This window comes from Bactrocera tryoni, chromosome 2 (assembly GCF_016617805.1).
Source record: "Bactrocera tryoni isolate S06 chromosome 2, CSIRO_BtryS06_freeze2, whole genome shotgun sequence".
NCBI classification, from domain to species: domain Eukaryota; kingdom Metazoa; phylum Arthropoda; class Insecta; order Diptera; family Tephritidae; genus Bactrocera; species Bactrocera tryoni.
This window is the reverse complement of record NC_052500.1, coordinates 27,220,108-27,364,286: the sequence shown is the minus strand read 5'-3', so window position 1 is coordinate 27,364,286 and position 144,179 is coordinate 27,220,108. Positions and strand designations below refer to the sequence as shown.

The following is a 144,179-nucleotide window of genomic DNA, read 5'->3' as shown; positions in this document are numbered from 1 at the left end:
ACATCGACCACTAGATCACCTCTGGGGGTCCTACAAGAGTAAGCTCAGGTTTTGAAATCTTCCAATAGTCGCCGCATCTTTTCGTGGATTACCATTGTCCGACAAATTCTCAAGCTCTCATAATTACGCATTTTGGCCTCCTACTTGTTTTGTCTGCATATGCGTCCCGCTTCCTTCTTCAACTCTCAGTATTTAACCCACCCCGTATGTGTTGAGGCCGACCGCAACATTGCGATTTTTGTTTAATAGACTTCAATAGACTGTTATTCGTATATTCTAGTTCTTCTCCTAAATAACTTCTTTACTTTCACTTATACGTTTGTAGTTACATTTGGAAGGTTGGAGTGAAAAAGTTCATTGAACGCCATTCGCTTAGGAGTGGCCAGAAATAATTCTTTTACATATGGCTCAAGCAGCTCACGACTTCCGGTCTGAGGCCAAGAATTCTCTGGGTTTCTGGGTAGCCGAACTAAAGTGAGAAGGCGATTCATAGCTCCCCAAGGTTGTGCGCTGGTTTTGGGATCTGCCAGGTAAAAAAACCCACCCAATGAAAAGACCAAAACAGCCTCGATTGATTCACTATGAAATGACTTCTAAATAAACGAACTGTACAAAAGAGCATATTGTATATCTGGAATGGTTGCATATTACTGGAGCTGACTGTAAAACATTCCATTTTAATAAAAAAAACTAACTCTTTTATAGATACAAAAAAACATATTTATATGCAATATCTGATGAGTGATGAAAGTGAACTTTAATTTAATGCTGTCAGTCATGAAATTTTATAGCAACTGCACCAAATGAGGTGTGGCAAGTGATAAAATTTCCCTTCAAAAACATTTATTTTTCAATTTTAATACAATAGAAATATGAATAATAAGAATACTGTGCACGCAATCAGGTTAACCCTTTTGAAAACACATTTAAAAACACGCGACTCAAAAAAAAAAGAAAATTTTTAAAAAATTTATGGAGTGTTTAAGCTTTATGGTATAGAGAAGAGTTTGCCGAGAGGTAGCCGAAATGGGATTTGGAATAGAAAGGCTTGTTTAATATCAAATAGGTTTTCAAGGCCTATGAAAAATTCTAAATTCTTCATAAAGTGCATTCGGCAATTTTTACGATGAGTGAAATTATTCAACAAAGAAATTCCATTGAATTTTGTGAGCGGAATAAAATTTCTGGTGCCGAAACGTTCAGAATGTTGGAAAAGTCCTTCCGTGACAATTGTTTGTTGCGAGCAAGTGATTTTGATTGATACAAATTATTCAAAGAGGGTCGAGAACGCGTTGACGACGAACCACGTCCACGACGGCCATCAACATCAACTGATGAAAAACACGTCATAAAAGGAAGGAGTCTTGGATCATTACTTACGACCCAAAAACAGACGATCAGTTTTTTCGATATTTTGAATGAAAAAATTGTGAAGAGGTAGTCTGATCATTTTGCAGAAATTGAACCTCATTTACCGAACCAAAACAAGAATGCAGGGAGTAACAGTGAGTAAATTAGCAAGACCAGTAATATATTATGTTGTCAAAAAAGTCTTGCGGTATTTTCGCTAGTTGGCGCTGAAAGCGCGTAGTTCTAGTTTTATTCGTCGCATTGGGTCATGCTATACCTTTCTGGAAAGCTCATTTCACGGGCTAACACGTGTTTGATTGATTGTCGTTTCTTTTTAGTCGTTCGTGAGTTATAGCGTCGCAAACGTGGAGCAAAATAAAGAGAAAATACGGCATATTTTACAGTACTACTACGATAAAGGCAAAAATGCATCTCAAGCCGCCAATAAAATTTGTGCAGTTTATGGACCCGATACAGTTTCCATTTCCACCGCACGACGATGGTTTCAACGTTTTCGTTCTGGTGTAGAGGTGGTCGAAGATGCGCCACGCTCCGGAAGGCCTTTGGTCGAAAATTGCGATAAAATCGCTGAATTGGTCGAAAGAGACCGGCATAGTAGCAGCCGTAGCATCGGTCAAGAGCTGGGCAAGAGTCATCAAAAATTCATTTCAATTTCAATAAAAAACAAGTAAGGAAGGGCTAAGTTCGGGTGTCACCGAACATTTTATACTCTCGCATTATAAAGTGATAATCGAGATTTCATTATACGTCATTTACATATTTTTCAAATACCGTATTTTTGTAAAGTTTTATTCCGCTATCATCATTGGTTCCTAATGTATATACTCGTATTATACAGAGAAGGCATCAGATGGAATTCAAAATATTGTTATATTGGAAGAAGGCGTGGTTGCGAACCGATTTCACCCATATTTCGTACATGTCATCAGGGTGTTAAGAAAATATTATATACCGAATTTCATTGAAATCGGTCGAATAGTTCCTGAGATATGGTTTTTGGTCCATAAGTGGGCGGCGCCACGCCCATTTTCAATTTTTAAAAAAAGCCTGGGTGCAGCTTCCTTCTGCCACTTCTTCCGTAAAATTTAGTGTTTCTGACGTTTTTTGTTAGTCGGTTAACGCACTTTTAGTGATTTTCAACATAACCTTTGTATGGGAGGTGGGCGTGGTTATTATCCGATTTCTTCCATTTTTGAAATGTATATGGAAATACCTGAAGAAAACGACTCTGTAGACTTTGGTTGACATAGCTATAGTAGTTTCCGAGATATATACAAAAAAATTAGTAGGGGGCGGGGCCACGCCCACTTTTCCAAAACAATTGCGTCCAAATATGCCTCTCCCTAATGCGATCTCTTGTGCCAAATTTCACTTTAATATCTTTATTTATGGCTTAGTTATGACAGTTTATAGGTTTTCGGTTTCCGCCATTTTGTGGGCGTGGCAGTGGGCCGATTTTGCCCATCTTCGAACTTAACCTTCTTATGGAGCCAAGGAAATACGTGTACCAAGTTTCATCATGATATCTCAATTTTTACTCAAGTTACAGCTTGCACGGACGGACGGACGGACAGACGGACGGACGGACAGACAGACATCCGGATTTCGACTCTACTCGTCGCCCTGATCACTTTGGTATATATGGAACCCTATATCTGACTCTTTTAGTTTTAGGACTTACAAACAACCGTTATGTGAACAAAACTATAATACTCTCCTTAGCAACATTGTTGCGAGAGTATAAAAAAATCAATAAAAATACCGCAAGACTTTTTTGACAACCATTATATTAAACACACTTTTTTTTAGCAAAATTCGATTTAATTTCAAACCAGACGATTTGCCAAATATAACATAGCGTTATCTCTAATTTTCAGATAAAGTTTTGTATAAGATTGGTATGTTTTTTGAAAATAGTTTACCTTCGTATCTACATTTCGCTCGAGCAAATACTCTCTTGTGATCTACGAACCGGACAACGTCGCTAGAAGCAAGATCTAAACTAAAGCACAACTCATGGAATTTTCTGATTTTTAAAAATTCGTAACAAACCGAATAGGTCGGATGCGGTCTCGCATGGCAGTCAGTTCACAATGAGCTTTCGTATATCCATAATGATTTTGCAGTACTAGAAGCTTTTTTCATAAACACTTTTTGGCCTTCAGCTTCTTTAGCGAATTTTGTTTTATCCCTTCCATCGACTTAAAACGGGTCCCACGGGGCAGCTATTTCACTTTGGGACACAAGAAAAATCACACGGAGCCAAATCTGCTGAATACGGTAGTTGATCGATGGTATTAATTGCGTTTTTGGTTTTAAATTCGGTCGCAATCGTCGATCGACGCGATGGCAATAACACGTCGTGTAAAATCCATGAACTTTCATTCCGGCCATTGTCGACAGATTTTCTCATGCAAATCCTGCTTGACCGTCTGTCCTTCCGGAACAAATTCATGATGCACCAAACCACGAATATCGAAAAAAACAATGAGCATCACCTTGATTTTTGAACGGCTTTCGCGTGTTTTTTTTTTCTGTTCTGATGATTGTTGACTTTCTTGCATATCAAACTCACAAACCCATGTCTCATTGGCAGTTATAATGCTCTCTATGAATGTGGGATCGGAATTTCCACGATCAAGTATATCCAAAGAAACCTTTTTACGTCACTTTTTTAGAAAAAAATTCAACTTTATCGGCACGCGTCGAGCAATATGTTGTTTCATACTAAAAATATCCATCAAAACCATTCGAATGAACGTTTTTCTGATGATTTTAAGCTCTATATTGTTCACTTTTTTAATATTTTCATTAGTTAAAGATGTCGAAGGTCGTTCAGAACGAGGCATGTCATCAACGATCTCTCGACCGCCTTTGAAGGCTTGGTACCATTCGTAGACTTGCGTTTTAGATAAAACTGAATCATCGTAAAGCCGTTTCCAACATTTGCAATGATTCTGCACACGAAATCTGGTTAGAAATACAAATTGCTTTCTCGATATATTTATGCATTGTAAAAATCACAACGCACTACTAAGGTGTACCGCTGCAGCTGCTATAAACAAACTGGTTCGTGCTCATATTTGGCTTAATATTTAAGGATAGTCCTACTTACGAATTATATTTTTTTGAAATATGATTTACCCGGGCAATTTAATTACAATTTCCGTGTGCTTTTTTGTCACAATGTATATTTAAAAATAATTTTTCATTTGGAAGAACTATTTTTCTTCCTTTTCTTTTTTCAAAACTTTCTTTTTGAGAGTCTAAAACTGTCATTGCCCTTGCAATAATAAAACAAGCTTACATTCGCTACGGATGAAAAATGGATGCCAAGGCCGAAGGCTTTCCACGTATTAGTCGTTCAAGTTGTAAAATAACGACGACATAATTTGTAGAAAATGTTGTGTAACACGGATAATAATGATTAGTGTGCGGTGGCCTTAATTTAAAAGTACAAAGCTTATAGTTAGGTAATTTTCGGCAGATTAACGACTTAGTGGCTACCTTTAAGGGATCAGCATGTCATAAACAGAGATTATATGGGCTAAGCAAAATAGGCTGTGGTCGGTGAAGTTTTGTAAAAAAAAAGATAACACAACAAAGAAGACACTACAAATGAGGAATGTGATAATTTTACACTAAAGCCCTTAGATATAAAGAATTTGTTGTTGTTTTCACTTTCGGTTTTTTCGTTCTAATTTCATATCGCCATAATTTTATTTACTCGCACTTAGACCGTTCCTTCATTGTGCACTTTTTAGCAGCGCGCTGGCACGCAACATGAAATTACCATTTACGGAAATATACTTTTAGGCGCAATCACATGCAAACGCGCTCGCATTACAGAAGTGAGTTAGCAAAACACATTTTTTTATATTCATTTACTTATAGACATACATACATAAATACATGCGTACATACATATGTATATACACATTGTAGGTTAGAAATACTCAGTTTGTTGTTGTTGTTGTCATTTCCCCCTTGACAAAGGCAGCGGCGCACTTTCGCTTTTACTCACTCGGAAAGTTGCCGTTGCTTAATGGCTGTTTCGCATTGTTTGTTGCCTTCATTGTCGCCATTGTTGCCAACATATTTGCGTTGCGCCCACGCACCTCTCCCCACACCCGGTTGAAATGACAGCGCTTTTGTTGTCATCTTCACCTTAATTAGATGTGAGCTGAATTTAATTAAATTGATGCCACTTCCGTGCATTTCCAGCAAATCATATCCATATGGCTTGTATTCGACTGGCGTCTATTGTGCTAGCTGTTAGCTGCTAGCTATTGAAGAAGCTGGCAGCTTGTTGCGCTTAAAAGTGTTTTTCTCGGTTTGTTATTATATTTTCGGTTATGATTAGCACCATCAGTGCGATGATCATCATGGAAAGCTGGCGGTGAAAGCTGCGAAAATACTTGGGATTTGTTTATTGAAGAAAATTGCTTGGTGAAAAATGCAATAGAAGCATGCCTGTAAGCGTCCTTAGATGAATAGAAAGAGAATATGAATTACTCGTTGGCGTCTACAAGTGCATATATGTATATGTATTTGTATGTGTGTATATATGTCGATATTAACGTAAGTGTGTGTATTTTCAATTATATTCCCAACACTTCAGCGTTGATCTTTGCATGTAATAATCATTTTAACGCTACAGGGTTTTCCAATGAGAGTGATATGATTTTCAACAAAAACAAAAAACACTAATTGTTAAGGAAATTCAAATGTTTTTTATCTAAAGTGGAGTACATTTCTACTCGGCTTGCTTTCTTGCTCTCTGAGAACAATCATCAGCAAGTCAGTTTAAGGAAACTGTGGGACTGCATTCCAAGCTCCATACGTACCGCTGCAAGCGAAGCCATTGGTATCCTTAAGCTGTTGGTACGATGACGACTGTCGTGTCGCAATAGACAGCACACCTCGCAATGTTGAGGTTGACCACAATACGAGCGGGTTGGGATAGATACCGATACTTGAAGAGGGAAGCGAGACGCATATGCAGACAAAAAAGCGACAGGTCGAAATGCGTGAGTACGAAGAGCTTGAGGCTTGAAGCCGGCCGATACGGGTAATGCTCGAAAACTATATGAAAAGATACGGCGACTAAAATAAGACTTCAAGACCGAAGCATATTCTTGTATGACCCAAAGTGGTAATCTAGTAGAACTTCTCCAGCCAGCTAAATGGTAGTAAAGGCATAACATCAGGAGATGGGGAACTCGATTCACCAATCGATGACGATGGAGCAGACGTTCCATTGTCCGACCATGAAGAAGTCCGCATAGTAATTGAAAGCAGCTGTACACTCTTTTAGAATATGGTACTTCCTCTGTTTAGTTCTGAAGCTTGAATTATTTCCTTCAGCAGTAGATTGAAGTAGTCGCCTTGTCTGAAACATTGCTTGGTAACGTAAGGAACATAATTCAGATATCGCGGCGTAAAGCCAGCTCCTTTTCGTGCTGTCAAAAGTAGCTTTGAAATCGACGTAAAGGTGGTGTATATCGATTTTCTTTTCACTGGTCTTTTCCAAGATTTGGCGCATGGTGAGTATCTGTTGATTTTCAGGTCTAAAGTTACACTGATAAGGTTCAATATGTTTTTTGACGGTGAGCTTTAATCTTTCACACAATACGCTCGATAGAACCTTATATGCGATGTTGAGAAGGCGTATCCCACGTTAGTTGGCGTAGATGGTGGGATCTTCCTTTTTGTGGATTCGGCAAAATACCAAACGTTGGGCATACTTTCGTCCGACAAATATTCTACAAAGAAGCTAATACATGCTTCTTATCAGTTCGGCAACCCAAGAACTAAAATGAATAAAATCGGGTGAAAACTCGCCCAGGACCTCATATAACTAGCAAATTTTATATGCCAGAGCTCCTTGCAAGTTGCAATAGAATGAAACGTTTGGTTATACCCGAACTTAGCTCTTCCATACTTATTTATATGCACTTCTGGAGCTCAGTTATGAGCTTTATGTCCGATTTCGAAAACATGCTACGTGTTTCTAATTCCAGAATGGAGAAAAGAGAAATCTTTGACTACAATACCAAAAAACTTCAAAGGCAACTAATTAAGTATGTGTCAAATTCCCTTGAGCTTTCGCCTAAACTTCATTTCAAGCTTAAATTACTGCGAAGAGGCGATTGACAGTTCTAATGGTCGAATCATTATCTCTTTCATTACTTCTCGTGCCTAGCGTTTGACTCGTTTAACGCGAAAAAGTTAGAATTATGCTGAAGCTTCGCTGCTGGTTACTGTAGTTAACGCAAGCAAACTAAGCTCCCTTGCGAATAAGCGCGAATTTGATGATTTCAAAAGCTCCACAACACATACAAACATACTTTAAGTGGAATTCCATTAAGGACTGACAAATGAGCTTCGTGTTTTATTAGAAACATCTAATGAGATTTATTATTTTAGTTTTAATGCTTGTAAATACCATAAAATCAAAACAGTAAAGTATTTTGAAGTAGTGTAGGGGCAACTGCTAAGCTTTTCTTATACGCTAAATTGAGAAATAGTAAGTTGTAGAGGCTACTTAAGTTATTTTGACTTAAAAATTAGTGAAATTATAATAAATTTTGTGTGACACTCAATGGAAAGTGCCACCGTTTTTGATTATATTTCATTTTAATTGCAGTAAGTTAAACGAAAGCTCACATTAAGCTCCACACTGGCGCACAATGCTGCCACTGATGCACTTCAATTAATTGACAGCACTCTATTAGACGCTTCAATTGGCTTTGCCGCAATCAATTTATTTTAATTTTCCAATGGAACTTCAAAGGGTGCTTGCTCGTGCACAAAAAATTGCCAAATAAAATTAAAAAAAAAAAATACCGAAAAGTTCATAAGAATCTTAAGCTAATCCTAATCTATTAAAATGCTTTATGCTTCCTCGGAGGCAACGAGTGGCCAATTTGTGTCGTGCTATGCACCGCTTTTCGGGCTTGCCATTTCCCCTCATTGCACACTGAGGCATTTCCGCACCAGAGCTTAAATGCAATGGACTCAGTGCGGCTGTGTCATGTTCTAGCATGTTTGCTATGCAGAGCGTCGTCCTTGCGATTGTATTTGTTATAGCTGCTGCTGTTGCAAGCCCTAAACTAAAGCGCGTGCATGCCAAAGTCCAAGTCCGTAATCCGAAAAAACCGCAGAATCAATTTATTGATGGCATTGACAGTCAACGAGGCACATGCTCGCCCCCTACGACCACTCCTAGCGCAGCACGTTCATGCAATTTATTTATAATACTTCCGCTCCTGCTGTACAGCCCTCACCGTAGACCGGGGCAGCCAGTGTCATTCTTCTGCGTGTTGTCGTCCGAAGTTTATTTTGAAATGTGGTTTTGTTGCAGTGAAGCGCACGCATTCCCACTCAGTCGGTCGGTCGGTTGCTTGGTGACCCAAAGTACTAAGCGCTGGTTGTGAGGCGCGGTGCACAGCAAATTTGGGGAAGCACTGCTGGCTGCTTGTGATTTGCTGTTATGTAAGAAATTCATCAATGACATTGTATTCATGTTTGTGACTTGCTTTTGTTTTAAGAAAATCACAACAATTTCGCTCAATTATTGGAGAGTGGAAATGGAAACAGCAGTAAAGCAATCAGCGCCGCTGAAAACACCAACAACACAAATGCGAAACTACTATGTATGCAAGTAGACGCTAGTATTGCCGATCGAAACTATTGCAACATTTGCAAAACTTTTAAATATGTTGCAATAACAACGGCAAAACTAAATGTTTGTGGCAAAAGTGGAATTACACAAAAGTTGCGAAGCGCTTCCAAAATGGATTTCCATAATAAACAACAAAAATGTGCTAAAACCATACAGAAGGAAACTGATAAATAAATAGGAAGTGCCAACGGAAACAAGAAAAAAGTGTACCGCTAGACAATAAGAAATCTTGCTTTGAGCTTATACCCAGAAAACCATTTTTTTCTGAATGTTTCATAAGTTGATCAACTCTGTTATAAAGTAGGTTTCTGGTTGACAATAGAAACAAGAAGGCCCGTTAATTCCAGCACTCGCAACTTGTCTCCCCCATCACTCTTGACATACTTGTAAGTTCAAAGTCGTAGATAATTTCGTCTATACGAGTATTGGAACCAGCATTAACACCAACAACAACGTCTGGCTCGAAAGCCAATGAAGAATAACTCTTGCCAACAGGTTCAATTTCGGACTGTGTAGACAATTGAGAAGTGAAGTACTCTCTCGCCAAACAAAGACCAAACTCTGGAAGTCACTCATCATGCCTGTTTTGCCATGTGGTGCAGACGCATGGACGATGACAACATCTTTCGAGGGAAAGGTTCTGCAGAAGTTGCCTTTTCGCATTGGCAACGGCGAATACCGCATTCGATAGAACGATAAGCTGTACGAGATATACGGCGACATTGGCATATATAGTTCAGCGAATGGATGAAAACATTCCAGTTCTGAGAGTATTCGACGCAGTACTCATCGGAGGAAGAAGAGAAAGAGAATGACCTCCAATCTGTTGGAAAGACTAGATGGAGAAGGACCTGGCATTTGTAAACTCCGCTCCGTTTTCGATCGCTCAGTTTGTATGGCAACTATACAATGTACAAAGTAAACGGGACTTTTTGAATCTAGCGCCCCCTGATGACGCCATCTATATGCCGACTGGTGCGTTAGAATCTGCTATCTTTATCGATTGTCCAGTGAGAATTTCATGACATTTCATTCATTGGAAGTGATGTTATTGCGTTTTAAGGTCAGTATGTTTGTGTTATCGGTGCGAAAAAGAACAAAGAGCCAACATTAAATTTTGTTTTAAAATTGGTAAAACTATTACCGAAACGTTTCAATTGATAAAACAAGTTTGTGGCGATGATTGCCTATCCCGTCGCAGAGTGCAAGAGTGGTTTCAATGTTTTCAAAGTGGTCGTGAGGACACAAATGACGATCAACATGTGGGCCAATCAAAATCCGTGATGACCGGAAATTCCATCGAAACTGTGCGTGAATTCATCAAAAATCAGTCGAAATCATCATTAAAATTCAAGGAAATAGAATTGAAAATCTCCAAAACATCGATTTATCGCACTTTGACCGAACATTTGGGCTTACGAAAGGTGTGTGCACGGTTTATTCCGCACAAATTGCCTGACGACCAAAAATTGCTCAGAATCCAACATACGAAGGACATCATTAAACGGATTATTTGACAAAAATCACATTTTAACCACTAACCACTCCCCGTATTCACCTGATATGGCACCGTGCGACTTCTTCCTTTTCGGAAAAATGCATTTGCCCTTGAAAGGAAAGCGTTATGCAGACGTAGAGGCCATTCAAAAGGCTTGCTTCGGCATACTGGCGACCATACCGGCCAATGAGCTAAAACACTCGTTCGACATGCTTTTGGACCGTGCAAAAGCTGTTTTGAAGCAGAAGGAGACTATTTTGAATAAAATAAATTGATTTTGCCGAAAACCTTATTTGTTCTGTTTTTTTTAAAGTCTTGTTTACTTTGGAACGCACCTTGTATGTTATGAGATTGATTCTAACAAGGATTTCAAAACTCCTACAACAATTGAAAAGCTCTCCGTTTACCATAATAAAACACAGTTTTGGAAAAAATTCGTCTTTTCTATTCAACATAGTTCCCTTTAAGAGTGATACACTGACTATAGCGATCGTCCAACTTTTCGATATCCCTTTTGTAGTACGATTTGCTTCAGAATAGGCTTGTACATATTTTGGCGATCACGTCTTCATTGTTGCTAAATTTGATTCCAGCGATCATTCTTTGGAGAGCTGGGTGCAATAATTCAGAGCCAAATTAATGAATTTCTGCCATCGTTTTCATTGACTTGTGACTCGGTGCGTTGGCATGGTGAAACTGACCCTTCTTTTTCTTCAAGTCAGCTCGTTTTTCGGCGATTTCGGCCTCTTCTCTACCGACTATTCCCTCGTCGGTATGTGAACGGAGAAAAAACTATCGTGAGCAGCCTCTACGACGCAGTGAAGCAAGTATTCAGGAATGCAGTTGAAGGAGGAGAGAATTTCGGTGTATCCTTGTTCCGACGCCTTCGTATGCCTAGCTTCCCTTAGTTCTAGAGCTCACAGCTCAACAATGCACCTGTCGGCAATGGATGCTATGTATACGAGCATTAAGTTCCATTGCTCGTAGCAAACTTAATATACTCTGTTCTTAAAACTAACTTTCTGAATTCGGGATCCTTTGAGAAGCTAAAAATGCCTGAAAGGGCATTACACTCCCTACTTTTAAATAAAGTTTATTTTCTCACAAACTACTGGACTGATATCAGCCACATTCGGTTGATAACATCAACTATTCTTAAGATAATTTAAAGATGGCTGAAATCGAAGTTTAATTTGCCGAACGCAACGATTTCAATGTTATCAGCTGATTAGTCTTAAAAAATAATAACTTCAGCAAACAAAAAATATAAGGAAATAAAACTTATAGTCCGACAAATGGAAACTCTGATTTGAAAATTGGTTGTTATCGGCTATTCCTTTCTCAGCTCTTCGATTTAACTTCATCAATTATTGTCGTAAAGTTCATTAAGCATATTACTTCGCTGCTCTCAAGTGTATGCTTCTTTTTCATCGTTGGATATATGTATGTATGTGTAAAAAGTTACAAACAAGAATAATAAACCCCGAGTCTTATCGTCACTGGGTATCCACCGATGGCGACTTGTTGGTATGTATTGCCAATTGCACGCACCAGCGAAAGTTTTGTGAATGTTTAGTTGGCCACAGCTGCAAAGTTGCTGTCATCCATCTGTTTGTTTTAAGTTTGCATAGCTTTAGGCGCACGCACGAGCGCTTTAGCACAGCGTTGAATGGACAAATGAATTGCGATAGTTTCCTACTCGATTATGGTCGCTTCCGCTTGTAGTCGTATCGATGATGTTCATGGATTTTTTGGCGCACTTTGCGAAGAAACTTTTTAGGCTGTCCAAACGGCGGTTTCGCAGAGGGGGAAGTCATGTTCATGGTACTCGAGAAAGTGGGCAAGCATGATAGTGAATGTTGATGATAGTGTGGTTTTCAGCGCACCGAAAGCAATATTTGCCTTGGTCAAAATAGCCCTTTTCAATTCGAATCAATATCGTAGGAGTACAGTTCCACATTTTTTCAAATGAACGCTTCAAGTTTTTCTTTCTCTGAGTTGTGTTTCTATCTCAGTCTCGATGGGGTCTCAGGAAAGTATTGACCGCATTCAACCCCTTTTAGATACACAGATATACTATTATCAGGAAACAATTTTCTTTGTACTGCATAAGTATACCCCATACATTATAGATCAAATCGGTCGAAATTCACCTAAGGGCGGTACCTCGCCAATTGTCCCATTTTTACGCTGTCATATGGAGAACAAGCGGATTTGAACTCGTCTCGTCTTTAGTTTTTTTGGACGACTAACACAATTCATTATACGTAAAGACTTTCTGGTCTTCCGAGTATCCTATCTCGCACAAACAACGGACACTTTTCATTCGAGGTGGGACTAACCGAAGGCGGCTCCAGCAGACATCGACATCTGAAGATTTGTAACTCAAATAAGAGCATCGTTGGTGCTGTGGCGATAGAAAACTTCAATGTACTGTTTCAAGCTTCATCACTACAAAGAGCCTGAAACTGTCCTTTGCTAAATCAACAGCGACCTTATTCACCAACAGGACGAAGGAAGTTTAGACTTCAACGTTTTTGGCGATAGCGATAAAATTACAAAATTTTCGGAGTTACCAAAGTACAGAGCCGCAAAAAGATTCTCAAATCGCAAGCCGGCTGCACCAGGGAAAAGGACAAAGAAATGTTGTTGGATACTTTCAGTGCCATCGGACGGCCGTCAATTAATTTCGCAACTCCAATATGGTTGACTGGATGCAGCAGAATGCTGAAGAAGACAAGCCAGAACTTGGCATTCCTGACTATCACAAAATATCTCTTGATGTCTCCCGGCGAACATCTTCATATTGAGACCTACATGCTTCCGGTTGAAGAACGTAACATACTCCTCTCCAAAGAGTTAGGACACGTCGCTTCCAAGGACATCAAGAGTATATTCCTACTAGACTACCTCCAATAATATACCAACGCGCTTTCGCACCCAATTAACTTCAGACATGTACTGAATGTCATTCACAGAGGAGCCACGGTGTCACATCATTACTTATCGTCGACCGGGAACTCGAGTTGCCGTATGAATTTAGAGTGATCCTACAGCAACTTCGTTCTAGATACTGTAGCAGGTTAAGTACCTAATTATCCAGAATATACCCAAACATATAAAATTGATGTCCAGTGTGCAGAAAGTCCTCGCATGATAGGTAGATAGATAGTTAGGAAAGTTTGCGCAAGAGACTATGCCCACGTTGGACAAGTGCTTCCTGAGCCTGCAGAAGGCCTACCGAAGACTGCTTTGCCTTAGATGCCTAAGCAACCGCTCCATAAGTGACAATAGGCCTTACGATCATATATATACAGTCAGCTTATGATACCTGGCTTGCAGCCCCAGGATCTGTCGGCTAGGCGTCTGCATATCATGAGTGCCTTAGTGGCTTTGTACAGTGTTAAATCCACATGACTACTCCACCGTAAGGTTGAATCTTATGTGAGGCAAGGCACTAGTCCTCGCATGATACTAAGTGCTTTGCATGCCCTGCCAAATCCACTCACTTAACACCCTTTTCCCATTGGCCGATCAGGTCGAAATAGCCCGTTTCGGTACTGGACCTACCGTTAAGTGATATTGATGACATTCGAGTTTTCACTTTCCCCAAACAGTGCTTAAGTACTCGCTAAAAATAACAACGTTTTCCAAATAATTTTGAAAATTACTCGTATTGCTGAGTTGACAGATTTTAGCCGATTAGAAATCTGAGCCCTTAACGGAAAGCTGCACCGACATGGGAAGGGTATTTATTAAAGTATCCTAAATTTTATTCTTCCTTCTATTTGTTGGAGCTGGAGATGGACGAGCTGCCTAATGGGTTGCTTTCCTCTGGATTTATTATGATCTATAAGTAATCTTATTTCGGGTTCCTACCTTGTTCTTAAGTGGGTCATAGAAAGCGAAACAGCTAAAAGAGAACAAAGCTCTCGAATTTTTAATGCAATGAAGAAATCTGAAAATACATTTGGTTGAATTTTTTTTATGAAAAAAAAGAGCTCTGACGTAACTATGTTCACATAGGGCCTCTCCATTCTACCAAAATGTATGCATATGTTAATTGTGCAAATGTGCAGTGGCCGTTAAAAATAAATTTCCAGTTTTTGTTGTATTTGTTTGTGGCTTAAATAATATATGACAACGAGTACTCGACAGTTGCGACGACTATAGAGAGGCCAGCTCCTTTGGGGTTCTGCTTTGTTCACCGACGCGGTCACGGCTGCACTGCCGATTGCGGGTTGTCACTGCGGCAGGGATTGCTGCAGAATGCTGACGAAAACGGCGACCTTGTAGTGTCATTTGTGAATGCTGGTAATGTATTGTGTAGCAGCTGGAAGAGATGAATTTTGCTTAAGACTAAAAATAACCAACTGCAAAATCTTATAACTTATGCATAAGTATATACGTTTGTTTGTGAGAGCAGGCTTCTTGGTAATATCTACTTACTATGTATATAAGAAGAAGTTAAGTTATCTACTGGGAAATACGGTACAATTTCGTTTTAGTTTTGTTTATTCTCTGCTCCCCTAAATGTAACATTTTAATTAATTTTAGTAATTTCATTTGTAAAATATTTTCCGGTGAGTGGGTTTCGTGTTAACTGCATCATGAGGTTGGTATCCAGTTGGTTTATTTTCTGATTAATAATCATATAATTGTTTGTTTATTAAATGTTCTCAATAAATTTTCGTTTTGCGTTTTAAGATATGTTTCTTCGACCCCTTCATCTGGCATTACCAAGAGAAAGCTTCCTGATAACCGAGGGGTAGACGTTTAGTCCGAAATTTCTGATTGAAATTCTTTCTTATAAAGGATTATCTGAGGCTACCTACTTTTTTGAAGAAAAAATACAGAAACTTAAAATTTATAAATGGCCTTTTCTGGCAAGGAAACAAATAAAAGTCCGCTGCGGAAGCGTTGCAATGCCGGCGTTGGTTAGGTAGGCCTCTGCTCTAACGAACGCTGCATTTTCGACTTGCACCACTCACAGAATCACATGGGCCTTATCGCTGAACAAAATTTGGCTTGAAAACGTCGAATCTTCTTGGAACTTTTCAAGAGTCCATAGAGCGAAGTGATGCCACTTGGGAAGGGCAAAAGGTTCTTGCAAAAAGTGTTTTTTGTACGTTTTCAACTTATAATCTCTAAAATGTGCTAAGTCGTTCCATATGTCAGTTTAAGTTGCTGCGAATGGCACCGAATCGACACTTCACGGTCTTCGTCTGAGATGAGAAATAATTTAGTCATAGTAGCAAAGCATCTTGTGGTCAATACAACTATGCTCAAGTGTTTAATTCCTGATCCTATCAACTAAGTGCGATATTTGTAAGAATGAGTTCCCAAGTGAGAAAGCTTTGATCTCGCAAAGGAAGAGATGTTGCCAACTCGTTTTCTTCCATAAAGTGTCTGCAGATACTCAACTTTACAGAATGAATGTCGATACTACAATGGCTTGTTAAACCCCCAAACATGTTAGGGATTGAAGAAGTCACACAGCCTTACTGACGCTATAGAGTTCATTGGATCTCTTACAACTGATCTTGGGTCAAAATTATTTTGCGACAACACTTGAACCGATGATAATCCAGCGCTGGTCAAGCTCCTGCCCACCTATCCAGTGGTAATGAGAGCTTTTGGTATTGATCAATGTCAGCTTACACAGCCGTATTAGTTTCGCGGGGATACCAAATTCAGACATAGCGGCTTTAAGGCATATCCTCTTCGTGCTGGCAAAAGCAGCTTTGAAATCGACGAAGAGGTGGTTCGTGTCGATCCTTTTTTCACGGGTCTTTTACAAGATTTGGCGAATGGTGAGTATCTGGTCAGTTGTTGATTTTCGGTCCTAAAGCGTCCTAACGTCCAATCAGTTTGTTGGCGGTGGGCTTTAATCCTTCACACAGTACGCTCGATAGATCCTTGTATGCGATGTTGAGAATACTTATTCCGCGATAGTTGGAGCAGATTGTGGGGTCTCCCTTTTTGTGGATTGACCATATTTTAGAAAGAAGCTGATGTATGCTCCTTAACAGATCTTCGCAGCCGTATTTGAATAGCTCGGCCAGTAATCCAACGGCCCCGCCGCTTTGTTGTTCTTCAGACGGGCTTTGCTATTCGAACTTCTTCATGGTTGGGCAATGGAAAGTCTGTTTCATCGTCATCGCTTGGGGAATCGAGTTTATCACCTCCAAATGTTATGCTACCACTGCCTGCACAAATATTGGAGACATTTTTTCAATAATTATATGTAGCCTTCCATATATAAAATATAATTATTTTCGTTTTTCCCTTCAAAGCCATTTCCTAAAAAATGTCCTTTTATAATCTAATGAGCGGTTCCAAACAAACTGCGTAGCACCTTACAGAAAACGCATTAAATATGATTAAATTACGCATTAAAGTTGACCATCTCTCTGTGTCTACTTTGACTGGCGAAGTGTGAATATCATAATCATAACTACTTTTAACTTTTCGAACCTTCAGAGTTTTACTTTTACTTCGGGCTTGATACCTTACTCTACGGTTGCTGCTGTTTGTGCAACCGCATCAACATAAATATATCCTTACTAAAATCCCGAGAGTTTTTTTTTTTATTTTTAGAGAGAGTTTTGTTTTTAAAAATTTCATAGCTGATATGCTTTCAAGCCGTCTTGGTAATGGCACAGAAAACTTGTGAGCGCAGCAAAAGCAGCTGTAAAGACGATCAGTAATGGATTCAGGGAAATTGCAATTTTTTAAGAGAGCAAAGTATATTTATGTTTTCATAAAGTGATCACACAACTAATAACAGCACTTGGAAGTTGGTTTGAGGCATTAAAAAGTACAGGCAATACAAAACACTCTGACATAAAAGTATGTGACACTTTTCACTGCTTCAGTGGGCGTCTTGAGAGAAGTGTGTTAAGTTTTCTGTGCAGATTCTGTGTGATAAAATGTTTATTCCCACAAGAAAGTTAAAGATTATATCATAAATATACATAAACATACATGCACAACTTGGAAAAGAAAGTGGCACAAGGTGAGAAAAGTGGCAGCGCGCTTGTTCGCGCTAAGAAAATTATAAATAAACAAAGAAAGTTTTCGCTGTAAAACAAAAATTTAAATTTCAGATGAGAAATGGCGTAACATAGAAAATGCTGAGCAATAGAAGCTGCATACATATAAACAAATGTACATATCTATTACATAGCCGCACATAAATGTCAACGGCAAACGGGGGAAAAGAAAGTGGTAAAAACTGTAAAAAGCGCTGTTTGGGGGGAAAAAATTTGGCAAGCGGAGAATTGAATTGTTGATGACCGGCGATAAATATGCAAAAGCCTGCAGGATACATATTTGGAGTGCGGAAGATTTAGTGCATGTTATTTACATATGCATTTTAAATAAAGAATATACAATTCTTGTTATGCTACACGTATGAAATAATAATTATGAATTATGTATTATTATCCATATAATATTAAATCCGGTAAGTCTTTAAAATTTTATATCGTATACATAATGTTTCGCACGATTTCCAAAATGAAAATAGCTTTTTACATATTTTTCAGTGTTGCCACCTTTTTGAAAAATAAATTAAATTTGAATATGTTAGTGTACAATATACCATCATAAATGGTAATTGTCTCAAATATACATTCAATAAAACTTAGAAAAAAAATTTAAAGCGCGTTGCCACATGTCTGAAAAATAAATTAAGCTTCATTATGTTAGTGGACAATATATTTGAATTGATAAATGTCTGAAATATATCTTCAATAATATTTAGACAAAATTTATCTAAACGGTGTTGCCACATGTTGAAAAATAAATTTAGTTTCATTAACTTGAGGGACAATATATTTCAATTAGTAAATGTCTAAAATATACTTTCAATAACATTTAGACAGAATTTATTTAAACGGTGTTGCCATACATACATATATGTGAAAACTAAATTATATTTAATTAAGTCTGGGGACTATACATTTGAATTGGTAAATGAAATGAAATGCATATATGTATGTACATATGTATATACATAATATGTATATTCAGACCTAGACAAAATATGTACATATGTATGTATGTATGTACATATGTACATATGTCTAAAAAATTTTGCCACATTTTTAAAAAGTAAATTAAATTCGAATACGTTAGTGGACAATATTTTATAAAGGGCAATTGTCTCAAATATACATTCAATAAAACTAAGACAAAAAATATTCAAACAGCGTTGCCACATGTTTGAAACAAATTCATTAAGTTTGTGGAGAGCATATTTGAATTTGTAAATGTGTGAAATATACATACCTCCAATAATATTCAGACAAAATTTCTCAAATAGCGTTGCCACATGTCTGAAAAATAATCTAAAATTCATTAAGTGGTAGAACAAAATATTTTAATTGGAAATATATGGAAATATACGTTCAGTAATACATACGTAAAATATATCTAAAAAATGTTGCCACCTTTTTGAAAAGTTAATTAAGTTTGTATAAGTTAGTGAACAGAATGTATATTATAAATGCTAATTTTCTCAAATATACAATCAATTAAATTTAAACAAAAAATATTTAAACAGCGTTACCACCTGTTTGAAAAAAAATGAAACTTCATTAACTTGGGTGAGAAAAAAAATGAAATTTCATTAACTTGGGTGAGATTAGATTTGAATTTGTCTGAAATATACTTTCAGTAACATTTAGAGATAATTTATCTAAACAGTGTTGCCACATGTTTCAAAAATTAATTACATTTCATTCAGTTTTTTGACTACATACATATTTTAATTGGTAAATGTCTGAAATATACGTTCAATAATGCATAGACAAAAAATAAAAAAGTAGTGTTGCCATATATTTGTCCAATATTCAAATTTGATTACAAAACAGCCACTATGTTATTTGGGAGAACTTTGAGCTGTAAAAATTGTGAAACGGAATTTCCGACAATTTCAAAACAAAAAAGAAAAAAAATACAGTAAACTTTGGTTTTATGGTAAACTTTCAGAGCGGTTCGAAAAATATAATACCTAGTCTAGAAAAGAGAAACGAAATTCGATTCCAATTTCTGTTCGGCGCGTGATTTTTTAGAAACTTTGGAAACAATAAAATTTGCACAGGTTCAATTCTAGATAATACGAAAGACGAGGGCAACTGTTCGTAACCTAATTCCATCAATTTTGCCGTCGGAGCAGGCCTAAGTCGATACCTTGTTGTGGTGGAATCGCATTTCTTCCTCAAATTGTACTGTCTTTTCTGAAATTTAGCGTCGTTCCAATAATTTGACATAGTAGAGTTCTAAGATCGGTTTGCCTTTCTTCGTTACACCTTGCGAATCCTAGTATAATCTATCAGATGGAGAGGATTCCTTTCATCTCTTTGGAGTAGGTTCACAGTATTAAGTCCACTATTTCACCTAATTCTTGGCCTGTAGTGTGTATCAATCCATGGATCTAGTCCACGAAACGACGAAGAAAGTGTCATACTCTACTATGAAGTAAAACTATTGCGTTACTAGTTTCTTCGAACGGTAAGACTTACGTTTTATAGAACCAATTTAAAAAACTTCGGTTATCTTAGAATGCATAATATTCAAAAACATTTTATTGAAAAATACTTCGAAAATACTGAAGTAAAATTAAAAACCTTAAGGTGCAAAACGTCAACCAATTCAAGCAATTTTTGACAAAAGGATTATATCTAGTACCACAAGGGAATTCGAGTAATTCGTAGACCAATTTTACATATTTTTATCACAAAATTTATTACTTTTCTAATTTCACACAATTTACCAAACTAAGAGCAATTCATTGTCTGCCGATAGTCAATTTCCGTACTTGCTAAGTAGTAATCTGCAGAACTGCCATAGGATGCTTCCGCCACTTACATACATACTACTCGTATTATTAGCAACTAATGTAAATGGTTCATAAGTAATTTTACTTGTAATTTTATGTGAAACTTTTAAAAGCCATTTCTTGCCTTCGCAATTTTGAACAACTTAAAATTGCATCCAATGCACTAAGAACGCTTCAAGCGCAATGAAATGGACGAACAGGATGCGCAAAGTTTTGATGACACGCGAACTCCATTACTTGAGAGTGTTAATTAGAAGCTATCGAAAACAGCGCTATTTTTGAAAGTTGCGACAAAGCGAAGGAAACGCTTTTCACAATTTGATACTGTTATACCCTTACATATATGTACGTACATAGTACATACTATCCGACGTAATACTGTTCCACATAGTAATTCTGATGGATTTTTTATTGCCAATGTGATGGAACGTGCTGAGTTCATTTAAACTTAAATAAGTTTTGTTTTTTTAGCGGAATTTATTGTAAATCGAGGAAGCATAATTTCGACAGTAAAACTTAGAAATATTTAGGGTGATTAAAACTGAAACAAATAGTCTTAATACCAGATCTAATCGTAATAAACACAATGATTTCAGTCTGTCTGCAGTCGCTGCTAGGATTGTTGGTTGCCAGATATATTGAAAACTTAATGACTTAATGAAGATCGGTGGCCAAATTCCCCAATATTTTGAGTGGAGTAAAGTAGAATAAAAAACTGAAAAATGGGTTGAAGTAAAATAAGAGTATAATAGAGTAATGCAGAGTGAAGTAGAGAACAGTAAAGAAAAGTAGAGAGGAGTAAATTAAAGCGGAATAAAGTAGAATATATTACTCTTCCTCTATGAAGCAAGAAATGGATTCGATTGGAAACATATTCAGGCGAATACAGTGATTGCGGCACGATATTGGTTGAAAATTGTGCGAAAACCTCACAAAGAATAAAAGCGGTATGCGACGGTGCGCTATCGTGGTGCAAAACCCAAGAGTTGTTGGCTCATAATTCCGCCCTCATTTTACGAATAGCTTCACGCTAGGGACGCATAACACTCAAATGGTATTCCCTGTTCACAGTTTGGCTGATTGAAAAGAATTCGGACTGCACCACACCTTGATAATTGAAGAAAACTGTCAACATAACTTGACTTTTGACCTGCTTTGACGTGGTTTTGTCGGTTTCGGCGCACCTTTGCCACGATATTCGACCGATTGATCATCTGCTTCCGGATCGGAAGCATAGATCCAAGACTCATCGCCAGTAATAATACGTTTTATAACATCCTGCTAGTCGAAAAGTATTGTTCTACAGAAGTTAACAAGAATCTGTTTTTCGAAAAATTGACTTTTTGTAATCAATCGTGCTTTCACTTATCTTAGGCCCAAATGCTCCTTCAAAATGGTTTGCACTGATCCTTTCGATATTTCAACGACGCCAGTAAGATCTCTGAATGTTATTCGTCGGTTTTTAAGCAACAATTCCTTTATTTTATTGGCGTGCTGAACATCGGTTGGATGTTGATGGCCGTCTTGGACGTGGTTCGTCGTCAACGCGATCTCGATCTTCTTTTAATAATTTGTACCAATCAAAAGGATTTGCTCGCGACAAACAATTATCACTGAAGGCTATTCTAAACGTTTCGGCACCAGAAAGAAAGGGTATCACTCACCATATGGGAGTGCGAGATTACTTCATAGCCGCAGCTAAAGTATTTAGGAGTAATATTGGGTTTCAAGCTAAAATTTAAAGAACACTTATATAACTTCTGGCAAAGCAAACAGAATTTATAATGCTTTATCGAGAATGATGGCCAATAGAGGCTGCGCGCGTTCCAGCCGGCGGTTTTTAATAACAAAAGCAATTAGTGCCGTGATATTGTACGCAGCACCAATATGGATACAGGCGCGGGTCATAAAATCATATGCCAAACCAATAAAAGCAGTGCATAGGATTTCTGTCATCCGAGCAATTAGTGGTTTCCGAATGATATCAAGCGATGCGAATTCGCGCGACTATACCTGCTGTCAGAGCCGTCTGCAAGGCGGAAAAAAGCAGACAGAACAAAGAGTCTTACAATGTGGCAGCAGCGGTGGTAAACCTCATCCAAAGGATTATGAATCTACAGTCTGATCCCAGACATTCATTCATGGCTAGACAGACGACAAGTGGGCTTGAATTTCAACCTAACCGAACTACTGAGTGGCTATGGATGTTTTAGGAAGTATCTGTTCCAAATTAATTATGACATTGGTCCGTATTGTCCGACGTGTACAGAATGCAAAGAAGACTCTGTACACGTATTTTTTCAGTGCCTCCGTTCTTTAAACATAAGAGATGAGCTAAAATCTATACACGGCGGTAGTGTAACGGTGGAAAATTTAACCACACATACATATGTGTCCTCTGATAAATGGAAAGCTGTCAGCGACGCGTCAGCTCTAATTATGACAAAACTAAGAAATACATATATTAGGAGTCAGTCAGTCTGTAAAATAGAAGATACCTACATTTTTTTACTCTCCCATGCAGTAATACCTAATCCGGTGGTTCCGTGAGAGAGACATGAGTTGGGAGTAGGTTAGGTTTAGCGGATTAAAGTTCCGCACTCCGGCTTTTAATGCTTCCCTCTACTACATATAAAAATAACTTGCTACAAGGTGCGTTCCAAAGTAAACAGGACTTAAAAAAAAGAACAGAACAAATGGGGTTTTCGGTAAAATCAATTTATTTTATTCGAAATAGTCTCCTTCCGCTTCAATACAGCTTTTTGCACGGTCCAAAAGCATGTCGAACGAGTGTTTTAGTTTGTTGGCCGGTATGGCCGCCAGTATGCCGGCGCAAGGCTTTTGAATGGCCTCTACGTCTGCATAACGCTTTCCTTTCATGGGAAAATGCATTTTTTGAAAAGAAAGAAGTAAGTACATCAGGTGAATACGGCGAGTGGTTAATGGTTGAAATGTGATTTTTGGTCAAATAATCATCCTTCGAATGTTGGATTCTGAGCAATTTTTGGTCGTCGGTCAATTTTTACGGCATAAACCGTGCACACCGTAAGCCCAAATGTTCGGTCAAAATGCAATAAATCGATGTTTTGGAGATGTTCAATTCCATTTTCATGAATTTCAATGATGATTTCGGCTGATTTTTGATGAATTCACGCACAGTTTCGATGGAATTGGATTGGTCCACATGTTGATCGTCATTTACATATGTCCTCACAACCACTTTGAAAACATTGAAACCACTCGTGCACTCTGCTACGTGATAGGCTATCTAATATAAAAATTTCAGTCTTCTGGTTGGCTTTGTACCGTAAATGTCGGCCATTATTCAATATGTTGTTGGAAACGTAAATGAACGTATAACATTGGTTGAGCATCGCTTCTTTTGAAACCTTGGTGATCTGCCAATAGTACAGAAATTGTATAAAATTACGCAGCGGACTCTTTAAAAATATGAAAAAACACTTCCTCGCTATTGTGCTTCAAACCAAAGAAATATAAAAAGCTCGCACTTTTTGCTGTTGCAAGCATTATTCGCCACGAAAAAGTTAAATCGACAAACTTCTAGAACGAGCATCAACTATAACAATAAACTATTGTATACAAATTTAATATTTGGCCACCAAAGCAGCTGAGCGGGCATTTTAATCCTATTTATTAAATATCAGTCATTGCTATTTTGCGCACGAATTTCCCACATTTTGTGCGCCTCGGGATGTGTCTTTTAGTTTTTGGGAAGAAAAACGGGCTGAAGTGAGTAAAAACACTTCCGGTCCAGGTGATACTCCGGTATTTCAATATTTTATTCTGTACACAGTTTGCTTACATTTGTTTGGTTGAAATGAAAACAAGCAAACAACACTAAACCGGCCCGACCCGCTTGGTGTAGACAAGAACCAAGAAGCGAAAGAAGGCGATTGTTTATTATTCATTTATGCATTTCTGGACGTTGCATGTTTTTGGCTCAGCTAGTGTCAGAAAGCAAAACTAGCAACTGCAGGTTGTGGTCGAAGCGAGAGCGTGTTTAGAAGTCAACACACCTGTACATACATAAATATGCGAATGGTAACCCGAGTGAGAGTGTAAGGTATCTAGTTCGGTACTAGTAAACTTTTGGGGAAGTAAAATTTTAAACTTTCATGGAACCACAGGACTTAGATAGTTGGACTTGGTAGTTGTAGTTGGCTCTTATTTCTGCTGTTGAGAACATTTTTGAAATTCAAAGAAAAATGTGTACTAAAAGAGGTTTCTATTAGGTAGTTCAAAGTCTAGACTCAATTTTTCTACATCTTAATCAGCGAATATAGTTTCTGAATTAGAGCTTCCAGAAATAAATATATATTGATATGAAAAATCTAAATAATGTCCCTGTTTTTTTGTATTCCCTTAAGTTAGTCAAAACCCGACATCGCAATGATTCCATGACGATAGGCGGCAAGTTAGATCAACGAAGTACAGTCCTTGGCCGGATAATATCCGGGTCAATTCCGGGAACCTAGAACCGGTTGATGTGGGAATTGTTAGACGGCAAGTCGAAATATTCGCTCACATCAAAAAAATTTAGTATTCCTTAGTATTCCACGAAATGCGTTCTAATACCTGGTTCACGTCCTGACATAAGGACTCACCCAAAGAGTGAAACACGTTCGGCAAAATATTGATGGACTTCAGTGGCGCCAAGTATTGAAGTTTAAAGCCGATTCGTAACAGCTAATGGATTTGGTTAGAAGTCTTTCTAATGAAAAAGCCCGCTGCGGAGAGACCGCTATTAGAAACAAGTAAAACTTTCCCACGCATTTCTTATAGCATAGTTGGGTATAAAGATGCTTAGCTTGTTTTTTATCGTTCAGTTTGTATGACAGCTATATACCATGCTGATCCGTTTTGAACTATTTCGTCGGATATTATAATGTTGCCTTGGACTAAAATCTATTCCAAGTTTTTGGAAGATATTTTCTCAAGTTTTCCATACAAGAACCTGATTTGAATTGTTTGATTTGAATGGAAGCTCTATCCTATAGTTTTATAGATACCTTCTATCTCAATCTTTATCTTTATCTTTATCTTTATCTTTATCTTTATTTGTATCTATATCTTTATTTTTATCCTTATCTTTGTCGTTATCTTTATCTTTAAAAAATGGAATCATCTTTATCTTCATCTTCATCTTTACCTTTATCTTTATCTTTATCTTTATCTTTATCTTTATCTTTATCTTTATCTTTATCTTTATCTTTATCTTTATCTTTATCTTTATCTTTATCTTTATCTTTATCTTTATCTTTATCTTTATCTTTATCTTTATCTTTATCTTTATCTTTATCTTTATCTTTATCTTTATCTTTATCTTTATCTTTATCTTTATCTTTATCTTTATCTTTATCTTTATCTTTATCTTTATCTTTATCTTTATCTTTATCTTGATCTTTATCTTTATCTTTATCTTTATCTTTATCTTTATCTTTATCTTTATCTTTATCTTTATCTTTATCTTTATCTTTATCTTTATCTTTATCTTTATCTTTATCTTTATCTTTATCTTTATCTTTATCTTACATTTATTTTTCTCTTTCTAGCTATTTCTATTTCTCTTCCAGTAGCATTAAGCCATTGAAGAAAGTATTTATAAAACCGGTGGAGCGTATCCACTTCATTGGTAGGAAAAATTAAGTCTTATTCTCCTTGGTAACTCAACTAGTTCCGATCTAGTGCATCTCTATGTTTAACCCTACCTTAAACCTGCCTTTCAGAATTCTTCGTCCAGCATTCTTTCTGTTACAAGTGCAACCAATGCTGATTCTCTAGATATTTACATATTTCATACGTTTCGCATGCCGGGTTGCTAATGTGTTTGTGTATTTAGTATTTTGTGCGCTTGCAATGTGAGTTTTCCAACTTCAGTGTTTGCTATAGTAATTTGTGGTTGTGGTTAGCGGAGCACCATCTATCTTCAGCCAACTCCGCTGCCGGGGCACCTATTTATTGCTTGTCGCCTTGGGCATTCGGGCAAATTCGCCAACGGTGTGAAATCTGCGCCAAAGGAAGCTTAAACGAAGCATGCCTTCAAGTATGTAAACATTGCCGAAAATTACACAAAAGGCAATACTCCCGCTCGTTATGCTAACCAGTTGGGCAATTGCCTTGCACACGTAAATATGTATATACATACATTTAGCCTCGTGTTCGTCGGCTTTTGCGGGTGTAGATTCGACGTTGTTTCATTTCTTGCATTTATTTGTTGAATTTAAAGCGCCGAGTGTCCACTTATGTCGGTCGCGAGTGCGAATTAGTTGGAGAGCCACACGCCATGTTGAGTTTTATGCGCGTAATATCGAAAATTGTCTAGACGCCTGAAAATATGCTAATAAGCTGTGTATAACTGACAAGTGACAATTGTAGCTGGCGTCGCGTATGCAAATGCCAATCACCATTGACCTTGCCTATAAATGTTTTTATCGAGCATACTTACATTGTTTATGACAAGGAGATAAGCTTATGCACAAAAACGATATGGGTTAATACAAGTACAAATCCAATCTTGGGGAGTACCAACACAAAATTGAAATGCCTTGAGGTATGTAAATTTTCTAACTCGCTTGAGTGTTTGAACCGTGCGGAGAGAACTATAAGTGTCATTTCTGATAAGCTGATTAGAAAGGATTGTGGAGTTTTGCCTCTTTTGGTGTCCTATATGAAAATTTATGATGTTGTTGTTTTCAGTTCTTTAATAGAGTAAGCTTTTGATTCATCGTAAAGCTTTGTCAATTTATGGGCCGATTTTACTAATATTTTGGTTTGTCTTACTTATTGGTGAGTGGGCCCAAACAAGCCGCCGATCCCAATTTTCCTAAGAGAATTTTGTTTAGTGATGAAGAACACTTTTAGTTGTATGGGAACTTTATACAAAATTGTCGCACTAATCACTGTTGAGACGCTCTTCATCCATGATTTATGACTTCTTCGAATCTGAATCGGAGGATGTGGACGAACTTTGTTTCCAACAAGACCACGCTACACGCCATACAGCTAATGAAACAATCAACCTATTGAAGGAAACTTTGGATGCGTCGCGTTATGTGATATACGATCGCAATTGCTGGAAAAAGTGGTCGAAAACTGAGCCTCTTCTATGAAATTTATTCGAGCCAACCGCTACGGTTAGATAAGATTATGTTAGATTAATCTGTTAGGTCAATAAGCCCCGCATAGACCAGTTTTGTCCTTTGCGATACCACATAGAGTTCAGTTACTAAGTCCAACAGTAGTCATCCTTTAGGATGGCTGCGCTTGACGATAACTTTAACAGACTCTGCGGCCTCACTAGTCGATAGTGATTAATGAGTAATCTCCTGTATTTTACCGTGGGGCCACAGATGCTAACAGCGTAGGCTTGCCAATGCGCGACAAGTGCACAAGAGATGCTCCATTGTTTCTCTGGTGTCCTGCTCTAGACATTTCCTGCAGCTTTCTAGTTGTGTCAGCACCATCCTGCGGTTATGAAGTGAAGTTGCTTGCTTCTGGCAACACTTTCTATCGCTGCCCTGCTTCCCAAGCCACATCTGCCGATATGGGATACGATGTTACTGCCTTGATTGTTGCTTGGCTGTTTACGTAGATGTTGACTCTGAAATTGCCTGCAGGTGCATTAGACGCTAGCTCTACGGCTTTCGCACTAGCAATGACCTCAGCTTGAAATATACTGCAACTAAAAAGGTTTCTTTATGCCTAACTCTGGAAGTATACTGTCACGCACCAACTTCATCGTCCATTTTCGAGTCATTCGTATAGATGTTTAGAGTGTTGCGCGTAGCTAACATATCATCATAGCTATGCTCGAAGGTTCTATATGTAAATTCTCCTGCAGCCTGTAGTCGTCCCGCCGATTTTGCCACGCAGTTTTAAGCGAAGAGGTTTTAGTACCAGGGTTTAGTACCAGTTCAAGAGCCCCCGTCCAAGATTTTATCTAGTGTTTTCAGCAGGAAGGAAGCCAAGTTTATAGGTCTAAACGCCTTTGAGTAGGTTAGGTTGTTCTTACCTGTCATCGGTATGAAAACTACCCTTCTCACCATGAGTGTGTGAACTTCTAGCATCCCCTTAAACCGCCTTTAGGCATGGCACAATTGTACAGAGTGCATTCTGTAGAATTGCTGGAATGATTCTGTCCGGACCGGAAGATTTGTTTAGGTCGAATGAGCGGATTGGACATTCCATTTTATTCTCCGTAAAGATGTGTTCGAAAACGTTTACTGCAATACTCCCTTCGTAGTTAGGACTGACCGCGTCCGTACCGCGCCTGGAAAGTGCTCATTGACTAGGTCTTCCAATGAATCCTGGCAGTTGCCTGTCTTCTCTCCGCTACTTTTGCTAATTAGGCCAGACAAGGCGGGTCTTTTGGATAATAGCTTCCTATGTCCTGAGTCTTTTCAAATCCACTATAAAGATTTTTCCAGGATTCTCGCTTTGTCCTGCGCACCGACTTCTTGTAGTCTTTCAGAAGATCTTTATATTCGTTCCAACAGTCCTCGCTTTCTGCTAGCTTGGGTCAGTTGAAGCATTCCCGCACTTTGCGTCTGCAAGAGCCAAGCTCCTTGTTTCACCAAGGGGGCCTTCGTTTTGTGCTGCGTAGTAAAGAGCTGTATTTAGAGCAAGACTCTTCAGTATATACAGTTAAGCCCTTTCAAGCTTTTCATTAGAGTTGATCATGCAAGGCAGCGGTTACTTTTCCGAAATTATTGTTATGCTAAAATGGCAAATGGAAGCAATTTCATCAAAAATCGTCACCAAACAACATTACACTAATGAGCAAGCAAGGAAGGTATACATTTGTGCGTTCCAACATTATATGTACTATTATATAGTGAGTATATAAATTCTTCCAAGAATGCCGAATCCACACTGCCGTGATATCAGTTTCGAATGAAATAGTTCGTGATTATCTCTATAATGGGAAATTAGGGAAATTTATTGTAGGAAATTCCGTCATACAACTACGCATAAATTTTCCAGTATTAATACTAAGAAAATTATTCAGAAATGCCGTTATAGCTAGATAAATATTTTAGTACGCAAGGCATACATTCAAGAGAATGAAGGCTTCTGATGAACTACTTGTTAGATATATTCCGCATATATTTTTATTAGGTTCTTACTTCCTTCTGATAATAAAGTGTTATTCATAAGTGCTTTCTAAATTCTAGTAAAACGATAAATTACCTGAAAAGGAAATATTTGCACTCACAATCTCAATTTCTTCGTACAATTAATTACCTTCGGTCCAAATTAGAGCGTTCATTCCGCTCAGCCAAGTGAATCGATTTTGCTGGAAATGCTTCATAAGATTTTTCATCGACTCAACATTCTAGTGAAACGTAGTCTCCAAGAAACATCCTGTGGGAATACATTAAGACGAGAATATTCCAGTCTATATTTTTAATAACAAAACTTACTCGTGTAACATATATGTATGTACATAGGACATAAGGTCAATACGAGGTGCAGAATACATTATTTTATCTACTTATGATATATGAGATTTAGATTTAGATCGATTTCATATATAAGAGTATTTTGCGTTAACAATTTTATTATTAACAAAACGTCGACTTATGTATATGAATGGTAAAAAATCACTCGGAAGAACGAAAATTATTACTATTAGCTAGGGAGGCTTGTGAAGAGTACAGACCGATTGCGACCTTTTTTGAATCTATCAAATGTCAAGTGTCTTCTTGATGTGACTGAAGGTATTCGAAGTGGACGTGGTTGTAGTACGATATTACCTATTTTAAAACTATGCGAACAAGATATAATTGTTATTGATCTCGCCGAAGGAACTATAGAGTCAAAACTGTCAATTAAGCAGCCGGATGGCACATACATTAATAACCAGCCTGAAGGACACGGAGAAAGCTTTGTTAAAAGCGCACTGGAGCGGTCTCTGAGGAATAAATACAGGTGCTGATGGAGTATTTTGGAAGGGACGCACATAATAAAACTGATGAGGGACAGGCTTGCGGAGGCTTATATTTAAAAAAGTGGAGAACTCTACTAGTTATCTTTAGGGAAGCAACTACTCTGTTTCACACACTGCTCTGTATAATCTGTTTACTAACAATTATAATGATTTTATAAACGGATAAGTGGTACTATACGACTTTCTTGACTTAGAAAGAACATTAAAGAACACCTCCTATTGCAGTTTACCAGGGCTCTGAAAAGTAGGCAAGTTAATCCAGCCATTATGAGATGGATGGATACGATTCTCAAAACGAGGATCGCTGAAGCCAATATAGGCTAATGTAGTACCCAACTACGTACATACAACAAAGAGATGGCCACAAGAAGGAGTGCTGTTACTTGCGTTGAGGTGCCTAATTGTAAATGAGCTTCTGAGTTCTCTAATTTCCAGTGGCTGTCAAAGTTATGCGATTGGCATTGTTACTATAGCAAGAAGAAACTTGAGAACACTTTCTGTAACAATATTTATATATACTTTAGCAAATATATGGTGCATAGACGTTGGACTTAACGTAAACTCATCAAAAAAGACCATCGCTCCTTTTACAAAAAGGAAAACTCTGAGAGCCCTATCGCTCAATAGGGTGGAAGTCACCAAAGCGATAAACCTAGCTGGTAGATCCTGGGTCTGTAACCAGACACCACTCTTTGGGTGTACATCATGATAGTTAGATAATGCTCGCATATGGAACAGCATCATGGGCGTGAAGAGTCTTACTGACAACTGCTGAGAAACAGCTGCTGAAAGTGCAGAGCAGCCTCTCAGCATGTGTATGTATCACTTATACCATGTGCACGTGCCCAACCACAGCACTAATAGTGATTTTCGACCTCACTCCACTTCGCTAGTCTTGATTTCATCAAAACATGGTAGGAACAGGATATTAAGCGCTCAGAAACAGAGCGTCATTGGAGAGAGGCATTGGCACTCTTTTCAAAAAAATTTACTTTGAAAAGTTATTCTCACTGGCCGCAAAAGTGAATGGAAGAACTCCATTCGTGAGGAGTACCTTCGTGGGAGCATAATGCATTGATATACAGACGACTCGAAAGTGGCCGATAATATTGGGACTGGTATGATGGGAACAGGTATCAAATTGTTACTGCTATGAGGCAGGATTCCAGGCATTTTTCAAGCTGAGGTCTGTGCCATTAGCAGATGTGTGGAGATTATTCTGTAGAAAAACTATCAAGAGGCGTTCTCATTGATAGTCAAGCGTCACTCATTTGAAATCAATCTTCTCCGTTGAAATCAAAAGAACCATGACACTGGCGTGCATTAGAATGCTTAACAGGGTTGATACTGAAATTAAAATAGAGGCATCAATGGCAGCGAGTTAGCCCATCTTGTGAAAAGGAAAGTAAAGTAAAGGAAAGAGGGATATGAAAAAAGGATAGGAAAGGAAAGGGAAAGATAGGATATGAAAAGATAGGAAAAGGTAAGGAAAGGAAAAGCAAATGAAAGGAATAGTAAGGTAAGGAAAGGAAAAAAAAGGAGGGGATAGGCAAGGAAAGGAAAGGAGACGAAAGTAAAAGAAAGGAAAGGAAAGGAAAGGAAAGGAATGGAAAGGAAAGGAAATGAAAGGAAAGTAAAGGAAAGAAAAGAAAAGCAAAGAAAAGCAAATGAAAGGAAAGGAAAGGTAAGGAAAGGAAAGGAAAGGAAAGGAAAGGAAAGGAAAGGAAAGGAAAGGAAAGGAAAGGAAAGGAAAGGAAAGGAAAGGAAAGGAAAGGAAAGGAAAGGAAAGGAAAGGAAAGGAAAGGAAAGAAAAGGAAAGGAAAGGAAAGGAAAGGAAAGGAAAGGAAAGGAAAGGAAAGGAAAGGAAAGGAAAGGAAAGGAAAGGAAAGGAAAGGAAAGGAAAGGAAAGGAAAGGAAAGGAAAGGAAAGAGAAAGGAAAGGAAAGGAAAGAAAAGAAAAGGAAAGGAAAGGAAAGGAAAGGAAAGGAAAGGAAAGAAAAGAAAGGAAAGGAAAAGGAAAGAAAAGAGAAAGAAAAGAAAAGAAAGGAAAGGAAAGGAAAGGAAAGGAAAGGAAAGGAAAGGAAAGGAAAGGAAAGGAAAGGAAAGGAAAGGAGTCGGTTATCACGGCGTTATAGCGGCCATTGACGGTTATGTTCACTTCGGCACCATTTTTAAAGAAATATGTACCGATGATACTACCAATGCTGAATAAAATTTGACTCGAACACGTTGAATCTTCCTGGAATTTTCAAGAGCCCACAAAGCTAAGCGATGTAGTTGGTAAAGGTCGAGCGGTTTCAGTTCTGGCATAAGTTGTAATTTGTACGCTTTTAATTTAAGATCTCTACTTAAAATGCGCCAAGTCGTTCCATACGTCAGTCCAAGTTGCAGCGAACGTCGCCGAATCGACTCTGCACTGTCTTCTGTACACTTTAATCTACGGATGCTATATTTTCTTCACTGCGTGCTGAACGTGGTCTATTTGGTCGAATATTAATCCAATATCGTTATGCCGATTAATTTGAGCGAAGCTCGCGGTACACTTTCTTTTCAGGATTTGTAAACGTTGTTGAGGCGTAAGTCTTTCCATTATGAAATAGATTCAGTTGAAGAAATATTTGAGAAGATAAAAGTTTGCCGCTGTGACTCTTTAATGGATATACAAGTAAGTACGAATGAAAGCAACCAAAATGTTCAATGTGGCGCTCAAAGAATGTGCCCTATATAATCATAAATACGAAATTGAAAATAACTAAAATTTATTTTAGGTACTTATGCTGCTAATGGGCCCTAGGCTTTGTAATCTAAAATGGCGAACAAGTCACCTACTTTCAATATTAAACTCCTAAACGGAAACGTCTGAATATACGATATAGCGCACCACTTTTTAAAGATTTTCGGAAAGAAAATAAATTTGTCGACTTCGTTGAATTACCATTTACTTGCAAGAATCAAAGCCAGGGAAATAATTTAAGGTGTAAAACCAATCATACAGAGCAAAGTCAGCCGGATGTTCGTAAATCGTGATACTGGTTATACTCGTATAGGGGCTAGGCAAAGCTTTCGCTAAAATTTATCTATTTTAGGCACAAAGAGACACTGTTATGAATAAAATACGCTCTCTTATTTTCATTGGGATAACTCACATATTGGCCGATATATACGGTACAAAGTCACCCCGAAGTTCGAAAATCTTTATATTAAGTATATGGGGGCTTGGTCCGATTTAGCCTATTTTTGACATACCATTATAAGAGAAGGATTATCCCTTAATTTCAGTTATATGCTACATATACAAGTATATCACACATTGACCGACATTTTGGAACAAAAGTCAACTATAGGTACCGGAGTTTAAATATTCGGTAACTAGGGACTTGAACAGTTTTTACTGGATTTAAAAATTTTTGACCATAAGGTAGCACACACTAAAGACATTATTCGTACAAAGTCTTATCTCATCACAATAATTTCTTCTTGATTTGTGTACAGGAAACTAAACGAATTAAGTGAACTTTAAAATGCCGTTCTATGGGAAGTAGGCGGGGTTGTTCGATTTTTTAATGTGACAAAAGAATGTAAGGAGAATGACATGTACTACAGTTTATCAAAATCCTTTGGTCGGGTCTCGAGATATGGGATTTTACCAAAAAGTGGGCGGTACCACGCATACGCGCAGTGAAGAACGGGATAGTTTGCAGTGCACAAGATAACTTAAAAAACATTTTTATCACAGAAAAGATAATCGAGATCGAAGATAAAAGTAAGAGAAATCACGGAGAAAAAGGAAATACTAAATACAATAGAAAACGACAGTTTGTAAAATAGCAAAACACGACAGAAATTCGGTTAAATAATATTATCAAATAACATGAATCCCAAAGTATTTTAATGGCGTAGTTCACATATATATTTGGTTTCCATACAAAAACGTTCAGTATCTCACAACAATAGATAAATTTTCGCAGTATGCATCATTTCACAAACTTAACAATAGGAGTTCTCTTCCTTATTGGCGTAAACACCGCTTACGCGATTATAGCCGAGTTAACAACAGGGCGCTTCTTCTTTTCGCTATGTGGCGCCAACTGGATATTCCAAGCGAAGCCAGGTCCTTCTTACTCTTCCTCTGCTTCCACCCGCGGGTACTCCATTCGCCCATTGGGACAACATGGCCTAGCCAGAGTAGCCGCTGTCATTTAATTCGCTGAACTACATACATATGTCAATGTCGTCGTATATCTCATACAGCTCATCGTCCCATCGAATGCGATATTCGCCGTGGTCAACGCGCAAAGGACCATAAATCTTTCACAGAACTTTTCTCTCGAAAACTTGCAACGTCGACTCATCAGTTGTTGTCATCGTCCAAGCCTCTGCACCATATAACAGGACGGGAATTATGACTGACTTATAGAGTTTGGTTTTTGTTCGTCGAGAGAGGACTTTACTTCTCAATTGCCTACTCAGTTCGAAGTAGCACCTGTTGACAAGAGTTATCCTGCGTTGGATTTCCAGGCTGACATTGTTGATGGTGTTTATGCTGGTTCCCAAATATACGACACTATCTACAACTTCAAAGTTATGACTGTCAACAGTGATGTGAGAGCTAAGTCGCGAGTGCGACGACTGATTGTTTCATGAGAGGAGATATTTCGTTTTGCCCTCGTTCACTGCCAGACCCATTTGCTTTGCTTCCTTGTTCAGCCTTGAGAGCAGAACTAACAGGTCGGGTGTTGATGCCGATGATATCAATATCATTAGATTAGATATCAATATCATCGGCATACGCCAGCAGTTGTACACTCTTTTAAAAGATTGTACCTAATCGTTTAAGTTCAGGAGCTCGAATTATTTTCTCCTGCAGCAGATTGCAGAAGTATGGTATCGAAAGGCTCGGAGAGGTCTTTCCCGATCCTGACGGAGCTTTTGGAGTTGCTCAACGTCAGTTTGCACAGCCGTATTATTTTTGCGGGGATACCAAATTCAGACATCGCGGCATAAAGGCAGCTTCTTATCGTGCTGTCAGAAGCAGCTTTGAAATCGACCAAGAGGTGGTGTGTGTCGATTCTTCTTTCACCGGTCTTTTAAAAGATTTGGCGCATGGTGAATATCTGGTCGGTTGTTGATTTGCCAGGTCTAAAGCCACACTGATAATGTCCAATCAGTTTGTTGACAGTGGGTTTTAATCTTTCACAAAATATGATCGCTAGAACCTTGTACGCGATGTTGAGGAGACTTATCCAACTGTAGTTGGCGTAGATTGTGGGATCTCAATTCTTGTAGATTACGCAGAGCACATTTAAATTTCAATCGTTGGGCATGCTTTCGTCCGACCATATTATACAAAAGAAGCTGAAGCATGCTGCTTATCAGTTCTTCGCCACCGTGTTTGAATAGCTCGGCCGGCAATCAATCGGCCCCCGCAATGGAACGTCTGCTCCAACTTCATAGATTAGGGAATAGGGTTTGCCTTCTCCTGGCATTATACTTTCACTGCCATTCAGCAGGCTGAAGAAGTGTTCCCTCCATAATTTTAGCATGCTCTGGGCATTGATCACTGGATCACCTTTGACCGCCGCAGTTTTTCGTAGAAGTTTCGAGCATTACCCTGTCGGCTAGCTTACCAAGCTCTTTGCTTTTCTGCAAATGCGTCTCGTTTCCCTCCTCTACTCACGGTGTCTATCCCATCCCGCACATGTTGTGTTCAATCGTAACGTTGCGAGGTAGGCGGTCTGTTTTCTCTTCGCTGCAACACGGCACTTCTCGTCATATCAGCTGTTCTTTTGCATTTTCCGAAAACCAATGGTTTCGGTTGCAGCTGTACGCAAGGAGCTTGAAAATGTATTTACAGTTAGTTTTATTGTTTTTTTTATTTATTTTAAGAAATAGCTTTGATACAGACAGTGGTATATTTCAAATTTTTATTTGTTTATTTATCGACCAGTGTGCTGGGCTGCAAACCGCTGCAAAAATCGACGCAGTTCGGTTTAATGATTCGAGCCACTGAGAAAAAAAAATGTGCCTGTTCAAGAACCGGTTTGTGAGTAATCCTTAACCGCGGTTCGGTTCGGTTGAAATGGTTCAATTCTTTTATACTAATTGATACTGATTGATTGATTGATTGAATATGAGGAGTGCACCGCGACCTTTGGTCTATTGTGCCCTCTCGTAACTCACATAGACTCACCTAACCCCAGCGCATTGATGAAGTTCAATAGACTTCCGTTCGCTAATGAGGCTATGCGATCCCTATCCGGAAACATTGATCCAAGGGCCTTAAGCATGCGTCTACTGACTGCTGTGCAGTCGATCGGCAGGTGTTCCGGGGTTTCAGGCTCCAAGTCGCAGAACCGGCAGTTTTCGCAAGATGATAGGCCCATGTTGTACAAATGCCTATTCAACTTGCAGTGGCCGGTATACCATACGACCAGTAGCCTGAGTTTGTTCCTAGGGAGGTTTATTACAACCTTGAACCTTCTCAAGTTGTATCCTCCAATTAGCAAGTTGGCATGTCTCAAACCACGTGTTTGCTGCCAATGCTCTTCCCTGCCCACTCCTTCTTCCTTGCGGAGTAGCTTCTTTATGGTATGAGGACCTACCCCAATAAAGGGTTCGGGCCCCATCATTCTGGTGGAGGCTGCGGAGCGGGCTAGCTCGTCCGCCGGTTCATTACTGGCTATACCTCTATGACCAGGCACCCAAATTAGGTGTACTTGGTTACGTTCTGCAAGGCTGTTCAGCCTTCCCCTGCACTTCTGTACTAATTGCGATTTGATTTCGTAAAAGGAGATCGCTTTTGGCGCCGCTTGACTATCGCTGAGAATGGCTATTTGCTCATTGCAATAGTTGCGATGGAGGTTTATTTCTATACACCGACTTATGGCGAAAACTTCTGCCTGGAAAATGCTTGGGAACTCTCCCATGGGTATGGAGAGCTTAGTGCGTGGGCCCGCGATCCCTGCACCGATTCCCTCCGACATTTTCGAGCCATTGGTGTACCACCTCAGCATGCTATTCCTCAACATCAGCTCGAGATTGGAGTCATTTCACTCCCCTTTGCTGCCGAGGGTGACCTTAAACTTTTTCTTGAAGTTAACAGCACTATCAAGCTGTCCCTCGGGATGAGGGCTGTTGGTATATCGCCACTTATCTTTTTCATCCTCTGGGACGAGATTACCCTGCCATTGCCCCAACCCCCTCTGCCATTATTTGCAGAATTGTGTGCTTGGCTACCTGACCAATAATCAAATGAAGCGGGGTAAGTTCCAGCAGAATCTCCAGTGCTGCCGTTGGATAAGTGCGCATTGCGCCCGTCATGCAGACACAGGCTAGCTGCTGCAGCTTCGATAGTTTGGTCTTTACCGAAGTCTGCGGTGCTATTGAGGCCTAGGCCACCGCCACGTATGTGATTATTTGTCGAACTATCATGGTATACAACCACCTAACGAGCCTTAGCTTACAGCCCCAGGACTTTCCTACCAGCCGATTGCACACCATTAAAGCTTTTGTTGCTTTGACCAAGGTCAGGTTTACATGCTGCAAGCCCCTGGCGGAGATAGAGGGGAGGTTGAGGGCTTTCCTGAAAGCCCTATCCTTCTGCCCCCAAGTGTGAAATTAATGAGACCGGGTAGGGACCTGCGTCTCGTAAACGGGACTAAGGTCGTCTTGGAGGTCTCGGCAATTCTGGTGCGCAGTGCGGCTTCAGTCCATCTACGCACCAGTGCTGCCACATTCCCTTTCCCCAGTGCCTTAGCTGCACTCTTATGGGACGTGTTATCAAAGGCACCTTCGATGTCCAAGAACGCACAAATCATCACCTCTTCATGCTCCAGTGAACTCTCTATCTCAGAGGTTATCTGGTACAGAGCAGTACTGGTGGATCTGCCCGGGGATGTACGCCATTGCGAGGCTTTCCCTCAGCAGCCGAACCAAGTGAGGCAGTAAATACTGCTCCCTCTGTTGTAACAGCGCTGGAAAGATGCCATCCACTCCTGGAGACTTGAATCTCTCAAACGAGGCCAGTGCCCACCGGATAGAGTCCGCCGTAAATAGCTGTTTGGCGATACTACAATCCTCGCGGGAGGGATGGCCTGTGTTCGATCACAGATGGTAAACATTGGTCTTCCCGAACCGTCTCCAGGAATTGCGCCCGCAGAAGCTCCATCGCTCTATCCTCTGCGCTGGCCGTAAATGTCCCATCTCCTCTTTTGATTGCTACTGCTGCGTCATTTGTACCTTTAGCCTGAGCTTTATGCAGCCGGGCCGCCTCTGGTGTTGAGGTGACATTTTCGCAGAATCTCCTGAAGCTAGCCTGCTTTGCAGACCTAATCTCCTTATTGTATAAAGTGAGATAGGCTCCCATACTCTTCCCAGACCCCCGTACGTTTCGCTTTGTTGAGTAGGCTGCTCACTTTTTCCGGAGGTCTGTTAGTTTCCTTGACCAACAGGGACAGCTTCGTCTGTCAGTGGTCACTAGTAGGGGCAACTGCAATGATAAGCGTTAATAACAGACTCGATTAGCTTAGATAGCCTAATCTCCAAGCCTGGGCCAGAAACGCTATTATCAGTCTGCCCCCTGCTCAATTCCTCACTCAGTATATCCCTGAAGGCATCCCAGTTCGCCTTCCGAGGGTTGCGTCTGGGGGGGAGTTTCCTGACCACTACATTTAGCATGAACCTTAAAATCCTGTGGTCTGACAAGGAGGGCTCCGTCGAGACTCTCCAATGCGAGATCAATCCGTTTGCAAGCTCATTGCTCAGAGTGATGTCCAGCACCTCCCTCCTGTTTATAGTTATGAATGTGGGTTCACACCCCACATTCTCTATCACTAAGTTACTTCCTACTATGTATTCTAAAAGAGACTCATCTCTTAAGTTGCAGTTGGTACTGCCCCATTCCATATGGTGGGCGTTTGCGTCGCACCCAATAATAAGCGGAAGCATATGCCTTTTGAAATGTGCTCCACCAGCCTTTCCACCACCTCCGGGGGTGCCGTGGATACCTTCCCTGGGAAGTTGACTAAGCCAGGACGAAGTCCTTGCCTTCGAAGTCCCCGGCTTGCACCGCCACCAGATCCAACTCTGAAATGTAGAAGAATTCAATGTCATTCTTGACAACTATGCAAGTTCTGGGTCTCTCGCTAGAGAGATCCCAGATTACCTTATTTGGCTCTGTTTTGAGGCCTTTAACTTCTCCTCTATGGACCCAAGGCTCTTGGTTTAGCAGTATGCCCAGTTTCTCCGCTGTGAACCTGTTCGCTATGACAGCCGAAGCTGCCGCCGCGTGATGCAGTTCACCTGGGCAATTTCCGTATTGACGGCCATTATAATAATGGTTCGAGAGAGGGTAGATCCTCTTTCAACGCCGTCAATCACGCTGCCGTCCAGTGGGTCTCCTAGCCCCTCGAGGAGTTCCTGCATGGAGGTAGCTCTGCTCCCTGATCTGCAAGGAACTAACATCCGGGACGTCGATGGTCGCCGCTGGCATTGCCTATCCAGTCCAGCTTTCGCTGGGCTGATTCGCCACCTCGTCCACCTGCATTGCTACTGCCTCTAGGGCTGCCACAGTCTCTCCCTGTTTTTCGACACCCCCGCTTTGTTCTGTCGCTTCCTGCTCCCTTGCTTCCAGTGGCTGCAGGCTTGTGGGGCCGCATGACCACCGTGCTGAACCTGTAGAACAGGCGGAAGCTCGGATGCCTTTAACATCATCCGCATATCTGCGCCGCCCCTCCTCCACCCTGTGGGGTGCCAGTTCGGAAGTTGGCTTCCGGCTGCCCTTGTGTTGCTACCCCTCTACCGTTTGGAGCTGGGGGGCTCTTGCGGCGTGATTTGGCCGCTCTTCCGGTTCGCAGCTTGAGCATACGTGTCCGAGGGCGCTGCCCTCCCATCGCCACGCTTTGCGGACAATGTAGCACTGACCGGGCCACGGTTGATGGTTCCGCCGCTTTTCGCTTGAGCTGACACGGTCTTGCCACGCACCTTATCTGGGGATACGTTGCTCCCTTTGCTCCTGCTTCTGGCCATAGCCTGCACTACCTCGGGAGTCTTTCCTTCTCGGAAGTAACGCAGGTACCACTTCATACTGACACCACTCATGCTTTTCCTGTGCGGGTCATTATATCCGCCGGGTTTACCAGCTTCTGGGAAGGGCGTTACCCACCTCTTCTGCGCCTCCTCCTTCGTCCACTACGAGCGCCGTCGGGCTCTGCCCGATGTGACTCCACCGAGTCCGACCCGCTAAGCCTTCTGCCGCGGGGGTCTTGGCGGCGCTTGTTGCTGCTTCCGCGGCATCAGGTTCTTTCGCCACGCGAGCGCCGCTGCATGAGGGCATGTCGTCATCATCCTGCCTGGCATGCTCCTCAAACAGCGCCCGCTCCTCTGGCGAGAGAGCGTCAAGGAAACTAAACTTCCGCCTAGCTCATCTGACTCCCCTGGCCTGTCGCTACGCTGCTTATCGGTTGTCCTTTTCCATTGTCCGTAGTCCACGTTTTTCGTGGTTGTTGCCTTGTTTCCGGGTTGTTTTGCTTTAAATTTTGTGTGCTCCTTACGCTGGCAAGGTCAGCTGTTGGGTCTATTATTTTAATGGGGAACTAGAGGGTCCGCCCCGCCAGAGTCTCTTGACGCAGTAAGGCCACAGTTACTCCCCAATTTGGTCCGGTGTTGGGGAGGCTCCGTTATAAGACAGCCGAATTTTCCTGGACGCAAATCATCCTAGGCACGGGAGTGGCTGGTGCGTCAGGACATAAATGACGATCCACATGTGGGCCAATCAAAATCCGTGATCACCGGTAATCCCATCGAAACTGTGCGTGAATTCATAAAAAATCAGCCGAAATCATCATTGAAATTCATGGAAATGGAAATGAACATCTCCAAAACATCAATTCATCGCATTTTGACCGAACAGTTGGGCTTACGAAAGGTGTGTGCACGGTTTGCTCCGCACAAATTGACTGACGATTGAAAAAAAGTTGATATGCAAAACCGTGGGCAAACTAATGATAATTTAAGTATGATATTCCAATGGTTATTCAAACTTAACAAAATTATATTTTTCAAACATTTTCATAAAGCTACTCAAAGAAAGGTGCATTTTTCGTGGTCATTAGAATGGACGCACTTAAGCTTTAAAAAATTTTCTAAGAAATACTCTTTGATTTATTACAAATAAAAAAAATAATTTCAGTAATGAGTACTTATTAAGTTTATTGATTTGAAAATGTTCCACGCAAGAACTTGAATTTGATTAGTCAGGTTGTATGCCGAACTGAACAATTTGTTCGGAGACTATATCGTTAATCGGCCAGTTTGTATAACAACTTTATCCTACAGAGGTCTAGTCTGAAAAATTTGTACGGAGATTGTAGCTTTGCCTTGGATAATAATCCATACCGAATTCGGAGAAATTATCTTGCCAAAATAAAAAATTTGTCCATACAAGAATTTAATTTCGATCGTAAAGTTTGTATGACAGTCATATGCTGTGGTGATCCGATCTGAACAAGTGCTTCTAGGATTACATCGTTGCCTAAGGCAATAACTCATGCCAAATTTCGTGATGATTTCTCTTTAAAAGAAACGGTTTTTCTTACAAGTACTTGAATCCAACATCCAACAACAGTGATCCGATTTCGGCGATTAGTGGGAAGAAAAGGACATTTGGAAAACTTCAGACTGATATTCCAAAAACTGAGGGACCCAGTTAACGTACATACAGACAGACGGATAGACAGGCAGATATGGCTACATCGGCTCAGCTCGTCAAGCTGCTCTTCAAAGTTTTATTCTGGATACTACAAAGTCGGGGGCAAAATTAGAGTATTATTATAAAATAAAAACTAAAAAATTAAAAATAGTTTGTTTTAGCGAATTGAAATTTTAAATTAAACAAAATATTTTCTTTTTAATTGAAAAAAGATGTAAAAAAATTAAATATTAAAAAACTAAATTAAAAACAATTGAATTGGAAAAACTAATTTAAAAAAAAACTAATAATAAATATTGTATTAAAAAAATTTTAATAAAAAGTTAAATAAAGCAAAAATCATTTTGAAAAATAAAATAATTAAATTAAAAAAAGATTTATCATAAAAAAATCAGTTTAAAAAGAAGAGATAATGAATATAATTAAAAAACATTAAACCCCAAAGAAAAAAATAATTACAAAGAAATAAAAAAATGCTTAATAAAATTCAATCAAAAGTAAATATGATAGAAAACACTTAATAAAAACCAAGAATTTTTTAAAAAAATTAAATAACAAAAATATTCAATGAAAACTGTTTTTTTAATAAATTGAGTAAAAAAATATATTTTATGGTAAAGTAAATAAAAACAATTATTAAAAAACTTTAAAACAAAAAAAAAGTTTATAAAAAAATTCTATTTAAAAAAACAAAAAAATTTTAGATAAAAATGTAATAAAAACACGTAATTGAAAATTACTTATTAAACGAAGTAAAATAAAATTAAAAATTTAATTAAAAAAATTAGATTTAAAATTTAATTAAAACAGTTAAATTAGAAAATCTTAATTAAAAAAATTATTTGAAAAAGTAAAACTTTAAGGAACAAAAATTTATTAAAATAAATTTAAGGAAATTTATTTAAAAAAAATTATAAATATATAAATTATAAAAAAAAGAATTAAAAAAATTAAATTGAAAAAATTTAAATTAGAAAAAATTCAATTTAAAAAAATTACCCAAAGTGCATGCTCGTCTTCAAAACAAAAATATTATTAATTGATTAAAATATATTATTAATTGATTAAAATACAAAATTTAAAAAATTTAAATTAAAATTAGATTTAAAAGGTTTGCTCAAAACAATTAAATTTAAAAAAATTAATTATAAAATTATTTTAAAAAGAAAATAAAAAAATTTAAGGAACAAAATTTTAATAAATTAAATTAAAGAAATTTTAAAAAATTATAAAAATATTTGTTTAAAAAATTAAATAAAAATATATATTATAAAAAAACATAATTAAAAAAATTAAATTAAAAAAAGTTTAAATTAGAAAAAATTCAATTTAAAAACGTTACCCAAAGAGCGTGCTCGTGCTCTTCAAAAAATTACATTAAATGCCAAGATAGTTTTATTTTTTCAAAATACAATTTTATTAAACAAAAGTAAATAATTTTCAAGCCTAAAAGTAATACTTAAAACAAATATTTCAGAACAAGAAAAAGTAATAATTTCTAAGAATTTATGTGTACTTAATTACTTATTAAACTTAGTGTTTATATAAGCTCAGTGAGGTTAATATTACAATAATTAATCAATTTCTTAATTTCCTCGAAAAACAGAACAAAAATATTTTTCTTTATATTTTATACTTATATTTAAGAAATTTTTTTTGAAACCATTCCATTTTAAAGAAAAATTAACTAAGATATGATTCTTTTAAAAGTTTTACAAAAACTTCTTTTGTGGTTTGAAAAATCATGTCATAGCAAATTATTGTAGTGAATCATTTTCAATTTTAATTCGAAAAGTTGAATTTTAAATAAGTGTGCAACTCAGTTCTGTGTTATAATTATTTCTTAATTTTGACAAACATTTTTTTGTTGTTTTTTTTTTGGCTTTTTTTAATAAACTTATAATTACACGATGTAAATTATATGTAATTACTATAATGAGGTGTTTTATAAGTCGAAATCATTATTTTGTACAGTGCTTAGTTTTTTCTTCTAGCTTTAGCCTTAATACACAATCAATCTTAAATTTCTCATACAGCTTTTTTAAGAAAAATTAATTTATTTAAATGAATAAAACTTAGCACATACGTAAACATACATATGTATGTATATGTAGCACTTAACTAAATAAGTCCAAAAAGCTGTGTATTTATTATGTAATATTTTTTTTAAATATTTCTTTTCTTAATGAAATTAAATATATACTATTTATATTATTTTAATACGTTTATAATATTTAAAAAAATTGATTTTGTGTGTGTGTGTTTTTAACATATAAGTTTAACTTAAAATATTTTAAATACTCACATTTTGCACTAAACGGGTAATCAAAAAACTTATAAATAAATTTTAATATATTTTCAATTTTATTTTGTTTAAAAGTTAACTTATTCGCTAAAAAATATAATAATGACGGTTTTTTTTTAATTTGAAGCATATTTTGTAGTTTTTTAAATATTATTTTTATGAATGTAATTATTTTCTTTGAAATATTAATCATTTTAATTAATTAAATTAATCGAATAGTAAAATTCTATTGTCAAATTTATTTAATATTAAATGTTTAATCAAAATTTTAGTTCTATTTTCTTAATCTTTCATTTTCAAAAAAAATTTAAAATAATTTAATATCAAAAAAAATTAATTTAATTTGAATATTTAATTTAAATTTGAATTTTATTTCATTAATTTTTAGTTTTCAAAAAAATTTTGAATGGAACAAAAAAAATAATTTCTTATTAATTATTTAATTTTAATTTGAAATTTAATTTCGCTAATTTTCAAACAAATACAAATTTTGAATGACAAAAGAAAATAATAAAAATTTAAGAATAGATATTTTAAATTTATTTCATTATTATAACTTTTAATGTTAGGACAAATAAAAATTGTTAATTTAATTAAATTTAAATTTGAATATTACTTTATTAAATTTTAATTTTCTGGCAAATAAAAATTGCTAATTGCAAAAACGCTTTATAAGAGTTTCAAAAATTAAATTAATTTTTTTCATTTGCAAAAAAGTTAAATTTAGTCCGCTCAAAATAAAAACTAAGTTTATAACAATTTACAATATGATTAGTGATTTTATTATCTGCAAAATTGTAACTAAAAAAATTGTTTATTTTTAACTTCAAATTAAATGCCAACAATTTAATTCAATTCTTTATATAAATAATTTTAAGAAAACTAAAAAAACAAAATTATATAAAATTATTAATAATTCCAAGAATATTGAAAAAATTAGTAAAAAATTATTAAATATGTTCAAGAAAATTTAAATAATTAGTAAAAAATTATTAAATAATTCCAAGAAAACTAAAAAAATATCTAAAATTACAAAACTAAAAAAAGATTATATAAAATTCTTAATAATTCCAAGAAAATTTAAATAATTAGTAAAAAATTATTAAATAATTCCAAGAAAATTGAAAAAAAAATATCTAAAATTACAAAAAATTTCAAGAAAACTAAAATACTAATAGAGTAATGGTAAAAAATTATTAAATAATTTCCGAAAATTTAAATAAATTTATATAAAATTACAAAAAAATTCAAGAAAATAAAATTATCAGTAAAAAATTATTTGCAGCAAATAACTAAAAATTAATATAAATTATTAAAATTTAATTTAGTGTTAATTAATTTTCGACAAAAATATATATTTTTAATAAATTATTAAAATTTATTTTATAATTATTTTTAATTAATTTTTTCCACAAAAATTTTATTAATGCTCAAATTATTAACTAATTATTTGTAATTTCAATGACAATTTGTTATCAAAAATAAAATCTTTTTTAACTTAAAAAAAATTTTAATTTTAATTAACAAATTTGTAGCATTAAATTTATATGCTAACAAATTGTAACAAAACAAATTTTTCTGATTTTTTAAAACAAAAACTAGTAATAATTTTTTATTAACTATTAACGGCAAAAATATTAGAATTACTAAAATAAGTATTTCTTTTATTTCCAGAAATCTAAAACTTTCCATATTTTAATTTTGGCATAAGACATTTCAAGAACCACATTTCTCATACATTTGGCTGATTTAGTAAATTTTTTTAGTTTCTCATACAAATAAAATTTAATTTATATTGTTTGATAGATACATATGTATATGTATATTTTATAAAATTTGCTGATATTAAATTTTTATTTTTATTTTGAAACAATTTTCGATTTTTTGTTCTAATTTTTATACTTTTTAGACAATATTAAAATAATATTTTTTATTTTGATTTATTTATTTATTTATTTTTAATTTTTAGCTTTGAGCGTCGCCATAAATTTAATATAAAAATTGAAAACAATTTCAAAATAAATACTATTTTTAAGATATTTTTATTGTTAAATTGTATTTTTTTCGCCGATCTGGTAAACATTACATTTCTTACTTGCTGAGGCTATTATTTAGCATTTCCTATATTAAGTTCTCAACGTCTCACTACCATTTACGAACTATGCTCACATTTTATTCACTACGCTCAATAAAATGTTAAACTTTTAGTTATCAATCAGTACATTTTCCATATAGAAATTATAAATACGAATTTATTACGCGCTACATACATATACAGTAACCAGTTAAAATACTATAGTTGTTCAGTGCTACAAAAGCCTGTTTGCATGAAAAGCAACAATAACAAAAAAACGCAATTGATTTGGAACAAAGCTAGAAGCCGAGCTAGACGCTACGTTACTAAGCTTACGAATATTTGGCATATTTTTAGGAGCAGCAAAGGTTTCTCGTACAAAAAGCATTAATATTAAGGTGAAAATGCATTAAAATATACATACATATGTTTATATAATGTTGTAAGCAGAAAATGTGCTCTTTGTGTGAGCAGTGTTTGTTTTCAAAATTCACTAATATTTTTTAAGTTTTTTAAATATTTAAAAACTTTGAAAATTTTATTATTCAAAGTTTAATTTCAATGCGTAACGGGAGTAATGTGGCCAACTAATGTGTTATAGCGCTTTGAATGATTGTTAGAGAAATTTTTAATTTTTTTTTTTTGTGAGTTTTTTCAGTTTTTCATTTTTGCTTTAAAGGCGGAGAAAAACTTTCGTCTGAGATCACTACAATGCTAACAGTTTTGCTAAATATGTTTGTATGCTGAGTGTGCTGCCAACAATATTTGGTCGCCTGCAGCTCTACCGCAGCCTTTCGCGCATCCCTCCCTCTTCTTGTATGCTATGTATGTATGTATGTTGTGACTAGTTACATACCTTAATGCTAGAAAATGAGTAGTTTTACTGTGTTTAAATGTTTGTTGTAATATTTTTTTTGCTGTTGTTGTTGTTGGTTTTTCTTTAACTTTGCTTTGTTAATATTTCATCACCTATACTTATGTATGTATGTGTGTATACTATACACATAGCTGTAGCATATTTATAACTATTTTATATACATTAATTACTTTTTATATTATATATTAACATATTATGTATGTCTATGTGTGTATATGATTTGATTTCTTTATATAGAATTTATAAAATGCGGCTGCGCTGTGGTGTGCTTGCATTGTTTCTGCTGATTTATCACATTTTGAAATAGAATTGAGGTACGCCTGCAAGTATGCAATGCAAGCAGCTTGATTGGCTGCCAACAAAAGAAAAACCAAAAACAAAAACACGCCGCGCAAAAGCAAAGCACTCAAATGATGTACTTGTATATATGCGTATGTGTGTGTGCATACCTATGCATAAGTATATGTGTAAATGTTGGTTGAATTGTGCTTCGCAACATTTTAGTATGTGTGCAACATGTGGCCAAGCGTCAGCAACATGCTGCTCGCTACAATAAAACTACGCTTAGGCTATCTCCAGTCCAAGCTACATTTTAGTGTGTGTGCAACATGTGGCCAAGAGTCAGCAACATGCTGCTCGCTACAATAAAACTACGCTTAGGCTACCTCCAGTGCAGACAACATTTTAGGCCTCCGCCGCGTTTTGACTCTGCTGCATTGTTGTTGTTGTTGTTGGCGATTGTAACGGTGTTAGCGGTGATTCGGTTGACGGCGAAGGCATTGAAGGTGATGACGGTGTTGACGATATTGTTGTTGCCGGCGAGTTCATATTACCGCGAATATGTCGATTCTCCGGATTTGCCATTACCGATTGTATGAACTCCGATGTCTCGACCTGCAGCTGCGCCAGACGTCGTTGCAACAATTGATTTCGTTTCACCAATTTGATCGTCTTCAACGCTATCGATAGCAGACCTTCGGTTTTCTTGATCTCACACATGCTGGAATATGTGTCGGAGTCGGTGTCCTCTTCATCGCTGCCGTAAAGACGCTTGTGACTGTTGTTGTTGCAGTTGTTGGCGCTCAAATTCGTTGTGTGTGTTGCCAGCAATTGTTTGTCTCTCAGCGCTGGTGCTGGGAATACTGTTTTAACGGTGCAATGCAACATTTGTCGTGCTTGGCTGTCATGATTGTTGTTATTGCTGTTGCTGGTGGTGGCGGCAATGTCATTGTGATAGCGCGCCCCACTTGTTATGGAATGTACTTCGCAGTCTTCTTCATCGAGTGTGTCATTGTCCAGCTCCATATGTTCGTCGATTATTGCGCGCACCAATTCCGGTCCCATCGTGGATGAAGAGACGAAGTTCTCGGATAATTCGTGTTCATCCTCTTCGTCCTCCATATGCAACCGTTCACCGCGTAACGGTTCTGTGTAGGATTTGTCGGCTGCACTGTCGTCGCTTGGGCCACGTATGCGCAGTGTGGATGAGGTGCGTCCGCCTGCCACTGGAAGTACAAGATAGTAAGGGAGCTTATTAGTTGAAGAAGATGTAATGAGTTCTGAAAGCAGTTAATTGTTATAAAATTTTTATGATAATATTATCCACGAAAACATCAAAAAAGTCCACAAAATAATTTCGGATGACAACATAGAAAAGTTGTTCGAGATAGCAGGCACTCTAAAGATAACAACTGAACGTGTACATCATATCAATCACGACATTTGGGTATGAGAAAGCTCTGTGCAAACTGTTTGCCGCACGAGCTCACTTTTGACCAAAAACAACGAGGAGTTGAAGATTCAGAGCAGTGTTTGTAGATGATCAAGCGAAATACACCCGAGTTTTTACGTCGATATGTAACAACGAATGGAACATGGCTCCATCATTTCGCGCCGAAGTCCAATCGACAGTCATCTGAGGGAACCGCTCCAAAGCGTGGAACAACGCAACAGTCTGCTGGCAAAGTTATCGCGTCTGTATTTTGGAATGCGCATGGAATAATATGTATTGACCTTGTAAAAGGAAGGACCATCAACAGCGACTATCACATAGCGTTATTAGACCGTTTGAAGTACGAAAACGGCCACATTTGGAAAAATAATGAAAGTGCCCAAACAATGCATCGTGTCATAAGTCATAGAAAATCATGGCAAAAATCCATGAATTGGACTTTGAAATTCTTTCGCATCCAACGTATTCTCCAGGTCTGGCCCTCACCGACTATTTCCTGTTCTCAGATCACAAAAAAAAGCTCGCCTTATTTTCAAGCAAATGACAAATCCTGCTACAGAAAGGATACCGAAAAGTTAGAGGATCGCTATAATAAGAACTATGTTGAATAAAAAACGAAAAAGAAAATGTGTTTTGCTATGGCAGGCCGGGTACTGTTCAAACGATCTGTTCCGTAGAACCTGTTTTCCGAGTCAGGCGCTATAACGAGACTGAATCTCTTTAAACCTAGTAATACAACGACGGATTCGACCGAACAGCAGACAAATAATACTGGTAGACACATAATTTGTGACATGAAAATTCTTAGTACTGTAATTTACCATCAGTGAACAACTTCCTATTCCAAAAGCACCAGAATCTTGAAGTCTCGATGAAGAATTAGAATCGACTAGCCCTTCCACGGATTTTACAGAAACCGCAAGGGAAGTGACAACCGACCCTTCATTAGATTTACCAGGATGTTCAACGGTGTCGTTTTAATTTCACACACAAATCGCAGTCCGAACTTTTATCATCCAGACTAAAAGGTAGGAACCTTCTCCAAAATGCTGTAAATATTACTTTTTGCAGAAAAATGCAGAAAGACCTCACAAATTGCTTTCGTCCAGAAGGGGATCTAGTATACTGTTCAGAAGTTAACCTTTTCTTTAACTCAATTGGACAGAAACATGATCCACGTGATTGGCGTCTATTCATTGATTCCTCTAAACTTAGTTTAAAGGTGATATTGGTTCATAACGGTAATAAATAACCATCTGTGCCCTTAGCTCGTGCGGTCCATATGAAGGAAACATATAAGAATTCAGCAGACTTCTTTTAGAGTATGGTTGGGCAATATGTGGAGACCTAAAAGTAGTAGCCTTCTTCTTGGAAGCAGTGGCCAGTACGTCAGGCATTCACTCCTCAACAAAAACGTCATCAGCGAACCTCTAGATGATCCCAAAAAGATATTACCTATTACCTTTGCATATTAAATTGGGTTTAATGAAGAATTTTGTTAAGGCAATCGACAGAAATGCAAGAGGGTTCTTGTAAATATTTGAAAAAAAAAAAAATATTCCAAGAGTCAGTGAAGCAAAAATTAAGGAGGGCATATTTGTGAGTCCGCAAAGAAGAGAACTAACGAAAGATAAAACATTTGAGGAAATGCTCAATGAAACTGTAATACGAACCTGGAGTGCCTTTAAAAGCATTGTTAAACATTTTCTTGGAAATGAGAAAGCTGACCATTACAAAGATCTTGTGACTGAACTACCTACTTCCTTTAAAAAAAAATGGATTGCAAAATGTGCCTTAAAATTCGCTTTTTGGACTCCCATCTGGATTTTTTCCCCGAAAATTTAGGGGTTTACCAAGTCATTTCTGCTATGGAGAAACGATACCAAGGCAAGTGGAGTGCCAGTTTGCTTGCCGATTACTGCTGGACATTGTTAAGGGATACTCCAAAACAAATTATCGCTGAAAACATCGACAGCAACATTTTAAGGTACTCTTTGGTTAATAAAATAATATAACAATAATATATCTCGCTATTTTTTTTTTTTTAACAAAAATCCTGATAGCAAAAAAAATATAGGTAATAGAAGAAATCTGTAGCTATTTTTTGCATTTGTAGCAATCTATGTACATATATAAATAAAAATGAATCGCCAAAATGTATGTACGCTCATAACCTCAATAACGCCTGGACCAATTTTAGCCAATTCTTTTTCTTAAATGTTCGATTGAAGTTCAAAGATGGTTTTAACGGGGAGAAAAAAAAATTCCAATAATTTCCGGAAAACCCCTAAAAACAGCCTTTTTCTTTTTTTTTCTCATACAAACGTTACATACATACATACACAATGAATGTTTGTTTGTTAGTAACACTAAGAGAACGGTTGATGAAATTTTTAAAGGTTGTTTGTTGTGGATCGGGAAACGTTTAGAAACAAATACCTTATACTTTTCATGAGGAGAAGTCGGAAAATTGGACAATTCCGAAAACTAACATTTTTCATACACATTTTTTTCAATATTTGTTTGTTTTGTTTTTCAATAAATGTAAATAATGTAAAATATTTGGAATCGTTCAACTGCGGTCGCTTGCTTTTTTATTCCGGCTATCCAAAGGAAAAATTATTGAAAATTATTCAGTGAAAACTTTATGTGTGTTTCAGACGAAGTGATCAATTACTGATTGAAATTTGTCGCGCTAATATTTGTCGGCGTTCTTTTTGCCATCAACGTATGGCAGCCCAAAGAAAGGCAAGAAGTACTCCCAAAATGCGATGACATACGTGCGGAATTAGGGATCGCGGTCAATCAGCTAGCGATCGTAACGGTATCACAGCACGACTTTTTAAACAATAGCTGCGATGTTTGGCGGTCTTTATCTTGAAGCAACCTATGGTATATATGGTGCTGTTAGATGCTGAATGTATTCTGTTGCTTGTTGCCGCACGCACACATTCTTCTTTGGATGCAGATGGTGATTACACCAGATCAAATTGATGAAATCATTTCAGCGGAAATTCCTGATTCAGAGATATATCCAGAATTATACGAAGTGGTGAAAACCAATATGGTTCATGGACTTTGGGAACCTTACAATCCCACTTTGGTTTGTATGTCTGACAATAAATGCACGAAACACTACTCATGTGCTTTTCTTTCGGAAACGGAAATGGAAAATGATGGATATTCACTATATCGGCGTCGCTCACCAGACGACGATATCGACGTTAACAACACATCGAAGTTGAAAACATATCGACGTTAACAACACATCGAAGTTGAAAACATATGGATCGTACCATATTCGCCACTTTTGACTAATTCACATTCAAAACTCATGTCAATGTTGAATATTGTAGATTGGTGAAATCGATCAAATACGTTTGCAATTACGTCACCAAAGAAAGCCACATAGCGGTTATTGGCCTAGAACAATATGAGATCAGCAGTATCAAATGGGTTGATATGGTTTGCAATTCATGAAAGTTTTCCGACTGTTGTGCGTCTCGCGGTTCAACTTCATTTAAGTCATTGCGTATTGTGAATGGTACAGTGTGTGCAACTTTTGAGAAGCATGCCAGCAGTTGCGTTTGCTGGAACATGCTAATCACTGGAAACAGACGAAGGACAATGCAATAGTTACTTCGCATGCCACTGAACGTTCGCATAGTTTTCGCGAAGATCATTTCGACATGTCAGCCTTCAAATTAAAGCGTTAATTATGGGATACGAAAAAATGACATTGCCGATGACATTTTACATTGTATTCGCTAAGAATTGGAAATGTGCAAATTTCGGTTGATACTTCCAGTGGTTTGATATCAATTTCACATCCCTTTTGTCAATTCACTTCAACGGAAGATGAACTCATCACGAATGTTTATCCGCACATTGGCAAAATTATCGTAACTGCAATTGCTTGAGTGCACGCGCAATTTTAGTTGCCAAAAATACCGACGCTAATGACTTAAACTGGAAGATTCAAAGTCAAATTTCGGGAGGTTTGCGCTCATATAAATCGATCGATCGTCTTGACAAGAAAGACGAACTCGTAAATTATCCAGTGGAATTTCCAAATTCTTTGGAGAGCCTTGGTATGCCCCAGCATCATTTGCGTCTCAAAGTTGGATCTGTCATTATTATGTTTCAAAATCTTCATGCGCCGACTGATTCTGACGCAGTTATCGAATACAAGGGACAACCATTTCATTTCACACGTATTCAATTTCCAGCGAAAATTGGCCAGATATATGTCGCGTGTTGACGAGTTGGAAACCCATCTTCTTTGTATATTTACGCACCAGAACAGAAATCAAAAAAATTATGTTTATTAAACTGCACTGCGGCTGCGGGGTCAGCTAGTTTTTATATAATCAACACTTTGTTCTGTTCATGTCACAAAAAACAAGTGGATTTTTGTTTATTAGTAGTGATGAGTTCAGTTTTGCCATAGTAGGTAAGTATGTATATTCGACTGCTTATCACAAAGAAATTTGTTAGATAAATTGAATCATATCAAAATAAATACAAAAATCACAATATGTACATAAGTATTAGAAAAATTAAAGTAATTAGAAAAATTACCATAAAATCACTAAACAAATAACTTCAATAATAAATTGAATTACGCAAATTTTAATCAAAACGCTCATAAAATTAATGGAAATTTTATTGTTAAAAAAAACCGAATTGTAATAAAAGCAATGGTAATTGGCATTGCCTACCCAGTGGATCACGTGTTGTCAACCAACGCCCAGCATTTCACGCAGCCACAATTAAAACACACAAACGCCTGTTGTATATACACATACATATGTATATGTTTATCTATATATAGTATACGTACATGCGCCACGGCACACGAGTTAATTCCGGAAAATGGGTCACAGCACAGCGTTAAATCTTACAGTTACGTGCGATGCTACGCAGCGTTGCATTTAATTAGCAATATTGCTGTTGATAATCGGAAGCAGACGGTGGCGCACTTCGGTATGCGCAACAACTACAACGACAACAACAGCTCAGAATATACACACACCCGTTCGCAAATAAGAAAAGCAACGTCAGTGTGAGTAAATAAGCAATAAAAATGTGTCAGTCTCATGCGCTTACCGGCTGAAGGCAGTAGTATACGCGTCGAAAACGTGACCACACCAGAAGCCACGGCAATGAATGCAGTACGGTCAGTTGAGCAGCGTTGAATGCAATGAGGAAGCGCGCAGTGTGGCTTATGGGTTGGCCAGCCAGCAGTTGTATAAATAAATATGTAGCATGTGCTTATATGTATATAGCGCGTGAGTAGCGGTAAAAAGCGGTTGACCCACTCAAATGATTCATTGTTCTCGTTGCTGTCAAGTTTATACTCGTAGCACAAATATAGATCTGGGTGCAGAGTTTATGTGCAGTCGCTGTGTTTGCATGTCAGTTAACGAGTTCGCCTTTGTGACTGGTGAATGAGGTCACTTAAACATGCGTCCGTTGAATTATAAACACGTTGACCGGACTGAAGTGGCCAGCACTTTGTGTTAAGTGAACGTCACTGGGTGAGCGACTAACCATCTTATGATCGTTTGAGACAAAACTTGATAGCTCTGAGTGAATTTTCCAAAAAGCTTTTCGAAGTTATACAGAAACAGTACTGGATTTAAATGAATCTCATACCCACATAAATACTTGTATGTATGATAGATAGTCGCAAAAACTGCGACCGATTAAGAATAAAACTCGAGTACAAAGAACTTTCAGGACCTACAGTCCAGCTGAAGAACAGAAATAATTAACTGTGTTCCGCATGTCCACAGCCACATCTAAACCCATTGGAAATTTGAATTTCTTGAATGATCTCTCGTCCTAAAATTAGCACCAGATTTTTTAAAGTTCGTCATTTTGAATCCTAAAACAACTGAGTAACTGACTGGAAAGAAATGGAAAGGAAAAGAAAGGCACGGGTGGGAAAGAAAAGAAAAGAAAAGAAAAGAAAAGAAAAGAAAAGAAAAGAAAAGAAAAGAAAAGAAAAGAAAAGAAAAGAAAAGAAAAGAAAAGAAAAGAAAAGAAAAGAAAAGAAAAGAAAAGAAAAGAAAAGAAAAGAAAAGAAAAGAAAGGAAAGGAAAGGAAAGGAAAGGAAAGGAAAGGAAAGGAAAGGAAAGGAAAGGAAAGGAAAGGAAAGGAAAAAGGAAATGAAAGGAAAGTAAAGGAAAGGAAAGGAAAGGAAAGGAAAAGACGAAAGAAAGGAAAGGAAAGGAAAGGAAAGGAAAGGAAAGGAAAGGAAAGGAAAGGAAAAAAGGAAAGGAAAGAAAAGCAAAGGAAAGAAATGAAAGGAAAGGAAAGGAAAGGAAAGGAAAGGAAAGGAAAGGAAAGGAAAGGAAAGGAAAGGAAAGGAAAGGAAAGGAAAGGAAAGGAAAGGAAAGGAAAGGAAAGGAAAGGAAAGGAAAGGCAAAAGGAAAGGAAAGGAAAGGAAAGAAAAGGAAAGGAAAGGAAAGGAAAGGAAAGGAAAGGAAAGGAAAGGAAAGGAAAGGAAAGGAAAGGAAAGGAAAGGAAAGGAAAGGAAAGGAAAGGAAAGGAAAGGAAAGGAAAAGAAAGGAAAGGAAAGGAAAGGAAAGGAAAGGAAAGGAGAGGAAAGAAAAGGAGGGGAAAGGAATGAGCGAGTTGAAGATGCCACTTGCAACAAGTGTTTAGGAGTCTTCGCTACAAAATGGTTCAAGAAATTGATCGCTTTTCACAGAAACAAATTAATGCAACTTGTGAGATTTACACAGGGCACAGTAGGATACGTCTACGTTGATTAAGGTAATCCTCCTTCATTTTTGACCAAAGAGCTGAAATACTAGAAATTGTCCCTCAATCGTTCGAAAAGGGAGTCAGACTATCGGCTAAATAAACCCGAAGAAATAATACATATTTTTAACATTATATATATAATCAGACCGTTGTGAAACAAAAAGTACCGCAAGCCCACTCAGTATTGTATTTTCACTAAAATCCATGCTATTTACAAAGAACGCCTGAATAGTCTCGAGAGTACTAATTGATTATACTTGAATAGCCAGCGCAGTCACGTGCTCTGCTTTACATTTCACATGTTCAGATGTGCGAATATTAGGTGAGCTTGTATTGTTTGGGTATTCCTCCAGAGATACGCTTGAACACTTTGTGTCACAACTCTATATAATTACATGGAATAACAGTAAGATTTGCATATATGCAGAGGCAATTAATATAATATTATTAAATGTGATTCTGTTATGAGATAGCTTGATTGTAATCGGCGCTGTTATCAAGTCATACCTAGGAATACACGCGAAAACATACATACATACATACTTATGTCGATGCGTTTGCTGACTGAGCTAACACTTACACAGAATTAGACAATAGCTGATTGGGGAAATCCAGTAGCCTCAAACACAACAATTACGCATTCACGGAAATGTGCGATTTGACTTATTTATATACACCACGACGCCAGCAGCAGTAATCGCATGAGCTACTTAGCTATTACGAACTCGTAAAAGCGTTTTCTTATCATTTCATCTGTTTACATTTGACGTGTGAATGCATTGCCGCCCACTCAGTAGACGCCACCTCCTCACAGACATATTAACAGACTTACACACCTGCATATGCACAAGTTTATATTTACAAGCACACATACTTATACATATATATTTAAATACCTACATACTTACAAACAAACCCCGTTCAGTGAATGCTGTTGTTATGGCACAAGTGTAAACATTTGTTATTGCAATTTTAGTGAAACTATTCACTAAACAAATAGGCAAATAAGCCAATGAACTTAGCAAGCGTTATGCTGCCAGGCGTTTTTCCTACAGGGTTTAATTAAGTGATGCGTTTATATATACACAGTCATGCATATAAATCACTTTCGATATTCTCGGTTTAATTAGTCGAAGACGAGCTGCGGTTTAGCCTACAACAAAGAGCAAATGATAAACATAACAGTACAAAGCGCATATAAATAATATCAGATTGTGCGAATTCAATTTGGAACGGCTTAAATTAGTTTAAAGTCATACATACCGTTATTTTGCATAATATCTCACGCATAATGTTGTGTCGGAGGAAAGTCATGTTGCTGTTGCTGCATTCTTTGGTGCTAATCAATATGATTTTGATCATGAAGATACGCTGTCCGCCCGGGAAAGGCCTGTTTTTGGGCACTTGCAGGCCGTATGTGTAGCCAGTAGTGGTGAAGGTGCAAGAAAAAACAAGAAAACAAATCATCATACATACATTCTACCACCCTGAGGCAATGGGGCTGGTCTCATCCACTCTAAGGCTGTTTCACGTGTCACTTTTGTTTCTATATATAAATGTCTACATAAGTGCCAAAGAAAGTATTATTTTTTAGAAAGACTGAACTATTGTTATAATTATGTTGTCATTTTATTTATTAATAATATAACAAATAATAAACAAAAAAATAATAAAAATACATTATAATATTGTTATCAATTGTGAAATGTTTCATAATTTTATACTATATGTATAATCCAAGTAGAGGTACTTTTTCCAAAGGCCAGATCACGTGTGAGTTGTGTCAAGCTATCATGTTATTTTTGTTCAATATTGTTTGACATTTCATCACGGAAAGAACAGCGTAAACATTCCGTTCAACTTTATGACGAAAATTCACGTTCTGTAAAGAATACTTGTATGTTTCGGCGCTTCGCTCAACTTATGGTCAACCCAATCGGCCTATTGAGCGTACTATTCACAACACCATCAGCCATCTTGTACCCAGCATTCATCATTGAATAACATTCGACCGATTAGACTACGTCCAGCACAGCGCAGTGAAGAAAATATAGCAACCGTAACTGCGAGTGTATGCAAGGACCGTGGAGAGTCTATTCGCCGCTGTTCGCTGTAACTCGGACGTACGCATGGAACCACTTCATGTATTTAACATCGAGATCTTATATTGAACGCGTTCAGAATACTGCTGGTGGAAGAATTGAAGCCGATCGACCGCCCCAAGTGTCGCTTCGCTCTATGGACTCGTGAAAAGTTCCAAAACGATCCGTCGTTTTCTTGCCAAATTTTGTTCAGCAATGAGGCTCATTTCTGGCTCAATAGGTATGTAAGCAAGCGAATTTGTCGCATTTGGCACGAAGAGCAACCTCATGATATGCAAGAGCTGCCATTTCATCCCGAAAAAACAACAGTTTGGTGTGGTTTCATATTTGTGATGCCGGTGAGAACGTAACCGTAAGTGGCGACCATTATCTTGCCATGATAACCGACTATTTGATACCTGAAATTGAAACTCGTGATCTCGGTGATATTTGGTTTCAACAAAACGAGGCCACTTCGCACACATCACATTAATCAATCAATTTATTGAGAAAATACTTCGGTGAACAGAAAATTTTCGGTTTTGGGACGGACGACCTCAGACCTTGTAAGCGTTGAAAACGTCAACAGTACAGAGAAAGAAGCTATGCTACGCTCTCCGGAGGAAGCCAAAGGTGCTAAATCGGCGATATAAATAAGGCCGAGCACCAATCCCAGTAAGGAGGGGTTGAGAGCAAAGTCAATTTTCAAAGCGAAAGTACATGAAAGACTTAGCTGTAAAGCCCGAAAACACGAAGGAGAAGGAGGAAAAGTTGGCTTTAGCTGTAAACATGGAGGAAGGCCGAGTAATTTATATCCACGGATACGAATCGTAAAGCGATAGAGCTGAAACTGCTTCTGCAGAACTACTTCACAATTCAGAGAAGATCGGCTACGATGCGGTTTTAGTTCAGGAACCATGAATAACCTCGAGAAACCTGGTATTTGGATTAAAATCACCAACATACTTTACAAACTTTCTGAGTGCAACATTCAAGGGGAGATAAGCCATACTGGCAAAGAAAAGTATGCATTCATAACTGGTCTAAATTAATCGATACATGCAGAAAGTACAGAGTAGTAGGCTTTAGAAAGGCACTGACACACCACCTAGGCCTCTGTCCAGCATTATATAGAACTCAACATTATCTAGGAACTTTGGTACTCAAAGGACTAGACGAGGCAACAAACTACATCTGTCATTACTAAAGACTAGTAGGTCTATGTATGGCGTAACAGCTGACTGCTATAACCTAACCTAACCTAGTCCATCTGTTAAAAATATATTTTATGTGGTGTAAGAGATCCTATGGAACGTATTTTGTTTTTGTTGCTCGAAATGTTACTTTAATGTCTCTGCTACTCTCATTAGCAAACACTTTTCTATAAGAATCACGAATTTATGCTAGATTTCCAACTTCAACTTAGATTAGTGGCAACTTTGAATGCATTCCAAGGCGAGTTTCCAGAAGAACAGTCAAAATTATCGACCGAATGTCCAAATAACTTATTGTGAACATAACTTAACCTCAACCAACCTCACTTAACTGAACTGTTATTAAAGTAGTAGACAAAAAAGTTCAATCGAATCAAACCAATTTGCTTCGTTTAAGCAATTATTGCTATGACTAACTACATGCCATTGTTGCTTTTGCTCTGCAGCTCACATTAATAACTGTTTTTTTTTCTTTCTCTAAATTCAATTTGCGCATGAAATTGGCTAACATTTGCAATTTCCTGAAGCAAAATATTCGTCAGCTTTCAACTAACTATGAAACGAATGTGATTATGGAACGATTAAAATGTTGCTGCCACACACATACTCACTCCTATATACTTCTTTGTATTTTTGTGTGTGTTTGTATGTAAAATATGTAAAATAGTGCTGTTCACCCATAACTCTAGTTTTCTATGTGGGATTGACAAGAAAGAGATTATAGAAATATCGACTAACTACTAAACAGAAGGAAATACATTATATAAGAGAAAGTGATGTATTAGAGTGAAATTGCTAGATACCTGGAAGAGGTAATATGAATATTAACTGACCCCGGAAGCCTTTCCTTGCTATGCTTGGCTACAGCATTATTACTAGATAACATGAATAGAGAGACTTGTTCCAACCAGTTCGGCGAATTTTATCTTTTTTGTAATAAAAAATCTTTTCAGAAAACTAGTAGGTGCTGTTATGAACTATCATTGATTATCCTTCGAAAGGCTTCGTAGAAATCAATGTGTTTGGAATTTACTTTGTTTTACATTTCTGAGAGATAGTAATTTCATTTTAAAGTACGTTCAAGTTAAAGCCTCACAAATTACTTGGAAATATTCTTCCTTAATACAGGGTTATCCATTTCGGGGTTCTCTACTTTTTCAAAGAATAAACACAGAAACTTCAAATTTACGGGGGAATGTTTATTATCATTCGAAAGAACATTCTTTGGCATTAATTTTTTGAAAAATATCTCTTTCAAATGTTGGCCGTGGCTACGTCTCAAATGATTCATCCGTTGAGCCCAATTTTCGATGACTCGCTCGAGCATTTCGACTAGTAACTGGCGAATGACACGCGTGATATTTTGTTCCAATGCCTGAATCGAAGAGGGACTGTCCGCATAGACTGTAGACTCCACAGGAAAAATTCTAACATCTTGGTTGAAAATCGACCGAACCACAACCTGAAATTATCTGCTCATCGAAGTGTTCTCTCAGTAAAGCTATTGATTGATGTGATGTGTGGAAAGTGGCGCCGTCTTGTTGAAACCAAATGTCGTGATCTCGAGCTTAAATTTTATGAGTTAAATGGTCGGTTATCATTGCGTGATAACAATCGCTATTGACGGTTACGTTCCTCACCGGCATCATTTTGGAAGAAATATGGACCGATGATTCCATCGACCCACAAACCACACCAAACCGTTGTTTTTCTGGATAAAATGGCAGCTCTTGAATCTCTTCAGATTGCCCTTCGTCCGAAATGCGGCAATTTTGCTTGTTACATATCCATAAAGCCAGAAGTGGGACTCATTGCTGATTAAAATTTGGCTGAAAAACGTCGGATCTTCTTGCAACTTTTCAGGAGCCGATAGAGCGAAGCGATGCCTCTTGAACAGTTCGAGCGGCTTCAGTTCTTGCACAAATTGTAGTTTGTATGCTTTTAATATAAGATCTCGACGTAAAATGCGCCAAGCCGTTCCGTACGTCAGTCTGTTTAGCTGTGCACGGTGAATTTTCGTAATAAAGTTGAATGACTTGTAAACGTGGTTCAGGCTTAAATCTTTCCATGATGAAATGCCAAACAACACTGAACAAAAATAACATGACAGGTTGACACGACACACGCATGATCTGTCAAAAATAGGCCATTGATAAAAGTACCTCTACTTGGATCACTCGTTATTTGGCTCTTTGGCAACTCTATTCTAGAACCTGACTTAATTAAAAATTCCACTATGTGAACGTGTGAACTAAAGCATTCGTGATTACGTTTCCAAAGGAACCAATTAAGCTCATATTTCAAACGCAGGTTGAGGTTTTGGTATAAGTGAGGTTAGGTTGAATCTCACTTAGATAGATATCTGTAAACAACTAAAGGTTGCTCCCCGGATCCTCATACAACGACGTAGCGTTTTGAGCTTATCATAGATTTTTTAAGACTTTCGATATCAATCCCAATCACTTCGCTATGTTTACCAAAGGTGTGTTTACCAAGATATTTCAATTTCAGTTGATTTACTCTAGATCAGAAAGAGCTCACAGGTACTTGAGAAGACACCTACTCGTTTGGGGAATGTGTGTCCTCCCTAGTAAACTCACCAGCTTTGTAATTTTAGGCGAATCTACTGAGACCGGGCACGCACACAAGTCTAATATGGAAAAACCTTGAAGCATTGCTTCATCCACTCCTTGACCACAGTGAGCGAGCTCAAAGCCAGTATAGCAGCTCAGCTGTCGGACCTCTTAAATAATTCGGTTTATTAACAATTCAACCAAAAGTGAGCTTCTTCATGAACTAAATTTTCTTGTGAAAATCTGGATCCGGGGCTATCTCGTTTTGAGCCGATTCATTGAAACTACGACGCGCTTGTAGTTCGTTCAGTTTCAATTCTTGTACGTGTTGGATTTTGTAAGTCCACAAACCAAGATTCTTCTACAAAACAGCACAGCTCTCATTGTTGCGGGCGATGTCGACTGGACTTATTCGGGTTTTCTTCGATACTCCACTCCACAACAGCAATAGTGTCTTCTTTGCGCATTAGACGGCGGCTCCGAAGATGCGCATTATCCACTTGAGTTCACCATTGTTGCTCTAATTAACTATTTTTCCTGGGCGATTATGGCGACCAAATATTAGACGTTGCGTATGATTTTCAAATCTTGTTCCGAAGTAAGTAGCAATGTTCATTATGACATGCAAACCAAAGTGAGCATAAATCAAGTGACGGCTGTCCAAAAGACTTATAACATATGGTCAGGAAACCCCTAAGAAACACCCGGTTTCCGTTAGAATCTTTAGTCAAAGGCATATATATATTACATATATGACTGATTTCCCTGATAGGTAAGTAAAAAATAATTCCAATGTCACGGTTGTAGCCAGTTCTGAAGAGGCTGTAGTTTTCGTCTTGATGATCGTAGAGCAAACCGTATATCAAACCGGTTAGTTCATCAGCATCTTAGTGCCCAGAAATGGAAATGCAAAGAGCAGCATGTGCGGTTGTTACGGGTGCAATCAGGTCATGTCCGACTGATGCGCTCAATGTGATCCTGCATCAACTACCAATAGACATTTTTATTCGCAAAACAGCAGCTATTGCGGCGATAAGAATGAAAGAATTGGGAGGTTGGAATCAGCAGAACTACGGACATAGTGTAATCCTAAACAAAATCACCATTAATAAATCAAACAACATTCTCCTAAAGCTGGATTTCAATAGACACTTGAAGGTGAGGATACCATCTAGACGAGAATGGAGAAGAGGCTCAATAGTAGAGGAAGATACCACCACAGTCTATACCGACGGGTCCAAAATGGACTGCGGAGTAGGCACGGGGGTATTCTCTGCTGATCTAGGCATATATCTCTCTAAACGTCTACCGAACTCGGCTAGCATCTTCCAAGCAGAAGTACTAAGCATAGAAAAAGCCTGCGAAGTTCTATTAGAAAACCACGTGAATATACATACATAAAGCAACTATATTTACGGATAGCCAAGCGGCCCTCCTGGCTTTGTCTTCACCCATGACCAATTCCAGTATAGTTCACAACTGCAAGAGAGCACTAAGCTCAATAAAAGACAAGCTCCAACTAAACTTGATCTGGGTTCTCGGCCACAGGAACATTTTCGGTAACGAAAAAGCAGACGAGTTGGCAAAGGCACTAGCATTCCTCAATGAATCCGAGGCGGAGCTAATACCAAGCCCCCTAGGATCGATCAAAGGAGAGATCGATAGACAATTTCAACAAATTACAAACAACAGGTGGAAAAACATTACAAAATGCGTCATAACTAAACAATTATGGCCAACACATGACAGGAAAAGAACCAACGACTTATTAAATAGGTCAAGAAAAAGTATTTACAGAATAACAGCTACCACAACAGGGCACTGGCCATTTGGGGAACATGCGTCCAAAATGGGTATGCCCTACAACGACATCTGCCGTGGCTGCGGAGTAGCAGGGAACAAGGAAACAATCTTCCACTTTCTCTGCGAATGCCCAGCTCTAGCACAGATCCGACACAAAATACTCGGAATCCACCAAGCACCAAGCCTTGAATGGATTTCCACCAAAAGCATATCGGACATAAGTAGTTTCATCGAAACCTCAAAATGGTTTGAGAGAGAAGAATAAACGTAATAGCAGATACAGGAGGTTCTACAAATAGTGTATCAAAATGGCACATCAAGTGCTAATTGAGCCCGATAGGACTGCACTCCTACCTCCCTACATACCTACCCAGAAGAAGAAAGCTCTAGTTATAAGATCTCAAAATGTTCTTTAAAGAATTAGACAATTTCGAGATAATTGTGGAACCGTTCATTAAGAAGTGTTTAAGAAAATAATGCTTTAGTCCATACAGGCCTCGCTGGCGTGAAAAATCAAATCAATGAAAAATGTCAAATTGACTAAAAGAATGCATTAGCCAATAAGACAATCACACTAAAAATATTTTAAAATATTCACGAATATGCAAAGCGTCGAATCATCAGCCGAACTATTCGACCAACTAATTTAGATGTACGAGAGTATATCCATCAACTCACTTTGGCAACTGACGACGGTGAAGGCGCTCGCTGTCAACGTGTGCCGTGCCAAAAAAGTTACACGAAAGAAAAGAAAAAAAGCACGTTGGAAGCGAAACAAAGTAAAAAGTGCAAAGACATGCAAATCTAGTGCAACATTTTTGACTATTTTAATTAAGATAGAACGAGCACACGGATATGTGGGTTAAGGCTGTGGCACTGCTGCGCCCTAGTGCCACTGCGGGCGCTGAGCGGGTGTCCGCAACGTGGCGCGGGCAGTTGGACGTTGTAAATTGTGTGCAGCAGTAATAACTGCATCGGTCCTTGCAACAACTTATGACAAATGACGATTATAATTTGCAAATTGCTTTTCAGTGTCCTTCTGCCACGTCTAATGCTCCATCGCTCTATCCGAACCCGACCCTTTGTTGCGCCTGCTGTGCCGTTGGTAACGCTGCTGTTACCGCTAATGGAGAGGGCGGCACGTTGTAATACTTTTTTGTTTGTTTGGATGTGTTGGAATATTTAGTTGTCTTTTATGCTTTCTTTTACATTTGGGTTCGAAGTGAGAGGCGCCACAATTAAGCGTATACAATGGATTTCTACTGGCGCGCCATGTTTAGAAGGTTTCTGTGGACTTAACAGCCGATGGATGAACTACAAAGAGTCGCAGAGCCGCCTCGTTGATCGAATGCCGTGCGTCGCGCGCTCAGCGGCGGCAAATGCAAATTTGGAAGTCACTGCCTTACATTTTCCAGCTTTTTTCACTGTGGTAGTTGCATGCAACTTTCATCGGCAAAGCAAATGAGCTGAAAGTGTCAGTCTAATTTAATTAAAATGCAATGAAAATTTGTTGAGTCTTACCAAAATGAATATTCAGTCGGCATTACTGCAACGCACAGGCAGCGTGCAATGTGTGGCATGTCACCCGCTCCATCACTTATGTATCACTTTATCCACTGGTTGTGGAAACTTCACGTTGCCCTTGCAAATGGCTCCAAGCGTCCTATACGAAGTAGCGAGGTTGCCAGTGTGGTGTTGCGGTCGGCGGAAAATGTGCAATCGCTTGGAATCCGAAGGTATTTATGTGTGAGTGTGTGTGCTCTGGTAAATCTTTTCATATGCCACCTAGTCGGCATTCTAACTGTTGCAGCTGGATAACCACAGTCGCTTGGCTGGCTCTGCTGACCGACCCGCCTTCACTCTTCTCAATTGAATATTAATTAATATATAGTATATTTATGAGTGCATATTTGCATACCAATCGCCTCTGCCATGTTGCAAGTGTATGTAATATAAGGAAAAAGTTCCGTTACAGTGTGTTGTTGTGCGAAATTTTCGAGTAAATTGACAATATTTCTGTAATTTCGGACTGATTTTTTTATTAAATTGACCAGACTATCAAAATCAGTATATTCGTCATTTGAAGGTAAGGAAAGTGTTTAGACCACGTCAACCGTATTTGGTCCATCATCATTTTACCATCTGTGATATGATATTAAGCCTAGGGCTTAGGACACAGCAATCCATCAAATTCATTGGCCGCGGTCCAATTAATATTCTATTAATAATCTCTTCTAAGTTTTATCATGATATCCCACATTTTTGAACGATATCTTCCTCTTCTTTATTGGCGTAGACACCGCTTACGCGGTTATAGCCGAATTTACAACAGCGCGCCAGTCTTTCTTCCTTTTCGCTGTTTGACACAATTGTAGATTCCAAGTGTAGCCAGGTCTTTCTCTGCCTGGTCTTTCCAATGGAGTGGAGGTTTTCCTCTTCTCTGTTTCCACCGGCGGGTACTGCGTCGAATGCGCTCAGAACTGAAGTGTCTTCATACATTCAGACGACATGACTCAGCCAGTGTAGTCGATGTCTCTTAATTCGCTGAACTATGTGAATATCGTCGTATAACTCATGGAGCTCATCGTTCCATCAACTGCGTTATTCTTCCTTGCCAATGCGCAAAAGACTAGAAATCTTCAACAGAACCTATCTCTCGAAAGTTCCTAAGGCCGGCTCATCTGATGTTGTCATGCCTCTGCACCAGACAGGTAGACCGGGATGATGAGTGATTTGTAGAATTTGATCTTTGAACGGTATATAGTATGTCAGGTAAACTCAAACGGAGGGGCGGATATCGATTTTATGGTGGTTAATTAACGGGTGAATACAGCTTTGGTCCCGGAAGGGTAAGTATAATATAGTTCGAAAGACGGGTTATATGTGGATAAAGGTCATTACTTGCAGACTGGAGACCTACTAGATATAGGAAGTAGGCGTGGTTGTGATCGGGTTTTTGGTTACTTTCGAATTGTTCCAATAATGCTCACTGGAATCCTAAGTTGACTTGAAATCCATTTTTTAGGTTAGGTTAGGTTCGATGGCTGATCCATAAAAAAAATTGTGGCTAATAGAAGTTTGCTTAGGCATTTAATTAATATTCCCAACAGCACGATGGGTTATATGAAAGTGTGAGCTACGAAGCGGACAAGCCGTTATCTCGAAATTGTGGGAAAATCAATAAGGAAGTGATGGCTTTTTCTACTTTGGCTTCTTTCATATACATAGCTTCGGCAACTGTCATCCGGTAATATTCTCAATCGTACAGCGTGAACGCTGATATGTCAATAGCCTCTTGGGACCACCAAAACTAGGAAGATATTAGCCTCAGTGAGATCTTGCTACAGCGCATAAACTGATGTTAGCTTAGCGCTGACCAAGCTTCCGTGAAGCCCAATTGTCCAGTAATAGAAAACACGAGCGGAATGGAGCAGGGACCTGTTGTCATTCTACTGATAGCGGGGCGACGCTGCCTTTTCTTGTTATTTGCGATTTCGTTATGGCCTGGCAGCCATACCAGCTTTATCACAAAATGACTCGATGTCATTTATAACGAAGTTAGGCATTTCATAAGCAGCCTTAAATACGTGTTAGAGAGCTCAAGGCTAGTATTGCCGTCTTGCTAAGTTCTCTGAAGGAAATTGTAAGAGCCAATGAGTCTGAAGTATATGTTGATAGCATTCGTAAAGAAGTTCACTGCCCAATCCGCTAACGGTTTGTATACACCCACAATACGCTCGCAGGTATGTGGACAGGGAAATAGCTGTCAGAGTTCAGTTTGGCGATTCCATGATCCGAAAAGTCTGGTATAAAGTGAAATCGTGTGAGGAACTACGGAATCATCGGTTAACTATTACTTCGTAGGAGGGCAGGACATTTAAGTCTCCTCTATTACAGTGGATATAGTTAAACGTTCTCGAGCTTCCTTGCTGGTGTTGTCTATTATAAGGACTTCTGGGCTTGACCATTGCTTCGTAGAGTTTTTAATAAGATACCCTAACTTGTGCAAGCCAGTTATTTTATTTTATTAAGCCACTTTCATAACACTGTGACATGCTCTGCTTTAACCACTATCCTTGAATATAAAATGTCATCAATATATACACCACACATATATACATACACACAACCATGGCAAATATGCTCAGCATCTGCGATAAAGGGAATTTCATTAATACACATTACAGACGCCTGTGTATGTATGGATGTGTGTCAACGGTGCTTTCTTGCTGGCTTGCTTCTCCTCACCCATTCCGACAAGTGCTGCACTAACGGGTTAAACATCAAAATTCAAAATAATTCCTCGCGCTCCAGCGAACCAGCAGTTGGGTAAAGTAGAGTGACTGATTGAGGGGATTTTTTCTTTTTAAGTTGAGTGGATTAGTATGTGAGGGAATCGATATACATATAATATGTACGAGAATCTGTGTGTACGATGTGCTTGTAATGAATGCCATTAAAATTACAGCACAAAAATATTTAAAAAGTACTTTTAAAATGAAAGACATTCGATAATAATTCGACAAATTATCTGGAATTATGATGTGCCATTTGATCCAATAAATACATATTTACAAATATACGAATTTGTAGACATGCGCATATGTTTACATACATGCATATAATATATTTGCTGAAAAGAAATTCTTTTGACGGAAAATTAATTAATTCATACACAAATACATGTCATGCATACGAGGGTGATTCAACAAGTACTTATGCCATAAAAGTTAGGTTAGGTTCGGATAGGTTAATCTGGTAGGCCAATAAGCCATGAATAGACCAGTTTTGGTCCTTTGCGACACCAGATGGAATTCAGTTCTTAGGTCTAAGAGGAGTAGTCATCTTTTAGAATGGCTGCGCTTGACGCGAATTTTAACAGAATCTGCGGCCTCGTTATCGATACCTTCTTCAGTGTATCATACCGTGGGGACCCAAGATGCTTACAGCGTAATCATGCCATTGCGGAACAAGTGCATAAGAGATGCTCCATTATTTCCCTGGTGTCCTGCACTCGAAATTTCCTGCAGTCTTCTTGATCTGTCAGCCCCAACCTGGAGGTCTGCAAAGTAGCTCCTTCGTGACGGTGCTAACCTCCTCATTCTAATCAAATTTTTCTTTCACGAGAGAAAACTAAGCCAGAAGACTGGTGGATGGGTCAACAGTTTGCAGACTAATTGGATCAATTTGGCTCCAGCCCACCGACGACGTCATAATGGAGAGATTGTCGAATCGGCACAAGAGTTTGGCATAATAGTGTTCTAAACGCATTTGTTAGTCGACAATAGTCGGAATAGAACACATTTTGTGAATCTCAGAAAACGAAAGCCGTCATTTTTCTGGGCGTTAAAACTGTCTTTGGGTGAAGTTGACTGTGTCCACTGTGCCTTGGTATTCGTTGTGTACTAGTGTATCAACGTTTCGTTGACGGTTAAGGGATTATTCAGAATCTCCTTTGGATTGCACTTGGACAGCGTTAAACACTAGTGTAAAGTGTTTTAGTTGTGTTGGTTATCCGGAGTAGGCAAATAAGTTCTTAAGCTTTAACTTTAAGTGATCGGTGGCCAACTCGTTTAGCTTCATTGCTTGTACGAGTTGGAGTTTGTAAGAATTCGAACCAAGATAATTCTGTAAAATCTTTCATAAAGTGGAAGGGTACAGCTCCGATTATTACACGCAATGGCTGATGGACTCTTCCGGGTCTTCTTTGATACTCTGCTGCACAGTAGCAATAGCGTCTTCGGTACTTGAGGAAGCGCAGTATCTACTGAAGTAATGCGAACCGATCTATGGTTGCTCAAATTACCGACCCTGTTGGACGGTTACGTTGACCGAATACTTGACACAGCGCGCGTTGCGTCATATGGATAGAGGCATTATTTTCCATTTAGTATGGGCATCCAGCTCTGAAAGTATTCGACGCAATGGCCGCCGGGGGAAGCAGAGGAAGAGGAAGACCTCCACTCCGTTGGAAGGACCAAGTGGAGAAGGACCTGGCTTCGCTTGGAATATCCAATTGGCGCCACGTAGCGAAAAGAAGAAACGACTGGCGCGCTGTTGTTAACTCGGCTATAATCGCGTAAGCGGTGTCTACGCCAATTAAGAAGAAGAAGAAGATGGGAAACCAAACATTTCTGAAAAAACAATCATTATTAGACAATCTCTTGCAATAGTGCGCTATCTGTAGTGAGGCTAAGTACTTATCAGACCACTCTAGTTATTAAAATATACACATAATTCGTATTTATTGAAAGATGAAAATTATATTAATTAGTGAGTTTGGATTAACCTTGCGCGCAAATGAACATTAATTACATGTGAAGTACTTTGGATTGTCTGAAGAATTTTGTAATGAAAATATATTAAAATGTTTAGGGGAAAAGTTTTGAATACACTCATTCCATTTTAAGGGTAACATAGCCTTGAACTCAATTACAGTGCGTTCAGGGTTGGTCGAAGAGTGCCCAACCTCGCTATCAATAGCATCGAAAGTCTTTGTGATAAGACTAGTAAGGGTGCTAGGCCAAAGTGGAATCGCAGGAAATTGTAAAGCTGATGAGCTGGGAACAAAATGGAACCCTACAACGGCTATCGGTAGGATGGGAGCGGGTCGGTGCTCCCGTAACCTCATATGTTCTACTACTAGGTAGCTGTGATTCGCGGAAGTTTGGCAAAGCTGTGCCCCCATTGGTGCTATCAGAAAAGCCTTTTGACCCAAGATTGATCGCAAGAGATCTGGTGATCTTTTTGCTCTCAGTAAGGCCAGCCTCTACCTCGTTGTGGGGCTTTTAACAGGCCATTGCTCTATTGGAGTCCATAATGTAAGGTTGGAAATTCTACCAGACGCCATCTGCATAAACTGTACGGAAGAAAATGAGGTGGAAACAACTCAACACTTCTTCCTTGACTGTCCCGCGATTTGGAGGTCAAGACTTAAATACTTTAGATATCCCACCGAACTGGCGGGATTGGAAATTAAACCCCTGTGCAAAATTGTATTGGCTACTATGCGTTTTGCTAATTTATAAGTTCGAACACAGGAGTTCTTCTTTTCTATGGCTTCACAAAGATCTACGTATAGGAGTCCATGTGTGATCTTTGATCAGCCATCCAACCTATCCTAACCTAACATATGCTGGATAACGTTGGTCCGTGATTAAGAAAGTAAGACATTCGGACAGGGTCTTCTTAAGGATATGGTACCAAAATGTCTTCGAATCGGTAGGAAGGAGAGCTTCAAATTGGCTATATTGGGTCGAATGGAGTCATAGTATCTCCAATGCACGGAATTTGTACTTCAAAAGTTTAAGAATACTCTAAGAACCAAATTCATTATTCTTGAAGCATGTTACCATACATGGATTCCGCATTATGATGCTCATACCTTCTTATTGTCTGCAGCTGAGAATGAAAGAAATATCACTTTTGCATTATGCCATAATAAGCCATTTAAAGCTGTCATTTGCAGTAGCGTGAAAGAAGGTAACGCAAATAAAAGAGATGAAAGAGTCTGACGTATTGGCCGTTGTATCAGATCGTAAGTTATAAAACAGCAAACAAAATGACACCCAAAGAGATTAGATTGCGTACTGACAATAATACCAAAGTCTTCCGACAGCAGTGGTTCGTTTGTGAAGTTATTTAACAAGCTGTACAGAAGGAAATCTGCTCCCACAATTTTCATTTACGTATATACATAAGTATGTTGCTGTGTGAAATAAGTCTTTAATCTGATTATGTGAATTAAGTATTTTAACTTTGAAAGCCTTCACTTACCACGAGTGCATCGTATATACAGGAGAGGTATTGTGCTACACTACAGATCAAGGAAAACTATTATTACTGGCGTTGCTTCCATTTCATAGTTTGCAATACAGTGTTCAGTAGTTCCGAATTCTTATTTTTATATTATCTTGAAGCCGTTTGGAAAATTTTACACACTAACCACCTTGGTAGCGGTCCAATCCGGTACCAGGTTGCAATGCAACCACACATTGAGTGATTAAAACACTATGCCCGCATTCGGGTATTAAACCATAACCACCACGATACTCCGAGAGGAGCCAGGTCGCCTGAGGAGATTTTAGTGAATTCGAAAGGCTCCTGCTCCCCGTGGTACCAGAATTAAGTTTCCGGTTAGACTTCGTAGGCGAAACTAAAAGCAGTTCAGCTTCCTTACTGCTCTGGACTGGTGACCAGGAGTTCGACCCAATACACTCATCTCACGCATCCAAAAACCACAAAAAAACCTAACATTAAGTTTAAGCTAATTGTCTTCGCTGCCTAAATAACATACGCGCAAACCTTTCACCCGACCGTTATGACTATTTTCCCAACGGTTTTGCCACTTCCTCCTAATCCTATCATCTAGAAGCCTCCTGCTCCTTAGATATCCCTCTCTCTCCATATCGTCATCAAAAATCATGTCATTCATATCAATGACAAAGTCAAAACCGTCCAGACCGGCCAGATCAAGAGGTGTTGCTCCTAACAACACCGTCATTGCAATCTTTGAGACAGTGCAACATAGAAGAAAACAAGCAAGCATCTCACAGCGCTGTACGGAAAATAATTTTTGGCCACTGTCATGGGCCCTTCCCACCATACAGCGGCTCCATAAGTGGCACAGGCCACAAAAAAGGCGCTATATAGGTGCGAACAGCATTCACTCCGAAAGGCGCGGCTAACCCTACTACTGACTGCCTGCAGTCGTTCCTTCATAATCATCAAGTGTGGAGTGAAACACGTTCTTTTACTCGTGATCAACCCTAGGTATTTAACTTACGTCACATACCTGATGCTGACCACATTTACTCCGACCTGCCTTTAAGAATCCGTTCCCTGAACCGGCCACTGTTGGCAGTCGCAACTTCGAAGTCGTAGATAATTTCGTCAATCTTGTAATCAGTATTAACTCCAACACCAACGTCATCCTCGAAATCCAACGCAGAATAACTCTTACCAATTGAGAAGTAAAGTCCTCTCCCGACGAATAAAGACCAAATTTCACAAGTCACTCATCATCCCCGACCTGCTATAAGGTGGAGAGGCATGAACGATGATAACATCTGATGAGTGGGGTTTACGAGTTTTCGTGAGAAAGATTCTGGGAAAGAGTTATGGTCCTTTGCGAACGGCAAATACCGCCTTCGATGGAACGATGAGCTGTACGAGTTATACGACGACATTGACTAGTTCAGCTATTTAAAAGACAGCGGCTCCGCTGGCCAGGTCATGTCGTCCGAATGAATGAAAACACTCCATCTCTGAAAGTATTCGACGCGGTACCCTCTGGTGGAAGCAGAGGAAGAGGAAGACGTCCACTACGTTAGAAAGACCATGTGGAGAAGGATGCCGTGAAAACACTTCATCTCTGAAAGTATTCGAGGCGGCACCCTCTGGGGTAAGCAGAGAAAGAGGAATGCGTCCACTACGTTAGAAAGGCAAGGTCAAGAAGGACACCAATAAAGTAAAAGGTATCGGGCAATATGCAAGATACCTTAGGAAAATTAATTGAACACTTAAAATTGTGTTTTCTATAGTTTATTGTCCATAAGAAATCGATCCACGAATTATCTAAGCCTTTATATAGTTACAGAGTATAAAGATTTTTGTTATTCTAGCAGATTTTGTGCCGAATTTGTCGGTCCGTATATCTTCACAAAATTGCATATAAATATATTCTAGAGTAATGGAAAAGGTTAAGTCCAACCCCAACCCGGTACAGTTATTTTTTACTTACCGCCTAACTTTAAACCATATATGTTGGTCCAAAAATATGGTATTTTAATGAATCCAGTACAGTTTGGCTAACATCTGGGCGCGTTTCCTCGACGTCGAACCTTGAAAAGTTGAAAGTATTGGGAACTCATAATTCCTTAAGTACAATTATTGGTTATTGACCATTAAATATTATCCACTGTGTATCATATTCTGCATTATAAGCTTTAAAGTACGCTATGCGTCTGCTTCATGCGCCATCAGCCACATTCCCTGTTCATTAGAATGATAGGAACTGGAAGAGAATCAACTTCATTTGTTGTTTCCGTTCGTTTTCCGTTGCTTTGATGCGTCATCTTTATTTTAGTTAGGTATTTGTGCACAACAATACCCTACTTTTTCCTTCAACTGACGGAGTCAGTAGGTAATGTGTCATTCACGTCGCGCCAGTGAAGTCAATGCCATTAGCAGTGGCGCATGTCATAACATAAAATGGGCGGCTGGCACATGCAGTGCCTGGCGGGAGTCATGTGTAACCTTTTCAAGGAGCCGTACCTTTCGACCTGCCGCCGCAGTGCTTACATTGCAATATTTTTCCCGCTTTTTCCATTTGTTATTTAGTCGCCATCATTTAATTTTTATTTGCTGCTCTATGTGATATTTCCTTTACTCAGATATATTTGCTTGGCTGGCAAGAAAAATTAATAAAAAATGCTAATTTGAATTTATGCCTATGCAGCGGCTTCTTCTATCGCATTCATCTCTTTTTTGACTTGCTTGCTTAGAAGTCAACGCAGTTGGGCGGAGCTCGCAAGTCACCAGGTCGGATGGTTTGGCCTATGGGTTTTTTGGGGTTTGCAGCTGCCGTCGGCATTTAGTGCTGATACGATCGCATTGTGTTGTCGGCACAATGGGTTTCTAAGTATCTTTTTTTTCACAAACTTAGACCAATGAACCGTCCCTTTGTTGTGAATAACTGTAGCCGCCAGCAATATCTTTGAAGTCGAGTGTAATGATTTATGCAAATTAGGGTGGTCAATGTAATTTACTTATAAGAAACACTGTTGGTAAATGCTGATTGAGTACATAAAATGTCAATAACTCGGTAAACAGAATGTTGGTGCATGCTTTTGCTGTTGTTTATGGCACATGTTCTTATGTAGAGCTGAAGTAAACTCGAGATTTTTTAAATACGCTTTGAAATAACAAACGCAGGTCTGCGCTGTGCCATATCACATAGTCAGCAACTATCGTCTAAATATTTATTTCTGAACTCGGCGGAGAAAAAGAACTCGGAGGTGTTCTGACTTATAGATAGGATAGAGTCAAGTGTAGTAGTTCATGCAAGTGAGAAAAGTTATCTGATTGCCATTCACTTGGGAGTGGCCAGAAATGATTCTTTTACGTATGACTCAAGCAGCTTATGCCATCTTAGACCAATTATCCCCTGGTTAGCCGAAGGACATCCGTTTGAAGGCGAGCTAAAGTGATAAGGCGAACCATCCCTCCCTAGGGTTGCGCGTAGAGCTCTCAGAGCTGGAGTGTTTTCATCCACACCGACATAACCTAGTCATAGCAGCTGCTGCCTCTAAATTCGCAAAGCTATGTCAATGACATCGTATATCACGTACGACTGCGGTATTTACCGTTGCATATGTTGTCATCGTTCATGCCTCTGCACCATATAGCAGGACAGGGATAATGAGTGATGTGTAAAATTTGGTCTTTGTTTGTCGAGAGAGAACTTTACTTCTCTATTGCTTACTCAGTCCTAAGTAGCGCCTATTGGCAAGAGTTATTCTGAGTGGGATTTCGACGCTGATGTTGTTGTTGGTGTTAACTCCAAGATATACGAATTTATCTATGACTGTCAACAGTGACATGGGAGCCAAGTCGCGAATTCGACGACGGTTCGTTTGATGACAGGAGATATTTCGTCTTGCCCTCGTTCCCTACCAGCTTCCTTATTCAGACTGGAGAAAGTAGAACTAACGTCGTGGTTGATATAGCCAATGATATCGATGTCATCGGCGTACGCCAAGAGTTGGACACTCCTGTAGAAGATTGTACCTTATTTATTCAGTTCTCCAGAGCGAATTATTTTCTCCAGTAGTAGATTGAAGAAGTCGTACGATAGCGAGTCTCCTTGTCTGAAACCTCGCTTGGTATTGAACGGCTCAGAGAGATCTCTTCTGATCCTGACGGGGCTTTTGGTATTGCTCAACGTCAGTTTACGCAGTCGTATTAGTTTTGGGGGAATATAGTGCTATCAAAAGCAGCCTTAAAATTACGTTTTTGCCAAGGAACATATCTTCCAAATTTCATCAAGATATCTTCATTTTTACTCAAGCTACAGCTTACACGGACGGACGGAAAGACAGACGTACGCTCACCCGGATTTCAACTTTGGTCATCATGATAGTTCATATATATATTCTATAACCCTGTATCTTTCTCGCTTAGTTTTAGGTGAAACATACAGCTGTTAGGTGAACAAAAATATTATACTTTGTAGCAACATGTTGCTAGAGAATAAAAGAGAAAGTAATTCATGAAAGTGTTTAACCAGATTGCCGAATTATTGTTTGCCTGAAGTAAAAATGATTTACTGTTACTTCTCTTTTTTTTCTCTCTCAACTACAAGTATTCCAAAGATGCTAGCAGTATTCAATTCGAGTTCTCATGCGATTTCTCAGCAGAGTGCTTACAGGGTGTCACCTATCTGCAGTTTGCTAACACCCAGACTCAGAAGAAGTCGTGGGAGAAGTAAGTATGTAATCATGAACTCCACTGAATTTCATTCCTAACCGACTTGAAGCTATTGTTTGGATGAGAGTTTTGCATTTCACCAATTCACCACTTTGTTGGAATTCTGTTTTCAGTTGAACTCAATACAGGAGAGTAAACGGATACCTCATTAAAGCGGTTCAAATGCTTAGTATTTCCTCAGTATTTGATTATGCCTGTCTGTATAATACAGGTATATGCCAGCGGTTTATTCGATACTCTACTCACTAAATTCAAGTGAATCAAAGATGTGTAAGAATAACATTCCCATTACGATTCCAGGATATCTTCGATTGTGCTAGAATATATACATTTACTGATGAATTCAATTTCTGCATTTAGACCGGTTACCATTATCGCTAATATCGTTTCCATTTATGCAAATTATCATTAAATGAATTAGTGCCTAAAGCAATAAAATCAACACCAAAGAGACATAGTTGAGGGGGAAAGCTCGCGGGCTCAACTAATTCTCTTGTGTGAATATTTATGTAGGCTAACTAAGCGCTCTCGGTGACTTTACATATTATACAAAAATATGCAGTAATTTGCATTGTTATATTACTGCAACATGTTGCCTAAGGGTATAATGGTTTTGTTGAGAGAATTATTCTTCTTAATGACGTAATATAACAGAGTTTGATAGCGGGTTACATGCTACAGCCTTTGTATAAGCACCACGTACTGTAATAACAATTAAATCAAGCAGGCTTAAGTGGTCAGCTTATATTATCGGCTCTGATGAAAATGATTCTTCCAAGCAAATTCTGTAGGGCAGATGCAGCCATAGCAGAAGCAGAAGGACACCAGAACTTACACGGATTGATGGTAAGGACCAGGACATTGAAGCACTAGATGCGATGCTGGCGAACTCAAGCAAGTAATAAAAATATGCTATGATGATATTTTTCTGTCCGACCTGGAGAACATGGCGGATAAGGCTTCAGAAACTCGGAGTCGAATCTGCTTAATAACATCCTGTGAATCCCAGAAAGTGGTAGCAATTTTTCCTGCAGATAGGATGGTCTTCATCTTCTTCGGAGCAAGTTTTTTTGGATGAAGATCACTGTTTCGACTGTTCCTTGGTATCTGATGTATAAGAATGAGCAGCAAATAGTGCTGTGAGTGGCTCTCATGTTGCCTTTGTGACCTTGATTGAGCAAATCTGGTACCCAAGCGCTGACAGATTACCCGTGACCAATATTTCAGGCTATATGTGATCATCGCGGTTACTAAAGATATCTCCTCATTCAGCTATTTTCTGCCTATTCAGTCGTTGGTCTACTAATAATATATTGGCGACTTTTGTCCATTTTTCCCTTATTGGAACACCTGGGTATGGCCCATCAAATGTTTCAGTTAGATTAAAAATTGTATAAAGTCGTGGTACCTCTCTAATTACTGGAATGACTTCATTTAGTTTAACTATTACATAACTTTCGAAACATATCACTTTGTGTGGCGCAATAATAAGCAAAGCTGCATGGGTAATAAACCCACTTTCCATAGAAAACCATTTTGAATTCCAACAGCTGTCGTTGATTACTCAAATTAAAAACTATGGCATACATCGTAACGATGGACTCTTGTCCAATGCTTAGCATATGAGAGTACTCTGCTCCATCAACAAGAAAGCCATAGACCAGATTTTCACAATAAGTCAAATGCTGGCGAAGATCCTTGCCAAAAAAATCGATAGCCATCACCTTTTTGGTCGATTTCAAATCGGTGTTCGACAGCACAAACAGGAGCTGCCTATTCGATATCATTTGGAATTTCATATTCCTGCGATAATCATTCTATTATGTAGAATAACGTTGAGTACAACCATCAACTCCGTGCAGTTAGTGCTTCTCCCTCGTGGTCTTCTTCATTTATAAGGCTGGAAATAGTGATACGTGCCGTTAATATGAGCCGCAGTGACACCGTATTTTCTAAAAATACAATTCTACTAAAAAACACAGATCGTAATGACATCGTAGGCTTTACCAAAAGAGCCATCAGCGCAGCCTTTTTCTGCCTAGAAAAAGAAGCGAAAAAGGTTTGTCTTATGGTAAACGAGGGCAGGACAAAGTACCTGAAGGCCACACGCAAATATTTGACAAGCAAATCGCTCTCTCGAATAACAATTACGCTCTATAAGTCTCTCACCATTCCCGTTCTATTATACAGCGCAGAGACATGGAAGATGACGAACAGCGTGAGCGATAAACAGCCACGAAGTTGGAACCATGAACTGCATGAGATCTACGTCGACATTGATATAAATGAGCGAATAAAAATCCAATAACTCAGCGGGTTAGGCCTTGTGGTTCGCATGAAAGCAGATGCTTCAGCGAAAAGCTCCTTCAATTCGAGACAAATGGGTGCACAACGGAAACAAGAACGCTCACCATCATCGAATGGAAGGACTAAGTGCTTAGCGACTGGCGGACTTTGCCAAATGATAGAAGCAACTGGTAAAGTTTTGTGTTCTCGGCCCAGACCTGCATCTCACGACTTCCGGCCTTAGACCCTATCTTGTGGGTAGCCAAAAAACATTCGTTTGATGGCGAGTTGAAGTGAGAAGGCGAAACATCCCTCCTCAGGGTTGTGCGCTGGATTTGGGACCCGCCACGTAAAACACTCTACCAATGAAGAGAAAAAAACAGCCTCGGATACCCCTTTTGATGACGACCCTTACAAATTTGTTAAGGATTAGTATTTAATGGCATGCATTCCATGTGCATCTGGTCCCTTAATTGGGGAAGTACCGCAAGACCAGGTGGCGAAGGACCAAGTTATACTTGGAACCTACAATTGTCGCCAAACAACAAAAAGGAATAACGACTGGCGTCTGTTGTAAAATCGGCTTTAACCGCGTTAGCGCTGTCAACGCGAATAAAGAGGAGGAAGAATACTACTGACATGCGGCAAGGTTTTTTGAAATACTTTTAGGTCCATCATTTTTTTCGCTTCGTGAGTTTTTCAACTCTTCATTTCCACGCGTGCTTTACTCTCCCTTAACTGCTGTGCATTTATGAATACAAAAAGCCGCTAGCCGCTGGAGCAGGTGGTGGGGAAAAGTGCGATCGAAAAGCAATTATCATAAATTTAATACCTGATTATGAGCGCTAATACTAGCCGCTGGCCAACAAACAATACCAATAATAAAGTAAAAGGTAAATACCCGCGGGCGCCAAAAAAAAAAACGCATTTGCAAAGTGCCGTTAACCAGCTATCAACGTCGCTCGCTGCATGGTGGGCCTATAAACGCTAAACAATCGCAATTAAATTCACATTTGAAGTGAGTTTTGTGCCATGCACGGCGCTCGTTGTTGTTGGCATATGCTGAAGTGTGCCACATATGCGAAAACATTCTGTTCGTACGCCAATTAATCCGCTAATGGTCTACCATTTACAAGTATATACAAATATATTTGTGCGGCGAAAGTAGCCGTTTACATGCGGAGCGCACACCCATGCACACAGGCAGGCGCACGCATGTTGCAACATGCATTTTAAACGCACGCATCAAATGCATCCGAAATCCGACCAAATCAAATACGGCCAAAATGCCGTCCAACAAAATGACCAACAAATTGCTCCACACTAAATTATTGTTAAATTGTGAATGACCTCAATTGCTGCCGTTGCAGCGAGTGCTGCGCCAACACGCCACACGGTGAAACTTCCGTTTTGGCAAACGCACTCACACACACATACAGATGTAAGCTACATTTAGGCGAGTGATTTTAATTTGATTGCACAGGCATTTGCATACATTTACCCACCGCGCCGCTGCCGCCCGCCACCGCCGCTCCATCGGCGCTTTGCATTGGTGCCCTGCCATAACTGCCTCTCCAACTGCCATTCAACGTTGCATAACATGAAATGAAATTAGTGAACGCCCTCAGTGTTTAGCATAGCATTTTTACTCATATTTCCTAAACTAACCGAAGCCCACCTAAGCGAACGTAGCCGCACCTAACCTCATCAACCGACTAGTTAACTAACTAACGGTGCAAATAAAGTGTCCATGTTTTGCGCTTGCATTATACAAATTTTACAACATATGATTTGTGGTTGTGCTGCAAGTGCTAAGCACTTTATTGTTGACCGCAACACGACAACTCGTTCGCATGCGTGTCTGCGGCGCTGGTGTGCGACTGTGTTTAATTGCCTACATGGCGTATGAGTGACATTAATTAAGTTTCACAAAGCGTGCGCACTCATGCACACACACATACAAGCATATCTGTTGGTTAGCGGAAAGAACACAACGGCACTTGGTGGTCCACACTTATATTCTATTGAACTATAAATTGAGTTATTGAACTATTTATGTGCCTAACTGCATTTATATGGCTGTGTGTGTGTGAGTGTGGCTCAATTTGATTCGAGCTTCATTGAGTTCACCAATTACACAACAATAATTCTGGGAAAAAGTACAGATTGCTTTTATTAGATTGAAAATCTTTTTATTTTGCGTATAAGGCAACTAATATAAAACAAATATGCAATAAATATTCATATCAGTAACAAAAAAAATAGACTTTTGCATTCCATAAATTAATAAATACATATGAAACAAGTAAGGAAGGGCTAAGTTCGGGTGTCACCGAACATTTTATACTCTCGCATGATAAAGTGATAGTCGAGATTTCATTATCCGTCATTTACATATTTTTCAAATGCCGTATTTGTGTAAAGTTTTATTCCGCTATCATCATTGGCTCCTAATGTACTATATATTACGCAGAGAAGGCATCAGATGGAATTCAAAATAGCGTTATATTGAAGAAGGCGTGGTTGTGAACCGATTTCACGCATCGTACATGTCATCAGGGTGTTAAGAAAATAATATATACCTAATTTCATTGAAATCGGTAGAGTAGTTCCTGAGATATGGTTTTGATCCATAAGTGGGCGACGCCACGCCCATTTTCAATTTTTTAAAAAAAGCCTGAGGTGCAACTTCCTTCTGCCATTTCTTCCGTAAAATTTAGTGTTTCTGACGTTTTTTGTTAGTCGGTTAACGCACTTTTAGTGATTTTCAACATAACCTTTGTATGGGAGGTGGGCGTGGTTATTAACCGATTTCTTCTATTTTTAAACTGTATATGGAAATGCCTGAAGGAAACGACTCTGTAGAGTTTGGTTGACATAGCTATAGTAGTTTCCGAGATATGTACAAAAAACTTAGTAGGGGGCGGGGCCACGCCCACTTTTCCAAAAAAATTACGTCCAAATATGCCCCTTCCTTATGCAATCCTTTGTGCCAAATTTCACTTTAATATCTTTATTTATGGCTTAGTTATGACACTTTATAGGTTTTCGGTTTCCGCCATTTTGTGGGCGTGGCAGTGGGCCGATTTTGCCCATCTTCGAACTTAACCTTCTTATGGAGCCAAGGAATACGTGTACCAAGTTTCATCATGATATCTCAATTTTTACTCAAGTTACAGCTTGCACGGACGGACGGACAGACGGACGGACAGACAGACATCCGGATTTCGACTCTACTCGTCACCCTGATCACTTTGGTATATATAACCCTATATCTGACTCTTTTAGTTTTAGGACTTACAAACAACCGTTATGTGAACAAAACTATAATACTCGTTGCGAGAGTATAAAAGTTATTTTGTTGAATTGTAGTATGTGGATGATTTTCTCTCGAATTAGCAAGGTACAGCAAGCAAGTATGTATGAAACTCTCGCATTTTTCCTCTCTTCCACTTCCTATGAATAGAAGGCATGCGAAATATTTTTAGATCTCCCCAAAACTTAATTATAACAAGTAAGGAAGCGCTAAGTTCGATTGCAACTGAAAACTTTATACTCTTGAAACTTGCAAGGGATCATGACCGGGAAAATACATTCAGCTATAAGCAAAACTTGATTTTAAATTCTGCCGAGTTGACAGTCCATGACCGGTTTAAAACTCAGGGTTCGTTCCAGTTACGCAGACCCGATAGTCGGTGGAAGGATTAGATGTTGTCATCGTCCATGCCTCTACACCGTATAAAGGGACGGGTATAATGAGTAACTTATCGTGTTTAGTCATTGTTCGTCAACAGAGGACTATGCATCTCAATTGCCTTCTCAGTCAGAAACAGCACAAGTCGCGAATGCGACGTTTGTTTGTTTGATGACAGGAGATATTTCGCCTTTCCCTCGGTCACTAACAGCCATTTGCTTTACTGCCCTATCCATTCTGGAGAAAGCAGAACTAACGCCGCGGTTATTGAGGCCAATGATACCAATATCATCGGCGTACGCCAGCAGTTGTACACTCTTATAGAAGATGGTAACTTCTCTAATTAGTTCTGCAGCTCGAATTATATTCTCCAGGAGTAGATTGAAGAAGTCACACGAAAGGGAGTTGCCTTGTCTGAAACCTTTGTTCGGTATCGAACGACTAGGAGAGGTCCTTCCCGATCCTGAAGGAGCTTTTGGTGTTGGTCAACGTCAGTTTACACAGTCGTTTTAGTATTTTTTTTGGGGATTCAAACATCGCGGTACCATCGATAAAACCTTATATACTTTGTTTAAGAGACTTATCCCATGGTAGTTGGCGCAGATTGTGGGGTCTCTCTTTTTGTGGATTGGATATTTTACAAAGAGGCTGTTGCATGCTCCTTATGAGTTCTTCGCCGCCGTGTTTGAATAGATCGGCCGTCCATCCTTCGGCCCCCCGCCGCTTTGTTGTTCTCGAGACGGCTAATTGCTATTCGAACGATTTCATGGTCGTCTGCTCCATCGTATTAGATTGGGGAATCGGGTTTACCTTCTCCTGGCGTTATACTTTCACTGCCATTCAGCATGCGGGAGAAGTGTTCCCTCTATAATTTTAGTATGCTCTGGGTATCAGTTACTTGCTCCGGTCTTGTGTTTGCCGCTGCATATTTTCGTAGAATTTTCGAGCGTTTGCTGTGTCGGCCAGCTTGTCAAGCCCTTCATATTCACACATTTGGGCCTCTTTCTTTTTCTGTCTGCAAATGCGTCTCAGCACGTGTTGTGGTCGATCGTAACTTTGCAAGATAGGCAGTATGTTTTCTCTTCGCTGCGACACGGCACTTCTCGTCGTACTAGCTGTTCTTTTGCATTTTCCGAAATCCAATGGTTTCGGTTGCAGTTGTACGTAACGAACTTGAAACGCCGTCCCACAGTATTCTTATACCGAGTTGTTGACGGGTGCTCTCAGAGAGCAGTTGTGCAAGCCGCGTAGAAAATCGTTCGGCTGTTTGTTGTGATTGCAGCTTCTCGACGTCGAACCTGCCTTGTGTTTGTTGACGTGTGTTTTTTGCTGCACAGAGACGGGTGCGTATCTTGGCTGCCACAAGATAGTATCTTGTATCTCAGAGTCGATGTTAGGACCTCGAAGTGTACGCACATCTAAAATACTGGAGATGTGTCTTGCGTCTATCACAACATGATCGATCTGGTTGGTGGTATTTCGATCAGGAGGCAGCCAGGTAGCTTGATGAATTTTTCTATGCTGTAATCTAGTACTACAGATAAATATATTTCGGGCCCCGGCGAAGTCGATCAGCCTCAACCCACTTTGGGATGTTTTCTCGTGGAGGCTGAATTTACCGACTGTTGCGCCAAAGATACCTTTCATGCCCAGCCTGTCGTTAAAGTCGCCAAGCACGATTTTGACATCGTGACAGGGGCAGTTCTTATAGGCGCGCTCCAACGAGAGAAGGCATCTTTGGTCACATCGTTCTTCTCTTCCGTCGGGGCGTGGGTGCAAATCAGTGATATGTTGAAAAACTTCGCTTTGATACGGATTGTGGCTAGATGGTCATCCACCGAGGTGAATGATAGAACTTGGCGACGGAGTTTCTCTCCCTCCACGGATCCCACACCAAATTTTGTGTGTGAGTTAAAGGCATAAAATCGGCGAAGGGTTGTAAGTAAGCAACTATAATTAGCTTGTCGCGCGTGAAACTGATTGAACTATTTTCTACTTTCCATTGCCCTTTTGGAATAGGTTTTCATTAATGTTTCATAAGCGTTGTGAGATACCTGGACATAGGTCTCGTCCTGTAACCTGAAGATTAAGTGTTCAGATTACACAACTTGTCTGTAGATACTCCCATTTAGTGAGAGTGGTGAATAGGCCAAATATTCCAATAAAAAGGCTTTACTCCGACTGTTGAACTTTTCGGACTAAGTTTCGGATTTCGTTCAGGTCAAAGATGCTAGTTCAAGCTTTAAGAGAAAATTAGATTTAAAAAATTGATCCGTAGCCAATACTTTATTTTTCCCACACATGCACATGGGTGTTTTCTCGAACAGAGTGAATCAAGTGCCCAAAAATAGTTCAAGTGTCCATGAAAATGTTCAATTGGCTTGAAGTTCACAGGCGTCAGTTTGTCTGCGAAACATTAACTGCACAAAAACAAAAATAATATTGTTTAGTAATGCTTGGCCAGTTTGTGGCTGAGCACAGCCACCGTCCGCCAACACAAATTGCACAAAGGACAACACACAAAAAGGAGTAAAAGAAAGCTGAAGAGAGCAATCGGCAGCACAAAAAAATCTTGGTGAGTGAAACAAATTGGTAAAGCCAGTGGCCGATTAAATTCAAGTTGAGTGCTTAATACACGAATATAGTACTCGTATAATATATATGGGAACGTTACGAGCATGGCGAGGGTATATTAAACCTTAGAGGTGCATAAATCTCTCCGGGCACTCGGGTGTGAGTGTATGCTGCATTAGTGTAACGACTCCATTGAGCACACTGACTGCAGCAACGTGAAACCAATAAATTACATAAAATCAAATATTAATAAAATACGCCAAATTGATAGGCGGCACTCGGGCGGAGCTAACCGCAGGTGGATATTAAATGTGGGTTATATATATTCCAATAAATGGCGCTCGCCAGAGTCGTGTGGGTCGCCACTTTTTGTGGTGGTTTCGGTTGTTGGCCTGCAAATGATTACGGTAGATCAGTGGGGGGTTGGCCACATTTGGTAGTCATTTTTATTTGTGCCAGTGATTTTTGTTTCTATTACTTGTTTGTGGTTGTCCTTATGACCTGCTGTTTGACTTTTTCCATTCCGTATATTCCACAGTCGGTTATTTATGCGCTTAATGTTTATTTATTGATCAGCTGTTTCGCGGTGACGACGCCTGAGAAATTGTGCATTTTGTGCCGTCGCTTTTTTCTTGCAATTGTAAGTCGGGTGTGTTTTTGTTTAGCAGCATTATTGCCGCGACCTTGAAAAAGTACGGCCGTTAATCATTTTGCCTCAAATCTTTGCGCATTTTGTGGAACTTTAATTCGTCTTTCCTTTATTTGACACATGTGTTTGCAATGTTTTTTAAAGGCTTTTAAGAACTATTTCTTATCCCAAACTGTCTCTGCGGGATATCGTACATACATACTAAATGGGCTGAAAAGTCTAAAGAGCCAGATCTAGAAACCGCTTAAAAAAAAAATCGTTTAAGAATATCTTATATAGAATACTGCCAAGATTACAAGACCTTTCATTCATTCTCAAGTTATTGGTCATCAAGTGGAAAGAGCCTTACGAAGGTTATTGAATATGTTTGACAGATGTCAGCCAACTAAACAGAAGATGATGATTCAATAGTGACTATCCGGCTATCAAACTCAGCTAGCATCTTTCAAGGGAACGTAGTAGACATAGGGACGGTCTGGCCTATAGAATAACTATGAGAGTATTTAGAAAGATACCATATATACAGATAGTCAGGCGGCATTGCTAACCTTGTCGTCGCCAAAGATTAATTCCGGCGAAGTCAATAAACATAGGAAGGTTTCAAGCTCACTATCAGCTCAACTCTACTTGTCCATAATTTCGGTTCCCGGTCATAGGAACATTTTTGGCAACGAAGAAACAGACGAGGGCGATCAAAAGGTAACTTGAAAAAATGGCTTAGAACAGTTGAAAATCTATAACCAAATGCAAGCCAAGCAGATATGACAAAAATATGACAAGATAAGCACTAAGGACTCCTTTAAAGGTCCTTGACTTTTACAGTTACCATAACGGAGTATTCGTCATTTGGAGACTATGCGTTAAAAATGGGAATCCGTAGTAACGGTGTTGTCCGCAGCTGTAACCACGAAGGGCGAAAAGAAACGGTCCCACACTTCCTCTTCGAGTGTCCAGCGCTTTCAACTCTTGCAATCCGCGCTACAAACTAGTCCTGGAACTACCGACTATTTCTTGTTCCCCAGACCCAAAAGTGTTTATTCACTGTTCGATTAAGAACTTTTTAGCTCTTGTGGTATATCACTACAGCGAATATTTACATATAAATAATAATTTTAATTTCAACGGAGGAGCCACCTCTGCTGTCCAGTTGAATTTCGAAAACACTTTTATACCTTGAACGGACCACAAAGTTTGTAACACGCAGAAGAAAACGTCGGAGACCTTATAAACTATATATGAATCGATTTAGCCATATTCGTCTATCCGTCTGTCTGCATATACGCGAACTAGTCCGTTTTTGAGAAAAGGATCTGAAATTTTGCACTCGAACTTCTTCTGGTAGAAAAAAATGTTGTAGAGTTTCCTCCACATGGAAGGCCGGAGTCACTGTAACAGTGGATAGCCTTTTTTTAGCGCCGTCGTAGATCGCGTATAACTCTGAAAACATTTAATTATTTTCTTCAAACAAATCAATATATTGAAAATGGAAAAAGTAAGGTTTTAAACCAAAGCTTCTGGGAAACCAAGGTACATACAGACGATCTGAAGCACTGGAAGGAAAGAGGCAAAAACACTTTCTTTATTTTCCAAGATATCACAAGCTAACATTGGCAATCACACTTCCAAAAGCCCTCCCTCGTGAGTGAGTCGAAAGAATAGCATATATCTATAAGTCCAATGCTGTTTAGTACAAAAATGTAGCGGAATTAAAGTTTCAAGCAACAACAAACTTTGCATTCCTTCTTTTTATTTTTTATCCGTGTTCTGTAATGACTTGACCAGACTTTCACTTTATAGATTTAAGAAATATCTAAAAGGTATTTAGATTTGTTTTATTTTAGTTTGCAGAATTCCAATATTATAGTTCCAATATATAAATACATATGACTAAAGAGAAATTTTAGAACTTCTTACTACAATTTGGTATTCTGTTGACTCCAATTAAAAAACTAGACTTTCTTGATATTGAATACTTTTCGAGCTGGCAGCGTTGACCATATTTTTAAGTTCGTACAGCAAATTGATGTATTTCTTCGTCGATAGGTTGTACCATCGTCCTCTCTTATACGATCTTGAGTGGTGGGAAACCGAAGTTGTTCAACATCTCCTCTTTGGTACGCAGTCATCTCTTGACTCTAGTCACTTCATTTGAAAGGCGTATTCGATATTTTATTAACAAATTAAGAGATCGTTACAATTGCTGTAAGGGTTTTTACTCCGTTCAGAAATCGCTCGCTTCTAGGGCGAAAATTTGACAGTAGTGGAACATTTTCTTTTAAAAGAACAATAAACCGAACCGAATTGGAATTTAAGTGTGCTCTGCCCAATCCATAAAAAGGGAGACCCCACAAACTGCGCCAAATACAATGGAGTACGCGTACCGAGTCTGTGTGAAAGATTAAAGTCCACCGGCAACTTATTAATTGGATCTTATTAGTGGGGCTTTAGGCCTGGAAAAGTATAGAATGTACAGTTGCTGATGTACGTTATTATTGATATCAGTGGGCTCAACAATCGCGCTATAAGCTCTGCTTTCTCCGGGTTGAACTAAGAAGCGAAGAAAATGGATCTGGGACGTGGGCAAGACGAAATATCTCCTGTCATCAAACAAACAGTCGTCTCACTGGCGGCTTGACTCCCACGCTACTGTTGACAGCCATAACTTCGAAGACGTAGATAATTTCGTCTATCTTGGAACCACCATTAGAATAATTCTTACCAACAGATGATCCTTCGGACTCAGTAGGTAATTGAGAAGTAAAGTCCTCTCTCGACAAACAAAGAGCAAACTCTACAAGCCGCTCATCATACGCCCTGCCTGCTATATGGTGTAGCGGCATGGACAATGACAACATCTGGTGAGCCAACGCTACGAATTTTTGAGAGAAAGGTTTTGTGGAAAATTTATCGCCCTTTGCGAGTTGGCAACGGCGAAAACCGCATTCGTTGAAACGATTAGCTATAGAAGATATACGACGACGTTTACATAGCTCAACGAATTAAAAGACAGTTGCTACGCTGGCTAGCTCATGTCATCCAAATGGATGAAAACACTCTTGCTCTGAGAGTATTCGACGCAGGTCCCGCTGGGGAAGCAAAGGAAGAGGAAGACCTCCATGGAAGAAAAGGGGGAGAAGGACTTGACTACACTTGGAATCTCCAATTGGCGCCAAACAGGGAATTGAAAGAACGACAATGCCATTTTGCCTGCTTACAATAACACGGGCAAAGGCAAAGTTCATAAAATCTGAAGCAGGCGTTTAGTTCATAACCTTAAAAAGTTCGAGTTGAAGCAAATTAGACGTCTTTTGTTCAAGCGCCGCCACTTTGCGTGAAATTTTTTGGCAATTTATGATTAAATCTAACTACCACTTCGTCACAATTTTATGATCTACATTCGGCGTCTGCTTAACGGTTTTTATGTTGGCATTCCGATTGCGAGTACCGTTGAAGTAGCCAAAGAACTGCAATGACGAAGCAATAAAGTGTAACGTATGCAGATTTATGACTCAACAATTGTGGCAATAAAATCAGCGCTCGTCACGAAAATGACCTCTCACCCCTTTCACCTTTCGTTTTGCATAGCTTTCATTGTGGTAGCCGTCGTTGTTGTTGTCGCAAACGTGGCACTGTTGGTGCTGTTGCTTTTGTTATGGCACATTTTCACTCTTTCACCCACGAAAACATCCTGACATTTCGCGTAATTTATGCCCACTCGTTGCGAACAAGCATTCGCGCAGGCCGCGAACAACACGAGCCGGTTGTTCACAAATTATCATGTTTGCATCGTTTTTTCTGGTCCGCACACATATTTCATCCGACATTTTAATGCAATTTAATGCTTTATTAGTAATTTTCATGCTAGTTTATGAGCTCATAATACAAGCTAAGTGGCGCTGGTCGGGGCGTGTCCGCTGGCCGCACTGCCAAGCTTTGTGCCTAACAGACGCCAAACGCACCGCGCCAACACTCGCATTTTCGTTGCATTTTGGCGCAATTCAGAGGTTTCAGGTGGTTCGTGCAGTTCCAGTGGCACTGGCAGTAGGCGGTTCGCGCGCAGTGAGTCGTGCGCGGCATACGGCTACCTTCAACCAGCCTGCTGACCAAACAACCATCGCCTAACCGGCCATGCAGCCGCTCGAAGTGCCAGTTGAATGGCTTTATCCAGTCCATTATCAAGTTGGAGCTCATAAAATGTCGGCTGCTGGTAATAAAATTTTGATGTTCTGAATACGTTAGAAACTTTTCGCACTATACATACATATGTATATGGTATAAGTATGTGTGCATATAATATAAATGTGGATTCATATGTGAACGCGGCGTTAGGAACAATTTGAGTACGGTAATTATAGTGAATGTGTTTTTCGGCAAGAACTGCAAGCAGTTTGGCAAAGTATTATAACGAAGATAGAGAGATAAAAAACCCAGAAAGGAAGTTCTAAACTCGAGCGAAACCGCACGTTACAGCCGCTAGTTAAAAAAATAAACTTGAATTTGATCGGTCAGTTGGTATTATAGATATATGCCATAGTTGCCCGATATCGGTACCTCTTGGAGAGAAAAAGACGTGAACAATTTCAGTTCGATATCTCAAAAATCGACGGACTAGTTCAGGAGGATGGAGTCATGTGTAGAAGTTCACGCAAGTGCTTAAAGTTCTCTGATTGCCATACACTTGGGAGTGGCCAGAAACGATTTTTTTACATTTGGCTCAAGCAGCTCACGACTTCCGGTCTTAGACCAAGTTATTCTGGGTAGCCATCCGTTTGAAGCCGAGTTAAAGTGAGAAGACGAACCAACCCTCCCCAGGGTTGTGCACTGGGCTTAGGACCCGTCACGTAAAAAACGCCCCCAATGAAAAGGAACAAAAAGCCTCGGAAGAGAAACCCCCCTTTTGCTGACGACCATAGCAAACACATTAAGTATAACGATTTAAAGACATACAACTGGAATGCCCGGTCCCTTAATCAGGAAAATACCGCTGCCTAGCTGGTTAATGTCCTCCTAAAAGAATAAGTTGACATCAACGCTGTCCAAGAAGTGTGATGGACGGGACAAGGAATAAGACGTGTAGGTCCTTGTGTAATTTACTACAGTGGCAATATAAAGAAGCGTAAATTTGGTGTGGGATATGTGATGGGAGAGAGACTCCGTCGCCAAGTCCTGGGGTTCACCCCGGTGGATAGACGTCTAGCCACAATCCGCATCAAAGCGAAGTTCTTTAACATATCGATGATTTGTTCACGCTCCGACGTAAGAGAAGGACAATATGACCCAAGATGTCTTCTGTGAGCGCCACGTTGTCAAAATCGCGCTTTGTAACATTAACCCCACAGTGGGCAAGCAAGGTATCTTTGGTGCAACGGTCGGAAAATTCAGCCTCTATGATGATACCTCCCCAAATGGGTTGAGGCTGATCGATTTCGCCGGTGCCCGAAATATGCTTATCTGTAGTACTAGATTCAAACATAGAAAAATTCATCAAGCTACCTGACTGTTTCCGGACCGAAAACCACCAACCAGATCGAACATGTCGTGATAGACTCCAGTGTTCCAGCCTACACTTCGAAGTCCTATCATCGACTCGGACTACTAAGGTATGCACCCGTCTCTGTGTAGCTAAAAACGCACGTATTAATCGGATGGATGTATGGTTCAACATGTCCGTTGTATAGGCGATCAGTGAAGGTACGGACCCAGTTTCAAATTCTTATCTAAACCCATCTAACATTTTAAAATATTTCTTTACATTTTTTCACTTTTGTATTATTGTATCGTCAATAAAGTTCCCCACGTTGGTTTCAGACTAGTCACTCAAACTTAGTTTATCAACGTTGACTTATTTAAAGGTCTATTTCTTGATATGCTTTGAGTACCAAAGGTTACGTACTATAACTAATTGAAATTGATCTGGGAGACAATGACTCACCATTGTTAGTTTATGTATATATAATGTTTTCGACCTTCGGGTCTTAAGCTGTTTTGTTGCGAGATATACATATGTCATAGTCGTATTATGTAGTACGGTCCACTTTCTAATCTTATTTCGTGTACCAAGAAGAACATATACATATATATATAAAGTATTTTGTCGATACCTCAATTTGGACTCAAGGTGTAGACACCGCTTATGCGGTTAAAGCCGAGAAGGACACTCAAAAGGCGACCCCCTTCCGCAAGGTTGTTTTCTACTTTTTATTGGGCGCGTTTTTTATTCGGCGAGTACCAAATCTAGCGCAATCCTGGGGATTACTTAGAAATAGCGAAATCAATTTAAGTATTATATTCCACTTAAACAAGTATATTCCCATATTATTTTCAGTTTCTACGAATTGTGAATGTAGGTGAACGAAGATACTTTGCTCTTATTCAACATGCTGCGGGAGTACAAATATTTATTACTTACGAACTACAATTTGAAGAGAACATTAAGCAAATTTGTCCATCATAAACGGGGAAATTGTGGTAGTCAAAAATTGTATGGCCTCTAAAAGGATGTATAACGGACTCGGTGTTATTTAAGGCGAAAGGTGCTTAGATTGTTTGGGTGATTTCAAGTTATCGATTGTCTTCTCATAAAGAGTTTGTGTTGGTAATTATGTACATGTAATTGTCGGTCAGTAAAGAAAGGAAAAGAGAACGTAGGCATAAAAGAGACCGAAGTCAAAGGAGATTACTCTTTAAAAACAGCTGATACTTCAGTAAAGAAAGTATGTCATTTTGGTGGCCTCTGCTATCTTTTTCCCTGATATTTCGTTAAGAAATGTGAACTTAAATAAATAAGTTTGTCATAGAATTTTAGATTTAAAGAAGAGTTATTTGATTTTTTATGACACTCACTGTAGACAGTCTAATTATAAATGCAATTCAAGTATACTACCGACAGATAATCAAACTTTTGTTGTTCAACTTTGATATTATCTGGCAAATCGAAAACTTTCAAATTTAAGTTCGACACCTAAAGTCTGGCTGATGGGTTTAATAAAAGCTTCGGAACCAACCCTAGTTCTGAACTGGTTCTTGTTTCACTATCGCCCACCGAAGCAAGTGTTTGCCACAGAATTTTTATACTCAGGTATCCAATTTAAAAAAAAAATGTGTTAAGCTAATAAGTTCGCTTCGGCCAGATGGCGCTAAAGTCGAAATTGTACCAAGTATCGTATTTTTATCAGATTGGTTTTAAATTTGAAACATATGTATGTATATTCTGAGGAGCAAGGAACCACGAAAATTATTTCCTTGAGTTCAAGATCGCATCGTCCATCAGCTGTATTAATTTAGCGTTGGAGAAACTTGCTTCATAGCTACCATTTACGGCTTCGTATAAATATATGTGACCTGGTCTACGAAAGGGGCGAAAACTAGTTTTCTGGGAAAAGCTGTTAAAAATAATCGTCAGTTTCTCGTTATCTCATTAATTGTTCTCCTTTTTTTTTTGACACCTAAGCCCCCTTTTCGTAGACCAGGTCACATACATATGTACAAAATCGATTTCAACTTGCTCGGTTTGTCCGATGTTACTTAAATTCATTAAAAAGAATGTTCAATTGTTAAGTGTATCCCTTGCCTTGCTTCAAGCCAATAATATAAAGTACTTCCGCGAAATACGAACTCATGGTACATACGTATATGTATATAAATAATTCTACGAATCCATACTCTACATCCATAAATCAACTCTTCCTTAGCATGAAAAGTGAAGCAAAGATATTTACAGAGTTTCCACCTTTACAAAAACAATATACCTGTACGAGATACATACATTTATAGTAAGTAGTAAGTATTTCAACGATTGGCGATGATATGCATTTTACCTTGCTGCTGCAATCGTAATTAATGCGCAAAAACACTGTTATATTCACTTAAATTGAAACTTATTCATTACATAATTTCTCCGAAGGACTCCGGAGGAGCCAATAAAAGTCATGCAACGATTTTTAATTGGCTCAATTGTAGAACACACAAATAGGTATGTGTGTGTAATGGCAGAGAAGCAATGAATCTATGTAAAAAGTTTATATTGACGGAAAGAATTTTGATTACCAATAATTAATTACTTACTTGCAATCAATTACGTTGTATTGACTACATAAGTTATTGCAGTTTGCAATAGTAAATATGTAGGAGTTTAGGTTTTGTGGTTTCGAAAACAATTTTTATAAACATGTTTGGAAGAAATTAAGGTTTGCTCTTTCGATTAGAATTCACTTTCGTCATTCATTTACTTCTAGCCGATATTGGTTCGCATAATAAATTTAATTTAAATTTCTGTTTGTAGAAAATAAATTTTTAATTTGAGAAAAACAAACAAGAAAAAACGTTAAATACGGCTGCACCGAAGCTAATATACCTTTCGCAGGTGCATTTCTCTTAGTAACTATATGTTCAGTTTGTATGGAAGCTATATGCTATAGTAATCCGATCTGATTAATTTTTTCGGAGATTATATCATTATCTTAAGCAGTAATCCATGTCAAATTTCGTGAAGATACTACGTCAAATGCGAAAGTTTTCCATACAAGCATTTGATTCCGATCGTTCAGTTTGTATGGCAGCTATATGCTATATTGAGCCGATCTAAACAATGTCTTTGGAGACTACATTGTTTCCTTAAAAAATAATCTTTGCCAAATTTCGTGAAGATACCACGTCTAATGAGGAAGTTTTCCATACAAGCCTTTGATTCCGATCGTTCAGTTTGTATGGCAGCTATATGTTATAGTGGTCCGATATTGGCAGTTCCGACAAATGAGCAGCTTCTTGAAGAGAAAATTACGATTGCAAAATTTCAAAACGATATCTTAAAAACTGATGGACGGACGGACGGACGGGCAGACAGACATACGGACATGGCTAAATCGACTCAGCTCCACGTACTGATTATTTATATATATACTTTATAGGGTCTCCGAAGCTTCCTCCTGGGTGTTACAAACTTCGTGACAAACTTAATATACCCTGTTCAGGGTATAAAAATCTTTCTTTTTTGATTGACGTATCTCTAAAACATGTGCTCTGAACGCATCAACTGCCTATTCAGGTGTCGAAAAACGTTGACCTCTTGGTTTATTTTTCAGATACTAAAGGTTAGGCTAGTTTAGGTTAATCTGGTAGGGCAATGAGCCACGCATAGACCAGTTTTGGTCCTTTGCGATACCAGATGGAGTTCAATTGCTTGGTATATGAGGAGTAGTCATCCTTTAAGATGCTTGAGCTTGACGCGAATTTTGTAGGAATCTGCGACCTCGTTATCGATAACTTCTCCAGTGTATCATACCCAGGGGACGCCAGATGCTTAGAGCGTAGTCTTGCCAGTGCGGAACAAGCGTATAAGAGATGCATCATTGTTTCCCTGGAGCTTTGCTCTAGACATTTCCTGCAGTCTTCTCGATCTACCAGTGACCAGTTAGTTTTCCGATCATGTTCTTACAGTGCCAACATCGCTCGTATGTCAAAACGTTCTGAGTATAACAGAATAACATCAAAAATTTCATGAATTACGATAAAGCTTAGAGTAGCCAGACTGCATCACTAGGGTTGGCAAAGTAAGGTAGTTTGGTGATGACTAAATCATAGAAAAACTTTGAGGAACTTAATAACGACAATGCATTCTTAAGTGTTGTATAAATATACGGAGGTTGCTGAGAGAAATTGTGTTGGGCATTTATGCTGACAATACTCCGGCAAAGGCATCCACTAGAAAAAAGCTTAGCATTTTTGGAAGTATTTTCTCGAACTCGTATTTTGTGAGGTCAAATTACTGTGCTCTACGAAAAAAAATAGCTGTGTTTGGAATGAAAATATATTAAAGAAACCATCCGGATTTTCCATAAATAGCTTCGTAACAATTTGTGTCTCTAATTTAATGTAATCGTCCAAATTTATTACGAAAATTCACTTACTGCAAATAATGTATTTCGCGCTTTTCGCTCAACTTGTGGACAACATAATTGGCCTGCTGAGCATACTATTCGTAACTCCATCAGCCAACTTGAGATCCAGCATTCTTTATTGGATAATATTCGACCGTATAGACCACGTCCAGCACGCAGTGAAGAACCGTAGAGCGTCGATTAGGTGCCGTTCGCAGCAACTTGGGCTGACGCTTTTCGAGTCAAATTTTGTTCAGCGATGAGGCCCATTTCTGGCTCAAAGGGTATGTAATTAAGTAAAATTGCAGCATTTGAGAGGAGAAGCAACAGGAAGAGATTCAAGAGCTGTCATTTCATCCAGAAAGAACAACTGTTTGGTGTGGTTTCAGTGTTTTTTCTTTAAAAAAAGTAGAGAAACTCGAAATTAGTGACCCTTTGTAAGTGTGGTATAAATGTGTTAAGCATTCACACAAAAATAAATAAAAAATCATTCCACTTGTTATTTCATTATTATTACTCGCACTGGTGATAAAACCTTAAATAGGCCACTATAATGCGCCTAAAAGTGTGCTAAGCGCCAGTGACACTACTCGAAATGAACACTCCAGCTAAGGCCTCCAGACAACGTTAGTCGCTGCTTCACACTGTATGAATTAAAAATAATAATAATAATATTTATTTATATATTTATGTATGCACATGTGCATAACTGTGTGCATAGAATAGTGTCAGGCTGGATATAAAAATACTTGAGAGTGGACGCTTGCCGCCGTATATTCATGCTCACAACTAAATATAAGCGGAAAGATTAAGTGATTTACTTTGCTGGCAGGAAATTGAAAAGCGCGGAAAGCGGCATGTAATACAGCAAGCACTCCAGCTGCTGCGGCAAGCAGTGGACACGCGCTACGCTTACCGGCTGCCAGCGTGTTGCGGCAGCATGCCAACACTCTGCCCACAGATAAATATGATTTATTTACATATTTGGCGAAATTATCTGCGATTTTTATTTATGTTTATATTTATGTTGCTCGGCGCTCCTTTAATGCGCTGCTATCATCTCTACTTTGGCAAGCATTTTACAAAGCGAAAAAAATAAATAATAAAAACGCAATGAAAAGAAAGTTCATTGGAAAATGCTTACTGTTCTAATGTTTACAAATTTTTAGTATTTATATTTTATTCTCCAAAATTGCTTTTGTTGTTTTACTGTACGCTCTTAGTTGGCGCATTGCTTCGCCAAATTTATTTGTTTTGGCCAAACGTTGTTTGTTGTTGTGGCCGCAAGGCGGGTGGCGGACAAACGATTTTTATGCGTAAAAATTACGGGAATTTCAATATTAAATATGCATAAGAATGTGCGTTCATAGGCGTAATAACTGTTAATAAATCAAAATATTGTAGAGCGATTTCAATACGCGACGCGTGAAATTTATGCGTTGTGTGCAATAAAAATTCCGACACATAAATCTCGAAAGGCAGCGGCCACACAAACGTTTATCCCCTATACATATATACGTGTACATAATGGCGGTAAAGTTAACTGTACTGCAAGTGCGTAACATATGGATTTTCGTGCATTCTGTTAAGCATTAAATAACAGATTTAAAAACATGCGAATTCCTTCATAAACATTTGTACGAGAGTTGCTTGATCAATCAATGAATTTTCAAGTTGTCATGAAGTAGCTTTGAATGCAACACTGAAACTGACTTCTCTTCCTTATTGACGTAGACACCGATTACGCGGTTATAGCCGAGTTTACAACAGCGCGCCAGTTGCTCTTTCTTTTCGCTGCTTGGCGCCAATTAGAGATTCCAAGTGTAGACAAGTTCTTTTCCACCTTGTCTTTCCATGCCTCTGCACCATATATCAGGACGAGGATGGTGAGTGACTTGTAGAGTTTGGTCTCTGATCGTCGAGAGAGGACTTTACTTCTTGAAAAGAGTTATTGAGTTATTCTGCGTTGGATTTCGAGGCTGGCGTTTTTGTTGATGTTAATGCTGGTTCCAAAATATACGAAATGATCCACGACTTCGAAGTTATAACTGTTAGCTCTCTAGTTAGCTCTGCAATGGTATTATTTTCTCCGGTATCAGATTGAAGAAGTCACACGGTAGGGAGTCGCTTTGTTCGAACTCGTTTGGTATCGAACGGTTCGGAGAGGTTCTTCCCGATCCTGACGGAGCTTTTGGTATTGCTCAACGCCAGCTTACACAGTCATATTAGTTCTGCGGAGATACCTAATTCGGACATGGCGGCATACAGGTAGCTCTTTTCCGTGTTGTCAAAACCAGCTTTAAGAGCGACGTAAGGGTGGTGTGTGTCGCTTCTCTTTTCAGGGGTCTTTTCCAAGATTTGACGAATGGTGAATATCTGGTCAGACCTAAAGCCACAATGATAAGGTCCAATCAGTTTGTTGACGGTGGGCTTTAATCTTTCACACAATACGCTCGACAGAACTTTTTATGCGATGTTTAGGGGGCTTATCCAATGGTAGTTGGCGCTGATTGTGGGGTCTCCCATTTTATGGATTGGGCAGAGCATACTTAAATTTCAATCGTCGGGTATGCTTTCGTCCAACCATATTCTACAAATAAGCTGATGCATGCTCCTTATCAGTTTTTCGCAGTTTTTATTTGAAAAGCTCGGCCGGCAATCCATCAGCCCCCGTCGTTTTGTTGTTCTTCAGACAGGTAATTGTTTTTCGAACTTCTTTATGGTCGGGCAATGGAATGTCTGCTCAATCGTCAGAGAGCGGGAGTGCATGTCGAGTAGAAAATCTTTCGGCTATCTGATGTGATTGCAGCTTCTCGACATCAAATTTTCCCTATGTTTGCTGATCCGAGTCAATGTTAGGATCTCGGAGCGTACGCACATCTAAAACACTGCTGACGTGTCTTCCATCTATGACAAAATGATCGTTCTGGTTGGTGGCTTTTCGATCCGTAGACAGCCAGGTAGTTTGATGAATTTCTTATGCTAGAATTCATTACTACAGATAACAATATTTCGGCAGACCCGGCAAAGTCGATCAGCTACAAACCATTTGGGGATGTTTTCTCTGAATTTAGCAACCGTTGTGCCAAAGATGCCTTCCTTGCTCAACCTGGAGTTAAAGTCGCCAAGCACGATTTTGTCATCGTGGCTAATCAGCTCTCATAGATGCGCTTCATCAGCCTTCTCTTCCGTTGATATGTTGAACTTTGCTTTGATGCGAATTGTGGCTACATGTTCATCCAGCTGCGTGAATGCCAGGTCTCGGCGACGGAGTCTCTCCCCCACTACGAATCTGACAACGAATTTGCGCTTCTTTATAAGGCCACTGTAGTAAATGCCACAAGGACCTACTCGTTACAGTCCTTGTCCCGTCCATCGCACTTATTGGATGGCGGTGATGTCAGCTTTTATTTTTACGCGGACATCAACCAGCTGGGCGGTGGCACCTTCCCAATTAAGGGGCTGGATATTCCGCGTGCATGCCCTCACAGTCATTATTACGTTTGCTGTGGGCGTCATTAAAATGGGGTTTATCTTTTCATTGGGTTGTCTTTTACGTGGCGGGTTCCAAACCCAGCGTACAACACAGGGGAGGGATGGTTCGCCTTCTCACTTTAGCTCTCCTTCAACGAATGGTCTTTGGTTACCAAGAGGATACTTGGTCTAAAACCGGAAGTCGTGAACTGCTTGAGCCACTCGTTTCTGGCCTCTTCCAAATAAATAGCAATCAGAGGACTTTCTTCACTTACATTAACTCCATGCTCAATGACTCCATCCTCAATGGGCGTGTAAACAAGTAAAATTGCCGCATTTGGCTCGAAGTGGGAACTTGAAGAAATTCAAGAGCTGCCATTTTATCCAGGAAAAATATTTTGATTGACTGATACGGCATATTCAATGGATTTATTGAGAGAACACTTCGGTAAGCAGATAATTTCACGTTTTGGGCCGGTCGATTGGTCACCAAGATCGTGTGATATCACACCGTTAGACTTTTTCGTGTGCGGATAAAGCCTAAAGCCTATGCGGACAATCTCGCTTTCAGGTTTTGGAGCAAAACATCACACATATCATTTGCCAGTTACCAGTTGAAATGCTCGAACGAGTCAATGAAAATTGGACTCAACGGATGAATCATCTGAGACGTACCAACATTTGAAAGACATAATCTTCAAAAATAAACGCCAAATAATGTTCTATCCAATGATAATAAACATTTCCTAATCAATTGGAAGTTTCTGTGATTTTTCTTACAAAAAGTAGGGAACTTTGAAATGGATAAACCTTTAGCTGCAATCGTGGTCGCTTGCCAAAACTAAGGAACGATGTCCAGCTGAAGGAACGGTCTGAGCTTCTTACATACAAGTATTCTTGTACCAATATGGTTGATGAAATTGAAAATCAGTTTCTATGTCGGATGATAGAAACACAAAATCTGGGCAGCCTTATTAAGAATATTGCCCAGATAGATGCTAAAATCAGGTACCGTTTTTCCAAGGGCTTATGGACCAATATTCCATTATTTAGACCGGATTTGACGGAACGAATAACTTTGACTGACTGTATGATTTTTTTTAGAAAAGTATATTCCAAAAGCCTTTCATTCTTCAAGCTGCCCTCCAAACCTATATTATACTATTATTTGTAAATAAGTATGTACCTGTGTGTGCGCGTGTTAAATTTAAAGCGTGAAATGTTTCTCTCCGACAGGTGCACGAGCAACTGTCTACAATCAGTATGTCTGTGTCGGCGTAAAATATTACAATTTGTATTTATTGCTTCAATATGTCTAAATGTCTGTATGTGTGCATAAGTGTTAGTGAATGTATGTGTATAAATGATTGTATGTGTATATGTATGTGTGTATCGAAGTACGAGCGCTTTCGTTTGGCCATCAGTTGCGCAGACACGTCTGATAAGCATTTATGGCGTTTGATAGTCAACAGATGCCAACTAAAGAATGCGCTATAAATGCGAAAAATATGCATAAATTAGTTGTAAATTTAACAAGCAGCATTACGTAATATAAAAATATTGTCTGTTATCTGTTTAGCATGCTGCGCATATTACAAACATTCGTACCTCCCCATTTGGCGGTACTCTTTATTGGATTAAAACCAAAAATGCTGGCCAAATGTTAAACATTCTTGCATCTCCTATCACCTCTTTGGAATTACTTGCATAACGGCATAAAACTTAATCATCCGTTTGTATAGTATATTTCGGTTTTTATGGAAGTTTATCTGTAATTTTTATGCTGTTACAAAATGTTGCGCGAGCTCACTTAACGGTTGTTTGAAACACCTTAAAATAAACCAAATGGAATGGCGAAACGAATTGGTTTACTGTCTGTCTTGTTTTTCTCTTGATGAACGTCTGTAGAAAGTTGAAGCCCATAAAACATAAAAATAATAAGCGTAATCGGACAATTGACTCGTGGATTAGGTAGATTTGTTTAAAAATGTCAAAAGAGCCGCCAATTGAACTAGAAAGCTCAAAGCCGACACAAATGGTCTAAACCAGCACACAACACAAGGTCACATACCTTTTCATAAATCTCAGAACGCCTTAAGATCCTTAAAAATATTGCCAGAGACAAAAAAAATCTTAATTCGGCTACCTCGAAGCCATAAAACCCATCATAACGGGTGATCCAAGAGGAGGTAAATTTTTCAATAGAAAGACTTACGCCTGAAAAAATCGTTAAACACTATTACGAAAATTCACGTATTGTAAAGGTCAATATAATCGGCCTACTGAGTGTACTATTCACAAAACCATCACCCATCATGAGACCCAGCATTTATTCTCGGCGTCATATGCGACCGAATAGACCATGTCCAGCATGCAGTGAAGAATATATAGCAGCCGTAATAGAGAGTATACATGAAGATCGTGAAGACTCGATTCGGTGCCGTTCGGAAAACCTCGGACTGAACTTTACGTCGAGATCTGAAAGCTTACAAAATACAGCTTGTGCAAGAACTGAAGCCGACATCGCTTCGGTCTATAGGTTCTTGAGAAGTTCCAAGAAGATCCTACCTTTTGGAACCAAATTTTGTTCAGCGTTGAGGCCCAATTCTGGCTCAATGGGTATATAAATAAACAAACTTGCCGTATTTAGGACGAAGAGCAACCTTTGTGGTTGTAGGCCGGTGGAATTATTGCTCCATATTCCTTCAGAAATGGTACCGGTGAGAACGTAACCGTCAAGGGCGACCGTTATAGCGTCAAGATAACCGACTATTTGATTACTGAAATTGAAGCTCCACTTCTCACATAGCGCATTAATCAATAGATTTATTGAGAGAACACTTCGGTGAGCAGATAATTTCACGTTCACCAAGATCGTGTAATACAAGGTTTTGAGTTCGATGGATCAGTCTGGGCAATTATAACCTATTGCAGCCCGAAATCGGGGGTTCCAAGATCTTGAAGGAGAAAATACATGACCAAGATTTCAGCTCGATATCAGAAAAATTGACTAGTCCACGTTTATATACAGATAACTGGCCATCCTGAACATGTGTACATACTATATATGTATGTATATATGTATGAATTTTAGATAAAATATGTCATCTCAGAGATTCCTACTTTCCATACAGCGTTATTTCAGCTTATTACCTTTCCATTACATATACCATCCATCTTTACGACAGTAGATGCTTTTCTTCTTCTAACTCTTTACAAAATCCCCAGTAGTCGTAGTACCAGATTTCTCATGTCATTCCTTTAGTCGTCAAGTACGGGCCCGTCTTCCATTCATGCTACGTTTGCCTGCTTATTGAGCAAGTCCGGTATTATCTCTACCGATACACAGTTTTATCTATAATATGTTTATCGATTAGGCAGAGGCATAAAAATTCCTTTTTATCCGGAGTATAACTTTAGGGTGGTACCTGCTCTGGCTAGTTCATCTACGTTACAGTTACCAGAAATATCAAAATTTTGATAGTCGAAAAAGTCTTTTCGTATTCTGTCATTAGATGTCGTTGTAGTCGTATATCTCCAGTGCTACCAATCACGTTGTGTTATATCATATAGTGTTGAAAAGGAAAAGACGAGCCTGTATCAGTTTGTGTAGCACAACAATGGTTCGCTCGTTTCCGTTCTGGAAGTTTCGAAATTTCGATTTACACTCATGGAATAATGCCTCTAGCGGAAAAATTGCAAAAAGTGGTCGACCAAAATTGTACATATTATATTTGTTTATTAATTTATTACTCTAAATAAAAAAATTAAAATTTTATAAGAAATACGAAAAGACTTTTTCGACTACCCAATATAATGCTAGATTCAGTATAAATAGGTTTCTTCTTGTGAGCAGCCGCTTTGTTAGAATAAGAAGGTTTTCTTAATGTAGTGTTCTACGCTTGGAGGATCTTGCAGTGGTCTGGTATTTGGAAGACGATTTTATACCATATTGAATGCAAAGTTCACACTTTGTGGTGCATTGGATCAAAATTACAACTATAATAAATATTTACAACTCCAAAAGGCCAGTGTTGGTCGATCAAGAGTATAATCGACGCCAGATTATTATGAGTGGCGATTTCATTGTGAGTTTTATCCCAAGAAAGACATAGACACTTCTGGTTTCATCCTGCTTGTTTGAAGTCAATGCACAAGCGATAGGTGGATCGACAGTGACTATCACAAACCACTCATTAAAAATTTATATGTGCGCTATATGTAATACTTTCCCTTTTACTATGTTTGTCGCGCATAGTTCCACACTCAGAAGTTGTTTAAATTTTTCGTACTTGCAACTAAGCCGAATGAAAATGTAAAATCACGTCACAAAACTTTAAGCGGCAAAAGTTGTTTTTCATGTTCATGTTTCACTAAAAAAATTTGCCTGTACCCACATAAAAACTATCACCAAATATCCGCCATAAATCCTCCAGCTGCCGCTACACATATGCCACACACTCGCAACCTCAATATGGTGTAAAGAGTGCATTCCACATCATCGGGGTTAAATTTGGGTTTTCATTCCGCATTTTCATTCACCGTATGCACAGTTTTCTTTAACTCCATGAATGATTAATTTTTGTTTTTGCTTTTTATTAGCATTTCCGCTTTTACCGACTTACCATAATTATTTTCACCCGTTGTCGTGCTTACCGCTTAGTTGAAAAGCCATCCAACTATTTTTATCTCATTAAGTTTCGAACGATTTTTTCGTGCAAACTGCTTCATGTGTTTTTGTACCTCTGCAACATTTTGTGCCGAGAGTACAATAAGTTTATTCATTTACCGTTCCGGTTCGTTTAATATCAAGTTACATATACTATATATCCAAATAATCACGATGATAGGAGAATTGATTCTCGGATGCTAGTCTTATATGAAGTTAGAGTTGATACCGGTAAACGGGTATTTCAGTACCTTAAAGCTGATTAGGGAGTTATGGCAAGACGAAAGGAAATTGCTAAAAGATATAACTTTATGATATTGGTCGGCATAGGGATCAAAACCTAGACTTTCATAATAGTACTTTGCACCTTAAGTGAGAGTGTTCCTAATGCAGTTCACCACTGGTTCAAAACCATTTCCATCACTCGAGAACTGTATAGGGTTTCTCTCGACTTCGTCTATCTTGTTTAACGATTTACATGATTAGCAGCATCGGCGTCAGACTTGTAGGTAATGTTCCTCGTATTCGTGAATATGTAATGGATCTTTCGCCAGCGGTTCTATGGATTTCTTTGTTAGTCCTCGAAGGTCTTAACGAATTTCCACTCTTCCGTAGACAGATTTGGATTAGAGTTCAAATGAACTAAATTATTTGGTCCGGCTGTGATGATGCCTTGTCCTTATCCTGAATTGCTTCTTGTTTACCGCTTCCATCCTAGCTCCGGGTTATTCTTCCCTGACCTTAATTATAGCGGCTGTATAAAGTTCGACCGATTTCTCGTCGTCGCAAACAGTCTTTTAGAATTGACCAGCCGGCATCCATGCAAGACATTTGTCAATGCAGCTGGCAGCCACTTTCATTGGTGTCAGGGAATGCGTCATTGGGGATCTCCCTCATCCAGCACACAAATTATAATGCGGTTCCAGGCCACAACAGCTAACAATGTAGCGGGCATCATCTGCTTTGTCTTCGGCTTTTGGTTGACAACTTAACTTCGGCTCTCGTGCTAGTGTCAGACCTTGCAACTAGACCAAGTTTCAGTCTTCAGTCTTTGTGCCAGCCACTTTCGAGCTCGTTGCAAACGATACACTCTTCTGGCAACAATTAGTTCCCTCCGGTTTTTTTCAGGAATGCAGTCTCCTTGATTATTATTATTTTTTTTTTGGTTCGTATTTTGATCACACGAGTGGAGGGGAAAGTAGCTCCGCTACACAAGTAAGATCATCATATTACGGAGGGCGTCAGGTATCCGTTAGCTTCGTTTGGGACAGGGACTAAAAAGTCAGACCTCAACCAGATACCTACCAATTGCAAAAATTGCGAACTGTTTCCAGTCCGTCCAGCCCGTTGTTGACATACTGTGGTATCTATTACCAGTCGGCACACTCAGGGAGGATGCAGCGGGAGACCGACCAAGACTGATAAACAAGTCTAGATATAACGATGTTATTCAAATACCAAAAATTGAGAAATCGTTATATAACTTTGTCTGGCAATTCTAAAAATAACATTTTTGATGCATTTTGAAGCTCGAACATATTTTAAAGCCACCTTAATTAACACAGGGTGATTATATAATATTCGGTTGCATCCGAACTCAGGCCTTTCTTACTTCCTTGCGTTAAATTTTTTTATGCTTGTCATATCCGCGTTAAGTCTAATACTCAACACGCTGCTTGAATGAAATTATGCAGATTTTTAGCACCACTTGACGTGATTTCCCTATTTCATGTTGTTGTAGGTCGCCTCGCATGCCGCTGCCAAGTTGCAGATGGTTGGAGAGGTGCACAGGAATGAAAGGAGTGTGCAAGGAGTGGAGGATAGGTAATAAAAAAAAACAATAAAACAAATACAAAAATGACTTTGCCATTCATGTAACGGGGTCAATGTTGCCATGTCATTTGGATTTATGCGCTGTCTTCAATGTGGCTTGAGGGGCGTGCTTCAATGATTTTAGAATAACAATGACACCGTGTAATTAAAATGATGTGACAGAAATAAAACCAGGCAACAACAATACAAATAAAACAATTATAAACAATATGCAAATGTAGATTAATATTAAGTGTGGTTTCGCTTTGTTGAGCACAATTATTTCATGAATATAATTTCTTATTAAATGATTACGGAGCGGTTTTCATTATTCATTTATTGTTCAAGGGTCAAGAAAGGTTTGCGCGTATCTTCGGTTATTCGGTTTCCGTACTCTCGAAAAATAAGCAATAGCATGTCATTATAACGGGTGATCCAAGTAGGGGGAATTATTTCAACACTATTCTTTTGACAGATCGAGCGTGAGTCGTGTTAAGCTGTAATATTATTTTGTTCAGTATTGTTTGGCATTTAATCATGGAAAGACTTACAATTGAAGAACGTTTACAAATCGTTCAGCTTTATTACGACAATTGACGTTCAATAAAGAATGTGTTTCGCGCGTTTCCCTCAACTTATGGTCAACATAATCGGCCTACTGAACGTACTATTCGCAAAACCATCATCCATCTTGAAACCCAGCATTTACTACTGGATAATATTCGACCGAATAGACATTCGGCCAGCAACACTGAAGAAAATATGGCAGCCGTAACTGAGAGTGTACATGAAGAAGCGTAATTGCCGCATTTGGGACGAAGAGCAACTTGAAGAGATGCAAGAGCTGAGATTTCATCCAGGAAAAACAACGGTTTGTTGTTGTTTGTCGGCCGGTAGAATCATCGCTCCATATTTCTTCAAAAATGATGCCGGTGTGAACGTAACTGACAATGTTGACTGTTATCGTGTCATGATATCCGACTATTTTATGCCTGAAACTGAAGTTCGTGATCTCGGCGATATTTGGTTTCAAAAAGACGGCTTTTGGGTCAAACGATTGGCCACCAAAATCATTTGATATCACACCGTTAGACTTTTTCCTGAGGAATGTGTAAAGTCTAAAGTCTTTGTGGACAATCCCGCTTAGATTCAGGCCTTGGAGGAAAACATCTGGCTTGTCATTCGCCAGTTACCATTCAAAATTATCGAACGAATCATCAAAAATTATACTCAACGGATGGCCCATCTGAGACTTAGCCACGGCCAATATTTCAAAGAGATAATATTGAAGAAGTAAATGCCAAAGAATGCTCTTTCGAATGATAATAAACATTCCTCATTAAATTCAAACTTTCTGGGTTTTCCTTTATAAAAAGGGAGGGAAGCTCTAAATGGATCACCTTCTATAAGTTATAGAGAAGTATATAACAAAAGTAGAATATGTGTCCCTTATACATAAGATAATATATAAATTTTCGCACTCCTACGTCATAACTTCGGAGTCATCATCAATGTCGTGCAAGAAAACACACGAAAGCTCTGACTATTATGATTGATGGCTTCCACGTGAGTGAATGCGACTGGCTGTGCAACAAGGCACTCTCCCACCATAAAACTTTTGTGCATTTTTGGAGATTTTGATAGCAACAGGAAAACAGGTAAGATTCCACTATCTTTTTTTTATAAAGAAAGGAATTCTTCTTGATGTTTCATAAGAATTTAGCAAACTTGGCAATAAGAAATAGATGACAAGCAGCTACAAGGACGGAAATAATTTTATATTTATTTTTTTAGTTTTATTTTGTAAGAAAAAATCCTATATAAATTCCACCAACAATCTAAGCGTTGAGGTCAAGAGCACAATCTAAGGGTTGAGCAGGATAACTCTTGCCAACTGGTCGTACTTTGGAATCGATAAGCAATTGAGAAGCATATCCCTCTCTAGACGAACAAAAATTACTATACTTGTAAAAGTCTCTCATTATTCCCGTCCTATTATACGGCGCAAAAACAACGCGAGATGAAAAAGCACTTAGAGCAATTGAGAGAACTGTTCTACGCAAGATTTTTGGAACCGTCCGATGAATATCGATGAAGAAGGAGCCAGGAACTGTATGAGCTTTATGCAATGAGTGCGCTGGTTAGGTCATGTCGGTCAAATTGGGATGGGCAACGGAAGCCAGGGCACCACGCATCTAATGGAAGGACCAAGTGCTTAGGACCTATCTGCAGTTGGGATATATAACTGGCGTGATCTCGCAAAGTGTAGAGGCCACAGGCGATTTTTTGCGTTCTCGGCTCAGACCGACCCACGGTTGTTGGGCAAAAGAAGAGAAGCATTTTGGAGTGGATTGTCACCACTCTAAAGGAAGATTTGACATACTGCTACCGTAATAGCCAACTTTACTTGGAAGACGCTGCGGTGGTCAGAAGCCAGATACTGGAGCTGAGGGAATGTTTCCGACAGTGCCCTCCTACCGCAAGTTTTGATTTCCGTAAAAAGGCAGATCACCGCCTTTCTTCAGCGAATTCTACCCTGCTATACGCTCCTCCAAGGTATGTCAGCAGAGAGTCATAACCAAGGCTAAGCTCCGCGATCTGCTAATCAAAGTGTTTTAGAATGAGATCAAAGTGTGCGAGGATTCCAGGATGACTAGGCTCGAAGTCGTTTTAGTACCAAGATTCTTTGAGTTTGATGACAGCTTGCGTTGTCATACACCTTGCGTCTATATCCACCGGTGGTATATGCATTAAGATGTTTAATGAAGTGATGAGAGCAACCCGTTTAACACTCGCCAATTTTTTCCAGATCCTTCCATAAAATAAAAATTTCATAGATCATCATATGTTGAACTTTGATTTCATAGACCCAAAGGACTACAGGTACATTTGGTGAGAGTTCTTACCTATTGCTAATGGCTTCTCTACAACAATAATGGCTCAAGGATGTTTTCCTAGTTTACCATCAATATTGACTTTCCACGAGAGCTTTCTGTCTGGGATATGCGCTAGTTACTTAACTCTGTCAGCAGGTCTACGACGCGTGCCTCCCACTTATGCTAGATGCACTTCCGTAGTTTTGTTTTTCGTAGTGAATAAAACCAGTTCGGACTCTCAAGATTTTCTTGAAGAACTGGCGAAACAACTTCCTTTGTGAGGTGCCCTTACTCACAATCCGTTGTGCCCGCGTACGGTTGTTCTATAACATAAAAGTTTGAAGATGAAATGCTTAAGGTTTGGACCCCAACCCTATTTAAAGCTCTATTAAGCGCTGCTGGTATGACATTGATGAATGCCCCTCGCGAGATTGTTTAAAGAAGATAAAAATAATGCGCCATTCCTCGTCCAACCATACAAAACTCAAGGCTGTCTAATTGATCACATAAGTATTTAATTTATCAAAAGACATATAAGAACCCAGAATAACCTTTCGGCATTTAGTTAAATACATGATGATTGCCTATCCCGTAGCAGAGTACACGAGTGGTTTCAACGTTTTCAAAGTGGTCGTGAGGACATAAATGACGATCAACATGTGGGCCAATCAAAATCCGTGATCACCGGAAATTCCATCGAAACTATGCGTGAATTCATCAAAAATCAGCCGAAATCATCATTGAAATTCAAGGAAATAGAATTGAACATCTCCAAAACATCGATTTATTGCATTTTAACCAAAAATTTGGGTTTATGAAAGTTGTGTGCACGGTTTGTTCAGCACAAATTGACTGACGACCAAAAATTGCTCAGAATCCAACATTTGAAGGACCGATTGTCACCGATTATTTGACCAAAATTCACATCTTAACCATTAATGCAGTCGAAACAAAAACTTCGCCAGATGACGAGTTTCCGGACACTGCCCCAGGAAAATCAACAATCAATGATTGGTAGGCTAGGTTTAGACGCGCTGAAATGAGCACTGAAGACGGTAACGCAGTGGACGCCCAATAGAGGTTGCTACCGACGATAACATAATAAAAGTTTCCAAATAATTTTGGATGAACGTAAAGTGAAATTTTTCATGTCAGCAAGCACTCTTCAGATTTCAACTGAACGTGTAGATCATAGCATTCACGGATATTTGGCTATAAGAAAGCTCTGTGCAAAGCAGGTTCTGCGCAAGCTCACTTTCGACCAAACAACGACGAGTTGATGATTTGAATCGGTGTTTGGAGATGTTCAATTGGAATACTCGGGTTGTTTTTGCGTCGATATTTTAGAATGGATATTGCTACATCATTTCACGTCGAAGTTCAATCGTCAATCATCCGAGTGGACGCGACACGATGAACCCAATTCAAAGTGTGGAAAAACGCAACAGTCGGCTGACAGGGTTATGGCCACTGTATTTAGGGATGCGCATGGAATAGTTTTTATTGACTACCTTGAAAATGAAAGGACCATCAATAGCGCTTATCACGTAGAGTTATTGGACCGTTTGAGGTATGAAATCGCCAAAAAAGTGTCGTATTTGGAAAAAATAAAAAGCTGTTTCACCAAGACACTGCACCGCGTCAAAAGTCAGTGAAAACAGAGGCAAAAATCTATGAATTGGGCTTCGAAGTGCTGCCGCATACACTTAGAACTCAAAACAATGTTCGCTGAGAAAAAATTTTCGTCGAATAAAGAGGTGATCACCGAAAGTGAGATCTTTTTGAAGCCAGGGGCGGATTCAGCGTAGAATTTTTGTGGGGAACTTTATAATTTTGTACTTGCAAGTCAAATTTTGCAAACAACTTTTTGATACTCTAGTTGGCTATGAACTTTTTAATTGACCTGTCATAAAAGGTTATCCATTTCGACAGTGCCAATTTTTTTAAAGAAAAATCACAGAAACTTCAAATTTAATGAGGATTGTTTGTTATCATTCGTAACAACATTATTTGGCATTTATTTTTTTTAGATTATTTCTTATATATGCATGTTACCCGCGGCTACGATTCAGATGGTCTACCCGTTGAGCACATTGTTAGATGAATCGTTAGAGCCTTATCACACGAGGCAACTTTTGTTGCGGCAACTCTTGGTTTATAGGCGAGGGCGACGAGGAGAGGGGGAATCGCGCCGAGTTTCCAGTGTTCAGCAACTCGCTTTGTGTTCTTATTCGTAGCAGTTCGCTGCGACGTTTTTCGGCATTCGTGTTCTTTCTTTCGTAGTACATAGTTGCATTTGCGTATATTTTTTTGAAATTAATATTTTGAATATATTTAAAAAATTTAATTTCATCTTTTGGTAAGTAATTTGCAAATATGTATACAAATATTCAAAATATAATATAAATATTTTAGAAAATGGAGTATGACGAAAAAATCGAATTAATTAATGATATTGTGAAATGTATGGAGGAAGCCATACAAATTGATTTAGACGATAGTAAAAAGGGTGATATATCTTTGTTTTAATAAATAAAATGTATTTCTTAATTGACAGAGCTGTTTAATATATGTGATAGAGTGGCCCAAATACCTATAAGGAAAAAGAAGCGACAATGGGTTAAAGTAAAGAAGAGTAGACAATGGAGTTCAAAGTAAAAGTGAAAGAGAATGAGAAAAAAACTCGAGCAGAGTTGCGCAACACAAGTTGCTCGTGTGAAGGTAATGGGCGACAGTAAAAGAGAATCGCCCGAGAATTAGCAACTAAAGTTGCCCCATGTAATCGCAAAATTAGAGAGTTTCAACTGGTAACTGACAAATGACACGAGTGATATTTTACTCCATACGAAAAAGTTTAACGGTGTGATATCACACGGACTTGGTCGCCATTCAACCGGCCCAAAACGTGAAATTATCTGCTCACTGAAGTGTTCTATCAATAAAACCATTGATTGATGCGATGTGTGAGAAGTGGCAGTCTGTTTGAGGCATATACTTGTAAATAGTCGGTTATATCGGTCGCCATTGACGGTTAAGTTCTCATCGGCATCATTTTTGAACCGATGATTTCACCGGCCCACAAACCACACCAAACCGTTTTTTTTCTGAATGTTTACATACCCATTAAGCCAGAAATTGGCTTATCGCTGAACAAAATTTGGCTCTTCTTGGAACTCTTCAATAGCCCATTAAGCGAAACGATGTCGCTTGGGAATGTCGAGCGGCTTCAGTTCTTGCACAAGCTGTATTTTGTACGCTTTCAATTTAAGGTCTGGCATACCGAATAATAGTTCAAATAAAAGAAAGGACTAACAAGCAACTTGAATATGACTTAAACATATAATTACAAAATCACAAAATTGCTATGAGAGTATTGGCTAATTTGAAAGATCGCTGGGTTCGAGGCGTTTGAGTCGTCTTGGTGGTCCATCTCTAGAAGTAGCTCCATATCGGTCAGAGTATTTGCTTATAGATAAGTAACTTATTTTCGATGAATAACACCGATCTGTTACCGATTAACCAATGATAATGTTTGAGTCGCATGTCGAGCTCCTTACGTTTGTTTTTTACGTGAACTTTCCACTGTAGCTTAGTGTCAAGCGTCATTCCTAAGTATTTAGCGGAATTAAACGGTATTCGGTATTCGTGCACCGTCTATGAAAATTGGTAAGTGCTGTACCTTGTTGTTTGTGAAAACAATGTGTACAGACTTAGCTTCATTCAGTTTTACCTGTCATTTCTTTGCCCATTGCAAGACTTTATTTACAGCTTTTTGGAGACTAGTAGTGGACTCGTGTTAACGCGGTAATCTGTAAATGAGGCTGTTGTATAATTGCAGTCTACTGCCAGGTCGTGCGTGAATAGAATATAAAGAAGAGGGCCCAACACGCTACCTTGTGGAACTCCTGCTTTTATTTCTCTAAAAATAGAATATTTATTTCCTTGGTTAACACGAAAGTAGCGATCTGATAAATACGATTTTATGATGTCATAATGCTGTTGCGGTAAAATCAGCTTCAGTTTCGAAAGCAGTGCTTTGTGACAAACTTTATCAAAAGCTTTTGCAACATCCAAAAACACGGCAGAACACAATTTTTTTTTCTCAAATGCTTTTTCAATAATGTGTGTAATCCTGTAGATTTGATCAATCGTACATTATAATGGTTGGCTCGAAACCCAAACTGCTGCGCTGGAATTATGGTTTTTCGTTCAATGATTTTATTGATACGTTTTATGCGAATTTTCTCAAAAAGCTTCGATATAATCGATAGAAGTGATATGGGCCTGTAAGAAGATACATCATGTTCTGATTTTCCAGGCTTTGGAATCATGATAATTTCAGTAATTTTCCAATAAGTTGGCACGTATTTAAGAAGAAAAGCCGCTTTAATAATGTTGGTAATTTTTACTATACTTATTTGAGGAAGCTGTTTTAGGACCACGGCAGTAATCAGGTCGTAACCGGGGGATTTTTTGTTTTTCAAATTTTTGATTTCCGCACTTAGCTCACTGCTTGTGCAACTTGAGATTTCTTCGCTTTCTTGACTGGAAGCAGTAGTATAATCTACGTGTGTTTTATATGGGGAAAATATTTTGGCTAAATAAACCGAAAATACTTATCATACCATATCTTTCTCTTTAATTTAATTAGTTTTTCCATGCTGCGTGTTGCATACTTGTTTTAAAGTGTCTTCCCTTTGTAGTCGTAAGCCTTGAACCCCGGTTGAATTCGTCTTGTTTATTGAGTTTCTGTAAGATCTGTGATAAAATGCTGTTATTGGATATATTATCATTATTATTATATTTGCTTTTAGAACATGAGCAAAAGTAAAGTTTGATGTTTCAGCTGTAATTTTACTATCTTCTTGCTGTTGATGTTAATTGTTTTTTGTTCTAAAGTCTACAGAACTAAAATAACATGACAACTTGACACGACTCATGCGTGAGCTGTCAAAAAGGCTATTGAAAGAAGTATTCGTAATGGATTACCCGTTATAACCAACCTAATTATTCTCAACAATTTAAAAGACTTAGTTAATTTTGCTTATTAATTATGCTTTAATATCAGAGATAACTTGCAAATCTTAAACTTATACAAGAGAAAGCGAAACAAATTGTTAAACTGTTTCAGGTCTTAAAGCTGGAGGGAAATACATAAAAGCTCATCTTTGTCGGCATTTAATAAATAAGTCTATATGTATGGTTGTATTTGCATATGTGCATAAGTAATTCATATTTCATTAACTATGTGAAATCATATCGAGCTTTAATTTGCATATTATCCCAGCTATTTTTCACGGATCTTTTTTCCAATTTCCTTTTATACAAAGCGTTTATTGTATTTCCCCGTGCGTTATGCGGTTTCGTGTACATTTTCACTTCAATTTTTCAATTTCAACCGCAAATGAACCGCAAAATAAATGCTGTGCCCCCCGCTCCAACTCTACACCCACTATTTAAATATGTGCCTTTTGCAAAAGTCCAATTGTATGAGTGTGTATACATATGTATGTATGTATGGGTGCTAGCGTGTAAACTCCCATATCATATCTAAGGGTGCGGTGAGCGTTGAGGCTGGGCGTAGCCGCAACGCTTAGTGGCAACAGCTTGCTGGGTCGTTCACATTATTTGTAAATCCCACGTGTCATTGCCTGGCCACCGCGCTCCCCGCTCCCAGTTGGCGCTCCTCAGTCAGTTGTAATGCGGGCTAAAGAGCGGCCAGCTTTAAACTTATTATTTGCGTCACTGCTGCAGTTGCTGCGGTTTCGTTAGCGCTGCGCCGGCTTGACTCGTAATAGCGCCGTTAGTGTCGGTGGCTACCGATGGCCGGCTGGTGGTTTTGATGGCGGATATTAAAACTTTTCGCACTTGAAATGTTAGCGCAAACATAGCACTTGTTGTTGTTACATTATTTCTCTATTTAAAACGCGCGTGTTTGCCACAATTATTTCTTTTTCACTTTAATTTCTTTAAACACATAATTGATGACCATAAATAATTTAAGTTCTGTTTTATTTCATTATGACTTCAAAATTTCCCAAGAATTTCAAGAAAGAATAATGAGAGCACAATTTTGGTGAACTCAAAATATATTTAAGTATTTGATGAATATTCAGTCGCTTCGGAGTTTAGGATAAACTAAATTAAAATATATTTATGTAGAAGATTCATGTTGAGTGAGGTCAGTGGTCCGATACCAGATTCCGACAAATGATCAGCTTCTTGGTCGCGTGTATACAACAGTCCTTGTGTTTTACGTGATTACCTGCCGTTGACGGCCTAACCTCACGGTATCTAAAACCGCATATGTACAGGGTTTGTCCAGAAAGTAACAGGACTGATTTTCCTATCTAACGAACGAGCGGCTGGTCAGTTGTCTCCGAGCACCTGGAGAGTCAGGACAAACATTTTCGCGCGACGTGTTTTTGTGAGTGATGCATGAAGTGGTATGTTTCGGTGGTACCAGGCCTTTTTGGAGCGCTGGGAAGAGGTCCCTGATTAGGACCGGAAGAATGAGGAAATCCAAAGTGAAAACGATGCTCATTGTCCGTTCGTTTGTTCCTCCTAGGCAAACCGTCAACGCCAAGTTTTCCGTGGAAGTCTTCAAGAGACTTAAACGAAGGGTCAATCGGGTCCGAAAAGACATCGCAGCCGATTGGAGGTTGCACTACAACAACGCCCCGGCTAAAACCGCCTTTCTTGTGAACAGCTACCTAACCAAGAACGGCATCCCAACGCTTTCGCAGGCGCCATACAGCCCAGATGTCGCCCTCCGGACTTTTTGTGTTTCCTTGCCTGAAAAGGCCGCTGAAAGTGGATCCAAGCAGCATGCACCTCGGCTCTCAAGGCTATTCCGGAGAATGCCTTCCGTGACGCCTTCAATGCCTAGAAATTGCATTGGCAGCGCTGCATCGACGCAGAAGGAGTCTATTTTGAAAGTTTTTAAAGAATTGTAACGATTGGTTCAATAAATGTTTTTAAATCGACTCAGTCATATTACTTTCTGGACAAACATTGTACTTCGTTCCGATCGTTCGGTTTGTATAGCAGCTATATACTATAATGGTCCGATATCGTATTCCGATCGATTGGTCGGCAGAATGGGAAACCGTTTCTTGTTCGAGGCTCATCTAAAACGTCTGCTGCGCTGAGGGTCCGCCACCCGGCCGTAGTTCGACTCTATACTGATTTGAATTTTCAATTCTACCAGCCTATAGGTTTACACCGCATAACCTAATAAGCAGATTGGAGCAAACTCCAAGGGCTAACTGCTTCCCTTGGCACCAGATTTAAGTCTCCGGTCAGTCCTTGTAGCTTTTGCTACTCAAAGTTGAGCACCCATCAAACTCATTGACTGGTGACTGGTTGTCGTTTGAACGTCAAATGTTTCTAATTGGAAGGAATCGCATTCAAAGTCTATAATATCAGTGCAAACTGAGTATTATAGCGCTATTTCTGACAAGACTATGCTGAAATTTCGAGGCTAGTATATTGCCTCTTACGACAGGCATACCTTACCGTGGGCAAATTCTATCGTCTAAGCTCGCCATGCTGATCATTTATGTATATATTTTATGGGGTATCCGACGTTTCTTAGTAGGTGCTACAAACGTCGTGCCAAACTTAAGATACCTTGCTAAGAGTTTAATGAGGTATACTTTACTTAACGTAACTCATCCAAATTATTCTTCTCACATCTAAGTACTATACTTTTATTACTAGGTCACATATCTGCGGGTAGGCACTTATACTTTATTAGACTTTGACTGTGTATGTGTTTCCATTTCACCTTTCTTCCTGCATCTTTGATAAATTTCGTCCTTCAAAAACTTGTATTTCACTGCGTAAGTGTCAATGGGGTGGTTGAAGTCTAGATCCTGTCCAGTAGTTTCTAAACCATGATCCGATTTCAGCTTTTTTGCTGCCGTCACGCTTTTTATCCGGTACCCTTAGCAATTGCCAAAGCTCCCTTGATCTTAGCACAGCTTCCTCTACTGGTGCTGACGATTCTGATTTCAATAACTTTTGCTAGGTTCCTGCTCACTCTAAGTAACTTACTACTACATTCGGGGGATACGCGCATATTCATATTACGTTTACCGGAAGGTGGTTAAGACTACCTAGGAAAACGTATTCGGACCTATTTCCTTTTTAGTGCTATCTATTTAATTTTCCATTTTTGGAGGCTTACCACTCAGAGCCATTACCCACTAATCAGAAAGACAGTCGTTTCTCATGGTCGCAAGTTTGTTTCGGGTTATGGGCCATGACGAGGGTTCGTCGCAAAGAGAGAGTCGCCTCAATCTAAACCTATCACACTAACTTGATTATGACGAAAGGTACTTTGAGCCCTACCTGGGTTTATCAGTACGGAAGCTGTCTTGGAACTAACTCACCAGCCATATCTGCGGTCAGTGGTATCACGCGTGCATATTAAGGTGGCACAAGACCTCGGCTACCAGCTCAGGTTTCAAAGAAGTCCAAATACGTCAACCTAAGTATATTCCGTGTCGGTTAGGGGTCAATGATCCGTTGGAGTTATACAAGGCCTTGAAAGTCGCAGTTCATTTGGATGCACCGCGGGGAATCGAACTTGCCTTAGATCTCCAAATGTCTCAATGACCTTCTCATCATATTTTCATCATATGTACACTCGGCATTTTAAACTGATATTACGTAACTACACTACTAGACTCTTGTAGCGAATCTGAAATGTTTGATTGCCGAATGGACTGCTATGGATTCGTCAAGACTATTTCCAAAGTAATTGCCAAAGATTAAGGTAAAGATTCTGAAATCCGGTTCTGCTTTAAATGTTTTACATAAAATTTAAGAAAAAGATCCACCTATTATTCATGAGTATGTTACAACATGATATATGGGTTAGACGTGTATTAAATATATATATATATATATATACATAAGTATATATTTACTTATGGTCATTATTATTTTCCTATTCGTTGTTCCAAGCTCGGTGTCTGATGTCTTTGTGCCGCAAATGAGCTGACCCAACGGCGCAAAGAAAGTGTCAACAAATGCAAATTACGGTTTAGCCGAACAAAAGGTGAAGCTGTCAACAACAACAAAAAGAAAAATAATAATCGAAAAGTGTCAAATCTAAAAGATAGCTTAAATTAAAGCACGCAAAATGAAGATGCGTAAAAAATAACAAATCCTTTTATCCCTTTATCCAACTCGAGCAGCATCTGTTTTTTCTTCAGGCATTGACCGACATAGAGCCAGTTTAAAAGCTTTGTTCGTCGTTCAAACTTAAACTCTTTTTTTCAATTTGTTTTATTTTTTGTTCTTCTTCGTTTTTGCCCTAGTCGCATGACAAGCAAAATCCTTTAAGTCTTATTTTAGTTGAGTTAAGGTCGCCGTTTACTAGGTGCCGTTCGTAAAAGTGAAAATAATGACGGCCGCCCAACGAAGCTCGCACCCGCACAGCCACACCACTCACACACATGCAGCCATGCATGAAGACACGTTGCCACATATTGACGCGCATTACTTATGTCATTAAAAATGTCAACTTGGTGAACCAATGAACATCCCCACAACAGCAACAACAACAGCAACGTCAACATATACCATAAAAACCGAAAACTATTGTGTGAACACATAATAAAGGACTATAGTACACGCTTCATCTTGTTGTGAGCTCATTATTTACTTTTTTATAAAATTTTTCATATTTTGGGGTTTTTTTATATGTATTGTTAGGTCTGGCTTAGCCTTATACATATGTGACTAGTATAAGAGTACACGTACATATAATGTGTCCTAGTAGGAAATTATTGTGTATTATGTCTCAAGACCGGAGCATACTCTTGTAGAACCTCCAGAGGTGATCTAGTGGCTGATGCCCAGAGCATACTAAAATTATGGAGGGAACACTTTTCCAGCCAACTGAATGGCAGTGAAACTCCAGTAGATGGTGAACCCGATTCCCTAATCGATGACGATGGAGCCGACGTTCCATTGCCCGACCATGAAGAAGTTCGAATAGCAATTACCTGCCTGAAGAAAAGCAAAGGTGGCGAGAGCCGATGGATTGCCACCCGAGCTTTTGAAATACGGCGCCGAAGTACTGATAAGGAGCATGCACACCACCTTTTCGTCGTTTTCAAAGCTGCTTTTGACAGCACGAAAAGGAGCTGCCTTTATGCCGCGATGTCTGAATTTGGTATCTCCGCAAAACTAACTGACGTTGAGCAATACCAAAAGCTCCGTCAGGATCGGGAAGAACCTCTCCGAGCCGTTCGATTGCAGACAAGGCGACTCCCTATCGTGCGACTTCTTTAATCTGCTGCTGGAAAAAATAATTCGATCTGCAGAGTTGAATAGAGAAGAAACAATCTTCCATAAGATTGTGCAGTTGTTGGCGTACGCCGATGATATGTACATCATTACAGAGACATGGACGGTGACAATATCTGACGAGTCAGCGTTACGAGTTTTAGAGAGAAAGGTTCAGCGGAAGATTTATGGTCTGTTCCGGTTACTTACACTTGGCTGTCGTGGCAACGGCGAAACGGCTACTAATCACCTGATGAAAGGCCTGGATTATGGTAGAAGGTGGATGCATTAGAACCGCCCAACCAAGATCTTGGAGCTTTTCGCCAGGCTCAATCGATTTCTATGATCTAGTGTTGTACTGATGAAACACAACAGGCGGTACAGGTCAAATGCAGAGCTTCGGCGTAGGCGAGCAGCTCATAATACATACCATGATATTTCTTTGCGTTAGAGTGCTTACATGACGGTCGGACTCGGCGTTTGCTATTATTTTGTCGATATTGATGACAATTGGATTTCCACAATGTAGTGCATCTTTGACAAACTTTAGAAATTACCGTGACGGAATCGACGAAACCACATTGGTGAGTGACTGACTGCTATAGTATCCATGTTCTCTTTCTGCATGAGTGCTCATCATACCAGACTAAACTAACCTCAACTTTGTAATTGTTTGACTCAGTATTACAAATATTACTGCGCTAGACTAAGGTTGAAAGTTCTCAGTGTTATACCTACGGCGATTTAGACGAATCGTAGAAATAGGAGAGTACTTTATCCATCCTTAGAAGTTCGCAGCTATTCAGGTTGGATGCTTCGTGACTTTCGTAAAAGTAAGTACGAAGGTTAGGTTAGGTTTATCTGGTAGTCCAATTAACCACGCATATATCAGTTTTGGTCCTTTGTGATATCAGTTGGAGTTCGGTTACTAGGTCTATCAGGAGTAGTCAACCCTTAGGATGCCTGCGCTTGACGCGAATTTTAACACACTCTGCGGCTTCACTATCAAAAACTTCTCTAGTGTATCCCGTGGGGACCCAATATTCTTACCGTGTAGTCTTATCAAAGCGGGAACAAGTGGATAAGCGATGCCATTGATTCCCTGGTGCTTTGCTCTATAAATTTTCTGCAGTATTCTCGATCTGTCAGCCCCATTCTGTGGGCGTGCGTCGCCACCAAACAGTAACCACTTAGGATCCGATCATGTTCTTACAGTTCCTTCTATCAAGAATTTCGTGTAGTTCCAATCTACCGTTTTGCACATGATTTTTGCAGGTTTGCATCCAGCTATATTGTTCCAATCTCGTTCACTACTTCATTTATCTCGAAGCCTTTCTGGCCTGGCACCTTGTAGAAGTGAAGATGTTTACTGCTGACAATCCTTTCCACTGCTGTTCTGCTTCTCAAGACACTTTTGGCTGATATGCGATTCGTGGTTGCTGCTTTATTGCTGCTTGGCTTTCTACGTCGATGTTGACCCTGAAATTGCCTGCAGATGCATTAGAGGCTAGCTCCGCGGCTTACACAATAGTAAAGACCGCAGCTTAAAATATACTGCAGTGGTCCGGCAACTTAAAAGGCTGTACCTGGCCTAATAAACGGAATTTTTTTCAAAACTTGGTCACAAGAGGTCAGGTTTCACAAGAATATCATATTTAAACGACAAATTTAAGTCGACTTAAGCTCTTGAACTCTTGGATATATTTAAAATCTGCAATATTCTATAGCTTTTGATTGATTTTGTCGGAAATTCCATTAGAAATGTGGTTCCTTTGGCAAAAGGTTCCTTTGTTGTTTGAATTGGTAGATGGGTGGAAGTATACATACTTAGTTCTGCAGGAATAAAACTAATAAAATGGATATGTCTAACACAAATGATATTGCAAAGCACTAACCTGATCCATTCACGAATGTATGTAAAGGAAATATTGTGCATTTTAAAAGTCACACCTTAAGTGCTTACGACCTTTAAGAGTAAATTTCCTACTGGCTTTACTGGCACGCCATTACTTTTTCCTCTATGAATATAGATGTGTGTCTGCGATGAAGAAAGAAAGTTTTAACTTCTTTTTATTCGAAAACCGGTTAGCGTTATTACGTGAATACACACACATACACTTACACTCTATAAGTGTACTCGCGATACCGATGATATTGCCGTTGCTGCTTTGGCGAATAAAATAATATAAAATTCTAAAGACTTGTGGAAATTTACACGCACAACAAAAACTATAAAACTGTTCAATGCGAAAGTTATTTTTGGTTACTAGCCGTTTGGTGACACAATATAAAGGGCGATGGTTAACGGAAAACATTTTTCTGCCATAAAAGGTCAAACATACACATGCTCGTATATATGTACAATACATACATATGTCCATATAATAACTGTCATTTTGGTAGTTTCTTTAAGTTGCGCACCCTTGAGCACTTTTGCTTAAAGTTTTGTTGGAAATAAACTAATAAATTCAATACTATTTCATAATACCAGTAGTAGTACATCGAACCATTGTTCTGTGAGCTTAAATTAAATTTCACTTCCTGTTGCGGCTTGTTAGACTATGTTCACATGATGACTCTTCTTGTCGCCCACACTGGTTTGGTCGGTGTGATATGAAAGAATTAAGTTGTGGAACCCCTGTCGCTCGAACGAACGCAATCCACGACACCAAAGAAGAATTTGCTAATAGTAGGTGCTAAGAATAGCCCTCGTCGGAACGCACTCTTATGAACTTATGAGATTACCGTTAAAACTATACCAATATATGTATGCACAAGGAGTTTTCTAAAGTAAACAGGACTTTTTAAATCCAGCGTCCCCTGGTGGCGCCATCTATATGTCGACTAAAGCGTTGGAATCTGTCATCTTTATCATTTCATGACATTTCATTGATTGGAAGTGAAGTTATTGCGTTTTAAGTATTTATCACGATCCAAGTAGAGGTGTTTTTTTCAATAGCCTGTTTTTGACAGATCTCACATGAGTCGTGTCAAGCTGTCATGTTATTTTTATTCAGTATTGTTTGACATTTCATCATGAAAAGACTCACGCCTGAACATCGTTTAGAAATCATTCAACTTTATTACAAAAATTCACGTTCTGTAAAGAATGTGTTTCGGGTGATTCGCTCAATTTATGGTCGACATAATCCACCTACTAAGCGTACTATTCCCAACAGCATCACCCATACTGGAACCCAGCATTCAATATTGGATAATATTCGGCCGAATAGACTACGTCCAGCAAGTAGTGAAGAAAATATAGCAGCGGTAGCTGAGAAGAGCGTGGAGAGTCGATTCGGCAGCAACTCTGACTGACGTATGGAACGATTTGACGCATTTTATGCAAAGATCTTTAATTGAAAGCATACAAAATACAGCTTGTACAAGAACTGAAGCCGTTTGACCTCGCCAAGCGACATCGCTTTGTTCTTTGGGTTCTTGAACAGTTCCAAGAAGATCTGACGTTTTCTTGCCAAACTTTGTTAAGCAATGAGGCTCATTTCTGGCTCAATAGGTATGTAAGAAAGCAAAATTGCTGCATTTGGAACAAAGAGCAACCTGAAGAGTTTCAAAATCTGCCTTTTCATCCACAAAAAACATCGGTTTGGTGTGTTTTGTGAACCGGTGGAATCATCGGTCCATATTTCTTCAAAAATGATGCCGTTGAGGACGTAAGCGTCAAAGGCGACTATTATCGCGCCACGATTAACGACGCTTGATGTCTGAAATTGTAGTTCGTGATCTCGGCGACATTTGGTTTCAACAACATGGCTCCACTTCTCTCACATCGCACTAATCAATGGATTTATTGAGATAACACATTTGTGAGCGAATTATTTCACATTTTGGGTCGGTCGATTGGCCACCAAGATCGCGTGATATCAGACCGTTTGATGTTTTCCTGTGAGGATATGTAAAGTCTAAAGTCCATGCGGACAATCCCTCCTCGGTTCAGGCCTTGGCACGAAAAATCACGCGTACCTTTCGCCAGTTACCAGTAGAAATGCTCGAAAGAGTCATCAACTCAGCGGATGGACCACCTGAAACGTAGCCGCGATCAACATTTGAAAGAGATAATCTTCAAAAAATAAATGACAAAGAATATTCTTTCGAATGAAAATAGTCATTCCGCATTAAATTTGAAGTTTCTCTGTTTTATCTTTAAAGTAGGGAACCTTGAAATGGAACACCCTTTGTAAACAGACATGCATACATATATTACAAATAAATATGTATGTATGTAAATGACCGTAAATGCGTGTTTTCCTTTTGTGAAGCGTTGACGGCTGCGTTAATTAGCCAATTTATTCGTTTCTCCGTCATTTAGCAAGAAAAAAGCACTTGTCTGACCAACTGCAGCGCCACAAACAAACACATTATTTGCACAAATAATTCTATATATGTATAACATACATATATATGGCATATGTATGTTTGCTGGGTTGTTTGCGAATTTCATTTAATATTTGTTTTCTGTTATAAGAGTTTGCGAATTTTTCACGCGCTTAATTTCTGCATGCTCAATTTGCTTTGTGTACAGTTGACAGCGAGAGGCACGCTTCATTGACAGCTATGTTATTGTTTGCACAAGCGCACACAAACACATACAATCACACATTCAATGATTCTAAGAACTGTCAGTTGTGATAAGTGAACCGAAGTCAGCACATTTGAATTACACTCAGCCGAAATACCGTTAATTAATATTACTTTAGCATGTATTTGATTGGCCTGCTGGCAAAGCTATTGATATTTTGCTTTTGTTGTACATACTCCAAATGAACAGCGTGCTATTTGGCGCCAATAGAAGATTCCAAGTGTAGCGTCCTTCTTCTACCCGTGGTATTTCCAACGGAGTGGAGGTCTTCCACTTCTTCTGCTTCCCCTCGCGGCCATTGCGCCGAATACTCACAGAGCTGTAGTGATTTCATCCAATCGGACGACATTATCTAGACGCTGTCTCTTAATTCACAGAACTATGTCAATGTCGTCGTATATCTCATACAGCTCGTTTGATCGACTGCGTTGCTATGCGCAAAATCGTCCGCAGAACCTTTCTCTTGAAAACTTGTAATATCCTCCATGCCTCTGCCCCATGTAGCAAGACGAGGATGATGAGTGACTTGTTGAATTAGGTCTTTGTTCGTCGAGAGGAGACGTTACTTCTCAATTGCCTACTCGGTCCGAAGTAGCACCAGTCGGCAATAGTTATTCTGCGTTGGAGTTCGAGGCTGACATCTTTGGTTATATCGTCTTTCTCTACCATTGGGGCGTGGACGCAAATCAACGATATGTTAAAGAACTTCGCTTTGATGTTGATTGTGGCTAGACGTTCATCCACAGGGTTAATGCCAGGACTCGACGACGGAGTCTCTCTCCCAGCCGAGTCTTGCATGGCTACTGGTCCTCGTTCTGTCCTTTGAACTTTTTGAACTGCGGTGATATCAGCCTTTACTCTTACGAGGACACAAACCAGCCGCGCAGCGGTACCTTCCCATTGATGTTTGATCCATTGGTAAAACGATCGTTTTAGGCCACTCCCAAGTGAATGGCGCTCAGAGAATTTTCCTCTCTTACCTGAACTTCTACGTGTTTTTAATGTTAAAAGAGTTAAGTGTCTCATTTTTATTGTGAAGTACTTTCGAAAAAAAGCAGAATCAGAATCGTAGTATTGTTTTCAGCTCCGATGGAAGCTCTTCCATGCGAGTCTATAGATTATATGGAAGGGAAAAAAAGCAATATCGCTCGATGATTCGAGACTTCTTTTTGAAGAGAATTCTTACCGTTTAATGAAAGAGCGCCTAAATTTTAAATGTGGTTAGCCTTCTCTATTGGTGGAGACTGTAAAAAAATGGTTTAACGAATTTCAACATGGTCGCAAATCAGAAAGTTGTCGAAGCTGTGGTTAACGCGCTCGCTTAATCCGGGCAACAAGTGCAACAGTAAGGTAACTTCACAGCAGTATTTGATGCTGTTAAAATGCAAGCCGAAGTCGTGTCCATCGACGAAACATGGATCCAATGTTTCACGCTGGGACCAGGGACAACCGAAACATTAAACCTTACTCGACAAACATGCCCCGAAGAAGGCAAAAACTATGCAGATGGCTGGAAAAGTGATGCTTTCCGGAACAGGACGAAACGAGCATAGCTCGCTATTATATGGAATTTCAGTCCTAATTCCACACTGAATTCGGGAAACAGAATTTATCCCGATAACCAATAAAATAGGTCGAATTAATGTTGGTTTCTGAGCAATTTATGGTCGTCGGTCAATTTGTGCTTAACAAACCGTGCACACACCTTTCGTAAGCCCAAATGTTCGGTCAAAATGCGATAAATCGATGTTTTGGAGATGTTCAATTCCATTTCCATGAATTTCAATGATGATTTCGGCTGATTTTTGATCAATTCACTCACAGTTTCGATGGAATTTTCGATGATCACGGATTTTGTGGCCCACATGTTGATCGTCAATTGTGTCCTCACGACCACTTTGAAAACGTTGAAACCACCCGTGCATTCTGTGACGGGATAGGCAATCATCGCCATAAACTTGTTTCATCAATTGAAACGTTTCGGTAGAAGTTTTACCAATTTTAAAACAAAATTTAATGTTGGCTCTTTGTTCGAAGCTCATTTTCGCACCGATAACACAAATATACTGACCTTAAAACGCAATAATTTCACTTCCAATCAATGAAATGTCATGAAATTCTCACTGGACAATCGATAAGGATAGCAGATTCTAACGCACCAGTCGACATATAGATGGCGCCACCATGGGGCGGTAGATTCAAAAATTCCTGTTTACTTTGGAAAGCACCTTGTATATCTATATTTCAGATGGTATATAGAAATTGAATAGGTTATGTTTATCGAGCTAAAAGAAGTCTATCGTGAAGAATAAATCGCCAATTTTAAAATTTTTCGCTTATCTTTGCTCGGCTAAGTGCTTATCGAGTCGCATATAAAGGTTCTACCAACAAGAACGACCTGATGCTAAAATGAAATAAAACATTAAAATTTGCTCAAAATGAGTGCTAATTTGTTTTGTTTTGTTATGGAAATTGTTTTATGCCATTTATGGGTTCAAAAAAGGTGGACCAAATGCCCACCACGGCTCCGTTTGCATATCTTCACCTGTTTACGCCAATTTTCGATGACCCTTTGTAGCATTTCGCCTGGAAGTTCGGCTATAATGTGCTGAATGTTGTCTCTGAGCTCTTCGAGCATTGCTGATTGATTCGTCAGCATGTCATTGTTAAAAATAATAATTGTTTGCGATCTATTGAAAATTAACTCCATTGCGACTATACTTAAGATTATGTGTGGCAACAGCGCCCACTTTTGAGGCACTACATTATATGTTTCGATGTAAGTAAGTATATATACATATGTACGTACCTTTGCGTAACCAAAAAGACATATAGTGGTTACTTAGAGCAGTATATAGTGGTAATAGTATAAATGTATTGGTACTGACATTGGTTTAATATTTACGAACCTTCGAAAACTAAGAAGAGAAATATCCTCAATACCAAATGAGCATGAAAATTTATCAACTTCTGTATATAAATATGTATGTACACAAATATATAAGCATCAGTAACCTTTCTGCTTCTCCTTGCTGCCACATCTTGTTGCACATTTTGTAGCGAGAAAACTGTTGAAGGCCAAACGAAGAAAGTAATAGCCAAAGTGGCATTTCGAAACTCTTTTTGTGTTGCTGTTGCTTTGCAAGTTGGCAATGGCGCAAGAGAACACAACCCAAAGCAAACTGCACTAAAATGCCGAGCAAACAATGGAAATGCATATAAATTATTACTTATGATTTCCGCATTAGCAGCGACAATTTGTCGAGCCACACGATACTAATTAAAAATCGATGTCGCTGCGGCGCACCAAAGAGAGAATGCAAAGCAAGACGAAGACAAGTATGCCAGGCACAAGTTTGCATGGACCAATGGTAAAAGTAAATTGCAACAGCAACAACAATCAACAATTATTGATTAATGAGCAAAGAAATGTTGCTGAGGCGGCAATAATTAAAACTAAGTGCAGCATTGTTGCATTACTTTGGGAAATTGGGTCAATAGCCGAGCAGCGCCTTTGTCCAATGCCATTGCTAATTGCAAACAGTATTGCTGTGCCGTGTAGACTCCTATGTAAATATCGCCAACAAAGCCAAATGACAATAAACGTTTTTATAGGGTGAGTTGAAATGTTTGTGTGCATGCTTTTAACATGAAAAAATATAAAAAAATTGTTGTATTGCTTAGGATCGGTCAGTTGGTATGCCAGCTGTATGATATAGTGGTACGAACTGAATAATTTCTTCGGGAAATTTTACCGTTGCCTTGGGCAATGATCCACTCAAAATTTCGTGAAGATATCTCCTCTAATAAAATAGTTTTCCGTACAAGCATTTGATTCCTATAGTTCAGTTTGTATGACAGCTATATGTTATAATAATCCGATCTGAACAATTTCTTCGGAAATTGCAGCATTGCCTCAGGCATTAATACATGCAGAATTTGATGAAGATTTTTCCTCATATGAAAAGGTTTTCCATACAAGCTTCTGATTCCAACCACTGAGTTTGTATGACAGCTATATGTTATAGTAATCCGATCTGAACAATTTCTTCGCAGATAGCAGTATTGCCTCAGACAATAATACATGCCAAATTTCGTCAAGATATCTCATCAAACGAAAAGGTTTTCCATACAAGCATTTGATTTCGATGGTTCATTTTGTATGACAGCTATAAGCTTAAGTGGTTTGATAACAATGGTTTCGACAAGCGAACATCTTCTTGAGGAGAAAATAATTTCTGTAAAATTTTATATCAATATCTGGTAAACTGAGTTACTAAATCGACTCAACTCATCAGTATGATCATTTATCATTTTATAGAGTCTACGGAATGTCCTTCTGGGTATTAAAAACTTACAACAAAAACTCTTTCTTTTAAAGGCGCTCAGGATGACAGCGGTTACAACTCGATGGAAGACATTGTTGCTTCCAATGAAACTAGATCAGAGAACCCTAGTTAATCCTTGAATCTAGTTTTCAGTGAGAACTCGATCTTTGAGTTACTTTTATTTGACATATTCGGAATTGAGGGAAGAAATAAATACAAGGAAAAAACTCTTCAAAAGGAGTCGTTTCGTGTATTCACGCTTTTTCGAACACCCTGTAGAACTGTGCTTATGACGCAAGATGCTGCAACTGTCAACTGCAAACGATATCTCTGATAATGAGCTCTGCATTAATTGATAATAGATATGCAACAACTCAACTCAACTTTTTTGCATTTCACTAGTTATCAGCAGTAGCCACTCTAAGGATTTGCTTCGCTTAATTCAATCAGTGCATAAAGTTTTTGGTGGTAGAAGGTTCCATGGTTAGTAATATGCTAATATAATAGCCTTTTCTTGCCTTTTGATAGTATTATATTAGCAGAATAATATGGCCATAAGGAAGTCGTTTTAAATTAGAGCAGGAATTAAAATTACTGTTGTCTTGTAATGAGTTCAAATTTTTATTTATTTAAAATAAATCGACAGGCCAGCTGTATATGATAACTTCCAGAAGCTGTATAGGTTATGCGATGTTTTCGGTATAAAGTCAGGTCCACATATTCGGTAGTCCGGGCTTAAAAAGTTTGCTCGACTGAACAATACTTAAGTCAAGGACTTAAAGAAAAGCTGGCTTTTTATATGTATTAATTTATTTAAATATTTGAAACTCTTCTAATATGCCGTTCAATTTTTGACTCAAACAAAAATAATCGTTTGTCATGTGTGAGTGTGACACTTCTTGGCATACTAGACTATATATCTATATTTCTCGAGTGCCTTTGTTTTGCATAAGTGCTCTCACTTATTGTTTTCCACTTCATTGACAATTATCTTTTAGTGTGTCATATCTTGTGGTGGACTCTGGCAAAATAGCCATTATTTTCACATGAGTGCCCTGCGCTCTACTTACATTGATTGCCAAGTCATTTCGGTACGCTCATTTTGCGGTCAATAACGGTTACTTTATTGACATGCTTGCATTTTGTGTACTTCACAGGTCCATAAAGGCGTGTATAATATATACATTGTGTTTTTAATTTTGTTCAGTCTTTTGTGTATTTAATATGCGGATTTGCTGCAGCTTATCATATGAGTGATATCTTGTACTACATCTGAAGGCGAATACGACGAATACGGTGGTTGCGGCATGATATTAGAAGAAAATTTGGCGAAAAACACACGGTGAATTAATGCAGTATGAGACGATGCATTATCGTGCAGCAAAACCAAGAGTTGTCGGCCCATAATTTAGGCTTCTTTTTACAAATAGCTTCACGCAAACGACGCATAACACTCAAATGGTATGCCTTGTTGACAGTTTGCCGGTCGGAAGGAACTCGAAGTGCATCAAACCTCGATAATCGAAAAAACTGTCAACATAACCTTGATGTGTTACCTGCTTTGTAGTGTTTTTTTCGGTTTCAGCTCATCTCTGCCACGATATTCGGGCAATTGATCGTCTATTTCCAAGTCGCAAGCATAGATCCAAAGCTCGTCGCCAGCAATTAAACGTTTCATGACATTCTGGTGTTCCGAACGTATTGTCTCAAAGACGTGAACGTGACGCCATTTTTCGCATAAATTGAATGAATTTGGAACCAATCGCGCTTTTTCTTTTCTTAGACCCAAATAACCTTTCAATGGTTTCCACTGATCATTTCGATATTCCAACGTTGTCAGTAAGATCTCTGACTGTCAATCGTCGATTCTCAAGCACCAATTCATTTATTTTATTGCTGTGTTAATCATCAGGAAGACCCTCCCGAAAATAGCGCTTTGTGTCTATAACAAATTTATTCATGCGGTTATGGTAAGTTGCGGCTACGTCTGCTGGTACGCTGAAGTTAAGACCAATGGAAACTTAGTTGCGGATAATGAAGAAGAAACTGCTTGTATGTTTCCATCTTACCTTTCTCCATATAAACTTTGACAACTTTAGTCCGACAAGATTTTTAGCCGTACAGCATGAATGTCTGTTTAAATGATCCAGTAAGTATCTCTACGACGAAATGAACTTTGCTGAGAGCAAGGAAATCAGTAAACCACTTGCGTTCGACGCTAAGCCAACATGATCCCGCAGTTGTACAGATGCAGTTCGTCTACCAAAGTTTTCTAAGAGCATCCAAGCTCAATTGATCCAATGTTAGAACCCAAGATGTCAATGAAGTTCGTAGCCCTTCCCATTCCATATCCTTCGTCGGTAAGTGAGCGGGGAAGGACGCGCTAGCTCATTCTCCTCTTTCGCCAACTTTGAGCGCACAGTTGGCGAGCTTGGCTCTAATATTACCGCTCTGCTGCCGGGGCGATTGCTTAACTTTGTATTAGTAAGTTTACTGCTATCTTAAAAGCAGCCACTTCTGCCTGAAAAATACCATAGTGGTCCGGTAACCTAAAACTTAGCGTGACGGTGAGCTCATTATAGCAAACTCTTCTTCAGCGACTTCTCCCGTCGGTAAGTGAACAGGGAAAAAGCCACCACGAGCAGCCTCTACAACGCAGTGGTCCAATACGTTGAAACTTCGCGTATAAAGGGTTCGAAATCTAATGTTCTTCAGTATCGTTTTTCAAGCAGAAAGCTCTGAAATAGTGGACGAGATTGCCAAGAATGGCATACGACTAACATCTACACTTCGATCTGAACATAAGCATGCTAAAGAAAATCGAAACCTGATGGAACGAGCTACCTGAGTACAATGCTGCAAAAGTAATGTGCAAAGCGATAGACTGTAAGTACACAAAATACTAGCACTCGATAGAAGGGACTGTAGGAACATGATCGGAACTAACTGGTCAATGTCTGGTGGCAAACTATGACCGCAGAATGGAGCTGACAGATCGAGAAGACTGCAGGAATGTGATGTGTATAGAGCAAGGTACCAGGGAAACAATAGAGCATCTCTTGTGCATTTGTGCCGCGTTGGCCAGACTATGCTGTAAGCAGCTGTGTTCTCCGCATATGATAAACTAAAGGTATCGATAGTGAGGTCACAGAGTCTTATAAAATTCGCGTCAAGCTCAGGCATGCTAAAGGAAAACTACTCCTCTTGGATCTAGTAACTGAACTTCATGTGGTATCACAAAGCACCATAACTGGTCTATGCGTGGCTCATTGCCCAACTAGATTAATCTTACCTAACCTATGTTTCAATAAAACTAAAATACCCTTCATATGTGCATTTTTGCCGTGGAAGATAATTTGTCATATAAAAAAGTGACTTCGATAAGCAAATCGATTCCGACAAAAGGGCAATGTCTAGGAGAGAAAAGCACTTGCACCCATTTTCAAATTGAACTCAAGGTTTGGTATGGGACAGTCAGATGGACAGACAGACATGGTAAAGTCGACAAAACCTTTATTAGAGTCACCGACGCTTCGTCGCTACGACTTCCTCTGGGTGAATAAACATCGTGAGAAGCTTAATATATCCTGTTCAGGGTATAAAAATATGCATATAGAAGAAAATGAAATGTCGGTTAGTTCGTATGACAGTTATGTGCTATAGTGATCCGATCTGAATAATTTATATTTTATAGGGTCTCCGAATTTTTTTTCTAGGCAATTGGTCGTATACCAAGTATCATCTGGGTAGCCAAAGAACGTCCGTTTGAAGGTGAGCTAAAGTGAGAAGACGAACCATTCCTCCCCAGGGTTGTGCGCTGGGTTTGGGACCCGCCACGAAAAAAACGCCGCCCTAAATAAAAAGGAAGCAACAGCATTTCTTTACTTATTTATATTAATGGGTCTTTACCGTAAATTACTAGTGATTTCTCATATTTGCTGTTTCCCGCTTTCTCTCTCATTTTAAATATCCTTAGCCTTTGTTATTATTCTTGCTCGCATGCGTCTTCAAAATTCCCTCCATTTTAGTTTTTTTTTGCTGTTATAATTTATTGCAATTTATCATTTGCTCGTTATAAGCGTGATTACTTGAACATGAATGCGATTTAGAAGCGTTGAAGCATCATGTTAAATAAAATGAAATCACATCAGTTGACAGACTTTGTGATTAAGCACTTTTCACACTCATTTTTCATCAGCAAGTACGAGCATTAAAAATCGATAAGTTAGCTATACACAGGAGACACACATACTCATACACACACGGGCAGAAACAAGATGTAAAAGTAATAAATGAATTCGGTGACAACACAGTTAAGGTTATGTAAATTTATAATGTTTTTTTTTTGTTTTTGCTTAATGCAAATTCAGTTTGGCGAAGTAAATTTGAATTTTGCTTTTTCCTTAAATTTCATCATATTATATTCTTTAAAAGTTGATGGCAAATTTCAGCGATTTCAGAATCTTTTAATGATTAGCAGCCAAATGTGAAAATCTATAAGAAATTTTTCAACAGAGGTGCGTTCATAATAAATTGTGCTAAGCTGAGGCGATTTCCACTTTAAACGTATTTCCATTGAATGAAAAATGCCAGGATGTGAAGATAAATCGCCAAACAGTAACGAGAATTCTTGTTTTTTGAAAAAAGTAAAATTTATTCTTTCGTCTACATTAATGTTGTCACCTTCAAATAGTCCCCATCACTGCAGTAATGCCAGCGCTTCTTCCAATCGTCGAGTCATTGACTGAAACCAGATTTTGATATTTAGGATACCCTTAAACTCTTTCAACGCTGCATTTTTAATGTCTTTTATCTTGTAAAGCGACGGATCTTTAAGATTCTTTTTGGTTCTTCTTCTTCTCCTTTATTGAATTTACATCGGCTGGGAGGTCGTCTTTTTCGCTGTTTGGCGGCAATTGGACATTCCAGGGAAAGCCCAGGTGCTTCTTCACCTGGACTTTCCAATGCAGTGGAGGTATTTCTCTTCCTCTGCTTCCCCGGCCGGTAATGCGTCGAACACACTCAGAGCCGGACTGCCGCAGTATCTTAATTCGCTGAGCTATGCCAATGTCGTCGTATATCTCGTACAACTCCTCGTTCTATCGACTGCGGTATTCGCTGTAGCCATTGCCCAAAGGACCATAAATCTTACGCAGTAATTTTCTCTCGAAAGCCCGGAACGTCGACTCATCAGATGTTGTCATCGTCCATACCTCTACACCATATAGCAGGACGGGGATGATGAGTGACTTGTAGAATTTGGTCTTTGTTCGTCGAGAGGGGACTTTACCTCTCAAATACCTACTCACTCCGAAGTAGCAACTCTAGACAAAATTTATTCTGTGTTGGATTTCGAAGCTGGCGTTGTTTTTGATGTTAATGCTGGTTTCCAGATAGATGAAATTTCCTGCGACTTCGAAGTTAAGATGACAGAAGATATTTCGTCTTGCCCTCATTCACTACCAGACCCATTTACCTCCCTTATCCAGTCAGGAGAAAGCAGAACTAACTGCACGGTTGTTGAGAACGATGATATCAATATCATTATTTTATTTTCTCCTGGAGTGGATTGAAGAAGTCGCACGATATGGAGTCGCATTGTCAGAAACCTCGTTTGGTATCGAACGGCGCGGAGAGGTCTTTGCCGATCCTGACGAAGCTTTTGGTATTGCTCAACGTTAGTTTACACAGCCATTTTAGTTTTCCGGGAATACTAAATTCAGACAAATCGTCATAAATACAGCTCCTTTTCGTGCTGTCAAATCAGTTTATTCTCTTTAGTTCTAGATATAGAAAAAAGTCTTCCAGAGTCATGTCTGGCGAATATGTAGGCTGGGGCATCGTTATAGTATTGGTTTCGGGCAAGAATTCACGAAAAAGCAACGAAGTTTGAGCTTTTATCAATCTCTAATCACCAGGCTCATAAAAACAGGTCTAACTTTAGCGGTTATAAAAGCCGAAGTAAAAAAAATAAATACACAATTGGGCTGTCCAAGCCCGGAAAATATTGAAGCTCTTGTTGTTTGCCGAAGACTCCTTGTAATTTTATAAATGTTTCATAAGGTTTTGAAAGTTATTGAAGGTAAGCTCAGCGTCACTGCGGGCATGGTATTATGCCCGTTCTTGCTAAAGAACTCTCTGTTGATTAGCAATGTGACAGAGAAAATATTAGTAGAGAGTTAAGCACAATGTTTTTCGGCCTCAGTAGAGATTAATGAAAAAAGATACCAATGACAACTTGTTTTGTAGTAATAAATTGACAAAAGAAAATTTCAAATTGAAATAACTACAAAGGCAGACGATTTGGTCAGCTCGGCTGTATCCAAGAATGCAGTTCTCTTGAGCTGACTTAAACCCTTCAACTTCTGCAAACGTTGCTTAAAGCTATGTTCTCTACATAAACACCTGAGGTCTTGGAATACTAGCAACAGAAGAGATCCAACTGAAAAATATTGGGCAGTTAGGTCAGGCAAATTCACATAATTGCCGAACAGGGCTTAAATGATTACAACTTGGGGTACAACGAGCCCAATGATGGCTTATGAGGGTAAGTCTCGAGAAATTCATTCACTTGGTATACATTAACCCTTATCAAGATGCCATGGTGATATGAAAGCAAGCCTGAGAATTTTGAGCTTCTGTATAAAGAGATTACAATCTCGATGAAGAGTGCTATCACAAACTGCGCCAACTATTTGGAATCAGTGTTAAATAGCTGGCCAATCTATTAGAAATTTTTCTTGACATTAATCGTGTAATGCCTGAAAGAAAACTACGTACATATACCATACACTTTGCTAACACGAAATTAAGTTGTCATAATAATAAATTTGACATAATCGTTAAACTTGTAAGGTTAAGTAAAATGATACTGAGAAACGGCGGTTCCTTAGATATATTGTAAGATGTATGTATAGTAATCTTTTCGTACCCTACAAAATTGCTTTACCACAGTTGTAGAGAGGGCTTATAACTAGTCAATTTCCAATCGGTATTCACACGATAATATTAAAAATGCTTGCTTAATTGTTCCGCTTTTAAGAGATCAAGACCTAGAACCATGAATCTCACATCTTCAAACTGTCAGATGAACTGAAGTGAATAGAAAAAAAACTCCTAAAACAAAACTCCTAAGTAGATGTGTGATGGGTTCAAGGCGATTTATTGATACAAAAGACCCAAATATGGTGGTAATCTGACTTCAAGTGCAGTCCAAGTATGATCCCCTATTTCGAAATCATTCATAGAACCACTTAACCTAATACAAAGTTAGCGGTTCATTCAGAAAACTTCTCGAAGTGAAACACGTGTTTACACACGTGGGTCTGAAGAGACAGGTAGTGAGATCTTTGACAGAAGGAATATATATGATTGTAGTTGTTGTTGTAGCGGCACAATTGACAGTCCTTGGCCGCATAAAAGTCCGGGTACGTTCCGGTTACGTAGACTCGACTGTCGTGGGAACGGTATATCTACGAACCTTATTATAATTTATGAATTTTATGTTTTGGTAACTGTAACTGTGTAAGTTGTATAAACGAAATAATGAAACTGTAGCATCTGTTTAAATAAATGGTACGAAGTTCAGAGAATCGAAACCAGTTATTTAAAAGACATCCAATGTTCCAGATCTGGAAGCTTGTATCAGTTGTAGTAGCATTTGATATATGTAGAGAAAGATGGAGCTCAAGCGACTGATTGACGAAGAGCTTATTTGACAATTTGCATATTGAATTAGTGTTAACCTGTGAAGTAGATAAACCGCGTGGATTCAGAGAAAGGCGGATAGGTAACTCAACTCGTCGAACAGAAGAAAAATATGTGCTATGTATTATAACTTGTCTGGTTTCATCAGTTCTAATTCTCCCTCTTCTTAATTGGCGTAGACACCGCTTACGCGATTATAGCCGAGTTAACAACAGCGCGCCAGTCGTTTCTTCTTTTCGTTACGTGGCGCCAATTGGATATTCCAAGCGAAGCCAGGTCCTTCTCCACTTGGTCTTTCCAACGGAGTGGAGGTCTTCCTCTGCCTTTGCTTCCCCCGGCGGGTACTGCGTCGAATACTTTCAGAGCCGGAGTGTTTTCGTCCATCCGGTCAACATGACCTAGCCAGCGTAGCCGCTGTCTTTTAATTCGCTGAACTATTTCGATGTCGTCGTAAATCTCGTACAGCTCATCGTTCCATTGAATGCGATATTCGCCGTGGCCAATGCGCAAAGGACCATAAATCTTTCACAGAACCTTTCTCTCGAAAACTCGTAACGTCGACTCATCGGTTGCTGTCATCGTCCAAGCCTCTGCACCATATAGCAGGACGGGAATTATGAGCGACTTATAGAGTTTGGCTTTTGTTCGTCGAGAGAGGACTTTACTTTTCAATTGCCTACTCAGTCCGAAGTAGTACCTGTTGGCAAGAGCAATCCTGCGTTGGATCAATTCTAATTACTCTTTTTATTATAACCTGACTAGGTTACTACGAAATTTGTTAACAATCAGTAGAGAATGTCCGCGAACCTATCTGTCTCTATATATGCGAGCTAATTCCTCAGTTTTTAGTCCAAATATGGACACACGTCCTTGTTTTCACAAGAAGCAGCTCATTTGACACAACCGATCAGACTGAAGTGGTTGTATGGCAGCTTCTTCATTGGAGGAGATATCTTCAGCAAAATTGGCGTGGGTTGTTGTCTAAGACAATGATACAATTTTCGAAGAAATTGTTCAGATCGTATCACCATAGCAGCTTGCAGTTTCAATTTCTATAGGAAAACTTTTAAATTTGTGAAGGGTATTATATAAAGGAGTTAACGTTGTTGCTTGTTTCATTTTTATTTAATTTGTGCAAAATTCATTCAGTTTCAATTTGTTTATAAAAATTGAAGCGATTGACAGAAATGTCTCTGTACAGCTGCATACATACATATATACAATATATATACATAGTACATTTGCATATTCATGTTTGTGGCTACAAGCAGTTATTACTTTCATCTAGCTCTTATCGACTCAGTAAATCGGAATGATATGAAAAAAATCGAATACGAAAAATATTATTAAAAATTGACCTCAATCGAGGCGTGTTCTTGAATTCAAATTCTATTTTACGTTTGCTTTGTCTAGGCACTTCACATTTGCGTTACTCCATGCGATGAGAAATCCAATTTCAATATTTTCAGCTGATCGCCAGCAATGTTATCGCACGGCTGACATTGCCGCTTCATGTGCCGTCGCCGGACCAATTTAATTCCATATGCATATGGACCTAAAGTATCACATGTGCTTACGTACATACATTTGTATATATGAGAGTGTGTGTGAGTGCTTGCGCTGAAATGGAATTTTTGTGATTTTTTGCAATCATCAAAAATGACATTACGCCTCGAATTCAATTTATTGATTCGTTCCATATGCGGCAATCGGAGAATTTTGCTGATTGAGTTAGTTGGTAGGGTCAGGTATTTCGCTGCACTGCTGGCATAAAAGGGATTCACAGCGTCCTATGCATCACATGGCAAACAAATTTGTATTTGTGACACATGAGTACAAGAGTACAACAAAAGTAAAAGCACAAAATGGCATCAGAATTGTTGAAGGCATTTTAGCAAAAGCAATAGATGGTGAATTCGTTGGAATTTGTACGCTTAAATAAAAAATCATAAAACAACTCTCTGCGAACAGCTGGAGAGTGCATATTTAAAGATTTATAAGTGACCTATATTGGAATGTATACATTTTTGTATGTATGTATGTGTATATTCCTGCACAAGAGTGGCAGTTATGAATTTTACAATGTAAATCACCTGTAATACACACGAAAAATCGCTGCATGGACTTTGAATATGAGTTTCACCATATTCGATACCTGGCCATCACTGCTCCTTTTTATTTGAATTGGTGATGACTTCTTATTAAGTTGTGTCAAACAGTCATGTTGTTAAGTTTACCAAAACGACGACTTTGGATTTTGTGATAATAAATTTTATGTATATTATATATATACCGTAGGCCCCATTAGCTAACACCTAAGATGGGCACATGAGGTTAGTGATGCGAGCACATAGCCTATCCCTGCCACGCGTCAAAATTTTTTCCAATGGTACCTCCTGTTAACGCTAAATGAGACTCTAGCCACCGAGCAAAGGCCGTATAACTTTAACAGATCTATTGAAAAGTCCCGTTCTAGCATGCTAAAACACATCTTTTTGACAAAATTCATGTTTTTTATTCAACATAGTTCCCTTCAAAGGTGCTAGAATGATTATAGCGAACTGCCAACTTTTCGATACCAATTTTTTAGTAAGATCTATCTTTTGCTCAGTTCTGGCGATCACCTCCTCATTCGACGAAAATTTCTTCTCAGCGAGATAGTCTCTGAGGACAGAAAATATTCACTGGGCCCAGATCTGCATAATACGATGGCTGCGAAAGCAATTCGGAGCCAAATTCTTAAATTTTAGCCACCGTTTCACCTGACTTGTGATTCGAAGTATTGCCTTGATGAAACAGCTTTATTTTTCTTCAAATGCGGACGTTTTTCAGCGATGTCGTCCTTCAAACGATCTCTGAATAGTCGCTGTTGATGATCCTTCCGCTTTCAACGTAGTCAATAAAAATGAGACCATGTACATCCCAAAATACAGACGCCTCAGTTTTGCCAACCGACTGTTGCGCTTTTGTAAGATTTGGAGTGGATTTATCGGATGCAGTCCACTTGGATGAGTATCGATAGAAATTCTAAGTGAAATGTTATAAATATATTTTATCCATTGTTACATATCGTTGCAAAAACTCGGGTTTACTGCGCTGGAACATCTCCAAACATTGCTCCGAATCATCAACTCGTCATTGTTTTGGTCAAAAGCGAGCTCACGCGGCGCCCACTTGTGACAGAGCTTTCTTATACCTAGATATTTGTGATTGACATAATTGGTATCTTCAATTGATATCTTAAGAGCGCCTGCTATCGTGAACAACTTCACTTAATGATCATTCAAAATTATTTTGTAAGCTTTTTTGATGTTTTCTTCGGTAACAACCACGTTTGGGCTTCCTCTGAATTCACTGTCTTCAGGGCAGTGTCCGGATGTTCATCATCAGTGCAAGTTTTCCTTCAAGTGTAGTGTTTACTTTAATAAAGCAACATTTTATCAATACGTGAAATTCCCTTTTACCTATCCTTTCACAATGAAAAACGGTGCTTCACTCAGAATGATATAATTTACAAACTAATGACCCGACAGCTGTCAAATATATGCACGCGACTTTTGTAGATTATGGGTAACTAAAAGTCATCTGTCATTTGTTATATGTAGTACCGCCATCTCTGTGTCAGGCCGCGGTCTTTTCAATTGACTTGTTAGAAAAAATTTACCTTTGAAGGGTATTATGTTTTTTTCATTTTTTCAAGACATATACATATATTTGTTTGGTTGGTATATATTATAATATAAGTGGTCCACCACGGTTGCATTTATTCCGGCCTTCCCCGATTTCGCCCATTTTCACACTGTAGTAGCCTTGACAGACGGCAGCGTTAATTCGGATTAACTGCGCACTTAATCAGATCCAAATTTGTAGGTGACAGACGGCAGCTATGCGAGTTTGAAACTCTCATAAACAGCTCATTGTCCTTTTATAATATTTTCAATGAAAATTGATAGAAGATAAACATTACGGTTGTTAGCCGACCAATTTTTACCAAACCATTTTTATTACAAAAGCATATCAACACATTATTTTAAAACTGCATCATAACATAGAAGTTTTATTGATATTATATTGAGAATTTGATAAACAGCTGTCAGGGTTGCTTGTATTTCATTCACAATAGATGAAAATTGGCCATTTTAACAATGTTGCCAACTTGAAAATCTCACAAACTCCCTAAAATTTTGAGAGTTATTTTTTGGATTCAGCAACGGAGTTAGCTGTGGAAACTCCTGAATTAATCCCGAAAAATGCAATTAATCTGGTTTAACGCTGCCGTCTGTCAATGCTATAACATAAAAATGTCAGAGGAATGTCACGTACCAGATCGGTCGGGTGGGTCTGGAGATACGTATTTTCACCAAAAGTGGGAGGTGCCACGCCCTTCGTCCGACTTTGATTTCGGTTCCTTTAAATTTTCAAATTTTTTTGCCTTGCAACTGCGATCCCCCTTATAGTTTTTTTTGTCTACGATCTCGTGCTTTTTTTTGCCAAGCAACGCGCTTACCAAATTTCATTAATATAACTCAGTTTTTACTCAAGTTTCAGCTAGCACTGACGAACGGACGAACAGACAGAGAGTCACCCGGATTTCAACTCCACTCTTCATCCTGATCATTTATATACATATATACAACCCCACATTTATCTATCTATATTCGTTTGAGGTGATACGTATTAGGTGAACCACACTACTATACTCTGTAGCAACATGTTGCAAGAGCATAAAAAAAGTTCTCTTTAAACTGGAATATATTCACCGTACAAAGAACTACTACAAACAAAACAGAGACAATAGGTGACGGTTTTCAAAGGCAAGGTTGAATTTTTCCCCAAATTTTAGTCCGTTTTGATCTGTCAAAATTCGTTTTATGATTAGATGAAAAAAAAAAAATAAACCGATTCAGTCCATATATGAAAAATAAGCTGCTATATGCAGACCAGGGAGAAAAATGCTATGAATTTTATTCTATCTATCAACCTTTACTCCTAAATGTGGGACTGTTTATGAATTAATTACATCTGTAGCTGTGACTAAGTTAAGAATTTGTAAATTTATGGGGAGAATTTCTCGGAAGGGCAAGGCAATAAATAAAAGAACAATTACCGGAAGATTTGTCTACGTAAACCGTTTCAGTTTGTTTATGAATTGAAAAATAATATAAATATTATGTAATCAACTAGTGTTGTAATTATCATTTGTGTTCGAGTTATCACTGCAGCGAATCGAAAAATGTTGCTTGCAGAAAAACTGGTTTGAAAATGAAGCCTTTCAATAAATGTAATTCAAAAACTATTTGATTTTAATATGTTGTTTTTAAAGGTGGAAACTAGACTTTTTCAAAGTTCCACCCTATGTGTGCCGCTTGAAATGTACATCTTTGCTACTATTGTAATGTTTTTTATAAAAGATTTATTGCTTATTTCGTTTCATATGTCGTTTTTTAAATCGTAAAAAATATGTCAAGTATTTGAACATGAAGAGGACTTCCTTAAGAAGCGCCAAATTTTATTTTGGTTTACATGTACGATTTCTTAGAATCACCGCTGCCCGTCTAGCTCATTTTGAAAAAGGTGATCTAAAAGAATAGCCAGTGGTGCCATTAAATGGTAAACACAGAATATATTTTACGCTCTAATACACATTTATTGAAGCCGGAAAAAATTAATCTAACCCACGCATAGACAAGTTTTGGCCCTTTGCGATACCACATTGACTTCAGTTGCTAAGTCAAAGAGGAGTAGTCATCTTTTAGGCTGCCTGCTTTTCACACGAATCTTAACATACTCCTCCAGTATATCATTCCATGGAGACCCCAGATGCTTAAAGTGTAGTCTTGTCAATGCGGTACAAGTGCACAAGAGATGCTCCATTGTTTCCTTAGTGCCCTGCTCTTGACATTTCTTGCAATCTTTTCGATCCGTCAGCCCCATCTTGTATCCGTGTGTCGCTACAAGACACTGACCAGTTAGTACTGCCATCCTGCACCTGTAGTCTCTACTATCGTGTGCCAGTTGGAATTTTGTGAACTTCCGGAAAAAATTGAGTATGATATCTTTTTCATTACTCCCAGCTTCATATTTCGAAAAGTTGTCATTGTACTCGCATGTAAGACATTTTGATCATAGTAAAAAAAATATCAATAAATTAATTATTTTCATTTAAATATTGTAAACACATTTATTTAGAGTATTTCTAATGTATGTTTTTAAAGAAATATACAACCATTTCAAATAATTTATTTAAAGGTCAATGCTGATAAAACCCATTTTTTCACAGTTGTCTTAATTGAACTGCAAGCCCAAAATCATAATTATAAGCGCTGGAAAATATTAAAAAAAAATACTTGTATATGCTTTCTCCTCATCCTCATACTCAGCACATTGCATAGGGGCTTTCATGCATTTGTGTGCGAACTTGAAGGGAAAATTGGCCGATTTTACATTTTCACGGTACTTTAAACTGTGTTGGAAGTTAATTAAAAGAATTCGGTATGCGAAAGTAATTTTCCAGCGCTTTTTTGTGCGTAATCACTCATTCATAACATATTTAATCAAGGCACACAGTCGTATGAGTAGTAACAGTGCGCTAGCAAATGCGGTTGAATGCGTGGGTGCAACATGACGTATGAGCAACATTTTTTCGCAATGAAACGACATTTGCATATGCATGCCGTTGTAGTTGTGTGCGTGTGTGTATGTATTTATATGAATGTGCTACTTAGTACACGCGATATTTCACAGTTAACGGTGTAACATAGAGCAAACGTAAATACAAACACACACACACACACACACAGATGAACACTTCAATTTTTCACAGTTCGTATTACCGCCAAGTGCCAGGGCACACACACACACACATGCACGCTAAAAAATAATAATAATATTTTTGCTGGTTTTACAAGCTTACGCCACAGCGCACAAATACAAACGCAAACACATTGCTGCACTGCCACACTACCGCACTGCCACACTGCCACACTGCCATAGTCGCATTGTGGCCCAGTGCTTATTAATGGTTTACACTTTCATAGCGGTTGCATTCTAAACAAAACAGAAAGTAAAGTGCGGCTGTGCATGAATGTGTTTGTGTATGTGTGTGTCTGTGCTATTTGTATATGCCTGACGGTGGAAGTGTCTGCTTTTTGTACCTGTGTTGGTCTGAAAAGATTTCGTGTTGTCGCAGTCACACAGACACACCTTCCTTTATATGCATATACACACACATATATATATAAATATACATGCATATGTGTGTATATGTGTGTGTGCGTGTTTTTACTTGTGTGCACGGCAACTTAACGAGCACTCGTGCAAAAAAGTACAAAAACTTTTGTATTTTATATTTATTTTGCTAGTATTTGGTGTGGTTTTGCGGTTCGTAGAGTACATAAAATGCTTTGCCACATGACAGAGAATATAAGGACATAAGCTGCGTTAATGAGCGGCTGATAATAGTGGCAGACAGACGGCAAGAAAAGGGTGATATAAGTGGTATGCGTACGCATGGTCCAATTTGATTTTGCATTTGGTTTGAAATGTATTTAGTATTTTTTTATTTTAAATTGCTTAATTAATAAGTGGAAAGGACTTAATTCTTTGCGGCGAAGGTCAAATGTGAAACTACAGAAAAAACAGACTAAATAACAGAGACTCTTATTGTTTTAAAATTTAAAGATTTTTGGAATTTTTTTGAGTTGTCTGCGTAACTTAAAATAAAATATATGGTACTGTAAACAAAAATTTTAATATTTTTAAAAAAGTGCCTTTGCTTAGCTGTATTTCACGTTGTTTAGTATGGAGTCCTCAATTTTGAGGTTCTCAACTGTTTTAAACAAAAATGACAGAAACTTCATATTTAATGGGGAATGTTTATTATCATTCGAAAGAGCTTTTTTTAGCATTTATTTTTGATTTATTTATCTCTTTAAAACATTTTCCCTGGCTACCTCTCAGGTGGTCCATCCGTCCAGCCTAATTTTTGATTACTCTTTCGAGCATTTCGACTGGTAATAGCAAATAGTCGGTTATTATGGCGCTATTACGGTCGCCATTGACGTTTACGTTTTCACCGGCATCATTTTTGAAGCAATATGGACCGATGATTATACCGGCCTACAAACCACATAAAACCGTTGTTTTTTCTGGATGTAATGGCAGCACTTGAATCTCTTCAGGTTGCTCAGCACTGAGCGAAAGTCTATTTACGAATCGCAACAAAATCGGTCAAGAGCTGTACCGGTGAAAAGTGAACCAATTACCACTTGTCCACTTGGCAAGTGGAAAAAACAGTTCTGCTATTTGTTTGGTGGAAGTATCAGACATCATTATATCATCATTATATTATTCTAGAGTAAATTTTCACCCTTTCATTTCTTTCATTTCTGACTCATAGTTATAAATCTATGATTCATCCATTCATAGATATGCTTTGAAGTACCGTTATAGTACTTTTCGAGTAATCCGCAAATTGTTGTGTTTTCTACGAGGTACTACTTGCACGGTTGCTTCCTAGCTGGTGCATTCTGGGTAATGCTAAATGATCTGCTGCCTTCGTGGCCTCATTAACTCCTGGACTGAACTTTAGCATTGACTTGGGCTATGAATAGGAATAAACGTTTTGGATTTCGGTTTGCTGGTGGTTGCGGCATTCTGCCACCTCAGTATGGTGGGGTGACACTGCACAGAAATGGCTGGCGGATTAATGTCAAACCACCTCCGTCCCGTTAAAACCACCTATTATCATTAAGTTAGTGTGGTAGGTATTGGTTGAGAAGGCTTCCTCTTTACGCTGATCTGTTCTGAACGTACTGACTTGTAAGGGCGTGGGTCATTAAAGGTGGAATCGACACTCTTGCGTACATCAGCCCAGTCTTCGAGTTGTGAGAGACAATCTTAGGGTCATTAAAGGCGTTACCGTCACTCGCTAAGACTACTATAGGGGTCGCTGTAATCTCTAGCTCCGTCACATCTACTCTAAGAGGCTTAGGGAAAGTTAAGAGGGGCGAGGCGGTAGAAATCTACCGGACAAGGACAGAGCTAGGAGGCCTCCGTCAGAGTTATGGTCAGCAGTACAAATACAAAAGGTGCAAACAGGAAGCACAATTCTCAGGCAGAAAGGAGAAGTCGGACCGACGCTTGGCAGCTCTCTACAAACAGGCAGTATCTCCTGCGGGAGTGGTGTAAAAAGGTGGTTAGGAGAAATATAGGAGAAAGATCCAAGGAACCTTATCGGCAATCAGTAATACTGCTGAATACGGTCCCTCGGTAGTTTCCAGAAGCCTAAGCTATGGCTTCGAGAGGGTGGCTCTAAAGATTCTTCCTACAGG

General features: G+C 38.8%; 1 protein-coding gene across 1 annotated transcript; it reads right to left on the bottom strand.

Moving 5' to 3' along the window:
• Positions 1–46,375: 46,375 nt before the first annotated feature.
• Positions 46,376–140,781, bottom strand: LOC120767725. The gene is made up of 3 exons (XM_040093934.1): positions 140,622–140,781; positions 48,019–48,840; positions 46,376–47,926 (listed from the first exon to the last, which is right to left on the bottom strand). Exons 1-2 carry the CDS (start codon positions 140,779–140,781, stop codon positions 48,020–48,022), a joined length of 981 nt encoding a protein of 326 aa, XP_039949868.1. The 3' UTR covers positions 46,376–47,926; position 48,019.
• Between the last annotated feature and the right edge of the window lie 3,398 nt (positions 140,782–144,179).

Excerpts from the sequence above, each read along its gene's own strand:
- LOC120767725 (XM_040093934.1), bottom strand. The coding sequence starts at position 140,781 with ATGGGGCTGACGGATCGAAAAGATTGCAAGAAATGTCAAGAGCAGGGC. Across the intron at positions 48,841-140,621 it reads GGAGGAGTATGTTAAGATTC|TGGCAGGCGGACGCACCTCA; the intron begins GTGTGAAAAGCA and ends TTGTACTTCCAG.